The 121,295-nt window shown below is 41.5% G+C and overlaps 10 protein-coding genes and 1 long non-coding RNA gene across 17 annotated transcripts; 7 read left to right on the top strand and 4 right to left on the bottom strand.

Annotated features, from left to right (window-relative positions):
- Positions 1-17,628: 17,628 nt before the first annotated feature.
- On the bottom strand, positions 17,629-21,293 carry cenpx (centromere protein X). Its single transcript, XM_026359867.1, has 5 exons — positions 20,856-21,293; positions 20,254-20,305; positions 20,106-20,159; positions 19,913-20,001; positions 17,629-19,617 (listed from the first exon to the last, which is right to left on the bottom strand). Exons 1-5 carry the CDS (start codon positions 20,892-20,894, stop codon positions 19,603-19,605), a joined length of 249 nt encoding a protein of 82 aa, XP_026215652.1. The 5' UTR covers positions 20,895-21,293; the 3' UTR covers positions 17,629-19,602.
- A 70-nt stretch (positions 21,294-21,363) lies between these two features.
- LOC113161968 (heterogeneous nuclear ribonucleoprotein A0) lies at positions 21,364-22,641 on the bottom strand. Its single transcript, XM_026359853.1, has 5 exons — positions 22,582-22,641; positions 22,353-22,441; positions 22,133-22,228; positions 21,878-22,024; positions 21,364-21,744 (listed from the first exon to the last, which is right to left on the bottom strand). The coding sequence occupies exons 2-5, from the start codon at positions 22,434-22,436 to the stop codon at positions 21,691-21,693; spliced, it is 381 nt and encodes a 126-aa protein (XP_026215638.1). The 5' UTR covers positions 22,437-22,441; positions 22,582-22,641; the 3' UTR covers positions 21,364-21,690.
- A 474-nt stretch (positions 22,642-23,115) lies between these two features.
- Positions 23,116-30,396, bottom strand: LOC113161957 (transmembrane channel-like protein 6). Of its 2 annotated transcripts, XM_026359834.1 has the most exons (21): positions 30,082-30,396; positions 29,659-29,804; positions 29,443-29,544; positions 29,128-29,277; positions 28,852-28,960; positions 28,661-28,748; positions 28,338-28,583; positions 28,092-28,246; positions 27,865-28,009; positions 27,226-27,360; positions 27,077-27,100; positions 26,659-26,816; positions 26,287-26,368; positions 26,000-26,097; positions 25,766-25,861; positions 25,611-25,686; positions 25,384-25,517; positions 24,479-24,631; positions 24,160-24,238; positions 23,647-23,728; positions 23,116-23,543 (listed from the first exon to the last, which is right to left on the bottom strand). In XM_026359834.1, the coding sequence occupies exons 1-20, from the start codon at positions 30,135-30,137 to the stop codon at positions 23,648-23,650; spliced, it is 2,313 nt and encodes a 770-aa protein (XP_026215619.1). In that variant the 5' UTR covers positions 30,138-30,396; the 3' UTR covers positions 23,116-23,543; position 23,647. The 2 variants fall into 2 exon arrangements, with proteins under 2 accessions (XP_026215619.1, XP_026215626.1); XM_026359841.1 differs by lacking the exon at positions 27,077-27,100 and having other exon boundaries at positions 23,118-23,543; positions 26,659-26,801.
- Positions 30,397-31,514: 1,118 nt separating this feature from the next.
- On the top strand, positions 31,515-35,000 carry syngr2a (synaptogyrin 2a). Its single transcript, XM_026360614.1, has 4 exons — positions 31,515-31,712; positions 33,022-33,259; positions 33,401-33,537; positions 33,666-35,000. The coding sequence occupies exons 1-4, from the start codon at positions 31,614-31,616 to the stop codon at positions 33,861-33,863; spliced, it is 672 nt and encodes a 223-aa protein (XP_026216399.1). The 5' UTR covers positions 31,515-31,613; the 3' UTR covers positions 33,864-35,000.
- A 585-nt stretch (positions 35,001-35,585) lies between these two features.
- Positions 35,586-40,939, top strand: cant1a (calcium activated nucleotidase 1a). 4 transcript variants are annotated; one of them, XM_026360847.2, is made up of 4 exons: positions 35,586-35,721; positions 38,850-39,518; positions 39,692-39,895; positions 39,983-40,939. In XM_026360847.2, the coding sequence occupies exons 2-4, from the start codon at positions 38,873-38,875 to the stop codon at positions 40,351-40,353; spliced, it is 1,221 nt and encodes a 406-aa protein (XP_026216632.1). In that variant the 5' UTR covers positions 35,586-35,721; positions 38,850-38,872; the 3' UTR covers positions 40,354-40,939. The 4 variants fall into 4 exon arrangements, with proteins under 4 accessions (XP_026216632.1, XP_026216608.1, XP_026216615.1 ...); XM_026360823.2 differs by lacking the exon at positions 35,586-35,721 and adding an exon at positions 36,822-36,964; XM_026360830.2 differs by lacking the exon at positions 35,586-35,721 and adding an exon at positions 37,942-38,108.
- Positions 40,940-41,058: 119 nt separating this feature from the next.
- LOC113163760 (galectin-3-binding protein A) lies at positions 41,059-43,903 on the top strand. Of its 2 annotated transcripts, none has more exons than XM_026362700.1 (6): positions 41,059-41,162; positions 41,415-41,522; positions 41,739-41,939; positions 42,124-42,258; positions 42,379-42,670; positions 42,773-43,903. In XM_026362700.1, the coding sequence occupies exons 2-6, from the start codon at positions 41,438-41,440 to the stop codon at positions 43,782-43,784; spliced, it is 1,725 nt and encodes a 574-aa protein (XP_026218485.1). In that variant the 5' UTR covers positions 41,059-41,162; positions 41,415-41,437; the 3' UTR covers positions 43,785-43,903. The 2 variants fall into 2 exon arrangements, with proteins under 2 accessions (XP_026218485.1, XP_026218474.1); XM_026362689.1 differs by having other exon boundaries at positions 41,061-41,170.
- Positions 43,904-49,230: 5,327 nt separating this feature from the next.
- On the top strand, positions 49,231-55,559 carry timp2b (TIMP metallopeptidase inhibitor 2b). Its single transcript, XM_026361178.1, has 5 exons — positions 49,231-49,576; positions 53,791-53,891; positions 53,999-54,104; positions 54,220-54,344; positions 54,475-55,559. The coding sequence occupies exons 1-5, from the start codon at positions 49,447-49,449 to the stop codon at positions 54,670-54,672; spliced, it is 660 nt and encodes a 219-aa protein (XP_026216963.1). The 5' UTR covers positions 49,231-49,446; the 3' UTR covers positions 54,673-55,559.
- A 1,337-nt stretch (positions 55,560-56,896) lies between these two features.
- usp36 (ubiquitin specific peptidase 36) lies at positions 56,897-70,859 on the top strand. Of its 2 annotated transcripts, none has more exons than XM_026355746.1 (20): positions 56,897-57,035; positions 60,302-60,567; positions 60,674-60,895; positions 61,508-61,618; positions 62,878-62,980; positions 63,084-63,151; positions 63,813-63,883; positions 63,998-64,080; positions 64,200-64,311; positions 64,409-64,549; positions 64,648-64,748; positions 64,835-64,973; positions 65,065-65,427; positions 65,588-65,812; positions 66,257-66,381; positions 66,480-67,151; positions 67,575-67,795; positions 68,121-68,312; positions 68,404-68,519; positions 68,637-70,859. In XM_026355746.1, exons 2-20 carry the CDS (start codon positions 60,315-60,317, stop codon positions 68,766-68,768), a joined length of 3,450 nt encoding a protein of 1,149 aa, XP_026211531.1. In that variant the 5' UTR covers positions 56,897-57,035; positions 60,302-60,314; the 3' UTR covers positions 68,769-70,859. The 2 variants fall into 2 exon arrangements, with proteins under 2 accessions (XP_026211531.1, XP_026211522.1); XM_026355737.1 differs by having other exon boundaries at positions 67,572-67,795.
- A 5,647-nt stretch (positions 70,860-76,506) lies between these two features.
- Positions 76,507-106,946, top strand: cyth1a (cytohesin 1a). The gene is given in 14 exon segments (XM_026345118.1): positions 76,507-76,889; positions 94,778-94,860; positions 96,490-96,554; positions 97,493-97,559; positions 97,656-97,774; positions 98,796-98,826; positions 98,828-98,877; positions 99,094-99,206; positions 99,894-100,042; positions 100,130-100,241; positions 103,796-103,872; positions 103,963-104,031; positions 104,453-104,607; positions 104,837-106,946. Coding segments are annotated over 14 exon segments (1,251 nt in total). The 5' UTR covers positions 76,507-76,807; the 3' UTR covers positions 104,916-106,946.
- A 3,843-nt stretch (positions 106,947-110,789) lies between these two features.
- LOC113152103 lies at positions 110,790-112,284 on the bottom strand. The gene is made up of 2 exons (XR_003297884.1): positions 112,127-112,284; positions 110,790-111,595 (listed from the first exon to the last, which is right to left on the bottom strand). It is a non-coding gene; the product is annotated as an uncharacterized LOC113152103 (long non-coding RNA).
- A 5,860-nt stretch (positions 112,285-118,144) lies between these two features.
- socs3a (suppressor of cytokine signaling 3a) lies at positions 118,145-120,970 on the top strand. Its single transcript, XM_026361227.1, has 2 exons — positions 118,145-118,324; positions 118,924-120,970. The coding sequence occupies exon 2, from the start codon at positions 119,070-119,072 to the stop codon at positions 119,685-119,687; it is 618 nt and encodes a 205-aa protein (XP_026217012.1). The 5' UTR covers positions 118,145-118,324; positions 118,924-119,069; the 3' UTR covers positions 119,688-120,970.
- Positions 120,971-121,295: the final 325 nt, after the last annotated feature.

The raw sequence follows: 121,295 nt of genomic DNA, 5'->3' as shown, positions 1-121,295 counted from the left end.
AAAATGAAGGCCTGCACTTCCTTCCCTTTTTAAACAGCCACCTGTTGTCTTCTGTCTTTGAAATGTAAATCATTGACAGCCCCAGTGCCACAGACCCTCTACTGATATGAACTTTGTTTAGGGGTTGAGTTGGGGCAGAGAGAGGTCGTAACTTTGTAAATCTATGAGCTTCTGCTGCATTTTATTGCTCGTGATTTTTTTTTTCAAAGCATCTCTCTATTTTAAGCCATGCTTAAAATAAAGATCAAGATGCCATCACTGAAAACCTGCTTGGCTTTTTTCAGAAGTAACAAACATATGCCTTGCATCTTTAAAACTGACTAACTAGCATGGTATATTTCACTGATTTAATCATTACAAAACCGGTTGAGGCAGATGGCCGCCCAGGAAGAGCTGGAGGAGAGGAGTTTAACCAAGAAATAGTCATATTAGCATAAAACTGAGATATTTCTTTTTTGTATGGACAAAGCAAATAGTATTACTATTGAAATTTTGGTGCTGATAGACACATTTTGCTACCTTTAAATAGATCTGGCTGTTTTCCACCTTTGCCAGTAACTGTGCTAAGCTAAGCTTACCAGCAACTGGCTCCACATTTACAGACATGACTATATAAGGTATGATCCAGTTTCTGTTAATTGAGGGCATAACTAAAGTGTAGTGAATGATCAGACTTCAGTTGAATGCCCCCACTCACAAAAAAACAAAAAACAAAAAAAAACCCTCTCTTCAAAGTTCGCTAACCAAACTGTAATTGTGGTATCTTTCCTCACTTTTTACTGATTTTGTCATGCATGCCTTCATGCTGCATTTTCACAACATATTCCGGTCAAAGTCGCCACACTGCGGTCACACACGTTGAGCTGTTCTCCTGACAGCTGCCTGTGCCTCTACAGGATAATAGCTACTTGAAACAGAAGGGTTTATTTTTCTCTCTGAACATAATTTTTACTGATTCATGTGTCAGTTTGTGTGTTTTATGATGTTATTTTAGCTTTGAGCACGTTCAAAAATAGTCACAAAGTTCTATTCCCAAGCATTTATATGGCTAACATATAAACATTTTTATTGCTCAAATGTAATTTTGCGGGCAGAAATAAGAAAGAAGACAAAAAGACATGCATTTTTTGATTTCCTTCCAATAAATGTTTGGAATCGTAATAACCTCTGGGGACAGACAATCCATTACGTTCTCATGCAGCCAACATATCTGGGTTGCTCTCTCACTCTCTTTGTGGTATGCGTGTCCAAGGGTTTGTTACTCTTTGAGGTCTTGGTTTGTTTAATGAAGTGGTAATCTGTCTACACAAAGGATCACCCTCGAATCTTAGGATCAGCATGCCAAGTGACTCTGTATACACTTGTTAGTGTCTCTAATAAAAATGGCTCCCCACTTAAGAATGGTATGTCCAATATTTCAGCAGCGTCGGCTGTTCTTTCTCCTCTGTGATGCCACCGGCTCTGTGTTTGCATATGTTCAACCTGTTTCTTGAGTTGTAACCTATGCTTGTGGTGCTACTGTGCCGAGGGCCAAATGCAAATCGGAACCTAGTGGGCATTTGGCAGGGAATTCACACAGGCCAGAACAGCCTGTGTTATGACAGACCCGGGTGTGTTTGTGCAGCTAAGGGTGCCGAGGACTTTCCTGCTGCAGTTTAACCCAGGACCATCAGAAAAAACACAAACCTTTAAGTTACAAAGAGAGGGGCTGAAAACATGATCTACTCCGCAGTGTGTCTGACATGTTAACTAAAGAAAACAAGCTGACTAATGGTTTTGTATTCTGTGTTTCCTTTAGAGGCTTTGAAGTCCATGTCCGTGTTGCACATGAGCCCCAGGTAAGCCCAACTGCATATGTAAAGATACCCAAAAATAAATAAATAAACAAATAAAAATAACTGATCACCTCAGGCTTCTAGATCATACAACAGTCTCCTTCATTTGTGCACTTTAAGTTTTTACTATAGGAACATTTTATGTATTTGATCACATCAAGGAAACAAGAGGATTGTTCACTGTGAAAATATCAGCTCAAACCAAGTCACAGGCTGGACAGTCGCACAAAAAAGTGATGGTGTCACTGTCAGAAAACTGACAAACAATCTCACTTATGTGAGTAGGTGAATGTTGATTTCAGTACTGACCAACACTTCCTTATGAAATACTGTGACATTAATACAAGAAAAAAAAAATACAGACATAACTTAATTGTACATTGTACCCAATTCTTTCTTTTGAGGCTTCCTCTTGTTGTTCTTGTTGTTCAGTGTCATTGTTCCCTCCATTTACCAATAATTATCCCGCAATCCCGCAAAGTTAAAAGCACTGTAGTAGAAGCGCTCGTTAAAAATTACATGTGACCCACACTAATAATTTCCTCAATCTTTTGTAAGAAAATTCTGCCTGTTTTGAATTGTTTACTGATGACTGGTGGTGATTACTGGTGAGTTTCACACACTGTGAACTAAAACTGAATTCCATTCACCCCCACTGTACGGAGGTGGAGGCAAAATTTGGGTAACGGGCATCTGAAAAACTATCCGCATGGTTATAAACCACCAGAGTTACGTGAGAAAATATGTTTTGACCAAGTTTGAAGCCACAGTTAATGTTCTGAAGAAGATTTAGTCCAGCCAACTAGACCCCTGCGTGTGTGTATGTGTCTGTTTTGTTTGTGTGTGTGTGCACGCATGGGTGTGTGGGCCGGGGGGTTATTACTGCTTCTTGCTGGTTGCGGCACAATCCTGTCTGTTCTGTGGGACATCTGTGGGTTGCGTGATGGGCTTTGTGGAACAGTGCTCTGTTAGTGGAGTTAAACAGGCACAGTCACGAGCTCTACCAGACGCCATGGGCACAAGTGACCTTGTCTCTCTGAGGCTCCGTACACACGCACATATGGCGACATGCTACAATATAAAAACACAAATGGGCACTGACACACAAAAATAGGGGCCATTCAGTCATGACCTCAGGCAGAGATTCGGACTTGTTTTTTTTAAATATCAATGCCACGATTCACCTGTATTGCAACATCAGACTTCCGTCGATCTTGCCCAAGTTGTCGTGCATCTGCTAGTATTTTTCTTTTTATTGGCCCGCCACCACTTGTTTGATACACACCAGTATCCACCATTCATTTGTACGTTTGTATGCGGCCTCCACTATCCCCGAAAGCCTTTACACTGCAGCCAAAATCACAGTTGTATTCCTTATGTGTAGATATCCAATGCATCAAAAGCTGCCTTTCTATTATTATTGATTTTCATTTTATTTTAGAAGGGAGTGGGTGTCTGTGTGTGTGTAAGCCTTTTATGTTCCTCTTGCTCATTTGTCAAAAAGTGAGCTATAAACCTCCCTGAAGGTTGAGAACAGAGCCTCCATTACGACAACCAATCAATGTGTTCAATGCATCGTAAGATCCCACATAAGATGTGTAATTTGGTAGGAGATGAAGTGATACTGGCAGTTTAATGTTGCGTATCGGGGCGGTCACTGCACAGCCCTCTCGTAATCTATAGACGAAACACTGCGTTCCCCCTTTACATGTTAGATTTAAGATGATTTTAAGGGCAGATGGGTGTAATGAAGACCAGAGTGTTAACAGGACAGAAAGATGTTAAAAAGAGATGGAAAAACTTGGGGAGATCAAACAACTAGTCTATTGACTTTGATGTTCGTCTCTTTCATTAGAGTTGCGTGGTCTCAGACAATCTATTAGTCTTCTACCAGGATGTTTCATCTCTTCTTCTTGCAACCTTTTTTTTTTCCTGTTTTGTTTTACTGGCAGAAAATGGCACAAAAGTAAGCATTGCTTGTCCATTGTACACATCTGACATTACATTGTGATTTTACACTCTTATGTATTAAACATTTGTCCACTTGATCATTTGGGATGATGTTGATAGATCTGAGCTCTGATTTCAGGAACAAACCATCAGAGCCAAACACTCTGAGGTGCCAGCATGAGAATCCTGGCCAGCTTGGCAGGTGGCCTCAGACCATCAGAGCGGTCGGCCTTTTATGAGATTACATGAAAGTGTGCAAAATAATGACAAGCATTTGATCATCAGAGACCAAGCTGATTTATTGCGCAGACCTGGCAAAACATCCACCTGCCTTCGAGAAAGATGAGAGTGAAACACGGCCCCCGGTGCACCGTTTTCACTCTCCCGCAGTTTACTGGGGCTTAAAGTTTGGTGCCAGGACATTGGGAGGAACTAACGCTAACTTGTTTCAGACACAACAGAAAGGAATTAACAGCATTTTTGTCAAACTAAATGGAAAAGTCTGTTTTTTGTCTTCTGGGCATTATGTTCGGGGATCACACTTCACCTTTGAAGCTGTTTTGCCTGAGTGAATGGGATAATATTGCACATGTTTGTGTTGATTAAAGAGTTTATAGATGGTTGTGTTTGATTCACAGCAAACACGATTCCCAGAACTTTACTTCTGAGCACAATTTGACACAAAATGACTAAGTCAGTGTCAAGGCACAACCAAAAGCAACCAGACTGTGTTATCATATTGGAAAGCAAACTTTTTCCATTATGGATATATGTATTTGTTTGATAGAAGTTGAACAAGCCAACTGGAGATTTTCATATTTTCCAGTGTGTGTCCAAAAGATAGGCTTTATATGACAGAGATGGAGACAGACAGGGGGAAAAAAACAAAAACAGAGATCCACTAGAAACCACAGTAGTCAATGGTATGCTTTACAAGAGACAAAACGTTGAACAAAAGAAAAAATAGGATAAAGGATGTATTTGCTTCAAAGGTCTTACTGTAAGTGTAATTTTCAAAAGGGCTGGGTTGCCCCCGTTCTGTAATTAAGTTCTTCACATTGGGTTTGTCTGGAATTAAAAGGGCTATTGCCACTTTTCAACATGGATGTTTTTATATGTCTATGTTTGTCTGTGGTGAAGGATGAAAGGGAGATGCCTTCCCCTGTCTCCTGAAAAGTCTTCACACCAGTGGAAAGTAGACGAGGAAGAGACTCCGTAGTGTTTGAACTTGTGTCTCGTGCCTTCCTCGTCTTCAAAACCAGTCAACAGAGGTGGTTTCGTTTTTATTGTGTGTTTGCCATTGATGCTTTTGTTTTCTGTCCATAAACTCTGCCCAGATGACTCCGGATGACCCCAACAGTAAGGACAATGTCAGAAGTGTCTCTGTCTCCACTATATGTCTCCACATAGACGTTTTAAAGAGAAGCTTAATTTATCTTGTCAGACACGTAACAGACCATCCAAAATGTTTGGGCAAGTTCCATCAAGTTTTGTGGGCTGTTCATTTAGACTACATCCGTATCAGTGTTTATTATCTATTTCATGCAGTGATCATCTGTGGCTTTTGTGCTCTTCGAAGCTTGTCTTCAGTTTGAAATCAGCGCAGTGCCCTTTGCTCTGGAGGAAACCGGAATGACAATCTTTTTCAAGTATCTTACAAAGTGAAAATCTGATGACAGTAGTTGAGACTAGTGGACTGTAAAGCATTATCTGTGGTTCCGTGGTTTCTTCCTCAAAGTACAGCTCCGGGGCAGCTTGCAGAGTTCAATCACAACCCCTGCTCCGCTTCCAAGACTACTCATGAAATGACAATGAAAAGCTGACGTCAGACCGGGGTGTTTTGCTAAAAAACCAAGGCAGAAAAATAATAATGATACAATAAGACTGGCCCTGCTGATTTTCTTGGAATGTCTGATTCAGCGGAGCCGATAAATTGAAGTTTTTTTGCTTTCTTTGCTCCAGACATGATGTCTTCCCGATGAAGGATAGTCTGAAGTATTCTTCAAAGGCAATTAAGATGTATAATTAATAACAGAAATCAGTAGTTTAAAATTACAGCTGAGGACACCCAGATCTCTTTCAGCCCGTCAAATCTCTGTCTCCTGGTCCTTTAATTAGCTTAGATTGAAGAAATTGGGTGGGGTCTACCCGCCACCTACCATCAGCACCTCCACCCAGTGTTTTAGACTAAACTAAAGAGTTATTCTTCACGCACAAATACTCGTCTCTTATCTGACATCAAAAGCCCAACTGACGAATTCGGTTTTGTCGATTTTATGTTTGATTTTTGTCACAGCCGTGAGATCAACCCGTGTCTGTGATGGTGTAGATAGACTGTATGTGGCGCACTTATCCTTCTGCCCTTCTCCACCACGGTTTGTATCTCAGGCAGCACAGTTCAGCCGTTACTTGCTTGTCTAAGCTCTGCCAGCTTTGTTTACGACTCTCACTTCCAACTATAACAGTCAGAGGTCTGTCAGAGAGACTGGAGCTAAATATAGACCAGGTCTGTCATTATCAGGATAATTTGAGAGTAAAGCTTTTCTCCATTACGTGATAAGCCAGCAACCCAAACAATAACACACAGTGTGGTGTGGGATCGTGACCTTACTATAATGTTGAATATTTCCGCTTTGAAATAATGAATTTGGGCCAATGAGGACAATTTTACACTAAAAGATACTGACATACTGGTTGGCTCTCTTGTTCTTTTACCATTCCTGATGGATTTGAGGTGATAAGCAGAACAGGTGGCCCATCTCAGGTTTCTGAGAGTTTTCTTTTTCCTCTTATAAATGATAATGAATGAACTGACGTCACGACCAGATGTCTTGGTGAACAACAATTGTCCCTATCGTTACATTCGAAGATGCTTTTCAGGTAAAACTTTGCAAATACATATCTGGAAGTAGAGATGTGAAAAGGTTCATCCGTGTATGCGTGCTTGGCAATGTTTTGTCGTTTTTGGGAGTGGTTGAACATTTGAGGGAGAGGTGATTCACAGAAGAAAGACAACACCGGAGCTTTCGAGAAAGATTAATGAAATGTGCAAGTGCTTGGCTTGGATGACAAAATCATCCAGGGAACTCCAAAGAAAGCGGAGGGGTGAACACGTGTCATTCTCGTAAGACTACTTCAGCCAAGTCGTTGCACCCATAATCAGTAGCCAAGATGACTTTTACAACTTGGAGTGCGGCCCTTGATATTAACTCCCAGACGTGTCTGAGGGATCTCTTTTGTTTGTTTTTTTTTTTTTGTTATATGAACTTTTGAACAGGTGCACCCTTGTAAGTAAATCCAACCACAAAAAGGCTCAGAGATATCAAGATGCAAGGATGCAATTGAGAGAATACCTCACCCCCACCCCTCGCTCGTTCCAAATCTTTTCCATTCTGCGCTCTACCCTCTTCACTGTCCCTTTGGCTTTCTGTGCCCATAAAGGGACAATGGATTAGCATCTCCCGTTTCCACGTGACCTCATCTGTGTTTGATTTTTGCCTACTTGAAATTGGCCATGGGGTTAACACTGAGTCCTTTGATCAGTCCTGCCAGGAATTGGACTTGTTTATCTTGTTTATCTGATGATGGCCCCTTAATGGGGGGCATACATTTGGCAGGGGCATGCCTTGATGTGGGCCTTGATAGCTGTAGGACAGAGAGAGAAGAGAGGACCAGGACTTAGTAATGGTCGGAGGTGAAGGAAAGACGATTACAGATGTGCCTCGAGGACATCTGAGCCTCTTTCCTCTAGCACTTATCTGACCCCATACAGATGGCCCCTCATCATGATCAAAAACCACAGATATCCAGCATCCTTTCTCTTCTCTTTCCTTTTTTTCCCAACCTAAGCAGCTCTCCACTTTACTGAGATTGACAGTTATTAATCCACATGCAGACTGACTTTCAAGGCAATCTAGAAGTGCAGGAAATGGCAAGCAATCAACAAGCTTCTCAAATGAGATGTTGCCCCGTTCCCTTGTTCATTGACTTGCTGATGGAGATGTGAGGAAATGGTGCGGGTAGACAGCCAGGCCCCATCCCGTCACTTGCCTGACTCGACCTCGGCCCTCTGAAATGAAAGCCTTCCTCTGCTGCACAACAGCTGGACTCAAGGGAGCCTGCAGAGGGTCTGTTTATTTGTGCAACAATGTAATCAGGGGGTCTGTCGTTACAGGACCTAGCCTTTGCACCTTCTCTCTCTCCACCGGGCCCATCCTTTCTTCAGCTTCCATCACCTCCCCTCCACTTCTTTTACCATTTCTCTTTCACCACCCTCAATCCTTATCTTTGAGCCTCATCATTATCCAAATCCCTCTGCTGACCCATGTTGACCTTCAGATTTGTTTGATGTGGTCCTGGCAAGGATGCAGATGAAACAACGCTGAAGGTTTATTGTTTAAAGGACATATTTCCATGATGAGGGTTTTGGAAATAAACGTTCCATGTCTTCTTTACCTACGAGATGGCTGAGTGTGTTCCTGTGTGCGTGTGCACGTGAGAGACAGCAGGAGAGCATCTACTGGGCGCGCGTCTACCGGGACGCCCATTGATGTTGCTGCACACATGCACACTTTCTCCTGATCTAATCAAAGGGAACGAGTGTGTAGTGTGGTAACATGCTGATAATTTAGTCTGTTGTGTTGTGGTTTAAATCATGAGATTCCTTCAGTTAAAAGTCTAGCGTAAGTAAACAAGCTCACACATGTGGCCACAATATTGCTGTTCCTCTGTCCAGAGAAGTTCTCTCTGTGGGAAAAGTGGGTGTTATCCATCCATTTTCATTCAGCATTTTCCACTGATGTATGACAGAATCCTCAAGAGCCAAATGCAGAGAAATATTAAGCCCAACAAAGAAAGATAAAGATATATTCAACAGATATAAACATATAATGTGTTTCTTATTCATTCTTGTAGCATTTTTACACAGAATCTTAATATATTTAAATTATTTACTGTCATAGATCTATAATAAATACAATATGTGCCCGTTTGGTTTAAGATTTACATGTTGCAGACACATAAATATCACTGTTTCCTACTATTTATTACAATAACCTGCTATGTTTTCCTGCTCTAAATTTAAGTCTGTAGCTCATCCTGCTCCCTCACTCAGAACGACTTCCAAGTCCTTCTGCAAATCTATGATGTCTCTTATTTGCCTGTTTGTCTCAAGAGAGACAGACAGGCGGGTTAGTTTGGGCTGGCCCGCCTTCTGAACAACAGCATCCCCAGTCTGTACCGCTCTTCACAGAAGAAGCATCTTGTTTTTCAACTGGTGGTTTTCTTAAGCCACAGTGTTTGATGTGGGCTTCCCTTAATCACACAACATGCTCTCTAAACATGGACTACATTCATCTTCGCTCTGCGACTTCTGGACTCCCCCCCTTTCCCGATCTGTTGCTGCTTTTGTTGAGTTATTGTGCAACAGAGTAGTGAGACAAGAGGAAGACAGTGGCCTTGATCTCGATGAAGTGATTTTGATCTGGCCAATCCAGCAATTAGGCTACTGAGGGAAGAGTGAACCTCTAATCCTGGATGGGGCACGTGTTCTTTGTAGTCCTAATGTCTCTCTTCCTCCTCTGTCCACATCACTATCTGATGGGATGCAGAGCGAGTATTAAACCAATGCCTCAGATGGAAGCCTACCATTAAGATGGAGATGCTATGCTCTTTGAGGCTGAGGACTGTTAATTATAAGCTGTGGGTCAGATGTAGTTGTGTTTCCTCGATCTTGCTGAATTGAGGGTTTGCTCGGCACTGGCTGGAGACCTGGTGCCAGGCTCTGGAGTCAGCGTGTCACTGCCGGGTACTTTGTGGGTATGAGACAAGGCAAGCCGCCACTCAGAGTGTGACTCCATAGTAGTCCCATATGGGGGCAGAGATGAAAAGCTTTTATCTCCCCTATCCTCCCCTCCTTCCCACCGTCTTCTTCCCCTCAGAGATCTTACTGGCAGGGCAGTAGGTGGAGGACAGAACTAGAATAACCAGACTAGTTGTTAACATATCAGCTCTTGTTGAACCTTCAAGGGCATCAAGCGAGATCAAAGCGAAGCATTCAATCTAAAAGCGTGACATTGTCTTGCTCAACAATTCATCTAGCCTCCAATTCAGCTGTCACTGAATGAGGAAGTGGTCATGAACAGCAATGGAAGGCCTTTCACTGTCCCCTAATGGGCTTTGATGATCCAGTACAAAGAAAGTGTCATAATGGTCTCATGCAAAGTCTAATGTTGGTTCTAATGCCATTTGTTTATTGTTGCCATTAAATTGAGAGTGACCCAACCCGATACCTTTGTATATTAAGGGGATGATGATGGATGCTTGACAAATGGCTACTAAGCAACATCGGGTGTTTTCTTTCTTTCTTTCTTTCTTTCTTTCTTTCTTTCTTTCTTTCTTTCTTTCTTTCTTTCTTTCTTTCTTTCTGTCCTCGCCTCTCTCCCTGTTTCTTTCTTACCTCCTGTACACAGCAGCTCTTTTTTTTTTTTTTTTTTTCCTTCCCCTCTCCGGGGTGCTGTTTTGAATATCTCCCGTCCCCTCTGGGAGTTCTTTATTTTTCAGTTTTGTGTTGTTTTTCAGTCATTCTGCATTTACACCCAGCAGCCCTTTGATGTTGTTGCCTGGGTGCTGGTGGACAAAGGACCTGGCCATCAGCTGGGCTTAAGGATGGGGTGGGACTGGGTAGAGGGGGGCGGAGGGGGGTGGGGAGGAGGTTAAGGAGAAAGGGATGAATAAAGAATCAAAGTAACTGGAATGGGGTTTGGAGGCGGAGGACTCCATGTGAAACTGTGAACCATGTACCCCTTTTAAAAATGGGCCAGGAGTTCACAGTTCTCATTGCTTTTCTCAGTTCCCCCTTTGTGTGTCATGTCATTGCCTCCATATGTTTATTTGTGGCCATGCTTGTCTTTGTTGTCACTGCATCTTCTCATTCTTTAACTCTACCAGACCGCATATTAGCCTTTGCAATGAGGCTGCCAGCTGCTGTTGGGCCTAGTAAAAATGTCTTCACGTCTCTTCCGGTGTCACCGTGACCCGTTCCTCCGTGGCACCTTGCTACGTGGCATTATGGTTACAGCCTCTTCCACTCTGTAGTTTCTGTCCACCAAGCCGTGCAAAGCAAAAGGGTACTGATGCCACTGCAGCCCCTCACACCCCCACAAAGGGGGAGAGACAGTCTGTGCTCCCTCAGCCCATCAAATCCCCACAGGACCACTCTGGTCCACTGGAGGTGAATTCAGGGAGCAGCCTTTGGTGGTGCCGACACAGCAGCACTCTTTCACCGAGGGCCTCATTAAACCCAACAACATCCCCGCAGCCTGGGCTTTATTGTTGAGCCAGCTTAATGTTAAATGGCAATTAAAGGCATCACCAAGGTGCAGGTATTAAATGCTTTTGAGGAGCACAAAGCCTTTTGGAAGATAAAAATGAAAGCTAAATGGTCATTCAAAGTCTTTACTGGAAAGATGTATAGCCTGTCTAACCTCTATTCAGATTTACTCAGATTTGAATGTGCAAAAAATAATAGTAAAGTAAGTTACAGTATCAAACTGGTTCATTCGTTGTAATGGACTTAGAGAGAAGTATCACCTGATTCTGCAGACCTCAGCTCATGCTTTCTCTACTGTTCAGGTTCACTCTCGACATACTCCTCATCTCATTTCTCGGCGCAATGAGCAAACAAACTGAAACCAAAACCAAAGAAACTGTTCGTTCAGCATGTCTACTTATAATGTGGCTATACATCAGTGTTGTGTTGCACTGCCCCCAAATGACCAAAAAACCCGTCGCTGCCATTTTTGCTGCAGTCTAACAGTCTTGTATTATTATTTGGCTTCACATGTTTCTAGTTTGGGGAATAAATGTATATTTAATTCATGTATGTATGTAAACACAGACTTGCTGGACTTTAACTTTTATTTCTTGGACAGTTTGCAGGTAATGCAGTCGAACCGATTACAATAGTTTTGTTGCCAGGTTGTTTTCCATTATAATTATTCTAATTAGTGGAGCAAAGCATATTGTTCTGTGTCACTTGTTTAATTTACTCCCCATATGCCGTCATTGGAGTGTGGTTAGATCCCATACCGGCTGGGCCTGCTCCTCTATGCATTACTTGTGGACATACATCTCCACTTTGTATTTATTCACTCGTGTGCAGTCACGAAACAAGCAGAGGGTAAAGAGCATGGGCTCCACATGCCGGAGGGGGCTCTGCTCTATAAACCACCAGACTCAGGTTGGCAAATGGATCCAATTGGGAAATGGTCATAGCACAGATGAGTGAAAACTGTGTAAACAGTCTGCGAACCATCAATATGCACTTCAGCGAGGCAGAGGAGGATGCAACTGCAACATCTGTTCAACCAACTCCACTGGAGAGTGATTAAGTCATATTTATAAGCAGCACAGGAAACAGACCCACAGCTTATCTTATTGCAGACAGGTTTAACACAGCTGTTTCGAGAGGACAATCAGAGATATCAAAGAAAGACACAGCTCTCGCTGCCTGAGCAGTATTTGGTAGCGATACAGTGTGTTGTCGAAGTGTACTCCGCGAATCCTGTCCAGCAGATTTTATCGCTGCTTTTTAATTCAGAGAAATCGAAGACAGTTTGCTGAGATTTCACTCGCCCTCTCTCTCTCAAGACTTCAAACAGCAGAGTGAAATAACAAAAGGAAGTCTAGCAATCAAACGTGGCCATGTTTGTGTATCTCTGTTACCACATTCTGACGTTTTGCCCTTTCAAAAATCGTGTCTCTAGTCTCGTAAGACAGACTTAAGTAGTTTACTCAGCTGTGGGATGGGGACGCTCAGCTTCCCCTCTCAGCATCAGAGATGCAGTGAAAAATAAAATTGCTGCGATGGCTGTGTTTTTACATTGTTGCTGAGCATTTGACCTTCCTTTTCCTATTGTGACAATATTTCTTCAGCTAAGAAAGATGAAGGAAAGAGATAGGATTGCCGTCAGCAAATACAAGGTTTCGATTTCATAACCTCAAAAGCATAAAGCGCATCACACCCTGTCCTCTCCGTGGTTACTCCACCTAAGTCAGCAGCTCAGCACCCTAGGACATCTATTCATAAAGTAACCTGTGGTAAAACTTTACCCTTGACAAGAGTGGGATTACAATGTGCATGCTGTTGTAGTTGCAAAATCTCTGTTTATCTATTGGTCAAAATGATTTTTGATGGTCGGTTAATGTGTTAGTTTGCCAAAACTGGCAACGTTAATCATTTAGAGAGGCTTCATGCAATAAAGTACGCCTCCTAAAGTACGAGGGGTTGCTTCTTTTTTCTACTTCATGTACAGTGATTCTGAAAATAATCAATCAACAATGTAGTTAAATCTCTTTTGTAGTTGCTACAGTGCATATCATCGTTCTGAAACATCTCTGCTCAATGTTTTCTCTTTGGTAAAGATCTTCATAAAGCCCACAAAATAGAAACCAGCAGCTCACTCTCAGCGTAAAGAGTGAGCTTAATCGAAAGCATGTTTCAGTAGAGTTGTCGCTCCTGCCACTGTTACACTTATCAGCTCGTTTTTTCTTATGTTTAGGTGTCAAATGGTAGGGGACAGTACAGTATATTCACAGTATGTGGTTGCATCAATACAATAATGACAAAATATGTGATCTGGGACAACTCACATCCTGAAAATTCTTCATTGTGAATGTTTGAGTTCTTCTGTCAGGGAGCAATTGTAAGTCAACTAAGTCCTCATTCCCACACACCTCCACAGCCCAGTGATCTGGGTTCCTGTGCCAGGGGTGGTAGCTCCCTGGTGCTATTAGTTAGCAGGATCAGTGCTGGATGGGGGGAAATGGAAGAGGACCGGGGGACACCTGGCCTTTTATCTTTGGTCGCTCAGACATGTCACGGCTGTGCCTCTTGACAGAATCAGGATGCAGGATATTGCCCTCCCACTGATGTGCATCCTGTGCTCCTCAGCCTGTGTAGTGTATCAATGCAACATCCAGCAGCACCTACACCTCCGGGTCATTTACTGCGCTAACAAGGCCGATTTGGAGAACCCTGGCAACCGTGGCAACTCCGTTGATGACTACGCTCTTTTGCTGAATAATATAACCATATTAAGGCTGCCTGAAAATCTTTTTATAGAGAGAGCTGAAGAAGAAAAGCGAGAAAAGGTGAAAGAGAAACGAGATTAACTGTTTAGCCAACAGCCCCTGAGTCAGACACCATAAAAGTCTCTGTACAGTAAGTCAAATTCAAAGGAGCCTCTCTCTCTCTTTTCCATGCCTGCTACTCTCTCAGTCTTTTTTTTAATGTGTTGTTAGTCGTGTGTTTCATCACAGGGTGAGCAGTCGAGCGGTTTTAGAACATGCCGGTGCTTTGTTTTATGCACAGAAAAGTAAAAGCAGCAGCGTTCCCTTTGAAGCCCTTTCAAATTTATTGTTGTTTTTCTAGGAAAGGCGTTTTTTTTTTTTTTTTTTTAATTACAGCTCATTGTGAGTGAATCTGCTCCTTTTGCTGTTTTTGGAGAGGGCTTTTGTCTGGAAACACGTCCTCTCCACAGATGAGGGTGGAACAATTATTGGAGACAGCGGTGCAGTGTACCTTGCTTCAAAAGTCAGAGGTCGTTTTGTGTTGGCTGCCTCTTCTATATTATATTACATACTGTATTTGTTTGAGTGAAAATCACCATGTGATTTAAAGATGGATTTCAGAGCAGACCTCTTACAGCAGTAACCATACATCATTCCAGCTCCGGTTGTGTGATGTGAAACCGTGCATTAACTCCATCCTTCTCCTACTCCTGAGGGCCGGCACATTTCCAGCAGCTCTGTTATATTTCCAGCCTAATGTGAAGAGTGGCTCGTAAATCACCTCTGCTGGTCACCCTTTTTTTCTTTCCACGCCGGAGAAACAAAAAGAGTCACACTTGCCCTCAAAGAGAAAAAGAGCCACCACACAGCTTAGCACCCTGCTGCGTCTCCTGACCCCGGAGTTTCACCTTCCCTCCGGCACTGCTAAACTGCACATGTGAAGAAACAGGTGCACCTTCAAAGTCTGAGAGTGAGCTGGAGCATTGGCTCAAGGTGTTGGATAGTTTTAATGTCAAAGATAAAATAAATGAATGTGTATAAACTCAAATGTTGCAGCTCAGGATTAATTTATCATAAGTAAATTCATTCACAGTTCAGTTGGAGGAGTGTATTGAGTTTGTTTTTGTCACTCAAACTTGCAAAGGTGAAACTCATGGTGGTACTAGAAGAAAAGTCAGGGGACCATAAGAGAAAGTTGGTTTCATCCTCTGGGAACCGTAAATACTTAATTACTTCTAATTACAACCCATACAATCTGTTATCTACCAACTAATGGCATGCATTGCAATTAATACAACTGCGCCTCTGAAGTGGAAAAGAATAAGTCAAACACTCTGGCCACACAGAGTCTTGGTTCTCACCTAACAGCCTCAGTATTCTGGGTCAGTTGTATATGCATAAGTGGAGCGGTGAGGCCCCTACCTGTACCAGAGAGTGAGGAAATCTCTTTGCTTTGAACCTGTATCACTAGGGGTTACTGCTCAAGTTTGCACAACACAGCAGACAGGAAGCTGTTAAAGACAAGGGCCAACACTGCAACCTGACCTCTGACCCTTACATCCTGACCTCTCCTGCAATCTGACATGAGCCCTTGTCTACATGAAAGCTGTCCTGTTGACTCACCAGGGCTAATTTAGAGTTCCGGTGCCCCTGACCACTGTGAGGACAGACAGTCAACATGTTGGCCTTTAGAGAACGTTTTTTGACCCAATAAAAAATAGGAGCACGCCCTCTTGTTTACATAGGATCTGATTCAAAGCAGTGCTGATGTTAAAGACCCTAATCCCTATTCCCCACTTCTGTCCACAATATGTACAGTAAAGTGTTATTTCAGTGAATATTAGCCCATTGCTGAGGGCCTTACATGTCTGCTGATGAAGTCCTTTAACAAATCTAACAAAGGCCAGCCTCACACTGTGCCACCTGCCACCAGCTAAAGAGATTTCAGTCATTACTTGCTCCTTTTTAAATATCATCAAACATCGGCCCTTTCATCATCCTGAGTGCATGACCTCCGGGGTCACAGCTTCTCTAAGCATGACTGACAGATCTTGTGAGGTTAAGTGGTGGGGTATTTTTATACCACTGTTTTTGGTGGGACCTAAAAATAGAGTGCTCCGCTGAGCTCCAGTCCTCAGCAGCTCATTTGGGGTACTAGTCCACCTCCCTAAAAACACCCCCCGCCGCGTCGGCATCGCCTCAGCTGAGCTGCCGATTTATTTTTAGACACTCCCAAAATTAATTGAATGGTCTTGTTTCATTGAGTTTGTGCGGTGTTATATAAGAGGATTACTCCTGTTATTATTGCCTGTGTCCTGACCATGTAGGCCACCACACAACGGAGGGAGGTGGGAGAGCGTAGAGGGGAACTGGGGTAATATACTTAAGGTAGTTGTACAGGGCTCAAGAAATAACCCAGCTGCAGGCCTAATTGTACATCTTTCTTGCTCCCTGTTTCCCTCTTCAGCTGCATGCCAAGGTCTTTGACCTTATCATCCACCTCACTGGTTCCGGAAGAATCCTTTCCGACCCCTGTGGCTACCAAAGCCCCAACCAATACACAGAGCACAGCAGCAGACCATCTCCAGCCTCACACTAACAGCTAAGCGCCACAACCAGTTAGGAGTGATCCCAGCAGAGTGCGCAAGTGGCTCAAACTGCCAGGTATGTTCTAATCATCGCCGCCATGGGCCCCGTGGCTCCTTAACAAAGCTCACGCTGAAGACCGCAGGACCCTCAGAGAGGCCCCGGGGCATCCAGGAAACCCACATGTCGCAGCAGTCCATGCAGCCGACAGAGAGGCTGCTGCCTCTGTGTTTGCATTCTCTCCACATATGCGAGCTGTCTGTAAAACGCATGCACACACAAAAACCCCTACACCGGTGTTTTGTTTGTGTTTTTTTGACAGTCCTGTAAACTGTTCATGTGTGAGTTGCGTGTGGAGCATCTCAAAGGAATGCACTGTGTCCCCTGCAGCATTCCTTCATGGTTAGAGAGCACAGTGCCCATGAGGGGGCCACAAGGGCCTCTTGTCTCCTGAGCACTAATGCATCACAGCCCCAGATCAAGCATGCAAGCACGTACATGCAGACAAACAACCAAGAACAGATGCATGCAATCAGATATTTATATGTACTGACAGACATACAGTATGTAATTGGAATGACAGGAGTAAAGATGGCACTTAGGGCAGATGACACCTTTTTATTAGATTATTATGATTTCCTCTTTTCTCCTGATTCTGCAAGAATTCTAAAGTTTAAACTGCTTGCATTACAGTACATCTTATTTACAGTATAAAGAACCCAATAAAGGTTCTGTGTAATAACATAAGAGAGCATGTGACACCGGAAGTCCCACAAACATGGCTGAACTGAAGCAGTTCTGTGAGGAAGAATGGTCCGAAATTCCTCATACATAATATTATCAACCATACATTTTAAACAGATTTAAAAGATTTTATGTCTAACACGTAAAAGAAGAGCAAATACGTCATGGTATTTCATGTGGATGTAAAAGTGGATGTAAATGTGATATATATGCCTATAACTTTGCAGCTTGTACATTTCTCATCTTGCCTGCTTGGAAGTTGTTACAGTACAGAGAGGTCGGGAGTCTGGGAAATGGGTGTATTACAATCTCTTGGCAGACGGGACCCTAGTTTGGGCTTGAAAATAAAGGAGCTTTGAAATGACATAAAGTTGGAAAGATGAAATGAGCTGTCTCATTCTAACAGTAAAAAAAAAAAAAAAAAAAAAAAAAAACACCACCAACTTGTCAGTGAGGAATTAAGGAGTGAAATCTGACATAATCCAAACATTCCCTCACAGAGACTCTCAAGACTTATGTAGACAACTCCACCCAGACAAACGCCCTAAACCACGATTACCGTTGACACACATCCTCAGACCTACACACAGAAATACAGCTCTCTGGTCGCATTAAAACTGTATGTTAGCCAAAAGGCAAAGGCTGTTTTATCTCCGTGTACAGCGTAATAAAAACAAACTATTGTCCTGACACTCCCTGGTGCTTCTTTACTGATAGCCATGGCTGCAATCAAGCACACATCTTCCCATAATGATGAAGGCCCTATCCCATGTGCAGCATTGTCCAACCAGAAGGCTGGAGACAGATCAGTCTGTTTAATGGGAAAAAGCTTCTCACTCAGGAGCTTCTCCAAAGTGCCTGGACTGGCTGTCGACACTCCCTGCCTTTAAAGTACGATCAAGAAAAGCTTTAACTCATTACTCTCTTCAATGCCCCTCCCCATTCTTGTCCTAACCGCTTTCGCATGTTTAATAATGCGGCCCTCAGATGTAATTTGATCCACTCAGATGAATAAGGAGAAAAGCTGTACAGTAGTACACTCCTTTGCTTGTACAGAGTGCTTTCAAGACAATCATTATTTCATTGGCATCTGCAACAATTAACAACTGGAAAAAGCTCTTTAGCTATAGTAAATATATAGTTATAGTAGAGGAGAAAAAAATAAAATACATTTTACAAATTTGTACATACATAAACCATTTATTTCTCATCTGTTGCAGAAAAGGATGTCCTCTGAATGAGCAGTCAAAGTAGTCCTGCTGTTTACAGTACAACAAAACTAGGAGGCAAGATTTGCTATTAAAAATTATAATTATAAACCCAACAACTTCACAACAATTACATTTCTTCCTAATGGTCCCTATAGGATCATTAAACTAAACATCACTCAAACAAACAAACCTTCTCCCAAAAACCTGCTGGAATTTACTCCTGGGAAACAAAATCCAGTCAGGGCCCTACTAAAAAAAAGGTGCTGGGCCAAATTCCAGGTGCCGTGTCCTTGAGCACCTATCTGACTTTACTCTAAGTTGCTTCCAGCTGTAAGTGAGCAGCATTTGTAAGTGCAGTGAGTCACTCCGAGACACACACAAATAAATAGTGTGAAGCGTTGTACAGCTATGCTGACTCATACTGGAGAAACGTTGGTCAAACATACCACTGCTGGAAAACCATCAGAGGCCCCTTGGTTAGAAAATCCCACATTACCCTCCCAGCTCTCCCGTATGCTGTGATGAAAGGAGAGAAAGCACCTCTACTACTCGCCTCTTCTGTTTATTTACCTTCAGAATTACACCCTGCTCTTCTTGGACCATGTTCCAATGTGTTTTGTTATGTTTCCTTTCAAACAGAATATCTACGCGTGTGGTCTCTGGCCATGTTTAGCTAACACATGCACGCATTCGTGCACACACACACTCCCATTCAACTTTCCCCATGTGCCAGAGGTCCCCTTTGCCCTTCCCCCTACCTCTAACTAAACATCGCAGGACAGCAAAAGGGAACTTCAAAGTGGCCGGAGGGGGTACTCCTTTTTTCCTGGCACTTGTCATCATCTCAGGGACTGGCTGCTCCCCTTATTACTCTAATTGCTTCCAACTGCTCCAGGAGGCTTTGATGAAGGGAGCCATGGAGCATGCTGGAAGCACCTGTTGTTGCACAGAAGAGCACAGGTGAGCCTTGTTGGTGGTGGTGTTGGTATGGAGGCGTCTGGACAGCACTGCTGCATTCTACTTAAAATCCCACAAATCATTTAATACAGAATGTGAATCTTAGCTATAAGTGATTATTAAACTGCAGTTATACAGACGAAATAAACATCACTTCAAATAAATTTGTAGCTGTAACGAATGAAGCTGCAGATCTCAAGCAGGGACGTGCAGGCAGCACTCTGCCTCCATCTTGTGGCATCACCGTACTAGAAATCCAGCAGCTGCATTGGAAGACATGAAAACGTGAGGCTGATTGAAATTACATTTTTTTGTCCAGTAATGATGCACAAGTGACACTCTTCACGTCTTCTTTGCTCTTCATGTCTAAACAGCATTTTACAAAACAATAAAAATACTAGCAGTTCTAACCAGTCAAGCATTATATTACAGACTGTAGCATCTGTATCATAGTGGAAACACAAAATCAGCAAAAGCTTTTGAACAAAATTAAGAACGCTATCTTAAATACAATAATACGTTTTACAAAGAATATGGGGTCAGTGATGAGATACACACCAGCTGAGGTAGAATCTTTTCAAAGTGCTCAATGTCTACTTGGTCGCAGTCCTCAGACTCTGCCTGTTTCTGTGATCTCACTGCAGCCTCTAAAAATGAAATAAGACATTCACTTGTTCAGCATTAAGTAATCAATCACATATTGTTTCTCAGACAGAGAACAGAAGTCTTCAGACACAACAGAAGTCCTTACCTTGGACGAATACTTTGAGCATCTCTACCATGAGCAGCACAGCATCACTACTTACTGAAACACAGCGAGATGAGTTCAAGTGTACGGTTAGAGCACATTTTAGGCCATGTCACTTATATCAGGATAATATTTAATAACATCAGCTCACTTTTGGTTTTGTCCTCCCTGAAGAAACTAGACAAGAGTTTTTTTACTGTTTCCTGCAAGTGTGGAAGACGAAGCACATCGTTACATCACAGTGTAGATAAACATTTATCTATAAGTTAAGAGTTGCACATGTAGGTTTGTGTAGACGTAAACACAAACAACTAAAAATAACTGTCTAATAACCTATTTAATAACTCCATTTAACGTTTGAAACATTTGATTGCTCTAAACTACTGTTGCCGTACGAAGGTTTTTTACGCCAAACTGCCTTAGAAAAAAACCCTAATGGTCATTTGTGTTTCGCCTTAAGTAAATGATGTTACACTAAAAAAAGAGACACGGCGCTTTCTTGAATTATAATAAACAACTCTTCAATTCGGCGTGCATAAAAAGTTAATCTGTTGAGTAATATCTTAGCTAGAAGTATTTTTTAAGCTATAGTGTTACAGACACGCGTTATGGGAGCTATTTTTGCACCGTTAATGGTGCTTAACGAAGGCGAATAAGGGGAAATGTTTGATTCATTTAACCACGGATAGACACAACCTTGTAACAGTTACGTATAAGCAGTCATAATCACAGCAAAGCTGATTCTGCTACTACCTTTTTGAAGCTTATTTCGGGATCCTGCTGTTCCGCCATGTTTTCAGCGCTGTGACAGAGCTTGGCGCTCTTCTTCTAAGTTTTCTTCTTCGTCGCCGCCGCCGCAGCCGTCTTCTTCTTCTTCTTCGTCTACTTCTTCGATGCTTTCTGTTGCTCTGCTGCCACCTTCTGAATTTCTCTATAAACGCTTTTTAAACTGTCCACTGTCCTAAATACTCTTTATAATTATCTGTCTTTCCACCAGCTTTCAATATATTTTCACCTGTTTTTTTTTTTTTGGAAAGCTGAATGCTTTCCTCTAGATATGTATTTGCTATTTCCAGTTCCTGCCAAACTCCTTTTTGTTTTTTCCTCTCAATGCTGTTGCCACTCCCAGAAAATGTTATTCCATATCACACTCACCCTCTCACCTTTAAATGAATCTTTGCACAATAATAATTGTGCCTTTAACAGTCAGCCTATTTAACTGCATTAAGCAACGTACAAAATTAAGACATGCAAACAACAGTAAAGCTGTACACATCAATATCTTTATTTATAAATATAGCTAACAGAGGTGCAATAATGTGAGGTAATGTTAAGTTATTTTTTACACTGACAGTCACTGTCATGTTTTTTGACAAATGTTTCATTCGGTGGTTGCACAACGGGACACATGCTCAATCCCTCCTCTATGTTCTTGTTAGCACATTTTAATATTAGAGTATTATGTTATCTTCAACGTAAAAATAGATAGATTGATTAGAGATACGTCACCACTATGACATGTATTCCAGCAACTCACACTTGAGCTATATGGTAAATAAATAAATGCTTGTGGGCTGGGATTATTTGATTAATTTTGCAAAGTAACAGGGACTGCAGCCACCTGATCATCTGAATCCTTCATCTGAAAAAAAAAAATATATTTTTTTTCCCCATCAGTTGATGAAAATGTCGACAGCAAATCAACAGCTCCCCGTATTTTTGTTTTTATGAAACGCTGTGATAACAGCACCACAGAAATGCTGACGTGTACTCACCTTTGGACAAACAATTCGCCTCACTTCCACTTCAGAGCCTCCAATAATGTGAGGACCAGCCCAGTCTGCGCTGTCCGCTTCATCTTCTGTAGAAAACCTCACATAGGCCATCGCCTCATTGATCCCTGAGTCAGGGCTCACCTTAATCTGGGATCCAAATTAACTCATGAGCAGGAAATTTGTTTAGTTGGATTTTAATAATTTACACCAAACACACAAACAGCAGCTCTGATTGCTATTATTTCCAGTGTTTACCTCACACACCGTGATGGTGCCCCATTCTTTAAAATAAGCTTTCACATATCTTTCACCGAGTCTGGAGGGTAGGCCTTTTATAAACAATCCATGGTCCTGTTAAGATGAGAGAGAAGTTGGTCCTTATGGCATGTGGTAGCTTAGGCTTAGGCTAATAAGATACAGTTTGGATTCAAAGTGATTTCTCCTTGTAAACATAGAAATAAGAGAAATTGTTTACCAGCTCATAATTTTTAACCAGCCCAGCCATATATTTCTTTGGCAAACTGATATACACCGCTTTTCTAGATGTCTTCACTTCCATGTTATCTGGAGGGAAGAGGAGTAGATAGTTTTTATTGTTGTTTTTACACCATTTGTGTAAAAGGGTGAAAATGATTATAAAAAAAAAAAAAAAAAAACTATATGAGTGACAGATGCAAAAGGAAATAAAAGAAGCTGGTACTTACCAGGTTATGTCTGGGGGATTTATGTAGGACGAACACACAGCTCTGCACAGTGGACTAAGTGAAACTAAAAGATTGCGAAATGGGTTTATATACTGCCCTTCAATGTCACAGAAGGAAACAACATTCTTGATTTTAACACAAAATTCATGGGAAGTGTGAGCAGATAAGCAAAGACTGACCCAACTTGTTCAGCTGCCAGGGAGGAAATGGTGCATACGCTACAGCTTACTGATACTGATGGGCATTTTGTGGTACGCAGGTTTTAATTTTAACACATTAACATATGAATTTAATAAGCACATTGAATAAATTGCATTTGTATGTTTTTATGTTTGTTTTTATACAACAAATATTTAGAAGCTCACCTGATTGACACAATACGTAATAGCAATAATGTTTCTTTGTTTTGGTTTTTTTTAATCGGATAAAATAGCTAAATTGTTTCTGGAACAACGCTTGATCCACATTACTATGTCTTGTAATACACGTTTCTAGGTAAGTATGTCAGTAAGTATTTATTTGCAGCACAGTTATAGTTTTTGGTACAAAATTGACCAAGAAAGTGTAAAATCTGGGAAGAAAGGACACAGGAACCAATTAGATAAAGGAAACTAAAGCATTCAGAGAGGAGACAGTTGTTGAAAGAAATGCATAAAAGTTGTGTTGAAATTTATTTTGTCTTTTCATATAATAAATTCAACATCATTTCACTTAAACTTTAAACAGAATCTACAAAAATAAGTACAAATATAAAGTACAGGTATATTCTAACTTATAGTACAGTAAGATGACAGTATACCACTATGAGTTTACTGCTGTTCTTGTTACGACATGAAAGAGACATTCCCGATGATGTTGTGACATGCATCCTTGAGCTCACTTCAAAGCCAAGATGCTTGTTGCTGCTGACAGAATATGTTGTCATTGCTACAGTATGTTATGCACGTTGTTCAGCCACAAACCTGGAGAAACAGGAAAACCTTTTTATAGACAGGGTTCACAATTATTTGTTAGAGCAGCAAGGAAGAAAAACAAATGACCACAATAAGGAAATAACGTTCACACCTCATCTATCAGGGGAAACCAGACCCTCCTGCTCACAGAGTTCTTGTAATTTGGTCATGAGGAAGTATTTGTCCTTACCCTCCTGCACAGAAAAAATAGAAATACATTACAGTCGGTAGATTATAAACCTACTGTACACTTATCAGGTATTTTTAGGCATGCTGGCTCTGTGGTTTGCAGTGACAGTGTATTAGTCAGTTGGTCAGAGAAACCACTTTGATCAACACAATAACATCTCAGCTATTGAACTATAAACTCTGTGCAGACATGTTCAGCTCCTACTGACTTTTGTGATGCACTCTTTTCCATATGGGCACCCCAAGTTTTCCCAAACAGCCCACATCACCACGTTGGCATTCTCAGCGTGAGCACATTAACATGCCGACCGGAGCAGTTATCTCAAAGCAGCGTTGGTTAAAGGCCTGCAGCCTTGCAGAGCTGCTAGTGTGGCTGTAGATTTCACGTAGTAAGAAAAAAAAAAAAAAAAAACAATGTTTGTTTTATGATGCTTACATTTTCAATTTGCTTTTCTAACCGAGTGATGATCATCTTTTGGCCATCAACAACTTGAGAATAAAAGCAGACCACCAACCTGAAAAAAAAAACAAAAAAAAAAAAAAAAAACAAGCTATGCAGGTTAAATTGAACTTGGCGTATTGAAGGTGGTATTCTGCTACAGCTGCTCACCTGTCACTCAAGGAAACTTGGTTAACAATGTTCCCTTTGTAATACAGTTATTAGACACTGCTGACAGCTTAAATCAAAACTAAACCACAGGTATCAAATTATGAAAATCAACCAATAACATCGTTTGTGATTAGTCACCACTCACATGAAGACTCCAGAGGTGATGAATAAGAACAACGGGTGCTCCACCAGGAATTCATAGATTAGTCGGCCCCTCCCGTCATTAATCCACAGCTTCCCCGACTGCAACATTGAGGTGAGATTCCTGAAAGGGCCGCACTCTGCTGAGGGTTTAACCCTGTGGACAGTCAGTCAGATGGATTTTGAAAAAGAACAGTGCAGTGTGTAGGTATTTGAGCAGTAAAATGTCACCAAGTCTCAGAAATACTTCCCACCCTTCCCATGACCGGCCCGTTTATTTATGCTGTAGTCACATTTTTAAAAGAGTTTAACCTTTTTTTACTGAGAGGTTGATGAGGACATTGATAAATAGCTATAGGTCAAAGGTTAACTTAGCAAAAACTGTAGGTCGGGCCGATGCAGTCAAGCGGTAACAACCACACCGGGAACATTAGTACGTTTTTTCTTGGCCAGGACTAGTGACTATGCTTTCTAATGCTATTGGAAAGTACTATTGATCACATATGCAAATGCAAATTTGGCATTTCTATGCTTTGGTCACTAGAGAAACAAGTTAGTGTATGCCGTTACCTTTACAGTGTTTGGTAGGTTCATATTTACAATATAAACAATAGAAATCCTCTCAACTCTCAGTAAGAAAGTGTTATTTCCATCAAAATGTCTAGGCGTTTCTTTAAAACTGTTCAGAAATGCACTTTATGCTATGTTGTTCTGATTGTTTTTATCATTAGTGATGAATTTTAGCAGCACCAGAGAGGCCTACTGCACACAAGAACTGTAACAAGATTGGGGTTTTGTTGAAATATTCATTTTTTACAGAGCTATGCGAGTCTGAGCTTCACATACGCCTTTCAGCGTTGAAACTATTTGCAAACATCATTAGTTGAGGGGATATTTTATTGCACTCACTTCCACGTCGTATAAGTGACGGACACGGCAGCACCAATAAATGAGGGGAAGAACAGAAGAGAGAGAAATATTGTGGTCATATGACTCGCCCTCCACGGCTTTCTGGAGGCTTGACAGTTGAGCATCACACTGCCCTGTGGAAAAAAAAAAAAACATGTTAATTCTGTCGTGCAATCCAGACACACTACAGTATGTAACTGTGAAACAACGTCATCTGCTGTACTAACCTTCTTCATGTAAAACAGTACAAACAGTTTTATGATTTGGACTGCAGGAAGCAGAGGGCAGAACAGCACCCCATGCCTGCAAAGACAGTATAAAAGGCCATTAATGTCCAGTAATTGACTTTTCTAAGTACATATGTGATGGGTTGTGTAGTTACCAAGTAAGAGTTTGTCCATATATGAGTTCCAGCACATTGCGAGCGATGTCAAACACTGGCTTTCTCTTCCTTTTCAGTATTTGCTTAGAAAAGAGCCTGAAAGGAAGACGTCAGCTGGCTTAACAGAGAGTTATTTTTATTCCTTATTTATTTATTTATTTATTTGTTTACTTTTTTAAATGCTCTGAACTGCAGGATCAAATGATACTACACATGGGTAAAGCACCAACTTGCCTCCACAGGAACTCTCCCATAAAAGTGTAAAGTACCGTGAAGATAAAGTCCATCAGGAGCAAGCAATACAGCTCTTGCCCTATGGTGTTTTCCCAACACTGTGAATAAAAGACACAGAAATGTAAAGAATGTGCAAAAAATGAATTTAGGCCATGACCTTACCTAGAAGGTCATAGCTGAACATTGAATCAAACCTTACCTCACTGAATCAGCTATGACAGTTCAAATGTTTGCCAGTGTTAACTTAAAGTAATAAAGAAAGATTTAAATATGTAGATGTTTGTAACCTTTAAGTCTTGTTTTCCCTCGATATTTACGAACCAGCGGTAGCACAGCACTCCAACAATACTGACCTTCAACAGAAGGTTCCTGAGAAAAATAATGTCACGCTGAATTTTTAATTTGAAGAAAACATTATTATATGCAAAATGACATTTCAATGAAAAGAGGAAGTCAGTTGTTCCTTGGAAATGTTAGAAGTAAAACAGCTGATAAGAATGAATTTAACACAGACCCACATACAACATTCATATAGCTGCTAGTCAGCACATGTAAGATGTCAAGTATATAAATTATGTTTTGACATGCATGTCCTCTGTCGAAAGATAAACGTTTGTGGTGACGTGAACTGGCTTTAGAGGCGATAGACTTCTTCTCACCTGAAAATGGAGATGTAGACGCCAACGCTGGGTGAGTTGTGCTTCTCTAACCAGGCACACAGGTTGAAAAGTCCAGGAAGTAACAGGTTCACACTACACACCACAGCAGGCAAGCGCAGCAGCTTAGTGTCATCAAGAAAACCCTGTTTGTTGAGGGGCTGTGAAAGAAGGACAGCGCACAGTTAGATAGATAGAAAATCATGAATGTTGAATTCATTTCTGCTTTGTTGTTACTGGTAAAAGGAGTGGAGAGGAATTTGATTCAATTTGACAAAGAAAGCAAGAGCAAGTGTTCAATTTCAGATTACCAAGAGATCGATTTTTTTTTTTTTTTTTTTTTTTTAAATTCAGAATATTAAAACTGGTGATGCGCATCAAGCAAACAGGCCACTTAAATTTAGAACATGAGCAAGCCTACCTTTTCAGAATCAGACAAAAACTCCTGTCGTGAAAAAAAGGAAATAAAGAAAATGAAGTGAACAAGGAAGATGCTTCTTAAGTTGTTTGTGTAGTATTCTTAAGAAAATGCTTCACTGAACCTCTAGTTTTTATACAGTTTTGTTTAACCTCTGAAAGACGGTGGATTCCTCCGGCACTCAAGCCAATGCTGGCCAGACATGTAGACCAAGTCAACAGATGTACAACGAGCCTTCGACCGCAGCTCTTTCCATCTTCTCCACTGATCTTATCGGACAACACCTCCTGTTGGAAGAGCAGCGTTTGTAATGTCAAGCCAACACTATTTAAGCGATCTTCATAGTGTGGTGAAACGACTAAACATAGACAGCTGCTAATTTTATAAATCTATATATTTTTTATTTAGAACGGATGCATTTCTTCATGATAAACTGGAATTGTGTCAGTCTTTGTGTGCAAGCTGAGCCTGGTTGGCACCATATGTATAAATAGGACTAACCTCCCTGCGTGTAACTAAGTAACTGAACCACAAACTATAATGAGATAAGATCAGAGCAAAACAAGCGTGTCACCATGTGTGAAATACTGAACTTGAATCTGTTAAATATTGATCACAGAACAATTTTAAATTGGTCTCCACTTTATAAAAGCTCTAGAAAATTAAATGCAACCAGTTTGTTCATGTTCTACAACCTCAGCTGGAAATGAAATAGAGTTATCAGTCTGGCTTTTGATATTTGCATGTTTCACACATCAGTGAGTTTAGAGGAACATACAATGACTACATACTTTGAGCTGAGTGCTGATTTTCTCACTCTGGAGTCTGACAGATGTCTTCTTGCTGACTTTAAAGTCCCAAGAGCAGAAGACTTTTACTGCCAGATTTCCATGAGACTTGAGGACTGAATAACCTTTTACAAAGGATTTGGACATGCTGCAAGAGAACAACACAGCCATAAAACCCAACACAGCATATGAGGACTAAAATAAAATTAACGTGTGAATAATTGTCCAACCTATACACAAGGATGATGCAGGCGATGAAGAAGGCAGAGACAATTGTTAAGAAGTAGGCTGCACCTATGCTGTATTTTCCACAGTCAGCAGGTGGGCAGATATCGATGGTCTTGTTATAGTAACCATAAAACATCACACTCTGAGAGAGGTAACCCTGCCAGAGGGGTCAGATCAGAGATCCAGTTTAATACACGCCACGGAAATAAACGTGTGCTCTGATGTACAGCACTGTACAGCCATCTTACCGTGCCTGTGAGAAGCTGAACGGCACTGAAACTACTGTCAGAGTTGATGTCAGGAGGACGGGTCGCTTGAGGGATGACCAAGAACAGGTTATTGATCGCAAAGTGCAAAAGGTTGAAGAGCAGGAGCTTTCGCAGAAACACGAAGTAGGAGAGGACTCCGGTTCCAAAACGCCCACTTAGTCTTTTCATAGGTTCGTGCCACAACCTGAGGAAAGGGAGGCAGGTGAACAGGCAGCGGCGCAAAGTCTGAGGAGAGAGGGACATGGCTGATTAACACGTGGAGAAAAATCCCTCATCTTATGTAGCAAACGGTTTGTACTCACCGTTGAAACGGATGTCCTAAAAGGTCTGCAGCAGGGAATACCACTACTGATGAGTGAACCTTTAGCTACATCACTGAAAGCAAGTTGCCTAATAAACAAAAGATGCAGGAACCGTTAAAACTACCACTCAGTACCAGCATGCTGGGAGCTTTATTTTGAAGATAGTTCGATGTTTTCAGTGCCACATGTACCTGAGCTCTATCTTATGCGCCAGGCTGAGTGGCATCGCCCGCAGCTTCCTCATCCTGTCATTGACCGAGAGGCTGCGAAGGCTGGCCAGCAACAGTTCCTTGTCGTTTTCTGCAAACGAAAAAAAGTTAAATATTAATCCGCTGCACCTGTAACTGCTTTGGACACATTCAGAGACGAGCTGCTTCGGCCAAACACTGACTGCACAAAACAACAACAGCAACAGCAAGAGTCGTCCCATGTGTGAAACCACTGGTGGCATGACCTGTTCTGTTCACCTTCAGGACTGGTTTCCTCTACGTCCAACTCGATAGTGCGATCCGGAACTTGTGGTGGAGGTTGAGAAGAATCACGGGGGTCGGCTGGGTGTTGGTGCAGCCCAGGTGAGCGTCTGGCACGGCGGGAAATAACTCCAGTGCTTTGTTTCCCTGTGTGGACAATTTATTTGCATCAATGAACACACACACACACAAAAAAAAAAAAACACAGAGGAGTAAAAATTAAATTTCTGCAATTATGGACCAGAACATTTGGCACAAGGGGATTTTATTGCACGATGACAACTTAGACCACAGGGGAATATTTCATCTCACCAGCAGCGAGACTTGGCATCGAAGAGATGACCTTCATGGTGGCAGCCGACCAGTGGTGCCTCTGCAGAGAGCTCATCTGCTCATTGTCATGGCTCGTCTGGTCTGAAAGAAACATGACAAAAGAACACATTTTGTGTGTAACGGCAATATTTGGCAACAATATTACTACTGCAAAAAGACTTGTATCATGGTAAATGACAAACAGTGTCTTCATACCTGAGCTTTCCCTAAAAACATTCATCTGCACGGTTTCAGTGCACCTCCGGCTGCTGGCTGCTGATTCAGTGACAAACAGGAGAGAGGAGTCCTGACCTGGCTTTTCTTCTTCTTCTTCTTCTTCTTCTTCTTCTTCCTCCATGTTTCTGCACAAGAATAGTTAACTCCATTAAATTTATTATTAAGAAATCATATTCAGCCGCATGTAAAAACAACAAAAACAAAAACAATTGAAATTGGAACTACCAGTAAACGAAAGGAAATCATCTTGGCACCATAATGCTGACTATTTATGAGCTCAGCCTATCTAAAGTTAAGATGAAATGTCAAAGCAGAAAGATGCAGAGCACATGAACGTCTCACACAAATAAAAAAAAAACAAAAGAAGAAGCCAGTCTTCCAAAAGAAAGAATGAAAACTTACACATAGTCAGAATCCATCTCGCAAATGTGGTCACTGAAGCTCACACGTTGTTCCATGGTCCTTGATGGATTAATCAGTCAATCCAAACTCATCAGCAATCCTTTCTGACATGGACAGGGGGTCATTTGTAACACCGCACTGCCAGAGTTCTGTACCTTCAGTCTCACTGACGGTGACTTTACACTGTAACGTCAGTGAAGTGATGACAAAGTGCTTCCTGTGAAATGATCTTACAGATCACTGCTCTGAACCTTTTCACTGTGCCACTGCGCATCATTTAACTTCCTCACCAGTGCACTTTGTCAGATGCAATGCAAATGAAAGTCTAAGACAGTGAAAGTAGCAATCTATTTTTGAGAAATTGTCAAAACACATGATGAACACTTCCTCTCTTTGTCTCTCAGACGCTCACAAACATTTTTTCTCACCACAGCTGTGGCTCATTTGCAATTGGTACACAGACTTACCAGCCAGTGTCCTAAAAATAGTTGTATTGTATGGTGACATGACGAATAAATACATGTCAATATGAAAAATACTTTTTTCCAAAATTGTATTTGTTTGATGCACATAATTTTTGGAAGGAAAAAAGTATCTTTAAGTATCAGTGGAGCTAATTTGAATAACGGTAGATGCTGAATGTATAGAGTTCCCTCCAGTGGCCACAGTGAAGAAGTGAAACACTGCATCACTTCTCCAAACCTAAGATGATCTACTCAAGAGATAACGCCAATTTGGCCTGGCAGCATACAGCCTAATGCTTATTTGAATAACCATGTCGTTTCTATTAATTATCACTTCACACCTACACTGGGGCCCAGGATCCTCCTTTACAACTTGGGGTTCTGCATCTTGCAGACACTTTGACATGTGACAGAAGGACCTGGGAATCCCCTTCCACGACTGTGCTACCTCCTGAGTCACAGCTGTCATAAACACTTAAACACACAAATTATTATTTCCCTATTCATTGTATTTGTGTGAATTATTTAAATATCTGGAAAAAATTTAGATTTACAATAATCCAATAATAATGCAATTGTAAGTTTGACATAGTAGGGAATCTGCCTAATGCACAGGCCTGTTATTGATGAATTTAATACTCATCTAAAGGATTATGCAAATAGAAGTACTCTCTTGTCCTGAGCTCTTTTATACCTTCCTATTTCCTTTAGTTAGCTCATTATGTTATTCCTTGATGTTTCTTATAGTAGGTTGTTATGTTTATGTTTTTTTCTTTTATATATATATATATATATATATAAAATTGGTTAAATAAAAGATAATGTTATTGTCTAAAATAGGTTTTTAATAGTTTTTAATTTTAACTTACCGTTCATTGTACATGTTTACTTTTTTCAGCGTTCACTTTTACTTGACGACGCTCTCGTAGTTTCCCAGGATCTCGTGAACGCACCGCAGCAGGGGCGGTCTTTGAAAAGTTTTCAGGAAGTTGTTTAATAAACCGAAACTTTCCCGAAACTCCTCAGATCGTTTTGATACTGTAAGACAGCCATTGTTGAGTGCTAAAAATGCAGGGCAGTGCTTACGGGGCCTCATTAGCCGGTGGTACTTTTGATTTAGGAAGCTTTGTGAAGCGGCCACAGACCATTTTGCGCGTCCTGAGCTGGGTGAGTGACTCCACGTAAAGTTGCTGTTAGCACCAAAGTTAGCTAGCTGTCACATCAGCGACTTAATGCTGACAGATGTTCGCTGCCAGGGTGGACACAAATCAGCGAGTGATGCGAATTGTCATCGCTATGAGCTGTTAACCCTGGACATAAACAGAGGTTTAAGTTAAAACTGCTAATAAATGGAAAACGAATTGTGAAAATGATGCTTTCACTGTCGCGCAGGTTGTTACTTTGTTAGCTAGTTAGCATGTCGAGTGCTGTGTCACCACCTGATGATGGTTGTGTTTGGGTGTTGGTGCATTTTTGTAAATCATTGTGGTTTAAAAACTGAACGAGTTGCAGTTAAAACCCGCAGAAGTGCTCACTTTATGCTGTGTTTGCAGTGTTAGAAAAGATAAGGAATTGAAATGTAGTTATGCATGTTTCGCCTTGGTGCTGAATTGCTTTCTCTTCCTTAACTTTAAAGGTCAAATGAGTAATTATGGTTATTTATGTCCTAATATAACAGGATTCAACACGTGTGCATTTAAAGTAAAGGCAAACACAGAAGTACAAACAGTTAATACATCACTAGATTACTGTGTCTTTAAAAGCACATGATTTACATCCCTCATGGGCCATAAGTCTTTTCCAGTTCAGTGACAACACTGAAAATAAAAGGTCACTTCTTTTGTTTGAGCTATGATGTGGCAACAAAAAGAAGAAGAGCATGTATCTTAAATCTAGTGTAGTGAAGCAATAAAAGGTGACCGTTTCAATCTGTTTGAAAGGCAGCCAGCAGCAAGTGCAGAGACGACGGGATAACAATCTGCATGTTGTCTGGACTGAAGTCAGCGCTGCGTAACAGTCAATGTGCACCTGTCTTAGTGAAAGCTGGTTCTTGTCTGCTGTGGATGATTTTCAGTTTATTTATTTTGTCAAAAGCTACTGAAAAATGTACACTTCCACAGAGAGAGCACAGCGGTTTCTTCACGTGTTGCTTGTACCAACCAACTATCCAAATTCTTAAGATATTAAATTCGCACACACACCGAAGCAGAAAATCATTTCAGCTTGAGAAGCTGGAGCATGTTGGTGTCATTTTTTTTATATAGCTCAGCTCTGGTATTAAGGATCATTCACACAAGATGTTGCTCTAGTCTGTGTAGTATTTAAAATGTTGGATCAGGAAGTGAAACTTGTTCAGCGTCATCTGTTGTCTGACAGACTTCACAGGTGTTTTAAGTGAAAGCACTGTTTTAATTTGAATCATGTTGATGATTTTCCCCACCTCACCTCAAATTAACCCTGTGTGTCTGTTTTCCAGTTATTTTCTATTGTGGTCTTTGCATCCATCACTGCAGAGGGCTATATTAACCCTTCAACAGAGGAGGAAACCCACTGCATGTTCAATGGCAATGACAGTGCCTGCAGCTACGGAGTGGGGATTGGAGTCCTGGCCTTCCTGGCCTGTGTCGTCTTTCTCATACTGGACGGCTACTTCCCACAGATCAGCAATGCCAAAGAGAGAAAATACATTGTTATAGGAGATCTGGTCTTCTCGGGTAGGAGTCGAGTTTCACAGAAGACAGCTTGTACTAATGTGCCCGAAAACGGGAACTATCACTAAGTTGAGGTTAATGCTGTCTTCACGTTTCATGTCTTTTTCCTCACCGTTGCTTTGTTTTATTTTTAACATGGGGCAGCTGCTTGGACATTACTGTGGTTCATCTGCTTCTGCGTCCTGACCAACCAGTGGAACAAAACCACTAACCAAAAAGATTTCGCTGCTGATGCTGCCCGGGCTATTTTGGCCTTCTCTTTCTTCTCAATCATCACCTGGGTGAGACTCCTGACACCTCCACATGTGACTAGCATTTGACTGAGAATCACATGACACTATGTTAAATGAGGGAGAATTTACAAGAGAGCCAGGTAAAAGATCCACTAACTTCAACTTTGTCTCCACAGGCTGCTCTGGCCTACTTTGCATATGCAAAGTATCGCCAGGGCATCACCGACTTTGAGCAGGATTACAGAGACCCAGCCAACGACCACACTACGCCATACCCGCCTGCACCGTACGACAGCGGCCCCACGGGTTACCAGCAGTCCCCTTACTCCCACAATCAGCAGCAGCCAGGGGAGTACCAGCCTCCGAGTTATTGAAGGACTGAGATTCAAACACATGAACCCAACAGTGGAGCTGTCTTTTTAAATGAAGACGTGTGCGAATGGTTTCATTTACAACTTGAACTGTCCTCGGCACTCCGATTTCCTCCTGCAGAAAGTGTTCTCATAATTTTGGGTGCACTGATATGTTTTTAGTTTGTTTCATTGTTGTAAGTTGATATAAGTGCCACACGCAGCGGGTGATCTCTGAAAATAGTTTTTTGTAAGAAGGATGACTGTGCCATTGTCTGTATACCAAAACACTTGTGGTTATTCCAGTGCATCTTTTGCTAGCTATTCATGTCAATGCACTAATCAGCAGGTTAGGATTTACTTCATGTCAGAAATTGTGTGTTACATTGGTCAGACGAGCAAATTATTTTTTTTATATAATTTACTTGTTTAGTACAAATACATTATATATATTACATATTATACATTCACTAGTCACAACTCAAATACTGCAGTTTAACAGCAATAATTAAGCAAAACACTTCTGCTGAAATGACTTGTGTGCATTTTTTTTTTTTTTTTTTTTTTTTTGACATCATAACAAACCCATTTTACTAATCAGCGGGTGCATTGAAAGCGTTCCCTTTGTAACTACTGTAGTGCCATGTTTTTGTGTTTTAATAATCAACCACTGAAAAATGGCTTTTGCACTGAAAGAGTAAATTTATTTGGGAGCAGCTCATTGCCAATATCTGATGGAAGATAGCTAATTTTTAATGCTTTATATTGAATGCTACTACAGCGTAGTATTTTGGACAGTTTTCTTTTGAGATGGTCAAACTATTCATTTGCATCAGCCACAGCTGTCGACGTTTGATGTGCCTTTGCTGAGTTCAGATACAGTTTGTAAAACACTCAGATCAGCAAATGTTTGATTTGGGGATTTCAGTGAGGTCGTGGTAATTGATATATTTATTATTCTAATCCTTTTGCTTCAGGAACATGACAATCAAACCATTATGTTGCTTTTCTCTTGCTTTTCCTTGTTTTTCATTCTGTGCCTTTTACATGTGTTGCAGTTGTACTGTTCTCAGTGGCTTAAACAATTCCTCATTGGAGGGCCTTGCACAGTATTCTGTATAGCACAGGGTTTGCCAAATAAAAACTGGTCTCCTTTTGAAACTCTGCGTCAGCCCATCATTCATATCCTCCTACAAAGAAAGATCCGGACTTTGTGCAGGGCAGTGCTCCCTTGGTAAATATTTGAGCGGTGATTATGTCAGGGAATGTGGAGAAACCTGTGAAGCAGGAGACGTCCTTATAATGATGCAAAGACAATAAGCTAAGGAATTGAATCAGCTTTTATTTATCGCAGTGGATTGTCAGGATTCTGAGGTAGTTGACGTGAATATTAGAAGATGAAACTATGAGTGTGCAGGAAGCAGTGTAGAGTCTAAATGTACATATAAATATAAATCATAGTGTAAACAGAAGTACTTCAAAACAAAGATGTCCGTATTAAATGTCCAATAGAATTAATTCAGTATAAATTCATACGTTTAAGGACAATTCTGCACATTGTTAGAAAACAGACTCTATTGACCTATCCAAGACCTTATGTTTGTGTAAAGGTTGTTATTTTGATGGAGCGTATTTTTGTTTATGGTTCTGATATTTCCGACAGCACTTGAATCCAGCGTTTGACAGACTCTACTTATGTCCTCGGCGCAGCCAGTGTGCGCATAGATGCTTTCGTCACCAGCACAATCCCGGAAGTAATGATCGCCTGTCTGCGAAACGCAAATGGAGGAAAAACGAGTCGAAGAAGGAAGCAGCACAAGAGAAGAATGACATCTGAGCTCCAGCCGCCCGCGGACTGTGAGCTGAAGGTCTAACACCTGCGGTGAGTGTGAAGGCTGCAGGACGAGAAGCGTTTCAGGTCTCTACTCGGACTATTTGTGATGGCATGTGGGGGTTTAACCTGTGTGCTGCTGGCAGGACGGGGGACGTGAGCATAACACACACACACACACACACAAGTGTGGTGTTAATGTGTGTGCATGTAGAGAGGGGTTCTTAAAAACCACCTTTTATTCAAACTAAACCTTTATCTGCAAACAGTTGCACTATTCATTAGTATGAATTTAATTCATCTTCCTGTCACTGGACAGAATCACTTAGATTTGCATTAGATTTGCACAGACAACGTAGAAACTCCACAGAGTGATGCACATCTGTTCAGTGGTTGTTGACAGACATGCAGATGTTTGGCAATTTGCCTTAAAGCACTCACTGAAATATTTATGGGTCACTCCCTGATGTATTTCCTTTGAAGGCCTTTTATCCAGAGGTCATCTTTTATTGTGGCACACCTTAACTCAGCAAAACCAAAGTAGGGATGTTCACATTTTCACCCTGGGAGGGGAAATCACCACCTTTTAGATTTGCTGGGGGCGGCTTTTAACAAGCAGCTTTAAAATTCCCTTAATCAACAGTGCCTACAGTGCTGCAGAGGAACAAAATGACTTTGTGAACTACTTTGCAAAGCTCAGAAGTTGCTTGCTTTTTAATTTACACTTCGTCAGAGGTGAAACAGCCACTTGATTAAACAGTGAGTTGATCAGCACTAAATTCAGACAAACTATATACATATATATATATGTACATACACATATATAACTTGCTGTTTTAGCTGTTGACTGTGTCGATCTACTGCTGTTATCAGGCTGATCTCTGGCCTCAGTCCATTCGGTCAGTGATTGCATCACTGCAACACTGTTATGTAGAAATCCGGTAGTTCACCTGTAGCCGTTTGCTGTTAACGTCTACTGAATCTTTAGGATTCCCAGCTTTTCACCTTTATGCAGGGTTCTTGTTTACTCAACCTCTTGTTCGTGGCCATTCAAAGGTTGCGATGAAGAAGGATAACTCCGCAAGCTGTGTGGAGAGGTTTGCCCCTTTGGACTGGATTATAATTATCCAAGTCTAGTTAAAGTTCATTAGCGTTGTAAGAACCTCTAGTGATGGTAGTATTGCAGAAAATCAGTGGTGAGAAAGGGCAGTCGAGTGCTCGGACGTGTTGTGGTGCTGTAGCAAGTTATTTCTAATGTCACCGGTTCAGCGTTCTGCCAGGAGGAGACGAAGGGGTAAGAGCCTGCTCTGTTATGTTGGTTTCAGTGAAGGTGAACCAGGTAAAATTAGAATCTGTTCCATAAAAAACTGCCTTTTAAAGTTGGGTAACTATCAGTCGTTTGTCGATGTGTCAGAGGGGGCAGCTTTCTGGCCTCAGAGTGTGGGGCCCTGATGTCGCTGACAGAATGAGCCGCTGTTTGGCTCGGGTCCCTCTAATGAAAGAGTCTTTCAGCTGCTGCTCTCCTGTCAGAGAAATGTTCAGACCAAAGAGTGTGAAGCTCCTGCCCCCCCCCTTTTCTTGGAGTATTTAAGAACATATCAGTATTTTCATAGAGATTCCCTGTGTTTCTGAACATGAGTCTTTAGTTCTTTCTGCTCCGAACATGAAATAATTCATTGCTAGCCGGTTGTAAAATATTCCTGCCGGTCATCTCACCTGAACTTTGTCTTAATCAGTTACAGAGTTTTGCAGAACCAGAGCAGTTTAACTTTAACAGAGCTGTTATTGAGTGGAAAGAAGCAGAGGAGACAGTTGAGCCAACAAATGACAAAATTAAGGAGTGAGGTCAAAGATATGGCCGCTAGAGGAGAAGGAGCAGGAGAAAGAGAAAGAAACGGGAAACAGTTCAGAGAAATCTTTAGTTACAAGTGGTATCTCCAGCAAAGTGTATAAATGCCCCTTTTGTGAAAAAATGATGGGGTTTCTCCATTTTGAAAATTGATTTTGAGTCCCTGGATGATTTTGTTCCCTACTGACATGACTTTACTACAACTACCAATGTTGCATTTGTGTGTTGTTGCTTTTTGTGGGTCATTTTGCCTCCTGCATCCATGTTTTGTGACTTTCGTAGGACAAATGACGTGACCTGTGACAGTAGTAGGTTCTGCTCCAGCTGGCTGGGTGTGCATTTCTTGATTTACCTGTTCACCACTGCCGTACCTTTAGTTCATGAATGGGGCCCCTCCCATCCTCCCACTGATCCAGCCAAACTACTTCCTGCTTCTTTGTCGAGGAAAGTTTAAGCCGACATACACTCAGCTGCGGGAGCTCTCATCAGAATTTACCAATTGGTTTTAAATACAGACTCAAATGAATGAGCCGCCGGCCGTCAGGAGTAAAGATTTGATTTAGAGGCAAAGAGAATCTACTTATGGAGAGTATGTGAGTACAGTTTTAAATGTTTTATTATGTAGATGTGTTCGGTGCTCTCAGGCTGTTGGGAATTAATATATTAATCAGACATTTGTTGGTGAATTTTCTATTTAGGTGACTTTTCTTTATATCAGTCGAGCAGTTTTGGATCATCACTTTAGATGGCTGGTTACCGTGTCACTGCCCAGTTATGCCTAGTTATTATATTAGATGTTTTATTTAATCTGTATATATTACACATTTACAGATTATTTAGCCCTTTCGTAGTTGTGGTGTCTTCTTACGTGTAGTTGTGACAACAGTTTCATGCCAGCTGGATTGATATCTCTTTACATCTCTGCCTTTTATCTTCACAGCTCAACTTACACAAGCTTGTTCCTCATTGTAGTATAACTATAGAACCCGTAGAACCTGAATAATGGCAACACTGACAGAAGATGTCAGTGTCCTTTGACAGCAGACTTATAAAAATATAAACAATTAGACGCATTAAGCAATGAAGCATCACTACTCGGTTCTGTAATCTTTGCCTTATCATGCCGTTGAGAACAGTGGCCATTGTTATATAGCCTCATTTCAATTTATTATTCAGAGGATCTGTAACAAACCAAAGTGAGTATGTGACAGCTGTTCCTCATAAGAACAACGTTCAGACAAATGAAAATGGTGTTTGCTGGTGGAAACTCTTAGCAGCAGAACAAAATGGAAATGTTGCTCACTCGCTGTGTGTTCCTGTTTTTCTTTAGGTCACTCCAGTCCCCCGTCCTCCATGCCTGCTCCCCCAGGCTTCAACCGACTAGAGCAGAATGAGCCTATGACCCCTCTGCGTATCTCTGTAGGAAGTCTCCCTATGTTGGCTTCCATGGCCAACACCACTGACCCCCGTTTCCGCCTCAAGTGGAGGCCCATCGTGGCTGTCATCCTCTCCCTGGCCTTGCTCCTGCTGCTCTTCATGCACCTGAGCTCAGGCTTTCGCTCGCACTCCTACAGCTCGCACAGCTGGAGAGCCATCCACGGCGACACCCAGCAGTCCGATTCCCATTACAACGACACCTACCCCCTCAGCCCGCCAGAGCGCACGCCGCAGGGGACCCGCTACCGCATCGCAGTCATTTCTGACCTGGACACAAACTCTCGTAGTGATAAGGACATGACGTGGTTCAGCTACATGCGGCGGGGGTACCTGTTGGTGTCGCAGAGTGGCGATAAGGTGGCAGTTGAATGGGATGCGGACAAGGTGGTGCTGCAAAGCCACCTGTCGGAGAAAGGACGGGGTATGGAGCTGTCCGAGCTGGTGGTGTTCAACGGGAAGCTCTACAGCGTGGATGATAGGACAGGTGTGGTCTACCACATTGACGGGGATAAAGCTGTGCCCTGGGTCATCTTACCTGACGGTGATGGTAGCGTCGCCAAAGGTCGGTGTTAACCTGGTCTCGTAAAGTATGTAGTCAAGATCATAGGACATCCTTAAAGTGCTGCATACACGCTGTTGCTTTGGTGTTAACACCTTCATCATAATCATCTCCCTTTCTAATCTTACATTGTTGCGTTGGTTCTTCTACAGCACTCATGTGTTTTCTCCTGACAGGGTTTAAAGCGGAGTGGTTGGCAGTGAAGGATGAACACCTCTACGTTGGTGGTCTAGGGAAGGAGTGGACCACCACTGAAGGCGAATTTGTCAACCACAACCCAGAGTGGGTTAAGGTTGTGGGCTTCAGAGGGGACGTACAGCATGAGAACTGGGTTCCCAAGTACAAATTTCTTAAGTCTGCTGCTGGGATCGAGCCTCCAGGTGAGGATGTAAAGCTCATATTCCTACTTGTTTCTATTTCTCTTCCTCCGCTTTCCTCTCAACTGTTGTCCTCTTGAATTTCCATAGGTTATCTCATCCACGAGTCAGCAGCGTGGAGCGACACCCTGCAGCGCTGGTTTTTCCTCCCCCGGCGCGCCAGCAAGGAGCGTTACGAGGAGACGGCAGACGAGCATCGCGGCACGAACCTCGCGCTGAGCTGCTCGCCAGATTTTAAAAATGTTGTCGTGAGTCAAGTGGGTCCACTTAAACCCACTCACGGTTTCTCCTCGTTCAAGTTCATCCCCAACACGGACGACCAGATTATTTTAGCTCTCAAGTCAGAAGAAGACGCTGGAAACATTGCTACATACATCACAGCCTTTACTCTTGACGGACGCATCCTTTTACCAGAAAGTAAGATTGGCGATGTGAAATATGAAGGACTAGAGTTCATATAGGAGGCTCTGAGGGACCGAGGGACTCAACCTTGAGGCCTCCGCACTGTGGTCTATGTATGTTTACAATCCAGTCACTGTTGAAGTTATACTCGCTACTTCCTCATCGAGTTTGTGAAAGATGCTCTCTAACTCTAACCCTTAAGGGATCATGATCATAGCAAAAAGCTGAATTAAAGGCTCAGACTGTAAGGGGTGGTCCTGTTTTGGGGTTTTGAGAAAGTGCCATTCAAGACCACGCAGTGCCAGCATGTGTTGTGGTGAATCATGTTGCTCCCTGGCCAAATGTGGCCCTCTTCAATACTGTAGCCTTTCTTATAATGAATGTACAAATGATTGATTTATCAGACTGTGATTTCTTTTCTCTGGTGCATACCTTTAATGCACATATTGTTTCCTCTCAAGAAGTTTTTTTTTTTTCTTGTTCTCTTTGCTCCATTCTGTGCACACCAGATGTTTTCCATTGACTAAAAGTTGTTTTTATTCTTCATGTAAGTCTCGTTTTTGGTGAGAAATGAATCAGTGAATCATTAAGTATGTAATGTTTTTCGGGTGGACTGACTGAGTAAAATCTTGATTCCAGTTTTGAGTCTTGTCTCTTTTATTTATTTGGGAATTAGGGAGGAGTGGCTCTGCGAAACAAATTAAACAAAACATTGTCCTATACTGAATTTTGGAACAGCCCCAAAACAGTTACACAACACCCCGGTTTCCTACAGCCATGTGAAACGAAACTTAGGGAAAGAAGCAGGAGGTTGAGTCTCACAGGCTTCAGAGAGAGCACATTCAAGACAGGAGCACTGGAACTTGAGGTAAGAAGGTAATGTGGCCCATCTTGTCTTACAGTTTGAGCTGTCAGTTATTATGAATAGTTGGATTTAGCTACAAACAAAGACTGCAATGCAAACTATTCAAACAATTCAACCTTTGAGGCGGCGTAAAACAGTTCAAGGCGAACACTAAAAAATGCAAAGGAAAGTGAAGCGAGCCAATTTGTCACATTGCTCATTTTATAATCGTTTTTGTTTATGTATTTATTTATTTTTTTTCATTGTCTTTGTCAGAGTCACTTCACTGGTGGTTGGAAATGCTAACACGGCGAAATGTGTGCACCCTGTGGCTTCTGCTACTTCTCCATGTCTCTGGAAGAGCATTCAAATTTAGCCTGTACAGTAAGTGATCTGGAGTCGACACTGTTTGATTTAAGATTTAAGTAGTAAGTCATTCTGGACAATGCACTAATGCTAATAATATTTTTTAAAAAACAAACGACTGTGAGTGCACGGTGCAGTGCCTGTATTCTGCCCTGGACTGTGGATTGTGTGAATGATTACATCACTGGTCTGCTGGCTTGTACTCAGTTACTGTCTCCTTTTTGCATACAAAAGGAAACCCTGAGCCCCATGAAGGGGATGTGAGGCTGGTCGGCTCTAAGAGCGTTTCAGAGGGCCGCGTGGAGGTCTACCACGATGGGAAATGGGGTACGGTGTGTGACGATGGCTGGGACATTCTGGAGGCCCAGGTGGTGTGTCGTCAGCTTCATTTCCCTGGAGCAAAAGACGTTGTCATTGGGAACGACTACGGACCAGGTGCCTGTTACTTTTGCATATTCCCCAGCAGAGGGCAGTGAAAGGATTGCAATGAGTATGGAGTTGAGATTTGACATGTGATACCCTAAACAGGAAAGTCCAGCTCTCTAAATGGCTTCTGTTTAAAAGTGTTGTTACCAACATTTAACACATGTATTCCTTTTTTTTATTTTACGCCTCACAGCCACTGGACCTATTTGGCTAGATGATCTCAAATGTAAAGGCACAGAGACCCATCTGTTTACTTGCGAATTCAAAGGCTGGGGATTAACTGACTGCAGCCACAAAGAGGATGTTGGAGTTGTTTGTGAAACAGCAAGTAAGCATTAAAACTCTTACGAGGCAAAAGGCCCTTTGACGGCGACAGCAGATTATGTTTAATCTCAGTTTTTCATGCTCATTTTCTATCAAATGTTCATTCCAAAAAATTTGTTTCCAGGCACTAATTTGACCATAAGTGATTCTACATACTCGCTGGACCACAGCTTCAGTCTGTCTGACGACCTCAGCCAAATCTTTGACAGTGGAAATAGCTGCGACTTTGTGATCTTAGCGAACAGTCCCACTGGAAACAAACAGGAGGACGGGACCCTGGAGATGGTTGACACAAGGATCTGTGCACACAAAATAATTCTCTCGCAATTCCCGCTCTTCAATGCCTCTGAGGGGATTTCTAACATCACATTCAACATCAGTCAGTCCTGCCAACCATACGTCACCTCTTTCATCAGGTAAACTTAAATTAGTAGGGCTTGTCTGGCTTCATAACATGTCCAGGTGACTTATAAATAAATAAAAACCAAATTCAAATTCTAATATTTTGTTCTCAATAGGTACATTTACACCCGCAAGATAGATGTGACCTTCTCCTCAGCAGAGTGCCTCCACTGGATGGCTTCTAAGTTTGGGGTGAAGCAGCTGATGGAGGACGTAGGTCGGGTTTTCACTAAAGTCCTTCCAGAGGACGCTTTGTTTCACACTCCGGTGTCTCTTTACAAATATGCAGGTGAGAGTGGGGATTTAGTTCTCCAGGAGAATTGCGTTCAGTACCTGGCCTGGAACTTCCAAAACCTGACGGGGTCTCCGGCTTGGAGCCAACTGCCCGTGGAGCTTCTTTCAGCTCTTTTAGCCCGCTCAGACCTGGTGGTGCCAGATGAGTACTCTCTGCTGCAGCTTGTGGAGAGCTGGATCACAGGGAAGGGTGACTCCATCAGTTCAGAAACCCAGGCTGACCTGTTGAGCCTCATTCGTTTCCCAATGATCTCTGCAGAGAAACTGTATGAGCTCGAGTCCAACTCTCCCTTCAGCGCTCACAGGAATATGTATCTTGAGAACATGTTGAAAGCGTTTGAGTTTAATGTTCTGCTCTTCAGTGATCTTTTGTCCAACCCGAAGTTCAAAAAAGAAGATGCTGACTACCAGCCAAGGATCTACACCACTGATCCATGGAGCACTTCTATTGATTCAACAACCACGTCACCATACTACGGTTACAATAATCAGATTGTCAAATCGTTGACGACCCCCGTCCACAACAGCCTGATCTTCAAGAGCAACAAGATAGGGTGGGAGGCAATCGTCTTCAAGGATCAATATCAATGTTCAAACCGAGGGATGCGCTGCGAGTCTCTCCCTATGGCAAGGTTAATTACCTACAGTGGCACACAGAACAACGTCATCTTTCGTAACCGGCTCGTGGTTATGTGCCAGGGCAAGTACATCTGTCAGGTTCAGGACTTCAAGGACAACGTAGCTTATATCACTATGAATAGTACCAGTCAGTCCTATCCATGTCCCGATGGTAACTACATCTATACCTTTGTGGTGAGACCAGAGTACGTTTGATGGGTTTGTCAGGAGACTGAATAGGTTAAAATCAGATTGTTTTTCTCAATTATCTGTGTGTGTGAAGGCATCAACTGTCTTTTCCAGCTTTTTAAAAACAATGACAAATAAAAAGATTTTCCTGCATCATTTTCTGTGTCTGTCAGCACTTTACTTATAAGAGACCACATTTGTCCCCCAACAAGAGCAACTTTAAAATTTAAAACAGCGAGTTAAATTAATCGTCAGACTGATTCATGGCTTCACTCCTCTGGACATTATGTTTAAGTTTCCATATTAGGGAGGGCCAAATAAATGTTGTAATAAATAGTGGATACGTTTGCCAGAGGTTTTTGCCCAGTTCTGTCCAAAATATTAACTGTACTGACTCTTACATGAACCTTGCTGCTTAAAATAAGCTGCAGCTATGACCTCAGCCATTTTACAGCTGTCCAACTGAATGAAGGGAAGGGGTTCATCGACATTTATCATTGTTGAGTAGTAGTAAAATGAACGTCTGTTGGAGAGACGTTATATATGTACATTTCCAAAAAAGATAAAATACATTGAAACTTAAAGTAATTAGATCAAGTTTATTATAGTAATTATAGGAGACATCAGTGTTAACATCAGTACTACTGATAGAAAGCAATGCCACACCACCCTGACGTTTTTTGTTATGATGTAAAAACCAATTTATTAATTGGCTGTGATCAATAACTGTGTGTTATCTCCACCGGACACCAGAGGTAGAAATGAAAATGTGCATTTATTCAAGGATGGTGAAAACCTTCAGTACTTTTTTTAGCTTGTGTCTTTCTACCTTATTCGAAATGTGCAAGGTATTAGGTGGAAACAAAATATGATGAAGTAATAAATGATGAAGTACTGTATGATCATGGATTAATCACCTAGCTTCACTAGATGAAGTGTTTAAAATTAGCTCAACAAAGCCTGTACGTTTTAGATTACTGCAGGCTATGATGGATCAGTTCGTATTTATTTTTAGTAGCAGTAATATATTAGTATTTTTATTAGTATTAGTATTTCTGTTCAGCACCAGGTGTTTCTCTGCTTCCAGTCTTTTTACTGGATATTTCCTAACATTTCCTCCATGATACAGTCTAAACATCCTATTTCTCATGGCACCTCTTTATGACTCATGAAATCTTCCCAAACATTTGTGTCACACGCCATCCTGCATTTCCGCTTCACACATCTGTTGGCGACACTTTAAGAAGCTACAGATGTACATGCCTGCACAGGTGAGCTACACATAGTATAACACATAGTGACTCATGGGTTTCTGAGAAGTGTGTCTGTCCGTGACTGCACCAAACCATGACATGGCGATAGATGATTGATAGCTCCTAAAAATTACGTGACAAGTGTATATATTTAAAGATGACTCATCCACATGGACTCTGGGCTCATGTTTGAACAAACTCACAGCACCTGAGGGAGACACTGTTGTACATTACTGTAATTCAACAGGTACCATGCGTCAGGCTCAATGTAAAGTAATGTATTCACCAGGAGGGAAAGTTCAGGTATTTCATCAGAGGTCAGACTTGTTTTTCTATGAGTAATGTGTGGCTGCATTTTCATTGTTGTGTCATTGCACCCACGAAATAATCGACCCCACAGGTCATGACATGTTTTTTTAGTTTGGATTGCCCCAGCATTTTGAAATTCTACTTAGTGGGTTTATGAACAATGACTTACGTGATTTCATTTAACTGCTTAAACTCCAAATTTCCCAGTTTCCCCTTATGTTATAAAAACAAATTGCGTTGCGATAACAAAGGACACACGACACGAAATAGCACATCATGATCAACATGACCTGTGGGACATGAAGACTGAATATGTGTATGGGAAAAGCTGGTGGACATTGTATATTAATATTGGTGTAACATGACTTATATGAAATGTGAAATAAGCAATCCAGAGCGATGAATTCACAAACCCTGTACTTCTAATCCAATTTATAGCATCTTTCAATATTTTGTTTTGATTTTAAGACTTGCAACTTTACCCTCTTTATGTCATATCTTTCCTTAGAAACAAATTGTTTTGAAAAAAAAAAATTGACACCGATTTCCAAGACTATATGAGAGAAAACGTTTGTCTCAGCTTATAGTAGAACACATGTTTCATATGAGCTTGTGGACCTTGAAAAAATTTAAAATATTGGATTCAGATTTGTCTGATGACATAAATTATCTTAAGAATCCATGGGGATTAAACAGTTAAACATTTGCACAACACTGTTTGTTCATGCTTTCAGGTTTTGTCCCAGACAGACTAGTCATGAACCAGTGGCATTGTAATATAGCAAGAGGAAATGACTGTCCAGCAATTAACAAGCTATTATGGTGGTTATGTAAAAGTGAGAGTTCCTGTGAATTCATGCTGTTTGTCGAGACAATTAGGCGCTATGTAGAGCGAACCCACAGACATATGGTGACTAATTGTTACGTTGTCAGTAAAGTACACCTACTTGCTGTGGTGTCCTTGGACAAGACACCAAAACCCTGTAGTAGCACCGACATGCAGGTGTCCAACCGCAATTTCCCCGAGGGGGTCAATAAAGTGTTCATTATTATTAAGATTCTCAATCGTCCAGGTGAAGATATCTGGACAACTGGGCTTCCTTCTTGTTAGGTTTCAATCCACCAAGAAGGAAGTCTAGTTGCCATTACTCAACTTCCAGATACTTTTAAGGTTGTTACGCCACAGTGAAGACAGTTCACACTATTTCACTCCAGAGTGAATGCGGTATAGCTTCTATTCCAGCTGCTTTTGCCACTGTTCCCTGTTTTCTATAAGACAAACTGAACTCATCTACAGTAAATACACTCCCCTCTGACAGTATTAGAACAGTTCCTTGACTTACACTGTAGATTGAAAGCTTCTGATTTTGACATCAAAAGATGAATGTGAGACATTTCAGCTTTCATTTCCAGGTGTTTACATCTGAATCCTTTTATCCGTTTAGAAAATAGCACCTTTTAGTTTAACCCACACATTTTTAATGTGAGCTTAAGTACTATAACAGAAAGACTTGAAGTGAATAACTGCATCAAGCCTGTGGCCCGAGATTTTAACCTAATGTGAATGTTAATTGTTTTTAATCTAATGTGAATAACTGCACTGGTGAATGGAAAAGACGACGGGAATTACCCTTCTGCCGGGTCACATCAAAACAAGGACGGCAAAGGAAGAGCCCGGACACGTGCAGCAGGGGGTGGGCGGTCGAGAAGGTACGTGTCGGTCAGCTCACGTGGGACGTGTGCAGGGAACTGCGCAGGGAGTGGGTGAGAGTTAGAGGATGTGGGTCACTGCCACAGCACCCACCAGTTCCCACAATGAGACCCTCTTTTTCTGTTTGACTGTGCACTGTCTTGGAGATTATTCCTGGCCTTACAAGTCTGTAATTTAAAAGATGGAGGAGGTTTAGACCATTCTTAAGCCCCCTGTGGTGTGCTGGAGTGGCTGATGTACACAGGGGGTTGCTTGCGTTGCACTTCTTTGACAATTCCGCCCTCTTTCACCAAATTAAAACCAAATGTTGATACAATAATCCAGATCTTAACAGGCAGAAACTCCATTCTAAAGGGAGAGTTCGAGAGTGGGAAATAGCAGGGAACGGTCATGCTATGAGGTCAAATGAAGTATGCATTGAAGCCAAGGACACCATGATCTGCGCAGAGCCCACCACATGAGTCAGCACCTCAGAGCAAAGGAAGTTGACTGTTTGGACAGGGGGCGGCAGACTCTGCCCAGACAACGGCGTCTGCTGTTCCCCTCATGCTTTTGGTAAACTGCCGACGGAGACAGAAGTGTATTTCTCCCGATTTCATCTTTGATGTGTCACTTCCTTTCATGCGTCTTCATTTATGTCACACACCCAACATCTGTGCAGTTGTCCACGTTACGTCTTTTGTGTCTGGCAACTTCCACTTTTCTACAAGTCGTCAGGCTTGCACAATTTATAAGCAGAAATTTTCTTTATCTGACTGTTGGCATTTTTGAACCAACGCTGGAAAAAGGTAAAGACGCATGAACGTCCAGATTTCCTCTGAATAAAAAGGCCTAAGGAGCGTTAGACATTACAGAGATCATATTAATTTGGTTGTCCCATTTTCCCCTTTTGCTCTTACTCTCTCCCTGCCTGATTTTACACAGACATCAGAGGCCTGTGGAAAAACAACCAGGCAAAATGCTCAACTATGGAAAAAAGAGTGGAAATATTTATCAGAGTGGCCAGAAGACTGACATTTCGAAGCCAAATATGATGTCAGGGAGCGAGGCAGCCGCAGCAGATAAAGCCATCTCTCACTCATCTGTCCTCATCATCAACTCTAAGCATCAAACACACCATGACCTCACTGTGATCACTCTCTCTGACAACCAACGCAGGAGGCCACAAATCCAAAACCTCCCGAAATCCTCGGCTTCCTGAGGTGGTAGTGGTCGTGCAGTGGTGAACTTTCCAGTTCCAGAGGAATTGTAGGCAGCGGGGGCTTGGGTAGCTCACACGGGCGGAAATGCTGCCAGATTGAATCTATTAAGTCTATGATGTCACTTCTCTCCACCCTGCCACTCCTCCTTCATTCTTCCTCAGTGTTTTCATCAGTTACAGCATGTTAATAGTTACTGAAAGTGACCATTTATGAATAAAAACTGAAATACGCTGGAAAATAGATCTGAGGATTGTTCTGAAAAACCTCTGTCAGTATTTTCTCTCTTTCGTGACTTGGGCAATGTGGCTGTGTGAAAATTGCTCAGCGCGTGGTGACACCGCAAGTGACATTGCACAACTAATATTGCGAGGTTACTATTACTATTACTACAGATTGTGCGAGAGACGGAGGTCAAGGGGTCAGGGAAGTTCACCTGGACAACTACACCAAGAGTAATGAGCCTCTCACCTGTTTTCCAAAATGCAGAAGTGCTTCTATAAATTTACCCCCTTTGAAATTGGGATATCCAATGTCCCTGTGACAGTGAGAAATCAATACAGGAATAAGATGGTGATTCTCTTTAATGTTTTATTAGGAGTGGAGTGCAGAATAGTTGTCTGCTGATGCTCACAAAGACAATAAGATAAGGAAAAGGCCCACCTCATAATGTCGTTATGTGCCCATTACATTTTATTACATTATTGTGAGGTTATTTCTAAACTCAGTGGCTGAGTTTGAAGTGAATTAAACGATGTGTCAGTGTGTGTGTGCAACCGAGGATGACTTACCAGATGTTGCCACCCCTCCTCTTGTTTTCGCATAAACAATCATCCACCCTTGGAGTAACAGAGTTGTGACAGAGAGGGTGACGGGGTTTCGTGAGTGGATGTGCGCAAACTTTGGGAGCCCCTGATCTGCGCTGCTGCGCTCACTGGCCGAAGCCTCAGCCGGGGAGGAGGAGTCTGCTGCCATCCTGCAGCAATAAAACGCGGCTGCTCTCGGCTGTAGTGGAAAACAGATTTAGAGGAGGTGTCTGAGTGCATATTTGAACAGGAACAGTCTTGTGCATCTCATAGTTTGATTCGTTTTTTCACCTGAAGAGAACTTTTAAATATATATATTGTAGGTTTTGCCGGACTGCCTATTTTGCTCTATACACATATACTTTTATTTTTATTATTTTTTAACTGCACAAACAGTCCCATCTTTCTACGATGACCTGGCCGGTGAACAGTTGTTTTCTCACTCTGGCCATCCTGGTTCTTTGGCGAGTGGAAGAAATCGCAGAAGCCTGCAGCTGCTCCCCAGCGCATCCTCAGCAGGCGTTTTGCAGCGCGGACATCGGTGAGTTGATCTCCGGACAGAAAATGTAGCAGCAGCGTTCATTATTTGTATAGTTAATAAAACTAAGTCATAATACTGCAGGGGAAAACTTTGGGAACTTGCCCAGGTCCCGTGTTTACTGCTAGAAGGGGAGGAGGATGGGGTTGTCTGACTCCCTCCAGCGCCCTCCTCTTTCTCTCTAGAATTATCTATGGGTATTATTAATAAGGCTGTTATGATGGAGGAGTTTGTTTTCTATTCACAAACGTCCCAAATACACCAACAGCACGACTAGGCTGTTATGTAAGTAATGCAAAGCCTGTTACTTCTCTAAAGCTGACTAAACTAAATTTCATTCACTCCCACCCAAAGGTCAGGAGGATAGTTTCCCTCTTGTTTTGCACATTACAAAACGCTGCTTGTTGCTGCCTCCAACACAGGCCTTAAGCCAACAAGAAACTGGACAGTGACCAGCTTGTGTCGCTATTTAAATTGAGGTTTGGCTGCATGTGTGGTAGGTCTACAGAAGCTGACTTATTCAAAGGTTTCTCTTCACCATTGGGTTTCATGGCACAGGAAGGTGAAGAAACCACATTATTCTGCAGGAATGTCAACTGCAAAGGGAAAAAAAAAATTTAACAAATAACATTTGTGAGTATATTCATAAGTATTTCAACACACTGGATAAACTTTTAGTGACATGGTCACACAGCAGGTGACGGGCACGTGTGGTTTTTTAAAGGTCATGTTAGTCTAAAGTCTGCTGAAACATTTCGTCACTGTCTCTGAGGTCAGATCCTAACGTGACCCTGACACCTCTGTTTCCGGTTCAGCACCATGGATAGACCCTCCTACCAGCAACATAACAGCCTTTTCATGGCTGTGAGAGATCGCAACACGAGTGTATCACACATTGAAGGAGTTCACGTAGCTTCTGTTGCACAGGAAAGCTCATTCAATCAAAAGGGCAAGTGATAAAATGAGCCTACAATGAAGGTCAGGATCTACCACCGGCAGCGCCACATCAACTACGTTTGCTTTTTCATTTTAGCTGAAATGTATTAAAAAAAAAAGTGACGAGATTGGAAGTGAAACTGTTTCCTTAAGTGAAAGTACTACTTAAGTAGCACAGGCACAGAGTCAGAATGTCTGGAGTCGATGGAAAATTACTCAAGCATAGGGGTATTTCAACCTTAGTGTCTCATCTAAAATTCAGTCATGGTTTGCATAAAAAAAACTACACATTGTGGTGAGATCATTGCATCAATGGCTCACGTGTAATGTCACTTTAGGTGGTGATATATATTTACTTAATTTAGCTTCTATTTGTGGATGCAAAGGTATGATACAGTACAGAGGTCACAGCAGAGACTTTATTTCCAATTAGTAATGGGAAGTTTAAGTAGGTAGCAGCGTAGAAGCATTAATAGAAAACCCAGATAAAAGCAGAGTGGAGTTCTTACTAGTTACTGCTTCTACTTTTCAACCTCTTTTTTACTTGAGAGTGGCGTAATTCTTGAAACAATCCCGCTCCGACTTTAGTTAAAAACACGTAGTTCCATTTATCTTGTCAAAGGATGAACCAGAAGAAAAATATTCCTTCCTCATAAATTGTAATGCATCCCTCGGGTCTTTGGCTCAAGCAGAGGAATGCTGGACCGTCATATGCTCTGCTCATTTAGTATTATTTCACAATCCTTAGTGATGATATTTTGTACCTGTGTTGCTTTTGTACTGGGGGAGAGTGACATTTGGGACCTCGAAAGGAAAGTTGGCTTTAGTGTGACCTCCGGTTTAAACACACTGCTGCAAGCTGTGTAAACAGAGTTGACAATAAAAATCCGATTTCTCTCCCATAGGCAGCATGCGTGGTCCATTCAGGGGGCTCGTTTAATGCAGAATAACGCAGAGTTACTCCCTCTTCAGAATACTGCATTTGTGCCCAGTCACGTGCCCAAAAGGGAAGTACAATACAAAAACATTTAGCTGACGCTCTTATTCTTAGAGTTAAGAATAAGAGCGCTACTGCTATTAAAAAAAAGTATTGACATGTTTAGATACTGACGGGAAAATGACAAAAGTTTTAAGAACCATAAAACTTAAATCTACGTTGGACTAATCCAACATGGTGCTCTTACAGAGGAGTCACTTTGAATTTGTAGTTTAGTTTTTCTTAGTCAAGCTCTGGCCACTTTGTGGCTTCTCAGAGAGGAAAATGGATGTCCAGGCCCTGCAATTACATGACATGCTCGTGCTTTCTTCTCTTTTGTCTTTGTTTGTTTAAAACACTCCCAAGACCACAACACTGGACGTGTTTATTGTTCGAGCAACTAGAAAATTAGAGGGTTCCCTCGGTTCCCCACTTTTGTGAAACTTCAGATTTTTTTATAGGGCTTGGTCAGCTGGTTCCAGTAAAACACCATCATGTCCTGTGATAATTATATCAAGACAGAAAATTAAGTCATTTTTCTGAATGACTCCATTTAGATGAGTAAAGCCCACTCTGCCACCTCAAGCAGTAACCGCTAGTGGGCACTTGTTTTGATTTCACTGTTGTTCGTGCATGTTGGATGCAATTCAGAGAGAGAACTCAGTATCTGCAGCCTTACCATTCACACAAGCACCATATTACAGTGTTGTTTTTTTTCAACGCGCTGCATATTTTTATCTGCCCCACTTTACGCGAGTAGACGAAGAAGTGAGCTCTGTGAGATTCTGCACACTCATGCAAAGGAGATTACCACTAATCCACTTTGTAGCCTGAGACGTTGGAGACTTTTTCAGCACCACTAACTCTATAACTCGATATGAGTGTATATCAGAGTGTGTGGAGGAGTCTGCGCTTTATAAACCCAAAAAAAACATCTTCACTGGTATCGCCGGGTGCAGTTTGTCACCCTGAATTGCGCATTTGTTTGTCAGTGTATCTGCTCCTACAACAGCAGTTCAGTTCTGCAGCACACAGACCTGCTTGCAGCCTGCACAGCTCAGTGTTTTGCACATTTTCCTGGATATGAGCTAACCACCAACCCCCCACCTCCCACCCCACAAACTCCCCTTCTCCCTGTTAACTTTGTGACAGCGTTGCACTCTTGCTTTGAAGGCTCATCTACTCCTTATATACACAGGACACTGTCAGGCAGACACAACCTCTGCAGTGGGACTTCTATTCCTGCGTGTTCACTCTTCTGCTCCCCTGCTCGCAGAAAGCAACCGTCCTCATCACTTCATCACTCCGTCCATCTGTGCACACACTCTCCGTTTTTTCCCTGTTTTCCTTTGGTTAAGGGTTGACTCTTTAGACCCTTAAAAGGACATGTTCTCTAAGCCTCTGTTGTCATTTAATTAGGGCACATATGGCTTGCAGCTTCATACCTTTGTCATATAAAAAGCAGACAAAAAAAGTTTGTTCTTATTTGGTAGGGAGGCTCACTAGTGTTCTGCGTCTGAGGCAGTCAGTAGCTGCCACCTTGGGAAAGAGTACTGAACTGAGAATACTGAGAGAACATCTGGTTTACATTAGCTGTATTACCATAGTTTGATTTTTAATCTGATTTTGTTGCTTCTTTTTCACCAGATAATAACGTGGACTCACATTTGCATGATGCAAGTAATCCATAAGTATTTAGCAGACTGGCACGTGGCCTGTGCTACGTGATGATCCTCATAAAAGGAGCAGTGTTTGCAAAACACATGAGTCATATTTTTGTTGAACACTCAATATTTGAGCTTAGCGTTCATCCGTATGGCTCTGATAATATTTTTCCACTTACACTGTTATATTTTCCCCCATGTGAGAGAGGAAAAGAGGAAAAGCTGCACACGAGAGAAAGGTTGATTTGCATGTCAGCACCTCTATCCAGACAGAGAGACAGGCCCGGCAGAGAGGCCTGGGTACGAGGGAAGCGTTCTAATTCAGCTTTTCAAAGATTGCTGACTGGCTTCCTCCTGTGTCGGCCCAGGAGCCTGAGAGCAGGCAGCACACATTCCTCCCTCTGATTGCAGCTGATGAAACACTCATGTGCCTCTGTCTTCCCAGCACCTGGCACATGCAGTTCCCACAGATCCAAGCCACAGCAATGTGTTGTGGCCAACTCGTGCATGCCAAGCCTGGGCAGGGCTTAGATGAGATACAGACAAACCCAGACCCAGTATACTTTCAACATGACATTAGTGTTCTACTTTGCCTTCTACTGCGGCGTGAGTAAATGTGGGTTGTTTTTGTCTCTTTCCAGTCATCAGGGCAAAAGTAGTAGGACGACAGGAGATTGAAGTTGGCAACAACATCTATGGATACCCAGTCACACAGATCAAGTATGACATTAAACAGCTCAAGGTACAGTGTCTACGGTTGTCTTAAGTATCATTTAATCATCATTTAATGCCTGCTTGTAAACCTAATTCTGAAATAAATTTTAATTATTTTTGTGTTTGAAATGTTAGATGTTCAAAGGACCTAACCAGGATATTGATGCCATCTACACTGCTTCATCCTCTGCTGTGTGTGGAGTGACTCTGGATGCTAGTGGCAAGGAGTACCTTATCACAGGTACAACCACACTACACATTATAAAATATATTGAACTTTTCTTTTCTTTATGCCTCTTCATATCAGTTTCCACATCACCTAATTGTCACTCCACTCCACTCTTCCTCCATTTTAGGCAGACTGAATAGTGATGGGAAGATGCATGTCACACTGTGTCACTTCATTGAGCCCTGGACGGACCTGACGGAGACCCAGGAGAAGAGTCTGACTCAGCGCTATGAAATGGGCTGTGAATGCAAGGTAGAAACGCTGACTGATATTCAATAGTTTGAGCAGAATTAGCTCCAAACTAGAGGAGGTTAAATAATCTGTCAAAGAGGCATCGGTTGCTGTAAGTTCTGCTCCCTGATTTTGGTCTTTTTTTTCTCAGATCACTCGCTGCACCTCCATCCCCTGCACAATCAGCAGCCCAGTGGAGTGCCTGTGGACAGACTGGGTAATTGAGAAGACAGTGAACGGAGAGCAGGCCAAACACTTTGCTTGCATTAAGAGAAGTGATGATTCTTGTGCCTGGTACAGAGGGGCTGCACCACCTAAAAAGGATTTCCTGGACATCGAAGACCCTTAACTCCACCACTGTCCAGCACTTGGAAGATGTTTGCAGAGGAGCTGTACTAAGATATAAATACCAAAAAAAAAAAAAAAACACACCAGCCAACCTGTTTTTTTGTTTTGTTTTTTTTAAAATAAAGCCTTAGTGTGTGTGCTCCATAGGGAGGTTGAACAAAAATGGAATTGTTATGTTTTTTCTGCTGGACTCATTATGTTTTTCTTATCCAGTCTTATGAATTCACCACTTTTCGGCCCTCGTACCCCCAAAACCCAAAGCACTTCTTCATAAACCACTTATCCTACAGCTCAAATAAAAGGACAGTCATCAGTAGTATTCTTTTGTGTGTGTCTGCACAAACCAAAGATATTGGTTAAACCCACATACCCACAACTCACCGTGTAACTATTTTGTTAACCTGTGTTGGCATCCTGATCTGTGACAGCAGAGCTTTCGCAACGAATGAGTGCCACCTCTTGCATGTCCTCCTTATATTGTTTTCAGAGTAAAGGTGTGTCAAATCAGTTTCTCGCCAGAGAGTGACATGTTGAATGGTCACATATCAGCCTGTGCACACAATAAGTGCTTTGGTAATTGTTTTCTTTAAGTGGTCCTGAACAGAATGCACTTTGAACTCAACTGTCGCATCAGCTATATTGTCTCTAATGAAAGGATTGAATCCTCCATTTTGTATTTTATTATTTTTTTTATAATTACAATTCTTCTCTTTGCTTTAGTAAATGTAAGAACATGTTTTATTTAAGGAAGTTACATGATTTATTGTAATCTACGGGGAAAAAGAATGCCATCATTTTGATATGTTTACACACTCTATTGATATTGTGTAAAGAGCAAAGTACACATTTTACATGAATTAAAGGTCAAATTATAGGCCTGACTGTTAATTGTCTGACTGGCTCATTCTTTGTTGTGTTAGCAGTTAATTAAAGAACATATTTTAACCAATTATCCATTTACTACAAAGCCACCGATACTACCAGAATAGTGTTGAGAAAATGTGGTGTGATTTTAATAATGAATACACGAGCATAAAGAGTTTCAAACTGTAGTCAATATGTCTTGTGCTGGTTTCACATGTCACTATTGAGATAGGAAGATTTTTGCATGCATGTCCGACTGAAACAATACTGTACATTTGATTATTATATTAAATGCCAAATCTGTTTTGATGCACTTTGCACTGGTTATTTTCACTAACTAATGCTTTGAGTGTGCAAGTTGACAAGACTCCTGCACACATGAACGTGGTCATCATTCGCTCGACATGAAATTCAGCAGCACTGCGGACCTAAGGCATGAATATTTTATTTTTCAGACAGAAGATAATTTTCTACATTGTAGATTATCATTAAAAACATTGAAATTATGAAATCACTTATTTGGGGATATGTAGAAGTTAAAGCACTCTGTCACTCTATCAAATGGTCCTAATAGTGCTTAATCATACTGTGCTAGAATATATCACAGAATAGATTGCTATAGACCAGAAGTAACTCAAGATTATTGTGAGGGAACCCAAAAGTGTCTCCTAAAAATATTCACCGCTGTGATGATGTAGGCAGAACAAGATCTAATTTTGTTCAACCATGGCAGAAATCATGCAACAGTCCGCAGGAAAAAAAACAAACCAGAATAATAACTCTAAATGTGGCATTTCATTTTGTGTTTCTTGAGGTGGTATTTAAGGCAGCAACATATAAGAGTGCGTTGCTGCTTGCCACCAATGACAGCAATCTGTTGCCATCTAGTGGAAACAACATGTGACAGACATTCATTCAGGCGCCTATCCACGTGCATAGATGTGCAGTTATCAAACACGAAACGTCAGAGAGCTCACAGTATGAAATAACAGACAGATCATTACAATATAACACATATTGCATTTGCTTAAATCACCTTAAGGATGAACTGTAATCAATCTACGTCATTTGTAATTGGTCCTGATGGTGCTCCTCCACATCAACCGTGTTCGTTGGGGTTATACCAGTTGAATTAAACGTGCTGACATTTATAATTCAGAAGATGGAACAACAATAAAAACAATAAAAGGTGTTTCGGGTGTCTTTGTTGTTACAGTACAAATTATTACCATGTACAGAAACAACTGCATCAATGGTAAACAGCGGTGGCTGGAAGTCACGTGTGGTTGGCTCCCTATTGCGCTGCGTCAGTTCGAGCGCTGATTGGTTGAACCTTTCGGCTATGGCGTGACCTGTTCTCTGATTGGCGTTTGATCGCCGTCCGTCATCGTCGTCCCCGCCCTCTGATAATGCAGCATGGACGAAAATACCAGACTGAAGAGCTACAGCTGAGGAAGCAGAGCCCTGTATTGTTAACGATTTTGGATGACGGGACGAAAGGTGGGTGAACAGACGGGTTTTGGACGCACGTATCATTTTCCAGGGTGTGTCTGCGGGAGGTTGCTGCACACATAGGTAGGACGCGGCGGCTAGCAGAGGTTAGCCACCTGGACGCTGAGATGCTAACCCACATTGCAGCGTTGAGGGAAGCGCTCGCCACGTTAAGTTAACAGTTAGCTCGCAGGCTAATTTGCTGCTGCTGTCAAACGTACACAAGCGAAACACGATGCAGCCGAAAGCAGGAAAAAGGACAGGTTGTAACACATCGAAGGGATATTACATATTTATTACTCAATGGCGACGTTTTATCTCCGAACTTGCGCCCGTTCAGGGCGACGCTAGCTGTGGTTGAGGTTAGTATGTAAGCTATGGTGACTGGCTCGAAGTCCAGTGTAGTGTGTTAGTGTAAGAGCTGCCCGGCTGCTGTGTGGTGTCGAAACGATAACTACACAGCAGGAGAACTGAACATGAGCGAAAACGCTAAGCTAACTAACGTTAACTAATGGTCTGGTCACGTTAAAACGATGGTGGTAGCAGTGGAGGTGCTCCCCCTAAAGTCCATCACTCGCATTTCTCATCCTCCAGTGGATACTCGTGATTTGAGATGCTTGTTGGTTATTATGTGAATAAAGCTTATTTTATGGTTTAGGAATAGTTTTTGCTTTTTGGTTGTTGTTGTTGTTGTTGTTGTTTATAAATTGTGAAGTGGCGCAGTAGCATGTGTTTCAGCAACGACACTGCAACTGTTCAAAACTAAAGGTGCAATTTATAATCGTTCAAAATAAAGATGAGCAGCGAATTGAGGCACAATGGAGACGGTGGAATATGAAAATATTATTTAATTCATTCATTCATTCATTTAATTTTCATTCAATAGTATATATTATGATAAATATATATATTTGCTTGGCCTGTACTTGGGTTGGTGGGCTCCAATCAGTACTGGATCCTTTTTTTTTTTTTTTTAAATACTCTTATTTAATATACTCTGTTGGGCTTTTGGGCATTTTCCAAAAAATAGGTACAAAAAAGTCTTCTTAAGTGAGAGTAATCCATTTTGGTTGGATACCCAGAAAAACAACATAGACAACACAAGTGTGTAAATCAGCTGTTAAAACTGAATTTATTTTAGTTAGGTTATTCAAAGTGTCGTATAGTGCAATTACATTTGTCCTAATATGATGCTCTCATGCATCTTTTCAATATTATCTGTATTTAGAAAGAAACTTAAGGAAATGACGGTCTCTTCAGATCAGTTGTAGGAATTAGAATGATAGTAGAGTATTTCTACAGAAAAGGACAGGAAGTAACACCTCCACTAATTTAACAAAACAATGAGAATTTACTACAATATGAGTAACGTTTATGTTTTTGCATGTTAATTACACAGTCATTACTTTAAATGTTTTAGTTTATGGCATGTTAACCTCTATAAACTCATAAACTAATGTTGACACTATTGCTGAACCAGTCACACTACAAGACCATTATTTGATTTGACATTGACGGTGATGTTGGTACATGTACATTAGTGACTGAGGTGTTGAGTACAGCTAGAGGCTTGAGGGAGAAAAACAATCGGATGCTGTGCTGTGTGAACATTTGAAGATATGATATAATGTACAAAAACATTCATAGTTGACAGGTTTTGTATCTTTGCATGCTTAATTCTGCTCTTGCGTCTTACACCAGTTGTCTTCTATCAAACCTAACACCATCTGACTGTCATTTTATCCTGTAAAATGTAAACTAACATTGACACTTTTTCTCAACTAGTCATTCTACAAAATCATAATTTTCAATCTGTATTCATGCACTTGTAGCCTCAGCTAGTATTGTATAGTATGCCATATGTCACATGTACATGTTACAATGAAATTTGTCCTGGGGGAAGCAGTGGACCGTGCCCCGAGAGATAAACAGAGACGGGGTTTAAATCAGGAACGTTCTGCATCCTAGGCCAGTGCTCATCCCATTAAGCCACCAGGCCGCTAGTTACTAGACCCTAGTTAAAATAATAACTCTCATCACCTTACAGTACCACATTTAGAGCCTTTCGTGACAGGATATGACTTACCTGTTGTCAGTTTAGCTGCTGAGACATTTTATTAGAAAATAATATAATTACTGTGACATATTAAGCTAATGAAACACCTTTGTTGTGGCATTGCTGCCTGGTCTAGCAGTTGCATCACTGCAGTTAGCTGTGTCCCTGCGGGCTGTGTCATTAGTTGTATCAGTATCAGCACCACGTGAAGGTCAGCGTGCCCTTGTGCATATAATGCATGTTGAGCCCTCCTTCTCTCTCGCGTGACGTCACTGCCCACTCTGATGAGCACGACTCTCGTGGCACTCCATGCCTTTAGTGTTTTTGTGTGGTGCTGTAACATCTACATGATGTAACACCTTCACTTCGAGAAGGGTTTGTTGTGTTTGGAGCATCTCAGTTACATCCTGAGCAATAGCAGCCAGAATGATTGGTTTACTCACTACTCATTCAGCACTGAACGCATTTTGCCAGCATGCTCCCTTTTATAGAAAATAATGCGTCAGAAGTCATTCACTAGGCTGTTTGAGCAGATGGTTGTTGTGGGAATGTGTGCACACACAGTTATCTATACTGAACTGGTCTGCATTTAAAGGAACAGCAGGCAGCAAGTAAACCAACGCTGATAGTCCAGATAAAAAAAATTGATACTGTACTGAAGAAACATATCCTGTGGCAGATCAACAATGAAAGTACTGATGCAAGCAAAAATATTTTGTATAAGAGTTTGACGTGGCAGTTAACAGCAGCTGCTTACACCTTATGTGCTCTAAATGCTTATCCTCTCCTATCTCACACTCATTCCCCGCCCTATGTCACCAATGACTGATGTCTTGCATAACTGTGAGGACAGCTGCCAGGACCCAGCTGGCTCCTGGGATGCACTTATATTGCTTGTGGAGCTACGTCAGAATATGTGGCATAGAGAGATACCTTCAGAAGCACAAACAGATCGGGCTGTAAATAGGCACTTAGATGAGACATAAATTCAGTGTTTATTTGTTCAACAGAAGGTTTTTATTTTTGGTCCTGTTAAGCTCAGGCAGTCAAGGAACATTAAGGTAACTTCAAATAGCGTGTAGATGTAATAAGACAACATGCTATTGAAGCCTTTAGGGAAACTGGATAGACAGGCTTTGTTTGTTGCTTAGTCCAACCTTTAGTGAAGAAACCTTTTGAAGCTATTTACAACACTGACACAAACTATTTTTCTCTGCAGTGATGTTTCAACAATGCCAATAGTGGATAAACTCAAGGAGGCACTAAAACCTGGCCGAAAGGAGACAGGTGATGAGGGTGACCTCAACAAGCTGTTGGCTTCTTCTGCCAAGAAGGTCCTTTTGCAGAAGATAGAGTTTGAGCCCGCCAGCAAGGGGTTCTCCTATCAGCTGGACAGCTTAAAAAACAAGTATGTGATCCTCAATCCAAGGAATGAGGGTGCTACAGGACAGAAGCCCACAGAGCCTGTCCAAATAAAGAGGCAAGGTAGGCTTTTAGACTGCACTCAACTCAAAAGATGTGATAGTATGTGCCTTTTGTCTCAGCCTTAAAAGTTCACGTTATGTACTGTTACTGTGTGCTCCTCATTCAGTCTCAGAGAACGTAGTTGGGGGCCAGAGCGATGGGATCCCCGCTCCACAGAAGATGCTCTTTCCAGGGAACAAGCTTACCCTTAAATGGGAGCGTGTGTACAGGGTGGGAGCCGGCCTCCACAACCTGGGAAACACCTGCTTCCTTAACTCCACAGTGCAGTGTCTCACCTACACGCCACCACTTGCCAACTACTTACTCTCAAAGGAGCACAGCCGTGCCTGTGAGTATCACAGTTATGCTTTTTATGCTGCCAGGATTGCAGTAGTTATTCTCCCATCCACGTTCTTCAGCCAATGTACACCCAACAGATTTTAAGTTTTGGGAAATATATTTTTCACATGCAGTGGTCAGTTCAGTAATCTGATCTGAACTGTTGTATTGTCATAAACAAAATATTTTCACTTTTTACCACTTCTAACTGAAAACTCTCCAGACTGTTTTAGAAGGAGCAGAACATTTATTCAACCTCTCAATAATATGAAATAAAAAATCCAAAGCATTATTGTTTTTTTATACTGACCAAATACATTTACAAATATTTGTTTGAAAAAAGAATTAGCATCATTGCATCTATCAGTATTTCTGTGAATACCATTGACCTGAATTTGACTTGTTCTTTAAGCCAGTATGTTTTCACTGTTAATTTCCTGTGGGTTTTTTTGTCCACTATATCAGGAACTACTATTGCCTTCTGAACATTGACCTTTTGGTGAAATTTAGTTTTCAGTGGGACATAAATTGATTTAGAAGCATCTGTGCTTACTGTGTTTTTTTTTAATCCTTTGTGTGAGTGACTGTGGTTCTCATATGTTGTTGTTATTGTTCATTTCAGGTCACCAGTCAGGCTTTTGTATGATCTGTATAATGCAGAACCATATCATCCAAGCTTTTGCCAACACAGGCAACGCCATCAAGCCTGTCTCCTTCATCAGAGACCTGAAAAGTGAGACTGCTATCTTCCTTCAACTCTGTATGATTGTGTGTGAATAGTTTGTGCTGCTAGTTCACAGGCATGATGACGCAACACTAACCACAGTGTCCCATGTGACAATAGCCAGTAACTGCAGCACGTAAGTGGAGCGAAGAGGCTGCAGGCTGTGAATGAGCACCCTGTAGAGATTAGGGATGAGGTGTGAGTTGCACCTTAACATGGTGAGGTACTGTGCTATAGTCTCACAGGAGCCCTCCCTACTGGCCTTTTGCTTCCTTATGTGCTGCTGCAATTATGTCTCCACCTCCTGTGCCTCTTTTTCTCTCACTCCATCCCTGTTCATTCATCTCCCCCTTCCTCCCTCTCTCTTTTCCTGATGCCCTCTCTGTCTCCTTGTGACTGCAGGCAGAGAGGAGCAGTTTTAGCACGAAAACATACAGTCCACCATTTTCTCTTCTTTTCGACAAGGACTTATATATACATTATGTTTCAGTTTTTTCTTTACATTATTTTTTTTGTGACCACTATTACAGTGCAGAATCTCACAGCCAAAGCCTTACAAATAAAATAAAAGCACATCTCCCCCTACATAGTGTCCACATATATTCAAGGGGCTGTCTCTCTTGTTTCTGAGAAAGGCACTAACAGATCATTTGTGTGTCATCTGGTTCTTTTTTCCCACTTAAAGATGACTCATTGTTGTAAAAGTGTAGGGATGCTATGCAGGGAATGTGTTGATGAGGACATTATAATTCTACCAGCTCATACTTGCACCTTCTTCTCCATTAGGATATAACAGTCAAGGCAAAGGGGTTTGAGCTACATTAGCTCTTATGTGAGACATCAGTTTGCTGAAGTCACTAAGAGACTGTAAACTCTCTCCTTTTTATTAGGTCATTGTAGAACTGCTTTTCTGAAATGAATGAGGTGCCATAGCTAGAGGCCAGCTGTAAGTGCCTGTGAGAGATTACTTAAAATCTTACAACTATCTTAACTGATTGTTAATACATAATGTGGCTATTCGCCATGCATAACATTTTTTAATCGTTAAAACCACGCTGTTACCGGCTGCTCAGTAAAGCTACAGTGTAAATGAGCAGTTGATGGTGAGCACACATACTGTATACTGAACATTTGCCTCTGCACTACAGAGGTAGTTTTTAGAGCCTTAAAGTAGTATTGGGTAGCTTTTCAATAAACTACAGTAATCATTTCTTGATTAATCTCAGAAAAAAAAACTCTGACCTAATAGGGATTTCCATCTCTTACAGGAATCGCCAGACATTTCCGCTTCGGGAGCCAGGAGGATGCGCATGAATTTTTGCGGTACACCATCGATGCCATGCAGAAAGCCTGTCTCAATGGCTATTCCAAGTACGCTTATTATTGTTTTTTGACACTATTAAAAACATGATTGTGATAGATTTAATCAGATTATAGTTTTTAATATTTTTTTCTTGGTCACTTTTTTCTCTAGGCTAGATAGGCAGACACAGGCCACAACGCTGGTTCACCAGATCTTTGGAGGTTACCTCAGGTCAAGAGGTATTGACTTTTTTTTTACACACACACAATATGCCTTTAGTCCTGTACACTTTTATGATGTCCACATTAGTTGCTTTTGGTATTGTGGTATTGATTGAGTTTCCCAGCACACGAGGTCTAATGTTGTGTCAACAAAACATATATTGCTAAAGCAGTTCAGTGTAGTTATTCTTTAAACTGTGTGTTTGCCTGTATTGCTACCAAACCAAACACTTTTCTGATGCTCAAGGTTATGTAAGTATCTCACTAGTGTGTCGACTGTCGCTAATTGAATCACTACATTTTCCTTAAGTTAGAAAAACGTTAAACTTGTAAAATGCAGAAATACCAGATTAATTTAAAATTAATGTAACTTAAAATGAGCACCTAATAATGTCATGTACATTAGACGTGCCAGATTAGTCCTGTAACTAATGACACTGTGATTCACACTGAGATGACACATCTCAAATGGAAATATTACAGAGTGTTAAATGTACATTTCTTGTCTGATGAGAGGGAAACAGGCAGAGGCAGCTTCTTTTGTGGTCTTATGTTTACAGGAAGTGGAACAGAGCCTTGTTTGAAATATTCCAGTAATCACTGTCAGTCAGTGATATTATCAGATTGTTTTCAATCAATGCACATGAGTCACATTTTGCTTTAAATTGTTGCCTTTCAGTGAAATGCTCTATTTGTAAAAGTGTGTCAGACACCTATGACCCATACCTGGACATTGCTGTGGAGATTCGGGTAGGTTTTACAAACTCTTAGTCTTATTTGCAAGATATTTTATGTACACATATATATATATATATTTTTAATAACTTCAATACTACAGTGTAGTTTTCTCTCATTAACTTTCAGCAAGCTGCAAACATTGTACGAGCCCTGGAACTGTTTGTTAAACCGGATGTGTTAAGTGGAGAGAATGCCTACATGTGTGCCAAGTGAGTGCCACTACTCTGGCAACATCCTACATTTTAAATGCTCTCCGCAGAATAATAGAACAGATTTATTAAAACAAACGATAAATTATGCTTATTCACATTATACTATTTTTTACTAGGTGCAAAAAGAAAGTGCCAGCAACCAAACGTTTCACAGTCCATCGAACATCAAATGTACTGACCCTTTCCCTGAAGAGGTTCGCCAACTTCAGTGGAGGCAAAATAACAAAGGTTAACACAAGTCTCACGCCTTTGGCTGATTGAAACTGCCGAGTCATTTTTCACAATGTGTCTAATGTTTCTGTCCATCTTTGTCTTCTTTGTTCAGGATGTTGGATATCCAGAATTTCTGAACATCCGCCCCTACATGTCTCAGAGCTCAGGCGATCCTGTTATGTATGGCCTTTATGCTGTTCTAGTGCACTCGGGCTACAGTTGTCATGCTGGCCACTATTACTGCTATGTCAAGGTACATACATGCATCTTTAATTGGCTCTGCATTGTTTTAATAATTTTAAGAACTTTTGCTTTACTTTAAAACTTTATCTCATTCTCGTTTTCTCTCAGGCGAGCAATGGACAATGGTACCAAATGAATGATTCAATGGTGCACTCTAGTAACATCAAAGTGGTCTTGAACCAGCAGGCCTATGTGCTTTTCTACCTGAGGTGAGTGATGCCAGAATTCAAATAAGCTATTGTGTGTTTGTTTGGATATATTTAAATAAACCTGCTTCTCTATTTGGATGTATCAGAATCCCTGAAACCAAGAAGAATGCAGATGGGCAGTCCACCAAGCAGGGGGTTTTCAATGCTGGGAAGAACAGCATATCGTCTGAGCAGATAAAGAGGGCCAACCTGAATGGTCCTCTCTCCTCCCCGCAGGTCACAAAGGTATAGGACAAAACATTTAAAATAAAACCTACTAAAATGGTGGAAGCAAATACCGCATGTGTTGTCATATAAGTTCACCTCTTCTTTACAGAAACTCGAGCCTGCACAACTGCGTAAGATCCAGTCCATGGATGGTGGTTTGGGTTTGCCCATTTCTAGGAATGGTGTGAGCACTCAGCCACAGCCCAGACTGTCCAACTGGACATCATCTTCCAATGGACCCCCGAAGCTGCCAGGAGGACCCACGGTTATCGAGGAACCTTTAAAGAAGCTTAAGAAGCCCTTTCCTCAGAGCCAAACACAGTCCCGCAGCAGCACTCCAACCCCTTCCAACAACGGGGTCAACAGGACAGAGGGAGATAAAAAGCAAGGTGGCGAGGGCAGAGGCATGGCAGTGTCTACCTCATTTAAGTCTTTGTCTGACTCTTCCTCTGCCGATACCACTGACTCAAAGGTAACATTTGCAGAAAATACTTAAAAGCTGATGATGTTTGTACTGCTTTCATAACAGATTCTGCTGATTGTTCTTTAGGAGTTTATGGAGATGTGTAATGGACATTTCTTAAGTGTACAGGAGCAAAACAATAACCACAGTCTACAATTATATTTGCCAGGACTTTGTGGGTCCCAAAAGTGCACCAGTAGGGGAGACTCCCTCCACCCCTCGGAAAGGCTCCAATGGCCTAGCGTCTCCAGCCAAGAGTGTCGAGTGCTCTCAGAGCACAGAAGAGCAAAAGATGGCAAAAATAAAACCCCCGGCCCTCAACAACATCACATCCGAAGTCACCGGCACCATGTCTCCGCCACCTGCCAAGAAACTGGCCCTGTCAGCCAAGAAGGTGAACTTTATTCTCATCCACAGCAGCAGCATCACTTCTTAGTGACGTCTTAGTGATAGCTCATGCTGCCCGTTTCCTGTTGTTCCACTCCACATTGATAGCCTAAATTTAACCATTGATTTCAATAAGAACTTTTATTAATATATGTGAACTCTTCCTTTGTAGTTAATGTTCTGCTATGTGTAATTGGTTATTTCTCCGGTGTGCCTGTCTAATCAACCACATGGTAGCACGTGTTTAGAGTTTGTCTTCTTTTCCTTTAGTTCTTTTTTCTAACCATTTCTAATTCTTCTCTGCCATACCCTTTTTGTTTTCCTCCCTCCATCTTTTCCTGCCATCCCTTTAATCACCCCCTCTCCTTATTTGATTCTCTTCCTTATTTTTGTCACATTCATGACTATTTTTTTTAGACCACCAAGTTTTTATTTATGTCGATAACTGCAGGCTCACAGCCGGAGTCCGAGCAACATTGATGCTCTGCCCCCTTTGCCACGCCAGCTGTCCAGTGACCCCACGCATCAAAATCAACTTAACCCCCTCACCTTTGCCTCACCTTCTCACACTCACAGGTATGATGTGTGTGTTTATGACATAATAAATGCATTTATTTATGTGAAATGACAATGGAAGTGTAAAACCAGATGTCTTTCGATGTGTTTTTCCCCAGAGCCAGTCCATTCCATTCACCTGAAGTCCAGTCATTCGCCTTCAAACAGCAGAGCCCTCAAAAACAGTCCCCTCTCTCCACACTGCAAAAACCAAGCGCCAGCCTTTCTGTTAAAACCAATAGGCTTCATAGTACCAGTCCAAAGAGCCCCAAGTCTTCCAAGAACCTTAGCCCTGTGGTCCAAGATCCAGGCCTCAACGGCACCAAAGCTGAAAAGGTCAACCAAAAGAAGAAGAAGAAAAAGAAGCGGCACCATTTCGAGGTTGAGGGTGATGCAGAGCCAGTCGTGTCTCCTGCAGCAGTGACCAACCTCGTGGAGGCAGCCAGCGACAAGAAACGCAAGAAGAAAAAGAAAAAGAGAAAGAGGGAGAACGAGGATGGAGATACAGTAAAGGAGAGGGAGTGTGTCCCGTCTCATCTGGACACATCAAGTCAGGAAGAGGATTGGTGTGAGGGTGGCATATGGAGTCTAACATCCCATTCAGATGCTGAACAGCCTAAGCACAAGCCTCAGGTAGCTGTCACCCCCCAGGTTCAGAGTGAGTCAAATCAGAATCAACAGGACAGGGACTCTGTGATGGGAGTGCTCAAGAAGAAAAAGAAAAAGAAAAAGAAGATGCAACAAGTGGAGGATCTGCAGCACACAACTCCAGCAGGCTCTCCATCAGAAAGGTGCATTGTTTCGCTAGTTTAGCTAGTTACTGTTTTTATATCTGTGAAAGATTAAAATCATTCATTCCTGTAAAGTATTACTTTTGGAAACTAGTGCACATAACTTTTTTTCTACAAAACCCAGCTGGCTGTGTAATCAGCCTGTGTATATGTCCAACTAGTGGATGGTTGCAAAAACACAAACCTGGTTTCTACAGCTATACAACATAGTGCCCAGAAGAAAAAAAAGTACTTCACACTAGGCTTGCTCTAAAATTATTTAATTTGCTCTGCCTTGAAGAAAATGTGGGTCAAGTACAGTGTAAAGCAGGCTCTGCTGTGGGGCCTTTATTACCTGTCAGCCCTAAACACACAGACTCACACAAATACACCTGTTTGCAATAAGTGCATTAACCTTACCTGAATGACATTATGTCCCAGCAGCACGCAAGAGATCAAGGCCACAGTCGTTCAGAACGACACAGGAGATTCAATAATGTTGAAAAAGAAATTAAAGATGAAAAAGAAGAGGCTAAAAGAAGAGGTGAGACAGTGGGAGGAGAGCAGGCGGTGTTCAGACGGCCCGAGTGACGAGCATGAAGCATCAGAGCCTACTGCAAAAAAGAACACAACAGAGGACAACAGAAAAGGCAAACAAAGCGCAGGTATGTGCATCTGGACATGTATACACATGAATGCCAAACAGTCCATGTTTGGTCATTCCATGCAAAACATAGTAAGAAATGTGAGATCTTGTTGCTATGCCAACGGAGAACATACAGTCCCCTTCTGTATTGATTGGAGCCGTTTGCGGAAATTTACTCAGCACCACCACAGCTTCTCAGCTTTTTGTTGGAGTGAACGGCTGTTTCACGATTACAAAGCGAGAACATGACTCACGGCATTATCAAAATGCGAATAAGATGTGATCTGCTGTTTTATCTGTGCTTTGTTAAAATGTCTTTCTTTGCATGGATTTTCCACATCTAGCCACAGTGGTTGTGTGGGACAGCCAAGTGAAGGACGGCTACAGGCGCAGTCAGGCGCCAGTGGCTGATGGATGTGCGTTAGGAGACAACACCTCGAGTCATGCTGCTCCTTTAGCCTGGGACGGCAAAAGAACAAGTGGCGTGGTAGAAGAGCTACTCAGGAACGCCAGAGATAAAGCTTACGGTGCCAGTGGTGAGATATTGCCTGTTTACACCACTTCTTTGTATTTTTATCAAAAAAAAGTTTTTTTAATGAGTTAATAGGTTTTGTTTGTCTTATTTAGTTCTCAGTTGGGATGGAGATGTATCTGCTATTAGCAGAGATGCTATTGAGGATGTCCGCCAGGCAAAGTGTGACACTGTGATCGATGAGTGGGATGAAGACTTTGACAGAGGAAAGGTGAGGACAAAATGAGCTGAAGAAATAAGACCAGTAACTTAGCTTTTAGCATATATTTAGTCTGGTCTCATGTGGCCAATGCTTAACTTACCGGTCTTTCTACTTTAAAATCAACAGGTAAAAAAAATTAAAAACTATAAAAGAGAGAAATGGAGATGTGGCAGCAGCATGTTCCAGAAGATCCAGGACAGGAGGAACAAGTGGTCTGTAACACCAGGAGGCAAGAGAGTTTTTGGAGTCCGTCGCTGAGAGGCAAGGTTGCTGTTGAGGCTGTTCTGACTGAAAATCAAAACAATATTGTATACCAGACTTCTGTACCTTTTTCTCTTTGTTTTATAATCTCTTCATCTTGTGCAATTCAGACAAAAAAATCAAGGGGTTAAAGCAGCAACACCAGAGTGCACAACCTGTCTGACGTTTAATCTCTGAAGTTTAAATTAACCAAAATGAAATGGCTTCATTGGCCGGCTGAATTAGACCACTCTTGTCCCCTTCTTGATTGAGATGCCACAGTAAATGGATGGAGATTTTCTATGCATGCAGTATCGAATAGAAAACTGTACACATCCATGTCAAATGAATTACTATATGGTGGCATCTTTTGACCATTGCCCCAGGACTCATGTATTTTGAGGTATGTATGTATGGTTTACCATATTTGTGGAAGGTGGTCTATTGATGACAAAGTTTTACTGCAGCTCAAAACGACCCAATCTCAGAGCATACTGTGCTGCTTTCGCAGACATAAGGGCTCAGTAAGCTGGATGTTTAAAAAGTGACCTTTTTCGTTTTTTAATCCTTCTCAAATGATTCTGTACCAAATTAGATTGCCCGAAATTGTTTATTGATTACAACTTTTATTATTTTTAGATTTTTTTGTATAGGTTTTCTTATTTTATGCCATTATCCACTGCATGGTCTGTGCCACATGGTTTGTTTTTAAGGACCAAATTTTGCCTGCATACTGTTGGTAAAATTAGGCTTTAAAATTGCCACCATATTTCAACTACTCATGTTAAAATTGGCTGAAATTAAACGGTCCAGTAATACAATACACTGTATTTTGTTATAGTTCTCTCTCGAACCATATTTGTTGCTTTACAATTCAGTTTATTTCAGATTTAATGCAAATACATACAAAAATACTCCACTGTTGTTGTTTTTTTTTATTTTTATTTTTGATAAACAGACTGTTTCTTAAATGTTAACACGAACAACACATTTGAGACTTTAATGTTCATCTCATCAGTATGTTTACCTGGAAATGTTCTGAACGCTCAGTGTGTTTTCGCAGAGTTCATTTTGTGGTTTTTGGAGGAAATCAGACGGGAGCATTTATTGTCTGCTGTGCAGCTCATGTCATCAGTTCAGCGTTCAGAAGCTCAAAGCTCACCACAAACTGTCCTCTGTACTGACATGGAAGGGTTACATTTTCGACTCAAGGCACTGTTAGAATGGGATTGCCACCTGCTACCCCCATCCCCCATGTATCTTATCTCTATGCAATTTTTCTGATGATCATGCTTGTTACCTAGAAACTGGGCTAAGACTCAGGAACCCAGACATCCTGTATCCCATCTTCATCTCTGATCAAACTCTCCTGTTTCATACCAGAGTAGTCCCTCTTGCTGGACCACTGTTTTGCATCCTGTACATCCTGTAGAAACTGTTTTATACGGAGTATTTCAGGTGTGGAAACCATGGGATCATCTTGCACCAATCTGGGCACAGATGCATAGAGAAACTAACGTTATAACAAAATGCTTTGCCAGTGTAGAAGACTGTACAGTCCGTCTTGTGCTACCTGTGTTTCCCTCCAATGCTGTAAAGATTGGCCCATGCATTTCTTTTCATTCTAGAGATGTTGCCTTGAATTGGCTATAAAAAAAAAAAAAACCAACTATAGGATTTAATGTTATAAATAAAGAAGAAAAGACACAGATCTTTAATGTGCTACTAATACTTGGATCAGCTGGTGGATGTTAACTTGAGAATTTTATCTGCAAATGTGTTTGTTCATTTGTGTATAAGAGAGTTATCTGTTTTCAAGCAAGACCTTCCCTATGTCACTGTAGTGTGTACAGTACGAGAGAGGCTGAGACAGTCTCATTCCCATATGTACTGTATGGCGGCTGTGAAATCGACGTGGGGTGTGACTCTCAAACGGATGCAGGAGAACATTTATCGGTTTGAATGGACGGTCCCCATGTTTGCATTGATAGATCTGTATTTTGCACCAATGTTTCTGACCATGGACGAGACCTTTCATAATGAAAGTGAATCTTGCCACACTATAGTGAACTATAAAGGTGCAATAAAGTTATGACTTTTGTGAGCCAACTGTGCATCTTTCTGTCTTCTGCTGATTTAAGTGTTTTTCTTATGTAATTTCAGTTTTTAGTAATTTAGTCATGATAACAGTATTGTAGAAAAAAGTCTACCTTGGATTTTGACAGATTTTATAGCAAAGTAGTGTCAAAATCCAAGTTTTTTTAAATGATTATATAGAGGGGGCGAGTTTTCATTCACATTTTAATTGTTAAATCTTTTGAGCTATATCAATTCATTTGATGCAATATTACTGCCCCCAAAAAACCACCCTAATGACGTGTATGACTGTTCAATACTGTTGGTAAAGTGCAATTCATCATTTCTGTTGCCCTCCAGTGGATCTGTACTTGTGCTGCAGATGCACAGAGACACATTCCACATATACTACAAAGCCTGAGGGCAACTGTGTACTGTACTGTGTGCGGTGTCAACAGCGAGGGGAGGTGCTGCTTTGCTGGACAGAAAGTGGAAAAAGTGAAATAATTATGCAACCGCTTCACAAGAACAGTGTTAAGGACATTAATATAAACACAACATGTTGATGTATGAGTCGAGCAGCTTAACTATTCAGGCATATGTACAGTACAGTGTGAACTAGGTCTGGGGGACAGTCTGCACCCTTACAGCTGTAAAGAATCCAACTCTAACAGACTGGTGATGGGCAGATTTATGTATAATACTGCAGTGGACACACTTACATGACATACAGTATTAATTGGCCTTTTCAGCCACAGCAGGGTGACGAGTGGGCTGAGCATCAGCTGACACCTGTTCTTAAAATCCACTGCACACCTGCACTACAATAAATACTACTAGTTGCATCTCCACCTCCAAAAAGAAATGATGGCTCAGCCTTGTATTGCTTGTTCATGGTTCACATCACTTGTGGTGACATCTTTATAACTTTTTTTTTTCCCACAGCCCTCAAATGTCTCCAGACTTTTTCTTCTGTGGTCTTTAAACCTTTAAAACAGTTATTATTATTATTATTTTTTTATGTGCACAGCTAATGCCATGAATTAGATTCAGTGAAGTTGCTGCTTGAGGAGAAGTTGCATGACATCACACCTGGGGGTGGGAGGGGCCAGCATGTGCAACCGGCTCTGCTGGACGCCTGTCGACGTGCGGGCATCATCGTCGGCGACTCACACGCGTCTCAAACGGCACCTGGGGGACAAACTAAACCGCAACAAGCCGAAAAGTAGCGCCTCGGAGAGAGAGAGAGAGAGAGAGGAGGGAGGGAGCTTGGCGTCAAGTTGAAACCTGGGAGGAGATCGAGGGCGAGAGTGAAGAGAAGACGAGGAAGGGAGGAAGAAGGGATCCGGACTGCAGCGGGCGTTTGGCGAGAGATATCCCCGAGCAGAGACGCCTGCAGCAGCATCAGGACCACCGGGATGGAAGGGGAGAATTACGGTTAGTCTGCCACCAGTGGATGTTGTGATCCAAGCCGTAGACAGCCCCCCTCGAGTGTGTTGTTTTTGTGTTTTAGCCCCGGTGTGCGTGGTGTTCCTCCTCAGCAGAGTGGGTACAAGATGTTAACACTGCTGCCAGTCTGACTGCTTGGTGCGACTGTCCTGGTCCACATTCACGTTATATTTGACCATCAGATTTGAATGCATACGTGGGAACATAAGCAGCCTGTTCTGCTTTTTTAGAAACCAAGCTAAAAAAAACAAAAAACAAAAAACAAAAAAAAAAACAGGTGGCCTGTTTGGTTTTCACAGCCAAAAGGATATAAAAAGATCTGTGTGATGAATTATTAAGCATCCCACTGCAGCTATGACAGCACGATTGACACTGTCCACATGTTAACAGGCAAGCTTATGGAGAAGTTTCTGATCCAAGCTCATTTATGGATCTCTTCCTCCACCCTTATTCCAAAATGCCCATTTGTAAAACTGCCCTCATCGGCCACAGTGAACCATCCTTACTGGAAATCCAGTGCCCTGACATCATGTTTTAGATTGACCCCTCTCGGATGATGTCAGGCCGTGATGAGCTACTGTGGCTGATGGCTCAGCTTAGGCTGTGATGGAGGCTTCATTTCAATTATTTAGCAGTTTATTTTTTTCAGTGAGCTTAATGCATCTAGAAATAGAACAAGCAGTCGTGGCCTCATTGCAGGATTTCAAATGATGCTGTGATAAAAACGAGGAGGGGGGGGCTTTCTGTGAGTCACATATAAGAGATTGAAAAAAAAGTTTTGACATTATTAGTCTCAGTATTTTGTACTAATCTTTCCCTTTCCCCATCTAAAGTCTTGGCCTTTTGTTTGAGTTTTTGACAGATCAGACCGATACAGCACGTTCTATCTCAGATCATCATCATCAGATGTCAGTGCTCTGCTATTTGCGCCTCATCTGAAGAGTAAGGGCGAACACCATGCAATTATGTGCAAAAGCAGGAGGTTTAAGAGAAGTGACACGCCAAAGCTCTCAGAACAGTCAAATCACACTTTCACTGTCCCTGACGCCTTCTTAGTCAAAGTGGCGGCTTGTGGTTCTGAACGGGTGAGTACAAGTCGTATCAGCACGTCTGTCCCCGAGCACTGGGGCTGTTCAGCATGATTGAAGCCCGAGAAAGAGAGAGAGAGGATAGAAGTAAGCCAAGGGCTGTCAAGACTTGGGTCTGCAGCTGTGTTTACATGTAGACTGGACTTGCGCAACAGAAATGATAACCGTGTGGAGACTTGTCTGAGGATAATCTTTATATTTTATAGCCTTGTGACGGTGCTGATGTGCAATCGCCTTTTAAAATGTATGACAAGATGACCACGCTGTGTTTTGCACTCTGTTCCAGTTACGTTGCTAGGTGCTGCTACCCAAAGTCGGCTATCTTGCGATCCATTGGGGTGCGGCTCTGTTTCAAGACTCACTTCAAAGGCTTTGAGCTGCAGGGTGTCGAAATGTCTTTGATGCCTTTTTTGTTTTTTTTATTCCTGTGCACTTTTGCCATCTACCTGCACCTGTCGGTGCAGCTCAGTTTCTGTTTGCATACTATGCTCACACAAAGGAAACGTTACATCTTCATAGGTGGGGTGCACTACAAGCGGCAGGTACGTGTGGTTATGGGTGTCATCTCAGTTCGGCAGTTCCTCCTTGGCTGAGTCATTGATATGTTAGAAATAACGTTGCATCTGCTGGCCTGTAATATGTTGTCTTCTCAGCGCACTGTCGTTCCTTACCCAGGTGATGATGACAGATTCATGCCAGCATTAAGCTCCTCTCGCGTTCAAAGCACACCTCATAGGAAAAACTGTCAGTACAGCAGCTGCAGCAAAATCTCGGTGGACTTGTGCAGTCGTATCTTGTTCCAGATAAAATAAAAAAAGTTTGACATGAAAATGGAAAAAAGAAAAACAGAGCGTGGTGAAATCTAGCATTTCAAAGTCTCTGGAAAGCTGCAGTTCCTACTTAATCGTGAGAGGAAACCAATCTATAAATAAAAGCACTTTCAACCAAGAAACAAATTGAATGGCTTTGGTTTTTATAATTAAATTTAAGAAGATAACAATATACAATCTTCAAAACACAGCTGAAATGATTATTGAGCAATGAGTGCTGCACATTACTATCAGGAACTCGCTAAGCACATTGAATCTAGGTTGATGAGTATTATTCAGCGGAGTTGTAACCAGCAGGGGGGCTTGTTCTGCTCTCACCCAGCCAGTTGTTAGTCACTGAATGTGATGCTAACATTAGGCTGCTATGTAGGAGTTCCACCAACACAGATCAGGGAGCTTCCTATAGGTTTTATTTCCATCTGGGATCTGAAACGCGTTCATCATATGGCAGACTTCTCTACCTTGAAGGCATTTGATCTCCATCAGAACAGCATTGGTAATATGTGTTTGTCTGTAATTCCTCTACACGGATGCTGCACTTAATTGTTTCATCTTGATAAATGTCATTGCTGAATTAAATATGTTGAATTTAAAAAGTGTTGTTGTTGTGGCGTGGTATGTCCACCTGATGGCGTATGTGCATAACTGCTGTTCATTGATGGCCAGTGTAAGGCCAGGGCCACATACAGCTCTGTGCAGAAGAAATCACTTGTCATCAGCCACTGTTCCAGCTTAGTGAAGTTGTTTGTCTCATTATTTCTTCATACATTAAATCACATGTTCTGACTGCGTGGAATCAGTGCTCTAATGCTAAGAAACGAAACATTTTTTCCAAGTACTTCCCTCCACCAGGGAGTACAGATTGCAGAATCAGCAACAGAACAGCAAAAGCTAAAAGCAGATCGTATACAGGGTTAATGGTGCATTTGTAACACATCATTGTGGATATGAGTGGGTTTTGTTGGTGTTCTAGTGGTGAGACAGGAGATGATCTATCTGTCTTTCTTCCACCTCCTATATATGTGTGGTGTGTGTATATATGTATATACTCTCTGCAGGTGCTCTGCGACTTTCTGACAACGCACTCATTGAGAGCGTGACTGTAAGGTGGGGTCGAGCGAAGGAGAAGAAGGAATATGCATACTAAAAAAGAGAAGAGAAACATTTGTGCTGACTGCAGTACTTGCTGTGCTGCTATTCCTCTTGTGACATGACTGCTCCACTGGGTGATTCGCAGCTGCAGCATTTTTAAGTGACTGGTACTGACTTTGCGGTTCATGCATAGGTTCATTTGAGGCGCTTGACCCTCTGGCAATCAACAGGGTTAGATCAAAAATGCAAAAAGGCCATAGCTTGTCACATTTAGTAACATGCACCCAGCCCAAGGGCATGATTGACAAGGAGGGTAATGTTCAATAATTAATTAATTACAGTTAAATTGAGGCTCTGTTAAGTAGTGAGAAGTACATTGTATGATTGACAGGTGGGTTTATTCAAAGTGGCAGAGTAGCACAGAGCTGAGGTAAACATTTTTGCTTTTACTCCAGAGGAGGGGAAAATCCAAAATGAAATTAATTGTCGTTAATTATGAACACATCTGTGGCAGATCCAGACCATTTTATTCCGTTGTGAGACTGTGTGCGTGCGTGTGAGGACGTTAGGTGGCTCTAAGACCCCCATAATGTAATTTTTCTGATAGGCGATAACTCTCGATTGGCGTGAAAATAATCTAATCAAAGCTAATGGCTCCCAGAGTTTTGCCCAGGAGCAAATCACTTCTGCTGCCCTGTTGCCAAGCAACAATGAAATCTTGATTTTATATACGAGGCTTTTCAAGCCAAAATTGATGTGTGACTAAAAAACTAGAAGCAACAAAGGGCCAGAGACAGACGTCAAAAACGGCATCACAAAAAACAAACGTGAGTGACGTGCTGTTAATAGTTCGGCGAGTAAAACTTTTTAATTACTCCCAAATAGTTTATTGAACTGATTTTACCTGCGATGTTGACATTTGCAGCAAAAGTCCCAGAAAACAGAGACTTTACTTGAAGGCTCAATAATATATGTTATCAAATACAACCTGGCTTTTGTATTTGAGTGTTCAGTCTGTTAGGTCTAAGAATATCTGCTTGAATAAGTAGCAAGAGAGTGCAAGTGGGAGAGAGAGAGAGAGAGAGAGAGAGGGAGAGAGAGAGAGAGAGAGAGCAGAGGAGGATAGAGGGAGACCGAGACACTAGCGCAAAAGGGGAACAGGGAGAAAGCAGAAGTGATTTCAGCTTCTAGCAAGTTGCACATTCTAATCGAAGGGGGAAGAGAAAGTAGGTGAATGTGAGAGATTGGCTCCCGGGGGGAGCGGGGAATCTGTCCGACTGTGGGATTAGGTGAAGCAGAGTGACACGCAGCGGGACCTTATAGTTGGAGTCTCTCCATGGACAGAACGCCCGGGAGCTCAGAGTGACTGTCTGCAGCCGCAGCAGGGAACCGGGGGCCTGTGCAGCTTCCCTTTACCTCCATTTCATTTTGAATCTTCAAGGGGGCGAGCATTCATAAGACAGCAACCAACACACACACACACACACACAAACACAGGGCACACGCATTACACATTGGAGCTATGGGGACAGTGAGTGAACTTTGTGTGTCCAGTCTTCAGACGTTCTTGTGTCCAGCTGTGAAGTCGCTCAAGGAAGCTCCAGGTAAAGTCCAGGCCTGTGCACATACGCTTTTTTTGGTGTTTGCTTGTTGGCTCGTGTGTATTTTTTACTTTAATCTAACATCACTGAACGTTGCATTTTCAAACCACTACTACAATTAGTTTGCAGCGACTGCTCTCTATATAACCTGTTGATTTACAGAGCCCTGTGCAGTGTGCTTGTGCATGCTTGTGTGACCAGCAGCACAAGTGCTCACGGCTCCACCAGAGATGAAAACAAACAGTTGGACAGAAATAGAGGGAGCTTCTTGTGGCTTAAGGAGGCTCTCTCATTAAGCACAACTTAAATCTCTGCCCCGAGCACACACACACACACACACACACACGCTGAGAGAGTGTGAGCTCATGTTATCACTTACAGAGCAGATCTGCTCTTTAGCGAGATCCAAGAGGTATCGGTGCATGACAGCACTGAAACCTCAGGTGAAAACACACCTTGCCGGTGCCACGTTCTCAGCATTGTCCTCACGTCCTGCTTGTAAATGTCGTCCTCGTGCCCCATTTCTGTGCTGTGTCCTTCGATAACAGGGATGGCAGTGCTGTGTCCACTGATGATAACCTGTTCAAGCCGGATAAACAACTCTCAGCGCTTCTCAGTTTAATTACAGGTGAAGGAGCAGGCAGGAGTGGAGCTGCTTAAGAGTCTCTTTAGGAGCTTCTTGATACTCCACCATCTGCCGCCGTATTTCCACATTTGTTACACATTCGTTCCGTAATAATGACGATGTGAATAGTGATGGGTGACGTCCGTTGTTTTGGTTTGGTTGTCAAGTGTCGCAACTTCATTACAGTAAATGACACTGCAGGGCGGTGCGCAGGTTCCCATTGGGAGTGTTTGAAATTGTGCTGGCTGATAGTGTTGACATGACTAAAGCGGCTTTGCTGGGTCGTGGTGAATCAGCTGAGTGAGTGCCCATCAGGGGGGAAGCAGTGCTGTCTCAGTGATTTCTAAACAACTGAATAAGCACCAGGGACAAGCGTGGAAAGAGGAAACTTTTAGTAATTTAGTAATTTTGTGTATTTGAGATGGGAAGTACTCAGTGTTCTGGTGACAGCAGCGATTTGAACCAAACAAAAGTTCTACCTCCAGTTTGTCATTTGAAAATTCATCATTCAGTCTAATTTGTGGCCTGAACATGAAGCAATATATTTCCAGAGCCGTCACTTCAGCTGTCACCCACCTGCAAGTGTCAAACTGTAATGAAAACCTTCATGTTTTGATGGTAGCTGTTACATTTTTTGGGCCCCCGGTGGCGGTAAGCGATCACGCGGTGAACTTTTAAGCGTTGGTGTATCAGTTTTTAATCATGAATCATACGAGTGATTCATGTGTGACTCATCTAATGGCTGTCCAGCAAGTTCACACTGTATCTGCAACACTATTAAATCACTCCTTGAATATATCCATATAAAGAAGCCAGCTGACCTCATGTAATGATGTCTTTTCTTTTTTAATATGTTTGTAATAGGATGCAAATTGATGTTCTTTACATCTATTGAATGTAATAAGCACATGTATCGTCTCCACCCTCGCTGTGAGCGTCACATTCAGACGCAGACACAGGTGAGCGTGACTCGACGTGCACGATTAATCTTCACAGGACACAGATTGAAAGTGAAAGTGGGCTGTGTGTGTGTGTGTGTGTGTGTGTGTGTGTGTGTGTGTCGCTGAAAGCAGATGTGTGTGAGGATTGTCTGTGCTGCGAGGCAGGTGTGCCTGGGCCTCGCTGACATAGAAATTACTTGTGTGTGGGTGTGTGTTTGTGTGTGGGTGTGTGCTCCCCGGGCGGCTGAGGACATAGTGATCTGTTTTGGAACACAAACAGGGTTGTCAGCAGCAGCGGGTGTTAAAGATGATTTGCCAAATCAGCTGGTTGTAAAAGAGGGTTATGTGCAGTTGTCCAGATGATGATGATGATGATGATGAGATGAGGATGATGGCAATGTGATGATGTTGTACCTTTTTGACATGTTTTTTTATTTTTATTTCAGCGTTGTTTTAGCTTGATGTTTCATAAATGTTCTTCATTAAAACACTGCTCATAAGCATAAATTAGAACCAGAAACATGTGCACATTACCTTTGTAGGTTTTAGACGTCCCCGGTGGAAACCACGGTTAAATATAAAGGATTTTTTATTAGCATTTATGTTCTGCTCTGTGTTAATTGCACTTTTAATGCAGTGATACTCCTACAATATAATCATTTCTCTTATTTACAATTGACAGTACAGCAGTTTGTTTAGGTCTATAGAAGAGTTACACACCACTGTGTATGATAATGTACTGATGACTTACAACTGCTGGGTTAAGGAATGCAAATATCTAACTGTGGAAATGTGAATGACGATTTTAACGTCTTGTCAGACAGATTTTATGTGCACTCTGGTTCCTCGTTTAGCTGAGATGTAATTTTCCTTCGGTAATACACAGTCAAACATGCTTTGGATTCTGAACCAGAAGGACTTTGCCAGTGAGCTGCTTCAAAGAGGCGTGTGTGGGAATATCCAAACAGGCATGAGAAATCCACACAGCTCAGCAAGCCAACTAAGATTGTTCTGGCATCACTGGAGGATTTGTTTTTCTCAGGGTTCTTAGTTTTTAGATTAATAAAAATTGAGTGATATAAACAAGCATGGTAAAACAGCAGCAGGGAGCTGCGAGACAAAGGTTTTGGTTGAGTTTCTTTAAGTGATCTCAGTCATTTATAACATACTGGACGTCCTGTGAGCGTGAATGTGTTGACAAGCTGGTCTCCAGTTCATCAAGCTTTCATGCCTGCAGATACATCCAATCTTTGACGAGCAGGGATTTTATTTATTTTTTTATTCATTCCTCAAGACTGCTTATTAGAAGGACTTATCATTTTATTATTGCATATTTCATTATAGAGTAGATATTGCTTGTCAGCTTGTGATTAGAGCATGTTGAAATAACCTTTTTCTGCTGCAGAACTGAATGTAAAAATAATAAAACAGACAGGTTCACGGCTATTCTAATTCATCAATAGCTTTTTGCATGTCACATCCTCCTCCTAAAACTGACGTGAGAAGTCACAAATATTTGCATCTGTAGATGGGATGTATCTGCAGGCTTCTCTAAATGAAAGTTGTCTTGCTCTTTAGGACATGAAAAGACAATTACTTTCTATATTTCTTACATATATACACATTTACCTACATTAGAAAAGTGACAGCAGAGCTAGCTCTATTCTTGTATGTGACTCATGTCGGTAATTAATCGCTCATGTCTGTACTCCCTCTCACTCAGAAAATTATAGGTTGGATTGATCCAAAAGCTCTTATTACCTCTGACTGCACCTGCAAAAAGGAAAGGAGTGGATTCAAAATCAGCCTGTGCAATGAGTCATGCAATGAGCAACACAACCACTGTTTATTCCAAAGAATGTCCACCATGCAGGTACTAATCATAATGGTAACACGGCCATTTGTCATATGTAGTATTTATTGTTTTAAGCTGGTGTGTGGTCACTAACCTAAAAAAAACAAACAATAAACATGTAAAAAGGCCAATCAGCCTTCTGCTAACCCACTAAATGTTCAGACAGGTGAGGAAGAAATTTGTATTCTTCAACTCTACATAGATTTTCTTTATTCTGAATGTATAACTGTAATTACTAGAACTGACCAGCGGGGGTCAGTCTTGGCATCTCTTCATCCTGAAACACGTTTTGAGACTAATTCAGAACATCCAAACATCATATTTAGACACATATGTTAACTACGATAGGGAAATAGATAATACAAGGAGTGAGAATTAACAGTTACTTTGCTCTACCGCACCTCATAATCCAATATGGCGTCAATTTGTTCCTTGTATAAACACTCCATAAACATCACATTGACTTGAGGATTATTCTTTGTATTCATCAGGAAGTTGTAGACAACAGAACACTTCATGTGTTGATATCAACTTTTCATGTAAAGGGTAAAAAAATGCTCTCAGGTTTCACTTGTTCTGGGTTCTTTAGCACAGATTTGCAGCAGTGGTCCGGGGGGAATGGATGAACTCGTAACAATGAATTGAAACTCTGTGTGAGCAGTCAGTTGTTAAGTTTGGACCGCAACAAATGAGGCATTCATGTCCCACAGCATGAGCCCCTTAGATGAAGTGGCTGTGGAGACGGGCTTTTCTGAGTGTTGATGATTAGACTCAATGAGGCAGAAAGGTGAAATCAAACACGGGTAAACTCAAGAGATTGGTTTTGACAAACTCTTCTTTTACTAGATTTTACTAATTCATAGGTTTTTCATGGTCATCTAGCCATTTGCACATTTTCCTCCCAGATCATCATAAAGAAAAACCGAGGGTCGCTGTTTTCTCCCTCTACCTGGCCCCTTTATTTGGCACGAGTGCAGCATTCCTCCTCTCTCTCCTGGATTCATCAACAGGCGGTAACAGGTTCCTAGCTGACAGCAGGCGCAGTTGTGCTGGTGTTAGACAAGCAGCAGGCTGATTTATTCCCTTTTAACAAGCTGGGAAGCTCCGCTGTCTGCCCTCAATTTTTCCCCCCTTAAGATATGCAGCCAGGACACGTCTCCCTGCTAGAGCGGAGAGACCCTCATCAAACGCACCTTTGATCATAGGCAGCATAAAATGTCACTTGTTTGTACCATGATGGTAATAACTTCGGAAAGATGCTGGCATCAGTTCAGTTGCATCAGACATGAAACATGTTATTAATTCGTAGGATTTGGTAGAACCCGGTTTCACCAGACACATCAGTATCTATGCTAATTGTTGTCTTGCTGGAGTAATCTGACACTTTAGATATGTAATATGTAACAGTACTGCTGTATTTCTACTATTGTTTTTAGGATAACATCTTTCAAATGATCCATATGTTGGCTAATTTAAAAAAAAAAAGACGTTTGTAGTCAGTTTTGCTTTTAAAGTCAGTGGTTCTCCTGGTTTTAATAATCAACAGGTGCTTGTAAGTATCACTCTATATTGACTTTACCACACACAGGTGCTGTTGCTATTTTCTTTTTAAAAAACAAAACAAAACACTTGCATGTGTTTCAGAGGTAGATTTCTAACTGCACACGCGTCTGTTGTTGGCGGATGTGGGGAATGAAACGCCGCAATATGTGCAAGATCAGCAGCAGTGAACCGTGTCTGTGTGTGTCACTCACTCTCTCCCTGCCCCCACCCGACCCTGTCCCAGCAAACACTGCAGTGTGTGTGTGTGTTGGTATGTGTGTGTGTGAGAAAGAGAGAGAGAGAGAGAGAGAGAGAGAGAGAGAGAGAGCCCAAGGCGACAGGGTGGAAACACAGTGGCCCATTCGCTGCACCTTCACAAGCTTCAGCAAAGTCAACATGTGCGTACTGCATGAAGAGCGAGATTTCCTTCAAAATAAGAGTCGGCTTCTAATTATATAATGCTTATTTTATTTATATATTGTTTATTTAAGCTAAATATCTGTTCCAAGAACAGTGATATGACTTATTAATTGACATGCATTTGCTAGCGCCCATCTTCTGCAGTCCTCGCTGCAGTGGGAAGAAATCCAAAGGCGACGTACCTTCCCATTTCGCCTCTGTGGGTTTTATTGTGAAAACCGTATCCGGAAGCTGTTTGTGTGAGTTCCGGTTGTGTTGACGTAAGCTGGCGCGCAGGACAGATGGGTTGGTGAAAGTCCTCCGCGTCTTCAAACCACTCCCTTGAGTTTCGACAGAGCTACTGTTCATTTATCGAGGAAATCGCTCCCAGGGTGTTTTAAACTCGACATTAAAGAGCCAAAAAAGTTTGTTGCTTTGACGTTCAGAAGCGTCTTTAAACTTCTTTGAAGTCGGACCCACTGAAGGCAGCATGGTGTTAAAATCCGAAGACGGAGTAGGTGAGTAGCAAAATCAAGGAAAACGTTTTCACCTCGTCTGAATGTCGATGAAATGCTTCACAGGAATGTGTTTCCTTTAAAAAAAAAGGGGGTTTTAAAGAGTTTACCCCGCCGTCTGAAATCCATACGAGGCTGTGCTTATGAGTGAAATGTTTAAAAAAAAAAAGTAAATCTCAGCTAATGTGTGTGGTGGAAACTGGCTCGTCTGTCTCTGGCCTTGTTTACAGTGTTTACTATTCTGCCATTTGTTGTGTTGACTGACTGAGCAAAGTTGGCTTCTGTTAAAAACCCTTACGAAGGCCAAACTTCCCATGCCTTCACTAAAACACATTTTTCTCTCAGTCCACATTAAAAGAGTCTCAAACCACTTTGTATTGAGATATTTAAATAGAGCAGTTTGATTTTGTATTATTCATATTAACCCAAATTGCCACAGTTTAATATTTCTAAGTCTGCATGAGAAAATATCAACACCTCAGCCAAATTAAATATATATTTAACTCGGTTTGTGCTCACATATTCTATGTAATGTACACTTTTATGGCTATAGAGGTCAACAGCTTTTGTTTCAGAGCAATCCTTAGTGTCATTTCCCCATGAATGCTGAGCCATCAGCAGCAACAGGTGGGAGAGCAGACAGTTACTCATCCAGCGTCAGTGTGGTAGCAGCACTATGATACGTGTGTCATTCCTCCTTTTCTTTTGGAGATTTTCCCTGTTCGAATTCAAGGATCTAAGGACAGAGGTGGTTGTTGGAGTGCAGTTTGTAAAGCTCGCAAGTCAAGTTCACATTTGACATTTTGTGATGTTTATTTCACTCAGTTTTGTCTTTATAATATTGGCCTATTTGGTTTTGTGTGGATGTGAAGCACGTTGAATTGCCATTGTGTGAAGGGTGCTACAGTTAATAATTCCTTGACATAAGTTTATTAGCCAGTGTGTTAGAAATAGAAATAAATTAATGGTGTGCAGCCCTTGACTTGAAAAACGTTCTCTCGTAAGCACGAGGCTGCATGAGGCTCTCATCGGTTTGGCTTGGATAGCCAGGCGTCATTAATTAGTGCCCTGGAGTTGCGTCACTATTAATCGTGTTAGAGAACAATGAACGTCTGATCGACTGATTATATGCTACAGCTCCTTTGTTCTCATGATGAAGATGGAGAACTTACACAACTTTCCTTCTGTGGCTGTGGCTGTGGCTGAGTCTGAGCCTGGCTGGCACACAGCTGTATTGTTTGTACAGGCGGAGGGATGGGAGAGGGGAACAGTTGATTCTCTTCAAGTCCATTTGTCTCTGCCACTTAGAGATGGTTGGTCTGGAAAGTTAAAGTAGTTGTCACTAATGGTCCGCTAATGAGTGGTGCTGAGAGCTCTAATGGGCCCTCCAGAACAATGTGCCCTGCCTGGCACTAATGCCCCAGTGGTTTGATAATCGTCATCCTCTCCCCATAATCTCATTTTCACCTGATTTCTGCATCAGTTGCAGCCTTTTTTTGCACTCAGGCCAGTGTTTCTTTCTGTAGTTACTGCTATAATGCAATTTGTCAAAATGTATTTACTGTTGAATGCAGTGGGGTGTTGTTGTAAGTCTCATGTTTGGTAGCTCAGCAACACTCAATAGGCTACATTGCTGAAATTCTTCTGGGCGGTACATAAGTCAATGAAAAGGGCAGAGTTACAGTGTTTTACCTCTGTGATGTGTGAAGATTTACACTGAGCTAAATATTGACCACTTGATCACTTTTTGAAGTGGCTTTATATTAATTTCTCTTTTATGTAATTGTAAGTTGAATATCTTTAAGGTGTTGGTTGGAGGAAACCGTTCTACTATAACAACTTATGGGAGCTTGAGGACGAAAGAAAAAGATGACCTAATTGTTAGTGTATTTAATTGTGAGTGGCGACCATTTTCTGTCTCTTGTGTTGCCTGTCAGGTTTGTCCTTGACAAACTGTTAACACAGTTGACAGTTACATCTGATTTACATGAAAACTGTATTTGTTTTCATAAACTTATCACATAGGCCTATGACAAACGACACCCTCTGCTTTTCACAACTACTGAAGATCAGCTGGTCCTGAACATTTTATTAACTTTTATTCAACTTTTATTTCTCCAGGAATCAAAATAGCACCTGCATTTCTTGTGTATCTTGTGCTGTCAGAGTCTCTTCTCTGACAGCACTGATTTAAGTGAATTTCAAGTTTGTGTGCAGCATGTATAGATGTGTCTGGAGTCATTTTTGTCATAAAGATTGAAACTTTTTGATCAATCCTGTTGATTGTTGCCTAGAAATTCAAAACGGCGGATGGCAGGAACACTATGATGACAGTATTATATTTTTTTTCAAGAGCGTGCTGATTTGTTTATCAAACACAACTCAGGCGTAGGTCAGAGTTTGGTTACACTCTAGTAGTGCTTGCATTGTGTGCATTATTCATGCATAATTTGTTTTGGCTGCAGTAAAGTGAGTTCAAACTGAAAGCATCAGTCCATAAAGTTATGTGCTTTTCCATGCCTGGAGTACATGTTTAACGAATCTTTGGTTCATTTTAATCTTTGTCTTATTTCTTTCTTTTTCAAAGATGTAAACAATGCAGTTGTATAACTACTTTTTTGGAGCCATTTGGCAAACCCTGGTTCTTGTGTACTATTCAGATTATGTTGTGAGGGAGCTAAAAGATTAAAGTATGGAACAAGAAAGAAAGGCTATTTTATTGTCTTTACCACAGGATGGGTGGGTTTAGTCATGGCTTTCAGTCTTCCTCTGATCTGTGAGAACAGCTCACAAACAGGAAGCCAAGAATTTTACAATATGCTTGGCAGAAAGTGACATCCCATAGTATGTATGTGGGGGAAATTTCTTCACTGCTTTGCTACAGAAAAGAGACAAAAGTAAAGACACAAAAAGCACCAAAATGGTGCCGAAAACCAAAAGGAAAATGATTAGCTCCTCCAGCTTTCCCATAATGTGTTTTTTGGACCTCTGTGTTTTTTTGTATTTTCAGTGGTGAAAGAGGATGTTGCTAGTGGGACCGCTCCGATAACAATCAAAGCCAACAGCATCAGAGGACAAAGGCATGCATTGTGGGTAGAAATAGCACTTCCGCTTTTGAGGAAGACACAATGAGAAGCCCCCACATTGGCCTATAAAAACAATTAATGTTCATAAATGCCAATAAAACAGATGGAGATTATTAAAGAAAACTAATCTTATGTGTTCATAATGGTGGACTGTACATCTGTGTGTGCATCTGCAGGATGTTTATGATGTGGAGTCGTCTGTATGTTTGCTTTATCCTGAAGCTGTGTGTATGGCGGTAAGCCCATCTATATGTTCTCCATCCCCAGTTCCCACTGAGTCGCAACATTCCTGGTCAGCAGCTTTAAGGCCATGTTCAAGCAGAGTTTCAGACTAAAAACAATTTTGTTTTTTGAACAGCGTGAGGGTTGTTCTACTAGGGGCGTGTTGCTTTCTGGAACCTATGAGGTGTTGAAATAATATCCAGGAAGTGCAGTTTAAGTAACAGATTAATGTGTTCATATGATGACATAACACTGTTCAACAGGCTGCAATTCTCTCCAGGATTGTAAAACTCTGCGAAGTGAGGCAAACGGCTAGTGTTTGCTCTATTCTAGGTCTTTGCTTGTCTTTTATGAGACTTTGTCTCCTTTGCTTTTCTCTGGAGCTCATTAAACAATGACCCACAAGATCACAAGTTACAAAAACGTTTGGGAACCACTGGTTTACTGTGTCTCTATAAATATTTATTTTATTATTTATATAATTATTTCTCAATCTAACTTATCTACTTCTTCACTCTGTCACTCTGTTTCAAAATTTCTGCAAGACCTCTGGCAACACAAAGACATGCCTGATCATGAGCTGCATAGATTATTGAGTGCCAACGATACTGATCGTGAAAGAACGAATGAAGTCAACAGGTTTTTCTAGTCTCCTAAACACAACACCTTAAATCTACATTAGCTTGAAATAAAGGAACCTTATCCTCTATGAGCAGATTACACCCCTAATAATTGAGGTTATAATAATCCAATGATGTAAAAAAATTATCATAACCTCTCTGACTCCTCACACAGAGTCAGAGGACTCTCACTGTGGGACTGCAGTGCAGCCAACATGACAGAGGGCTCACATCTGACTCAGTCAACTCCATACAGACATGAAGTAAGATCTCACTTCTATTCTGTGCTGCAGACATAACCGACGCAAGTGTACACTCATGTTGTAAAGGCGCGTCACTTAATGATGGCGAGGAATAGTCTGGGAATCTTTCACAATCATTTGGATATTTAGTTAGGATAATGCTCTTGCACACAGTTGTCTTCAACACAGACTACATTGTTAAACTGGAGTTTGGAGGTGGCAGTGATTGTGTGGCTGGTCGTATGACCCTCAGGACAGAGAAGACCTATCTTGAACTCAGAACATCTCATACTAGTGCTTATGACTTCCACTCCTTGAGGTGTGACTAGATGAGTCAGAAGAAAAATAATTGTTTATAGGCATTGGTCACCATGAAATTAACTTAGTTGTTTTTTTGTTTTTGTTTTTAATTATCTTTGCATGCATTGAAAATATATTATATAAGCTAAATGCAATGTGACCTTTAAATTCATCTCATTAGGATGATGCAGATGTATGACTTCCCTTTGTCTCGGTCTCTGGGTTGTGTCATATTGCATATTACCTTCTTAAACACTGTGTGTAGGTTCTTTTTAAGTTAAGGTATAATTATATAAGAACAACAATCTCCATCAGAACCTTTTTTTTATTTTCAAGACTGTGTCCTCCTCCAGAGGGTACTGTGCACTACCTTAGCTGTTTGTGGGACTCCAGTCTTGTGGACAGAGATCTTGTATGTTTTTTGTTTTTTTACTGAATTCTGATATTTGAATTTTGTCTAGTCATGGTGTGTATTTGTTTGAGTAAGAGGCAGAGGCAGAGAGGGGAATGACCACTGGGTGGAGCCTCTATGTAAATAGTAGTGGCTGAAAGAGAGAGAGGGGGAGAGGAGAGAGTGAGGTAATGAGTAAGGTTGCTTCTCCAAATGGACTGTGTCAGTGTCAGTATGCTGTGAGCAGTCTGGGAGCTGATATCTGTGCTCTGCAGCTGAGAAAACACAGTGTCCTTCTACCTGACTGGAGGAGCGGGCTCCTTCGATCTGTCACTTGACATGTGGACATCACCAGAAATAAACAGGAGCTGACAGAAGGGTTTTTTTTATTTTTATTCATGAAAGAAAAGGAGATCTCTAGAAACACAGAGAAGTGATACTTCGGGGGATTTCTCATTCAGGTTAGCACTTAATTTTGATGATGCTTATTTGGGGCATGGATTGTGTTGTGTTGTATGAGCCTGTTTATGTAGCTCGTAGTAATTGGGACTTGCTGTCATGTGGTATCTTTGCCAGTTTTCATTTGCTCCCTCCTGGCTTTAGGAGGTATAATGTGTGATACGCAGATCAAAAACAGCTAGGAGTACTGCTGTATTTATTTGGTATTAAATTCCCAGCCTGACCTGACCCTTAAACACATCAGTGTTTTAAGGCTGGTGAATGGAGCTCTGCTGATTGACACTGGAAGTGATTGAGTACTGGTGCAGCATGCCAGTAGCTGGACAGCATGGTTCTGTCAGTGGAGGCGAGGTTTGTCATAATGAATAGGGGGGATGGTACAAGGCCATATTCATTTGAGTCTCTGGTATCATACACTCACTGGCCACTTTATTAGGTCCACTTCTACTCTAATACAGTCTAATACAGCAGTTCTGCCATCAATTCTACTTTTACAAAGTTATTTCTCAGTTTTTGTTGAAAAGTGATGATGATATTGTATGTTTATAATTGAGGTAATAGTTGGTGTTTCTAATGTTTTATATGTGTCAATAAGTTAAAAAGAAATAAAAGTAGAATTCATTCCAGAGCTTCTATATTGGATTGCATTAGATTGCCAGAGGTGCAGGTGATTCAGCACAAGATGGTTACAAGATGGTTTGACAAAGGTAGGACCAAATAGCAAAAATTGGGCCTGGAGTTGCACATAAAGCCAGGGATGTTCAAGCAGTCAGTCCCTTTGCTTGGGCCTTACTGAGGAATGTCCTGAAAGGCCACTTACAGACACAAAGGGAGAGCTGTGATCATCCCACTGCTCTTCCCACTGTCTCTGTGTTCTCCTGCCATTCCCTGTCCCACACCTCCCCGGCCAAACACTGGGCTCCTTTTAAAGTTATCTCTCCTCTCTTTCCCCTTCCCGTCTTTCTGCCCTTAGGCTAAGTCAGGTTAAATCCTTGGGTAGTTTTTTGATCTAAAAACGAATGGCCTTTTTCAGTCTACTTTAGGTTCTGTTTTTCTGCAGCTATGGATCAGAAGGTCAGAGGTGAATAGTTCTTTCGAGCTGGTGCCCAAATTGTAGACTGGCATTCCTTTACACCCCCTGCTTTCCTTTGTTACAGGCTGTCTGGTTTGAGAGTCAAAGGGATGAAGTAAGTGTGTGATGGTTTCAAATATATATGAGGGAGAGTCCCCTTGGGATTTGCTGTAGTAATGAGATTCAGTCTCAGATCAGACATCAGTGAACAAGATCATTTAAAATCACTTTTTTTTTTCAAGCAGCAAACAGCAGGAAAGATCAGAAAGCTTAAAGACATTAAATAAATATGTGTGTGTCTGTGTGTATGTTTTTGCCCAACCCAGCTCAAAAAAATCAATGGCTTGTGTGCATGTGTACTGTGCTGAATGCATTAAGCCTCATCATGAAGTAGACTGCTTCTTGTTACCACTGGTGCTCTTATTGGTTGGGGGTGGTAGGTGTGATTTAAGAAATTTAAAGGGAGCTTTTCATGTTTCCTGTAAGAACAAAGGCTATATAGCATCAGTAGAAGCCTTGGGGACATGGGGCAAAGGAGCAGGTAGAGGTACTTTGCCTTGGTTGCATATGGATAAGATTGACTAGCAAGAGAAAGAAATGTGGGTATGAAAAAGAAATGAGGAGAAATGATGGAAGACCAAGACGAGGAGAGCAATGAAGTATAATGGAAATTGATGCTATTTTTTTTCTGTGAATACAGTGGAAGAATACTGTAGATGGAGCAAATTAGAGACCTCATGCAGGGAGTAATTGGTGGCTTTTAGTGCCTTTAATCTGTCCTGATCAGTCAGTGCAGTTCATCAAACTGTAACTACGTACACACACAGAAAACCGTGGCTGCACAAATGGATGTGTATCTTTTTGCACATTCCCTCAGTCAGCAGATGCTAGGCAGTAGTGTGGTGTCATTTTCATTTCACCATTCTTGAAACCTGTTAACTAGCTGTGTCACCAGGTGAGGGCTATTTTTTTTCTGGGCCATTGTATGCAAAGAAGAGCTCCATAAAAGGGGTCACATCTGCACGGAGGGGGACTGGGAGATCTACGAGCACTACGAATTTTAATGTACTTACTTTCCAAGGAGTGTTCTGATTTGGGTAGAAATGAGACATGTGCGTTAGTGGGCTCTGCTGCTGTGGGAGAGGGAGCTATAATTGGTATCTCTCTAGATGTCACCTCTCCAGTGATCTATACTGACCCAGCCCTCGCTAAAAATTGCTTTGCCCATCTCTTAAGAAGTGTAGAACTCTTTAGATGGTGTCATAAGTAAACGATAAGGACGCATATCTTTGAAATGTCAATATTAAAAAAGATTTTGGACTCAAACAAAATGGAGTCGTTGAGGTTAGTGGGAATGCACCATTTCAAGTTACACTCAAAGTGAATGTATTGATTGTTTTACAATATATATTTAAATCATTAATTAAAAGGACAAACCACAGATTATATTGTTCTTTTTGAACTTCTATCTAATTGAGACTGTAGACTCAGTGATGTACACAAAGCAGCTTTGATCTGGAAAAGACAGGTTGGACTATCCAGTTAAAAGGTGTTACTGTTTTAAGGTGAAACACACAAGCATGTTGCTGAGCACCAATAAGACACCATGCACAGTGGAAGATGTGCTCTGGTGGCTTTTAGCGTCATCATGTGGGTGTTGTGCGTCGGTGTGCACATGAAAGTGTGTGTTACTGTGCCTGGAGAGAATGCAATGAGGGCCTTAACTGCATGAATGCCTCCAGGTGCGTGTGTATGTACAGTAGTTCCTCTGAATGATCTTCTACCAGGCAGCATGAGTCCCTGAAGGAGTGAAGATGTGGGCGACCTGTGTTTCTCTTTCAGCATGGATAAAATACTGCATGAAGACTCATGCTAAGAGTGCACTGGGGCCCTCTATGTCTGAGAGGCACCTGAAGTCTGGGTAGACAGGGCAGACGTATAATGCATCTTGTAAATATGGAGCAGAAAGCACAAGATCTCATATTTACAGTACAGTACAATATTTAACTAACAACTTTTAAACTTTGTATCACTGCCTCAACATAAAGTGGATCATGTTAGGGTAGCAAATGTGTCTCTAGAGAAGTAAATATTGTTTCATTACTCTCTCTTTACCTCTCTGTCTTGCCCACTTCCTGTTTTAATTTTTTTTCTGGTGACAGCCTCTGTTCATTATCCCTGCCAGTGCAGAGGTTTGCTGAAAAACAGCCAAGCTGCCAAGCTCCCAGAAACAAGGGGAAATAAACTGCTCTCAGCATTTACTTAAGTGAGTGGGTTCCCTCCTCTGCTATGTTCTAGGAAATGAAACCCACTTGATGGCTCACCTCTGGCACAAGCGTGAGTGGGGCCTTTCCCTTCTCTGATATGTTCTTATTAATTTTGGGTGTAGCCAACCAGGCAGTGAAGGAGCTACCATCACCTCCATTAAACCAACATGAATATGTGGGTGTCAGGTGATGTGTATGGTGGCACAGTGGCTTGTAAGTAGAGTTGAAAACTTTCCCTAATCTCGGGACATGTGTGTCAAATGTGTGTGTCAGTTTCCATTTTCAAATGGGCCTTTGCTCACTTTCTTTGTTTCTCCTCCTGTATGATAAATTATAGTCATTCTTGCAGCTCTGCTTCACCACCAGTCTTTTTCTTTGTGGCCTTTTCTGTAAGCCAGGAATTTTGTAGTTGTGTTGTTAGGTTCTACTGTCCAGCCCTGTGTGGTTTGTCTCTCTTTAGCAGCAGCCAGCTGCCCAGCCTATCATCATATCATCATGTTTCCAGAAAAAGGAATTGACTTCCTGCTTTAAGCTCATCCTATCTGTTGCTCTTGTTTGTGCTGGTAAACACACGGCCCAGCTCTGGGTTTGCTCAGGATGACATTAACTTGTCCAGTCCATCAGCATTCAGGATTATTAAATTAAAGGGTTCAGAAGGTCTCAAACCTATCAACAGCGTGCGTGTATGTGTCAGGCTTGTCTGTTACTAAAAAGACTCACATGTACCTGATATGAGATGCTCTCAAAGGAGATGTCTTTCGAATAAAACAACTTTATTTTGATGTCAGTCTTTGTCCCACACCATCCTGTCTTTCACATAACATGGTTTTCCTGGCTAGCCAGAGCATTTTTGGTGCATGTTGCTGGTTTCCCAGAGATACTGTAGGCTGTGAGGTATAATGTGCGAAGGATCCTTCATGTGAACTGCTGTGCTCCCCCAGCAATCTGGAGGCTACGGTGAGGAAGACGACATGGCTTTGTTTTGGAACTCCTTAACAGCCATTATAAAAGTCTTGTTTCCAAAGTCCCATTGTCTATTATCCCTATGTTAATTATTAGCAGGCATTCTAGTGAATATTATTGGTATTTGCCTTGAGAGTTATAAATTAGTATGCACACTATTATTAAAATAAGTGTTTTCTATTTGTCAGCATAGTTTTTTTTCTTATGCAAGATAGCAGAAACACTATATATTTGGAATAAATCTTTATTTCAATAAAATTGGAACGAAATTTGTGTTATTTAAGAAAACTGTGTGTTTCTCAAAGCAGGATAGCTTTATTTATTTATTTATTTATTTATTTATTTATTTATTTATTTATTATTGTCCTGGATGGCTGGTCATGACCTTGCCTTATTGATCGCAGTGTCAGATTTAGTTTAGCTTTTGGAACCCTCATTATGTACTGCAGGTACACTGCATCTGCAGCTTAACAATTCACATTTAGAAATGAGTTCTGCATGAGTTAATTTATTATTATCATATGGGACCAGGATTAAGTAAATGTTGTCATTTAGCACAAGGAAAACTCAGAGGAAAATAAAAGTTAAAGGGTTGTTGTTGCTATCAAAGAAAGTAGGTAAATGAGTGATGTAAGATCGTATGTTAAACATTTTCTCTGTCCTCTGCTTCGATCACTCTACAACCATTGCCTTGTTAACTATTGCAGCTATGCCCCATTTAAACTTTGAACCCTTCTACTAAGGTAATAAGAAGCGGCCAGGATGCATATCATGCTTGGCCACCTGTAGAATCACAGTCCTGTGACAGAAATTATATTTTAACATAAGAACCGTAGTGAACATAGAATATATACAATTTTGGCAGAACTCTGATCTGTAGTTATAGACGTCCATAGTGTTAGAATTTTGGACCATTCTTCATTACAGAATTGCTTCAGCACAGCTAAATATGGTGTGAATGACATGTCTTGAGATCATCCACCACTTCTCTATTGGGATGAGGGCTTGGCTCTGACTAGGGCACTCAAATATGCACATTTTTTTGTTTCCAAAACCATTCTGTACCAGTACTAGATGTACTTTGATGTTTAGAATCATTGTTTTGCTGCATTACCCAGCTTCTGCAGACCTTCATCTTGCAGACTACCTGTGAATTGATTTTCCCACCCACTATGGACAGCAGTCCAGAGGCAACAACACAGCCCCACACCACCGTACACACACGGCAGACATGCTGCAATATTTGGTTTGGAGAGGAATGACTGCTGTGGTGTTCCTCCATGGATACCATGCCTGTTCAATGTTTTTGTGTGTGGTTGACTCATGAACAAAAAACTTAACCAGCGGCAATAAATCTTTCAAGTCTTTAGCTGTTATTCTCTGTTTCTTTTCACCTACCTGAGCATTCGGCATTGTGTTTTTGGAGAGACCTTGACTGGGCGCCCAATTCTATGGAAAGCTGCTATAACAAAATTGTCATTCATTCATAACAAGATGTTTAACTTTATACTGGTAAATATCTAAAGTCTTTGAGATTACTCTACAATCCCCTTCAGCTACGTACAATTCAACAACTCTTGATTGTAGGCCTTCTGAGACCTCTTTTTTGCAATGCATGGCTCACATCAGCTGGTGCTGCAGTGTGAACACTGACACTGTTTAAGTAGTTCATGACCTATTCATCTAAAAAAACAGAAAATTGTAAACTGTCTTTCTGTGAGACTATTATACGCTAACTATGATCTTTGGCTGAGATACAGAATTATAACGGTTATTATTTAATTTTTACTATATGAGAATCATTTAGCTTACCTTTGTGACTATTTCTTTTACAAAAAAAAGTAAGGTGGAAAGTGCTTGCAGTACAGTGCACACATAAATTAACCTAAAGTTGGACACAGTGCTGATTCTTGTGTTCCCTTGTGCTTTTAGCACAGGTAGGGTTTACACTCACAGACACCCTACTCAGCCTTGGCACACATAAAACTAATTATACCAGCCTGTGGTGTGAGTGACAGGAGGACTGCCAGTATTTTGAGACCTGTCACATTTGTGCTACCCTGGCTGTGGTGATCAGTGTTGATTGGCTGACCTGAGCTGTTTCATTTAGTCACAGAACATTTAAACCCTCTTCACTGTGCGGTCTGGCTGCAACTGACTTGGTTCACTGTTGGTGTAGTAGTTGGTGATTTGTATTGTGTTTAGAGGTTTGTTTTAGGAGTGATGCTCTAACACACCATGTGATTATTTTCTCTGTAGATGCCTAAAAACATCTATCTTGATGTCCTCAAGGATTTGCCTTAAGAGATACAAATGCTTAGAAGGCTAAAGGTGCCTTATATTTAGGGGGTCACTGTCCTAACACACCATTTTCTCTGTTATCTCTCCTCAGTGCCGGACGACCTCACTCCAGAGGAGCAGCAGGAGCTGGAAAACATCCGCCGGCGCAAGCAGGAACTGCTTGAGGACATTCAGGTAAAACTGGGATAGGATTTGTGGGCTATACACAAATCTTTAAACACACAAATGGTGATTTTCTTGTTTTGTTTATTTACCATATCAACAGAGACCTCTATTTATGGATGCGTGTTATGTATTTTGGGTGTTTTTAATAAAATATGTTTTTGAATATACAGTGAATATAAATTTAAGACCAGCAAATGGTTTTACATACAGATCAAATAGGATTATGCACTCATGAGTAATGTGCTCATGCAGCCAGTAGAAGATCCCTGATGTAATCTCTGATTTTCAAAGATAGAGCCAGAATTCAAAACAGCAAGGCTGAATTTCCCTAAAGTGGTTTATTTGATTCCTGTCCATGTCCGGCCCATGATGATTTTATATTGGCTCTTGCCTTAACCCTAGAGCACAGCTGATTATTCTAGCTAGCTGCTTAGATCAGTGCAGTCAATAATCAGCTTCGAGCAAAGCTCTAAACATGTGACACATGGGTAACAGGCTGTCATGGCCTAGCAGAGAGTTGGCCCTCTAGATGACTCATCTTCTGCTGGCCCTGACAAACACTGGAGACATGATCTAACACCCTCACTTTTATGAGCCTGGACCACCATCACTGCCCTTCCCTCCTCTTTCTGGCCACCTAGGCTGCTTTTATCCTTACCCCTTCCATGGTCTGTACACTGACCCCTCTCCTCCTACTTGTCACCCACACCCACATTTGCTGGGCCTACATGTCAAGGCCCCCCCTATCACAGCCGACCTCTTTCCTGTATGTGCACAGCCTTTGTTTGTGGAGACAAGCATCTGAGGAATGTGTTGTGATTGCGCAGTCCTTGGAAGCACAGATGTTCCCTTTGTGGTTTGGTCTATAGTCAGTTGGTGTTGTGGATGAGAAATGATAAACAACACTGTGTCTGTATATGAATAAAGAAACGTGATGATTTACTTGAAATTCATTCAGTAGTAAGCTCTGACTGCGTACAGGACTTCTTTCATAGTACATTCAATTATTCCATGCTTTCATGAAGCTGACGTAACTCTCTCCATCCTCTGCCCTCTGCTTTGGCCTATCGTGGCAGTCTGGCATCATCAGGCCTGACTTTATCGACTAAATCTGTCTTTAAGGCCATTAATCAATACATCGTCTTAAATTATAATCCATTTTTATGTCTTCTTACCATATTTGTATTGAGAATATATCAGATTCTCCCCAGCCTAATCAAATTCAAAATGAGAGTGTTGTTTAGGGTATTGAATAAATACACAACACACATTCTTGAATGTACAATATAGACTGTTACTGTTAGAGGAACTCAGAAGAACTGGATCTCTAGCAGTCTGTGAGGTTGCAGCTGATCAGCTGCCTTTAATATGACTCTGCTCAGGAGCCTATTGTTTTGTTATGAGTCTTTTTGTGGTTAAACGGCTGCCAGGGTGAAAGGCAAACAACTGATTCTGAGATGATAATGTCTCTCTCACTACGGTTTAAGTGTTTTGTGGGTACCAATACTTAGCATGTTGTATGTGTTGACCTCAACTTTCTGGGCTTTCTGGTGACGTCATGATTGAAACCAAATGATGGCTTCATTATTTTGTCATAGTCACAACATTTTCTCACTAATATTTCTGTTTACCTTGCAGCGGCTGAAGGATGAGATAGCAGAAGTGACAAGTGAGATTGAGAACCTGGGTTCCACTGAGGAGAGGTAAGAAAACAGGACGTGTTCCCTTTCATATATAGACATTTCTATGTTTTGCCTAAATTAGCTTGTTGTTATTTGCTTCTATTAACTTGGCAAATGAAGCTGTCAATAATTCATGTCTGATGGCTAAGTCAGGCCATCCTATCAAACCAAATACTCTCCCCAAATTGACTAAGCTTTTAAGGCTCTCTAAATGTTTCATCAGGCACACCCCTATGATGGGAGGCCTCATTGAATAATGCAGTGGGCGTGTAGACAATGGATGGTCTCAGGAGAGCGAGTGCTTGGGTTTGGTCTACTCAAGTGGATAGGGATCCCATCATCTGCAGAAAATTGCTAAAGCACTCTCACTTGCATCTCAAACCCATTAAAGGTTACAGCACCTTCATGTGATCAAAGTTTGCTATGATTTCTTTTTTAGGAAACTACAAATTAATCGGTCTGTGCTGTTACTTTTGGGAAATGTTTGTTTAGTTGATTTTTGGATGTTGGCAGACAAAAGCCGATGGAATGCTGATGAGAGTAAAGAAGGGGAACAAGTAGTGACCTCTGACTGGGATGGAGTTGTAGTCATGGTGATGTTAGACTATTGGAGCACATTTTGACCCCTGCATAGCTGAGGGCCTGTGAAATGAGCTACTCCCATATAAATGATTTTATATGCTTTATCAACACTTTGTCATCACGGCGATAGAAAGACCTGCCCCTGCCAAACAAATGAAAAATGAATGCTTTTGGGAAATAAAGTGAAGTGAAGCAGAATATTTTCTAGTTTTGACATTTAGATGAAATTGCCTTGGTCTGAACATCACCTTGGGTGGCATTCAATAACTGATAATAAAAATAATAATGTGTTTTATCCTTAATACACAATTCAAATGCCAGCAATACTCTTTGTCTCCCATCAGGAACACCTAACAACTGACATTTTTATGTTTCAGGAAAAATATGCAGAGGAATAAACAGGTGGCCATGGGCCGTAAGAAATTTAACATGGACCCCAAAAAGGTAAGTGGCTATAACTGTTATGATTCTCTAAAAATGTGTTTTGTCCCTCATGTTCTCATAAGCAGGATATAACTCGGGGCTCTATCTCTTTTTCAGGGTATCCAGTTCATGATTGAGAATGACTTGCTCAAGAACACTAGCAGTGACATTGCTCAATTCCTCTATAAGGGCGAGGGCCTCAACAAAACGGCTATTGGGGATTACCTTGGAGAAAGGTTAAAATAACTTCTGCTTTTTTCTCTCTTTCTAAACTTTCCCCTCTCATACTTCGTCATCATTCACCATGTGTATCAACCATGTGGTTGATAAAAGGATCAAATAGTGAGTGCATATTTTCTGTATTGCTCTGCTTCCTCTCGGTCAGACACACCCGTCCTTCCCCAAACAAAGTTTATTGGCTCCACATTCAGACTGTCCTCTCAAGATTATCCATCTGTCTTTGATTATCTTACTCATTCATAAGTAACTGCGAGTTTAAAGACTCACTATTCTGGAATGGACGTATTTGGAGGAAGGGAATTAAAAAATTCACTTGAGAGCAGAGATCTGTGTTGACGTGAACACACAATACAGGAAATAGTGATGCATCTGATTGGTATGCACTGCTCGGGGACCATGGGGCGGGCAGTCTGTGAGGTGTGGTCTGTGAGGTCAAACCTAGAACTGGAGTGCAGGCTGTTGATGGGTGCACTTTGATTGTTATCAAGCTCTCTGAGTGTTTCTGGTTCTGTAAGGAGGGGCCATAGCAGAACGGGAACCTTGGGATATGATTGGTCACTTGTCCACTGGGAATGGTAGTCACTGGATATAACTCTGTCAACGAGAACTCCATAGAGCCATCCCATGATCCCTCAGGGCAGATCATTTACTCTGAAGGGCATGAAGGTCAGGAATGATGTCATGATCGAGATTAGATGATAAATGAAAGGTGGCGGGGTCGGATGTTTTTCCTCTTCCATTGGATTCGATTGGAGTCTGCAGCATATCCTCTTAAGCCCGCGTGAGCCAGGTCACACCCTGATCTGAATCCTCACACACGTGACTGATTGGGGTTACTTTTCAAATGAGGCAATGAGCATTTCATTTTTACAAAAAGCTTTGTGGAAACTAGTAGAACACAATCACTGTGTAGTCTTAGTCTTTCTTAGCACCATTAATTTAATACTTAACATTCATTTTAATAGATAGTTAAGAAGTTATTTTCTTTACTTATTTTGGCTTGTTTGTCTCTTATAGAGATGAATTCAATATTCAAGTCCTCCATGCCTTTTGTGGAGCTTCATGAGTTTACTGACCTCAATTTGGTTCAAGCTCTAAGGTAAGACCTCATATCCAATAACTATTCATCAAGTTCTTTGCTAGTTCCATGTAGCTCAATGCCTGTTTTTATGTAAATCAAATGTGACTATGTCAACTTGCAGTTTCTAAGGATGCAGGTGGGAGTTTCGGTCTTGTGTCTAAACAAAATAAATGCAGCTTTTTTTTTACAGTGAAATTGAGCCTTTGTTGACTACTGAACCATGTCCCCTGACAGACAGTTCCTGTGGAGTTTTCGACTGCCAGGAGAAGCTCAGAAGATCGACCGCATGATGGAGGCCTTTGCACAGCGTTACTGTCAATGCAACTCTGGTGTTTTCCAGTCCACAGGTAGCATCACCATGCTTTACAGCGAAAACCTTTTTTTTTGTTAATCGAATACATGGAAACTCTTGCTATTTATTTAGCTTTGGTTAGCCTTTTAAATATATTGATAAATATATTTCAGTTTTTATCAGAATTATGTTGACAAGAAACCTCCAGATAAATAATTAGTTGTTTGTTATTGCATGCAGTTTTCTCCCTATATCTACCAAGATCTAGTGGCTAGCTGATTGAACTCTTATCTAAACTGCTTTATTAAGCAGACGCAAAGTCTGCTGAGGTGAAGTGGGTTATGGAAGAGTGTCTGGCTTTTGGGAAATAATGCCCATAACAGACAGTTCACTGCCTCTAACACAAATGCAGATGGATGTGAATAATGTATAGGGCTTCTCATAAGCCAAACAGCCAGATAAAGTGCTGCTGCGTCAGCCGCGTGCTGGCCTCATCTTTTTACGCGCACACATACAGAAATGCACATTCTAAATCGCGTATGCATACTTAGCTACCCACGTGCAGCCTTTCACCCCCACCCACGCCCCTCGCTAATGAAGCTTTGCGTATCTGGGGTCCTCTCTGTACAACTGTGGTCTCCAAAGTGCCGTCCTTTTCAGCTAAGCTAATTTCCATTCATATTTAAACACCACATTAAACACTCCTCCCTCGTAGCATGATTTCTCTTTTTGTGTGTTACAGACACTTGCTACATCCTATCATTTGCCATCATCATGCTAAACACCAGCCTCCACAACCCGAATGTGAAAGATAAGCCTACTGTGGAACGTTTCATCTCCATGAACAGAGGTATCAACGACGGAGGTGACTTACCAGAAGACCTGCTCAGGGTGTGTAGGGCTCTCTATAACTCCACAATGACCCTTTCTCTCATTTCACACTTGTTCTGAACTCATGGCCAATACTTTTTATTGTAGAATTTGTATGAAAGCATCAAGAATGAGCCTTTCAAAATCCCAGAGGACGACGGCAATGACCTCACACACACTTTTTTCAACCCAGACAGAGAGGGCTGGCTACTAAAACTGGGTGAGTGACACTGGAAATACAGTTGTTAGGTCACATAATGAAAAATGATGGTTCTCATCATTGAGACTGTGCCAGTAGTTATTTGCATTGCTTTTTCATCACAGCACATATTGGTGGATTATTTCAAAGCTGAAAGTCGGCTCAATTAAAGTGAAAACGTATGTTCATTGACCTGTGAGTGTTTTAAGCATGTGTGAATAAGAGCGTACATGCTCAACGTCAACAAAATGTCTGACTGGATTAAGTGTGATTTTGGTCACAAAACCACATGTTGGGAACTTTGAATTATTTAATATACATATTAATTAATAAATACATCAACTACACACATACACAAATAAGTTTAAAATTGAGATGGCTTTCATTTTCTTTTATCAGATTCTTTCCCCTGTTCTCTGGGACATTTTTGTCCTTGGTCATTTTTGGAGATTTGAAATATATAACCTGTCTCACAGTGGAGATTTAGACTAACCCTAAGATATGTCTATAGTTGTTATATTTTTATTATTATTATCATTCCCTTTCATTAAATCTTATTTGTGTAACTGTCAAAGGCCTCTTTGCCATGACCCTTGCAAATTTCTCACTCAATGTGCACACACATAAATGTTTCACAATATGTCCACTGGTACTTTTATCGGTCACACTCAAGCAGAAAACCTGCAAGCCTGGATCCCTGAACTCTTCAACCTCTATTTCCTCTGAGATCTCTCTCTGTTGTGCAGATTCACAACGAATGTAATTAAAAAAAAAAAAAAAAACAAACATGAATATGTGAAGTGTAATTAAACCTTCCAGTCGCTGTGAATCTTTACAATCAGGCTACACCAAGGGAGTCAGGAATAACTCTTTCTCCGATTACTCCCGATTGGCAGATTTCAGTAAAACAATCAGGGTGGAAAATATTATAAGATGTAACAAATGCACCCCAACGGAGGCAGATTTCATGTATTGCTTTACAGTAGCTTTCACAAGTTCATGTTGCATAGACTCCCCCTTGTGGACTGATAAAATAAAAGCAGATAGGTAAATATCTGCTGTCCCTTATTATTTGCCTTTTAAAAATCAAACCTGTGAAGCAGTGCATCAAAGCCTCCATGGAACCTAAATTAACAGGATTGTGGTGCTATAATTCCTTATTATTTAATTTATTTTTTTGTTTTCTTTTCCTCTTCGTTTGTTTGTTTGTTCCCATGATTTTGGCTGTTGTCTTTCCTCAGGAGGTATGTACACCTGCTCTTCCCAAACGCTAGTTCATTTCTCAGCTCTCAGGTGCTTTTGGTGGTCCACCATGCTTTTGTTCTCTTTCTCATTTTTTTTTTTCCTTTTACATTTATACAGCAAGGTTTTTATTTATTTTTATCGTTTGTCTGTCCATTGACTCATTTGAACTTCAGATGTTTGTCTGTTCAATCTCTCATTGAGTCAGTGGTTTGTCCACACTCTTTTATCTCTGTGGGTGGTTGCCGGGCGGTCACCGAGTGCACTTGCTACCCCATGGACTCGGCTCGGGGAGCTGATGCTTTGTGACCACTTAACTGAGCAGTTTGACCCTCTTTTCTCTGTATGCTGTGGTGGTCACTCTCTTGATCTCTGTTTTTTGGAAGCTGCATTATACCTTTTTTTCCATTCAGCGAGCACAACAAAGGACTTCTCTTTGACTTTCCAAAGGGATCATGAACCCATTTACCCATTGGCTCGTTGTTGTTTGCTCTCTGGTTGCATGGAAAGGGAATACTGCACCTTTTCAATAACATAGCCCTGCTCTCCTTATGTCATGCTGTAAATCTGAAAGGAATAATCTGAACTGAACAATGTGGCTGTGGCCCCATGTGGTGTTAGACAGGACTCGACCAACCTGTGGGAGAGAAGTGTGAGCAGAATAGTGTGTCAAAAGGATAGATTCATAAAGCACACATGGTTAGTAGAAGTGTGTGTTCTTGTTATTAGTACAGCTTTATTATTAATTACAAAATAAGGTGGGTGCAGTTAGATAAGAAAGGCTGGTATTGTTTAACATCACCTGCCCAGCCTCCCACCAGTCCTCTCTTGCATGGGTAACTCCTTCCACTCTGGCCTAGCACTGTCCACACACCACTGCAACAATGTGCTGGGACATTTCAAATTTTCCCAGACATTATTGCACGGGACTCTTTATTGGAGTGACAGGAACTGACATGACCATGATCAAACCAATCACAACCACAGACCAACCCAATCAACTTTCAAGCCTCAGCTGTGTGATTCTGCCATCGTTTCTGTGTTTTCTGTTTGTCTGCTTCTATGTCTCGACACACTGGCGAGTCGAGATGTGGCGTGAGGCCGCCCATCTCCGCCTGTCCAGTGAAGCATTGACGGCATATCTAGATAATAACAAGCATAGACTGAAGTGTTTGACCCTTTTAAATGATGGGATATCATATACAGCACCAATGCTGTTATATGATTATACAAGTGTGCTGTAAATGTCTATATATAAACCTTCTCAAAGCATCTTCTGTACTGGTAGATGGGTTTCACAATGTAGCTTTTAACTAACATTGCTGGAGTGACAATCTTGTATAGTCAAGGCTTAAGTCTTTATTGCAAGATTAGTAAGAAATCATGTCCCCAAACATGGATACTGCTGTATGTACTCGATAACTGAGAGTTACTTAACAGGAAATTCTGTAGAGTAGTTGAACATAGCTCCAGGAGCAGAGCTTCCTGCACCACTCAGTTTGTTGGCACCTTATCGTCCCAGAGCAAGGCTGCCATCTGCTATTGTGATCAGGTTTCCCTCCACAGGAAGTATGTGTGACAAAAGGGGGTCAGAGTTGAGCTACTAATCAGGGAGTGCAGAGTTAACCAAAGAGCCCCCACTGAGCATGAAATAGGCGAGATTTTAATCCTCCTTAATCTGCATTTTACATTCAGCCCTCATATAATCATTTGATTGCTTTCTTTTACACATTTCTAATTGTCCTCTAGTAACTTAATTTGGGTGATATTTCATTATGTTCAGTGAAAACAACACACATTGACTTGTAATCTGTCAATTGATCCTAACTTTCCAGATGTATTCCTCTCAGTCCACAGTTAAGAACAGAGAAACTGGGTCAAGTGAGGAGAATTTCCAAACATTTATGGACACATGTTACTTTACTGTGTAACATCTACTACAGTTCAGCTGTAATACGTCACTTTCACACTCATTCACTTATTGTAAATGTAACTATTAAGTAGTTAGTATCTGTTAGGGAAGTTTACATATGGAAATGGATAAGTCAACAAATGAAAGGAAAAACCAAAATAATGAATGGCTATAGTAGAAAAATACTCTGAAGGCTATGCAGCTATGGTGATGGTACAATGGGTGCATGGTGGAATGTGGTGCAGTGGTGGATCAGGGTGAATAGTGGGATATTCTGGGTAAAAAGAGTCTTCTGGAGCCATCATCTGTCTGTCTGCCCATACATCTGTCTGCCTGTCTGCTGCTTGACCCGGTGCTTCGGTGCTCGTTTCTCTCTCTGACTCTTGTCGAACCTCTCTGACGCTAGCTGCTTGCTCCACAGGGGGACGAGTAAAGACATGGAAGAGAAGGTGGTTCATTCTCACAGACAACTGTCTGTACTACTTTGAGTACACCACAGTGAGTACAGCTCAGTCTGCCATATTAAAAGTGCACAGTGGATTTCCTCCATTTGCATTGCTCTGACATTTAGATATTTTGTATTTGCAGGACAAAGAGCCCAGAGGAATAATCCCATTGGAGAACCTGGGCATCAGAGAGGTAGAGGATAAGAAGCCTGTAAGTAGAGATTGATCTTCTGATTATGAACGGTCAGATCAGAGCTGGTTATTGCATTAAACTTGACATATATTTGTTGAGTAAAATAGAAGGGGTTTCTCCAGTGCTGCCCATTTAGGGAAATGACAACTGAGATTAATTAATGAGAATTTCACAACTTTGACATTTGAGGCTTATCTAGAAATCACTCAATCTGACCAATAGATAATCCCCTTTATATTGACAGTTATTGTTGTAGAATCGTTATGATGCCTTTAGCATCATAATATGATGCAATAAACAGAGGTTTATAAAGCAATTTATAGATGCTCTTTAGGGCTCACAATGTACATGAGCATAGGCTTATGTTTTACGGGATTTTTAATAAATACAATTATTGCTTTATCTAAGAAGAAATGTTATTTCCTCCCACTTCTCTTAGAACTGCTTTGAGCTTTACATTCCTGACAACAAGGACCAGGTGATAAAAGCATGCAAGACTGAGGCTGACGGACGTGTTGTAGAGGGCAACCACACCTTCTACCGTATCTCCGCTCCCACTGCTGAGGAAAAAGATGAATGGATGAACAGCATCAAGTAAATAGTTTTTCCCTCAGACATAGTACAGTACAGTGTGTGTTTGTCACTTGCTCTAAGTTTTGGAACTGCAGCCCTGTAATTGAGGCTTTGTGGCATGTAACAGGAAGTGAATTATTGCCATGGACAAACTCGGCTGTCGCTACAACTACAATTATATTCCTGTAAACTGGCAACATTTGAATTATAGTCACAAAAAAGTAATGGCACTGTTTGTTTGTGCCCGCAGAGCTGCTATCAGCAGGGACCCATTTTACGAGATGCTGGCAGCCAGGAAGAAGAAGGTGTCATCCATGAAGAGGCACTAGAGCTGTTATTCACTCCCAATGTTGCTCATTACTCCCAATCTTGCAGGGGGGACAGAATATCTGCCCTGTCTGGGACAGTGCAGAGGCCATGTTGATGATATGTCTGCCTTAGACCTCTCTAGGGGATTTCTCTAGGATTTATACAGTACTAGGTCTGGCTTTGGGACTCTACTGGCCACAAAAACAGGACGCATGCTGGGGTTTCAAGTTAAGAGTCAGGGCCAAAGCCTCCTCTAACCTCCTGTCTGAATGTTTCTTTCTGTCTCAGCTTTGTGTGCGCTCTCTGTCTATGAAGCCAAAAGGGAATCATGCTGTGGCAACATTCCCTTCAAAGATGCTTTAAAAACACAATTCCAATATAATGTACATTGCAAACATACACAACATGCATACACTCATGCAGCCCCTCGTAACTCAGCAGGTCTGACCAAGTGTGGTACCCCAACCAAAAGAATTGTTGCTTTATGAAAGAAAAGATGAGACCTTTTCTGACGTGCTTTAATGTTTCGGCAATACGTGTCTATTTTTACAGCTTAAATCTTGTTTGTTTGTTTGTTTGTTTGCTTTTGTAAAATGAAATGGTCTTGCAACAGGAACTGCAGGGGGGCAGGTGAGGGAGGGTAGCTGGGTGGGTGGGTATAATTTGGCAACACTTAGTGATTTTATAGAAAAAAAAGAAAACACATTTTTTCAGTTAGAAAAAAAAAAAAAAGCTGCCACTCAGGAGATTGTTCTGATGATCTGAAACTTTCCACATCACTGTTGATTTGGACTCAACACGACAGCCATGCGAGGAATGAGAAGCCTCGTCTGTGTCCCAGACTGAACTGTTTTTGTAACTGTGAAGCTGCAGTGAGGGGACGTACCACTGCAGGTTGAGGGTGTTCGCTTGTCCCGACAAGGTCTCTGTGTCGGATCTGGCTCTCGCTGTTCATTTCCTCAAGGTCCTGGAGATGCATCATAGGGATTAATGTCTTGTAAAAGTCTCTATCACCCCGTGACCTTTTTTTTTTTTTTTAAGATCTTAGGTTGTCTGGAAAACAGAAATTTGACTCATTTGTATTCCTTCCTTCTTCATACATGTTTTGCTCTCACCTTGTCTGAAACATAAGACCACTGTTACTGTATCATACAGAACAAACTTTATTTGTTAGGAAAGCTACTTTACTGCTGCACAGTGCCTGGTGCTCTAGATGAAATGTAATGAGAAATGCTGCTGGTTAGCAACAGTAATTAACAGAAGTTTCTTTTCCCACTCGGAAAAAAATATTATTATTGTTTTCTGCCTTTCAATGTTCTTTTTATCTGTAGATCATTATCTATTTAATGGCAAAATCTTGCCATTTTTACCTTTTAGCACCCAAACCCATAGATCATTGTACAGTACTGTGTGCTTCAGATTGTTTATGTATAGGACATAATATATGACATATTGTTGTAGAGGCTTTAAAGCAGCACAAATAAATATGTGGTTCAGAACTGGGTTGTACCTGGTCTCAGGAAGTGTGATGTGAAACTACACAAAACTACTACTCATATCAGGAATGTACTGTGATGAACCAAAAGGTGGAGGGCAGGAAGGATGACTGACACGTTCTGCAGTGATGATACGTGATATTTTCAAATAGCAAAAACTACACTGAGGTACATTTTTTTACAAATGCAGTCGGGGTTGTGCATCATGCAGTCTTCTTTTGTTCATTTGTCCTCACTCATCTTCTCTCTCATCTGTGCCTGCTGCTCATTATCTTTGCTGCCTGCCTGTCCTGTCGGCCGGTTCTCTTCTTCTTCACGCTGTTCAGCGCACTAATCCTAGAGAAATGAGGAAAAGGCGAAACAATCATAATTCTAATCAGTATTGGTTTATTTATCAAAGTTGTACATACCTATGTGTATAGTGGGTGTTTTGTCTTCATTTTGTTTCATATTAGTTGTGCCATTTTCTTTTGTTATTCTGTTCTTATAATGTTTGATTTGAGGTTTCTGTCATTGCCATTTAACCAAGCTGAAATAAAGACAGATTTATCACAACCACTGGCTTTGAATGTTTTTTACATAAATGCAAACGTGCGCATGTTTTATATTTCTCCAGCAGGTGGCAATGTGTAATAAGGAGTGTTCAGATACTGCTGCACACAGAAAACACAATATTGAAGTTACTTTGTGTTGCTTATTAATTACTGTTGTACTAATTAGTCCTGAAGGTCAATTACTAGTTAAATTATGACCTTATGTGAGGTCAACATCCTGTATGTTCATGAATACTGGATACTACTGCCAGTTGAAGGCAGACTTGAAATAAAATCTTAGCCTGCTCTACTGACTGTGCATCCAGCTTAGACTAGCAGACACAAGACACAACATCCAAACTGCTGCTTACTCCCAAACCTGCATGAAAGACTCACTCTCCTGTTTCCTTTTTTAAAAATCCAGCCTTTATTTACAGCTTCATAATGTTTCATATCTTTTCAAACGCTTGCTTTTTAAAGTATTTATGGCACAAATGTCGGGGCGGCACGGGGAAAGGTCGATATTTACAAGTGAATATGTATCATATTAAATGATGCCTGGAAAAGCAATCAATAGAAATGACTTTTTCTCAATGGAGGGGGCGTTCAGGAAACAGCAGGGCACAAATGCCGTGATGTGATGAAGGACGTTTGCAGTCGTGGACTGAAATAAAGTACAAAGCTTGTGTGCATAATTGGATTTATGTTGGTGTCTGATTGACTCAAACATTGTGGGTTATATGAAATGACTGGGAAAAAGAAATTACTTTAATTTCACCATGTTGAGAAAAGTGACTGTGCCACTGTCATCTTGCATTATCATAAGACCCATAAACTTTACAATATGCATGAAAGATGGACAACTAGGTTGCAACACATGGCCTTTAATTTGACCCAGATCTCAAATGAGCTGCGTGTGGAGTTGACCATTTAAGCTATTTGAGTAAACCATTCAGCTAGAGAAGCATTTTTAGTAAAACAAACCAGCTTTAGTCCCAGTTGAACACTCATAGTAGTCTGTGAAATTGTACTGACACTGCAGCTGAGTTGAAACATACTGATGAATCAAACACCTACAACTGGCCTGACTTGGGATTTTAAAAGTTCTGACCTTCACTTATTCAAGTTTAAACGTGTTTATCTGAGAAGCAGAAGGCAAGAAACCTACAATTTGCTTTCAAATCCCTTTGATCTGTGCAAGATTAAAATCTTTTCCTCAGAAAAAAACAACCATTGCTGAATGAATAGTTACTTTCTTGTATGATACTTTCCTCTGGGCCATTGCCTGCAGTGTTTTGGTGAAACATGGGTACAAATCATGAGACAATTAGTTCCAGATGTGCATTAAAAAGCTATAACAGCGAGATAGTTTCAAAACAAAATTCCTAATTTGAAACTTTCAGCTTTCTGATATTGAATGAATAGAGTGATTTCCCGTAATCATCTTTTGCACAACTGTAGTCAAACAATATTTTGCACCGCTGCTGTAAAAACACAATGATAATGACGTTTTTGAGAATTACAGAGCAGGCCCGAAGAGGTGACCCTGAATGATGGGAAATGAGAAGCACGTTGCCACAGCAAGAAAAAAAAAACAAGAGCTGAGAAAAAAAAAGTTAGAGAATGCGTGGTTTTGATGGTGGTGAAACAGCAGCGTGGATGTCTTTGATTTCTTTTTTCAGATTTTTTTTTTTCACCATCTGCACTGTTGTTCGCTTCTCGTGTTTCTCGCTGCAGCGAGGATGTGCAGGCACATGAAAAAGACAGCGTGCTCATGCGTCTTTCTGTGATTGTGAGGTTTCTGTGCGTGAGAAGTGGGAACGCAACACACTGTACGGCAGGAGGGGAGGTTTCTGCAGCCCTGACACAGGCGACAGGAGTGAGGTTGTAAATGCTAGACAGAAAAGATGAAAACCAGCTGTACCCAGGTTTTTTCCATTGGGGTCAAATGTTATTTTCGAATCCACTTGTTCTGATAAAATGTGCCCTCCTCAGTATCGCTTTCCTAACCTCGCTGCACTGAAACACAATCAACCACAACACTTGCTGTCATGACAGGCCTGTTGGGTGAATTCACTTATCTGTGGTTATGCTGATAAAGGGGGAATGGCCTAGGCCTACAGCAGCTCTCGTAGACGAGGCAGCGGGATCCTCCGTCTCCTCCAGTAAGTGGAGACATGTGAGACCAGTCAGGCTTCAATTAGGCCCAGACTGTTTCCCAGAAGAGCTGAAGGCGTCCCCCTGCCTCTCGGCCCACCGCGGCGGGAAAAGAGAGCGCCCCACGGTGTCCGGACCTGACCTCAGCTGGCATGAGAACGCCTCTTTCTTGAAAGGGGCTCATGCAGGCAAAAGAATGTTACACACACACAGTCGGGCATCCACGCACAAAACAAAGTGTGCACAAGCAAATAAATGCAGCACAGCCTGGTGGACATTTTTTTTTTACACAGACCAGCCTACAGCTGCATGAAATTTCCTTAAACAGGTCTTCTCTGGGTTTTTTTTTTTTTTTTAAATTATGCGAAGAAGTGTTGCTTTGAAGTTGACACGTAATGCTTAAAATCTGTCAACCGTGTGAGTCATCATTGTTCATGGACAATAACACGAAGAGGAGCTGTCGACTTCAATTCAGAAAACAACATCACGTCAGATCTCCCATAACACCACTGTCATGTAAATGCAAATTGAGAAAAAAAAAAATGGCACAAACACACACACACATGCAAACACACGTACGTTGGAGCCAATACTCAACGCACATTGAAGCGTTTTAGGTGCACTCACACTGCAGGTGCTGTGCTTACAGATGTACTGCTGTTTTACTGGAAGAATAAATCCTGCACAGATCACTTCAGGAATCTCTTGAGTTGCTAAGGGACACTAAAATCATCCTCAGGGCAGGATTTCTGAGAAACTCAGTTAAAAAGCAGCCACACCAAAGTCTCTCCCCACCCCTCATCCCCCCTTTCCACTATCTCTCTCCCTCTCTCCATGGCTCCCTGCCTGACACACACTGATATGGAACTATGCAAACACTGTATTTACAGTATGCCACCCATCCTAGTGCTGCTCGTAAGTCAGCTGCCGAGGGTAAAGGTAACAGTGATCACAAAAAGCAGTAAAACTTTGGCTCTTGCAGGCAGTAAAATAGTGCGGCCATGTGGAATAAAAGATTTACAGATTTAGTTAAAAATATATATTCCCATAAATGTGTGCTGGAAAATGCCTGCATGCGAAATCATGCAAAACATGTAATTAAAAGAAAAGAAAATAATGATTTATGACTCTTATTTTAGCTTTTAACTGAGTCAATTATGTAGTTCATCGTGTGACTGAATCTTAAATGTGGATACTTTAAAATATGCGTGCATAATGTTGATAAAGGATTGATAATTTTTTCTTTATCTGTGTTTGAAATGGGCCCATGTGTAATTTTCTCGATTACTTTTCTTAACAGCGGACTCAGACGTCGTGTCAACAGGTGACATAGTGACCTAGATATGTGAGCGATAAGGAAATGCTCTTTGAAAACTGGCACTATTGTCACAATGCTTCTTCTGACGCAGTTATAAAAAGCAAAACGTCACGTGCGGCTAATAAAAGAAGCTTTAAACAATTCAACTGATAACGCAGACGGTACAAAATCTGCAGTTACTGGCATTCTTGAATCACACCCGAGAAGTGATGGGGCATGCGTACTTGTTCCTCAATGTAATCACTAGAAGGAATTGAATTGAACTGAACAGAATCGAATTGAGAGATAGGCGCTGTCTGGGTGCCACATCAATCAGATTTACTGGAAAGAGGAATCAACAAGACTGTTTTCGTCTATACAATAAGTAGGTTTTTTTTTTTTTTTTTTTTTGTGAACTTGCTGATGCAGGGCTGCAGAAAACTGTGTAAATAAGAATAAAGGTTGTTTGTCCCAGCGGGAAAAATGGTCATGTGGGAATTTTTCTGCACATTCACTGAACTGTGTGGCTGCAATTCTGGGAAATTCAGTTTGGGTTTTTCATATGGTGTGAAAAGATTTTTTTTCCCCTGTGGAATTGTTATGATTTATCCCACGTCTTAATGCAGCATCCTGTGTGTTATCCCACGTTGATCACTGATTATAGTGCAGCAGTTTATTAATTCCAGGCATGTAGAATCACATGAAATCTCCAATGCAGGATAAGTGGAGCCGTTTCTGGAACAGGCAGATTGTTTGTTTACGCGCATGTCGTAGGTTGGGACAGACTGTACCCTTCTTCGAACATTTCCAGCTAAGAACGGGAAAAGAAAAGAGGCAAAGGGAGGCTGTGGCTTGGAGCGTCTCCAGAAGAATTCCAGTCTGCAGGGAGTGTCTAGTGAGAAGGGGACAAAAGGAAATGCCTTGCAAAAAGAGAGCAAGACAGAGGGATAGGGAGTTGCACTGCTCCTTTATGATTGCTAATCAAGAACCAGCTGACTGCAGCCTTTATAATTAATGCCTTTGTTACTCTTGGAAAATAGGGCACATAGTTACAGTAAGAAGTCCCACTGAGTTCATCTGTGTGAAGCATGTTATCAGAATAAACATCTGAAATATGTAGAGGAGGCAGCGCAGACAGGAGCTCCCTCTGTTAGGCCTCTTTGGTACAATGCGTTGGTGTTTTCTGATGTCACTAAGTCCGCCTTGGAGCTGCCCGTCTACAATGCAGGGCAGAGAGGGAGAGAGAGAGAAAGAGGAAAGCAGGATCACTGCAATCATCTGTGTGAGAAACAAAGAGAACAGAGCGGTACAAAGAGACTTGTATGGGTACTCGCGGACAAAGCTGCAATTTTATTAAAAGCTAAAACATAGGAACAAATAGTCCGAGATGATGAAAGACAAGATAAAAGAGTGTTCCTGTAAGTCGCTCCGGCAGAACTGGAACACACCTGCACAAGCAACAATAGCCTCTATTCAACACAACCAATGGCTTGTAGTCAGTTTGTAGTTCCCTGATATGACTTCATTGTCTCTGACATGGAGCGATTTCGTGCAAGGTCATCGAGGGCCCAGATACATACTCGCACACACACATATGGAATCATTTACTGATTGAGCTAAGGATCAAAGCTTTCCTCTTGGTGACTGATGCATCCTGGGTAGTATACCCAAACATGTGCGACTGAGTCAGGCATTTTGGACCAAGTGAAGAATGAAGGATATGAGCGAGGAAGGGAATAGTGACTTACAGCCAGGGCAAACTGGGCAGTCTGGCTCCTCTTGCAGGACCTCTTCTGGGCAAACTCCCCTCTGATCCACTGAAACGTCTCTGCCTTGTGTTCGGCACATATCACGTAGCACCATCAGCACTTTTGTTTGAACGGTAACCACAAAAGCAGTGTGTGAACGTTGCACATACGAACTAAATCTATCCGGAAATGTCTGACTTACTGGCACAGTTCAGGCTCAAATTACTACTAGTGTGTCAGGGAGGAAGTATGTGTGTTTGTGTTTACATGTGCTCACAAGCATAGCTGCATGTAGATAGAATATTATTTGCATGAACACTGTGTCCGTGCACGTGTGGTCTTGCGCACGGCCTCGGTCCACATGCGTTTTCGTTTCTTCACTTGAGCACGTTCAAACAAGGTGCTCTCAGTTAGCAGCATCTCTCAGCCAACCTACATTTATAGTGTAGACAGATTTATTACCATCTGCCCGGTGACATCACCCAGCTATTTCTGGGATTTGTGGGAATCAAAGTCCATTTCGATGATCCCGTTTATGTCATTGGCTCCTTTTGTCTCCAAGCATTTGATACTGATAAACGGACAGTGGCGGCTGGCCCGAGCCGAGATAGGCACACAGCGTCAGATCAATCATATTATCTCCCATGATGCAATCTAAATCTATGACTAAGCAATTGATCAAGATCTAGGCGGACTGTAGTGGATGTGCAGTTTCCACATGCAGCATGTACCACCCCGGCGGCATGACCTCACAAACTTCTTTTTTAGCTCGAAATTGCAGAGATCAAGGAGATAATGGACATGTTGGTTTCCCTCAGGGTGTTTATTAGTTCTCCCTCTAGTTTGTGAATGACTCAAACGTTGTAAAACATATTAGAGGTACAGTTCACCATTTTGGCAAACGTGCTCATTTGTGTCCTTGCACACGGTTAGTTAAAAGATGGATACTCATCCTGTGTCTGTAGTTTTCGATGTGAAACATAGCATCCAGACTGGAAACAGAAGGAAAGCCTCCGAGTGTGGGAAACACAAGTGTAAAAATTACATTTCTGACTTTATAGTTATTGTGTAGACTGTGTCTGTGATTGTATTTGTTACATTTGCTAATATGAATTAATAGATTCAGCCAGACCCATTATTATCTTTGGCTGTTGGCAGAAGTTTAAGAAGAAACAAAACTGAAATTCACTCTTGGTAAATCTCCGCTGTTCGCTATTTGTTAACTTCTAGTAATTTGATATATTTTTGGGGGACTTTCTCATGTCTGTACTCCCCATATGCGCGGAAGAATTATGTTGTTCACTGTTTATCATCTGATTTACACACGATAATCTCAAACACATGAACACTTCAACTTTCCAGTAAATGTTGAGGTGCCAGCCATGTGTTTAGCAACCACATCGGCATAATGGTGGAAAATAACACACTCCGAATTCCAGAACCTGACGATGTTTGGGATATTCACGTCTTCGTCACACCATGTTGACTGTGCAGTCAAACCCAGAGAATCACGCAGTGCAGATCTGCTTTTTTCACTGTGACAAGTTAGCATTAAATATACAGTGTAGTCTCTATATGTGCATAAACAAAGGTTTTAAACCATTCCTAACATACCAGTGCAGGTATGTTAGGAATCAGTTCTGTGACACGTGCTAGCTGACACGTGTTGGTAACTGACCCACGTGCGGTTCTTGTTGCAGCTTCTCACAACAGCACCAGACATTCTTCTTTTTTTTTTTTTTGTGCAAGGAAGAGCAAAGCTACATATTTGGAGACTCAATTAGGAGGACAAAAGTGAACGCCAGTGACTCTCCCGCTGTCACGTCTGCTCTCCCGCCTTCAGGAGAGCAGACTTGGCACTGGCCATGTCGTTGGGCCACAGTGTGGTGTCATGTAAATATTGGAGCAGTGCCTCGAGTTTAAAAGTCATTTGCTGGCAGGGCCAACATTGAACAATGCCAGAAAGTGTGTCATTAAAATAAGGGATCAAATATTCAAAAGGCACTATAGGAAATAAAGTCACAAAAATAGATACTTACAAAGCTGATGTATGCACATGTAAGATGTAAACATTTACATTTGTTGGATTAGTTCATCAGCAATACATATAACAAGCAGAGAGTTGTAAATATGTAACATACCTGTACCTACAGGAGTTGTGAATGTTACAAACCATTGTGGATAATTTTCTGGGTGTGAAAGGTACAAGTTAATGGCTTTGTGTTCTGCTTTTAGCTCTTCCCAGAAGCCGCTGTAACAGTGACGATACTCACAACCATAAATAGAATTTGCGCGATATGCAGGGAGGAATGCAAAGAGCCTCGTCTACACAGCGTGTTACAACAGAGTCACACGTTGCCAATCACCCAGTTAAAAGTAATATGTTTATTCAAATAACAAATTGCTTTGTGCAGATGGATGGAGAGAGATTCCATACCTTGCACACAGATACAGTAGAGTGCACTGGGAATACTGTGTATGATATGTAAAATAGTTAGAAAAACACACCACTGCTGGTTACAAGATTTAACTGCAACGTCTGATTCTGGGCGAAATTAATTTTTTGTGTGTGAATTTTTCACACTTAACAGCAGTGCTCACAGGGTGGTGTAACTTCTCACTGACGCGTAAGTGAAATTAAAATAATGCATTTTCATCTCTGTAAATTTACAGTAATGCTCTGAGGTAGAGTTGCGCAATCAGCATGACAGGAATCAATGACAATTCCTGGCATTAGGTCAAATGAGTGCTACTAGTACTCTAACATGTTATTAGACAACACAAAATACACTATTACAAATGGTTGTGAGAGCAGCTCTGCCGCTCGCGAATGTGTGACTTGTTTTACATTCTCCACTGTGGTGGTCACGCATGACATTTCCCATCATTCGCAGACGCACACACACAAAGAACGACATTGACAGCAAGCACAGTGAAAGACACGCGGGTGAGTGTGTTACCAGGAAATTACTGGATGATGGGTAATCGCACAGAAATGATCTTACTGAACCAATAAGGAAGTTTTACAGAAACACAGCTGTGAATGGCACACTACTAGTGACATTAAAATGAGGGAGGCAAGAAGGAAGAAGAAGGAAATGCAGATACTGTACATGGTAACAATAAAGAGCTAACAGGAATTACATTTGCTGATATGCCAGGAACCTCCCTGTAGCTTTTCAGTGACAGTTCCATAGTAGTTTACTTCTCATAGCAAGAACATTGTTTCCTCTTACGGCCCTTATAGTATCATTTGAAGGTTTCAATAAAATAGAATAGCAGAAATGTCGACACACACTTTATTCTAAATTCACCCCTCAATGATGTATTGTGCAAACAATGAGGCCAAACGCCTCAAATCATATATGAAATTGGCAAAACATTTTCAAAAAGTCTTCCCGCTCAGTTTCCCCTACGACAAAGCAGTATCAATATTTTGTTGAATAATGTTTTTCTGCCATTTCCAGTCGAGAGGATCGCCCACCCCCCTCCCCCACCCCACTCATATCCAGTAGGTTTACGGGAATCGTGAACTGGAGTAAATTTCTGAGTCAGTGTGGGAAAACCTAAACAGCTGCTTTTTTTTTTTTCCCCCACTAAACAGTGGTTTGGACCAACAGGCTATCACGCGAGGCCTCGTCTCTTCAGCTAAACCAAGGAAAAATGTATCAACTGTGCATGTGATGGTAAAGGCAGACATTTTTTTTTTTGTTTTAGGTAGTGATGGACAACATGCACTCAGCGCAGCCAGAAAATACATCAACAAACGGCTGTTTTTGGCTCGCCCTTTCGATCCGGTGAACCTGCTCGAAACGAGACACGCAGAAATGCTCACGCACACATTGCTAGCTGAGCCAGATCCGTCGCTGCCAAGCATCACACCCCGAGTCTCACATGTTTGGCTGCAGTTCCACAAAAACGCAGCAGCAGCAGAGCAGAACGCTTTCTTAGCTGCAGGAATGACCTGTGGTTAAACACACACCACCTTCACTTTGTTGAATTTATGTTTTTACTAAAAACATTTTTATAAATACAAATGTATTTTCAAGGTCGTCCTTATCATATGCTCTTACAGTTCCTGTTTTTTTTCCTACTTTACCCAAAGTAATTCGCTTGCAAAATTACATGTGCCAAAAACCCAAGTCAGCATGCAGTTTTACTGTGTATAGTGGTTTCTAGGGAAACTAAAATATAGTGTGAGGGTTTCTTCTTGCCAGCTCTTCTGCAATCTTGCTGCTCTTTTTCCTTCCACTGACTTCCATTAGGATCCCAAGGGAGACTTCGGATGCTAAATACATTCCTCATGATGATGACACAACAGATTTTCTGGAAACAAATGAAGTGTTATGAGGCTATCCTAGTGATTTCCCTTCCCGCCTATCCTGCTGGTGGTCTGAATCAGACAACACCTGAGTCACCGCTATGGACACAGCTGGCTTTTACCAAAGCCCATCAGGCTCTGTGACGTTGATCTTTTTGCCCCAAAGCTCCTCCTTGTGTCTCGCTTCCAGTCGAGGTTTGGTAAAACTTACACCAAAACACGTGTCTTTTTGGGAGCTGAACTGTGTTTTGTGTCAAATTTCCAGTAGGCTACCATACAATTGTAATTCCTGCTATTCACTGTACTGATGAGTAAAACAAGTGAGTTAGTTAAAGGAAGGCAAACCCTGACGTGACACCATAGCCTGGGGTTAATCTACAATACAATAATCCCCTGCAGTGTGTGGTGGTCAGACCTGAGTCAGCAGGGAGGGATGTGATGTGGATAGAATGAGCACTTTATCTGTCACACGCATGTTGCCAAAGATTAGTCTTTACATGAGGATCTGAAGTCACACTTCCCTTTGACAGATGAATACTAATACAAATTGCTAAAAAAAAAACTGATGATGACACTTTTACAGTAGTTGTACGTAGTATGATTAAGGTTAAGGTCAGCACGGAGGGAGGGGGAGCTCCAAAGAAATCTATTGTTATGACCTTTTATGGAAACTTAACACTGACCTGAGCTGAGATAAACTTAAAAAATGTCAAATCCTACAGCCTTATATCTGCCTAGCTGCATTTAATAAACGTAGGTAAGCAGATGTAAGGAGAGTTTCTAAATATGAGGTGTAAGTGTGTTTTATTTCACTGTGATTCACTATGGAGACTGCATTTTACCTGTTTATAAACTCGCCTCCACTCCTGCTCTATTCTCATTTAGAGCAACACTTAGAAAACAGTCATAATAAATAACCCGACTAATCAGAGTCCAATATTTAATGACAGGCTGAAGTACGTTTGGTAAGAGCACTTGTGGATCTTACGGTAATACTAAATATTTCAACGATTAAACCAATCTTACTATTATGTCCATAAACACTGCACAGTACCCAGGTATGAAGCCTAACAGCGATGAGTAAATAATAACCTGTTGCCCTTGGATACCAGCTGCTGCTGATGGGAAATCAAGTCTCAAGTTGCCCTAGATCTAGCGCCCCCTATGGGCTTCTGTGAAACACCATGACATTACTGTGAATTTCTCAGAAACCGATTACACAACACAACCGCCTCAGCGAGGACTGAATCATTACCTCACACTTGACGCTTTTTTTTTTTAAAAGCGGAACTTTTACCAAAGAACACAAAAACAAAACAAAAGAAAATGAAATAAGAAAAAGAACAAATAGCCCTGCGTCATTTTTTCAACCTTATAGTTGGTTCTTAAAAGCAAATCAGAGCAAAAATCTGTGTTCTTCCAAATGTTTATAAGACACCAGAGAGACAGATGCGAGGTTACCAAGGGTGAATAAGTCCCCTTCTTAGCTTCATTTTGGATGAGCACCGGGGAGGGGAGGAGGGGGAGGGCCCTTCTCATAGCAGGAATCCTTCAGAAAAAACAAATACATGCTTCCTGTCAATCTGCCGAGAGAGAGAGAGAGGCTTTACTGGAAAAAAGGAGAAGGCGGAGTGTCGCCAACGTGGGACCTCCTCTCCATCTCCACCCCGCTTATAACCCTGCGCTCGGCACAGCGGCGCACAGCCTCCAACCAGCAGGGACGAGTAGTTCAACTCCTCTGAAAACAAACAAACAAACTAACAAACAAAAAGCCTCTGGCCAAAGAACTTTGAAACATTTTTACGCTGCTGACAAACAACAGGAACATTGTATCCAGCGCCTTGGGCTTTTCCAAAGACACCGAGTTTAAAGAAAAGGTGAGTGTCGGTTCATTTCTCCTGTTGTTACTATTGTTGATCTTTACGTAGCCCTGGTTTATCAAGACATAAGCAGGGTTTTAAATGGATATCTTAGTGTGCTTGTGTACTGAAGCCGGTCATGGCATGTAAATTGCGCAACCAGGATTACGCGTCTTTACTGGAACTGACCGTGATGCTGGATTCCCGAGGGTAGATTACACACACACACACACACACACACAAAAGTTTCCGCGAAATGGCTAAGACTTAATAGGAAGCGTTTTTCATGAGAACTCTGGTGAAACCACAAGTCGTGATTCGTTTTTTTTTTCTCTATATATATATTTTTTTGTTTTCTAGAAAAAACAAAAAAAAAAGTCGCCGTGGCTCAGTTTTCTCGGTAATCACCAGAGCTGCCTGTAATACAGATGTTTCACATCTGGAAAAGTAGTTTCCTGTAGTGTTCTGGGAGCCAACGAATATCAGCCTGCATTGGATGAATAAAACAGATTTTGGGTGTGATGCCAGGGCCTGGTTTAACTTTGAACTGGATTTGAATGATGTCCTCTTTTCTGCACTCAGCTCTAACCCATCGACTCTGTTTTCTCTCTCTCCAGGTGTTTCATTACTGGACACACTGAGAACTGACCCCTTCGTGCCCTCCCGAACAACCCACTGAACCTCTGTTTGACTCCTCCTCTTCGTGTCTTGTCTGTGTGGCGCCCGGTGCTCCGCAGGCTACCTAGAGATTGGGCACAGCGCCATGGTAACTCACAGCAAGTTTGATTCCGCAATGAGCAGCAGCCTCTTGGACTCCAACATGCGGCTGCCTCACCGTTACAAGACTTTCACCTCCAAGACGCAGTACCAGATGGTCCTCGCCACTCTCCACAAGCTCCAGGAGAGTGGCTTCTACTGGGGTCCCATTACAGGGAAGGAGGCCAATGCCATGCTGGCAGCTGAGACCACAGGCACCTTCCTTGTGCGGGACAGTTCTGACAACCGCCATCTGTTCACCCTCAGTGTCAAGACAGCGTCTGGCACCAAAAATCTGCGCATCCAATGTGATGCAGCTTCTTTTTACCTGCAGACAGACCCTAAGAACATCCAGTCTGTCCCCCACTTTGACTGTGTCCTCAAACTGGTCCATTACTATATGCCTCAGAGCAAAGGGAACACTCGCAGTGGAAACATGTATTACATTTACTCTGGAGGTGAGAAGATCCCCCTGGAACTCATCAGACCTCTCCCCTGTAACTTGTCCACCTTGCAGCACCTTTGTAGGAAAACAGTGAACGGACATATGGACATTACTTCTAAAATAGACCAACTTCCTCATCCTCTTAAGGAGTTCCTCCAGGAGTATGATGCTTCTATCTAGAGGTGTTGAACTGATGCTCTTGCAGGGGCCGAGACAAAACAGAGGACCAAAGCAACTGGACGGTTTCAGTACAGCTACGCCTCAAGACACACGGTGTCTAAGGAGAAATGACAGAGCAAGGGAACCAAAGGGATCAAAATGAGCTTGTGGAAAAAGGAGCAGCTTTGCACTGACATGATGTGTGCAGTTCTCTCACGTCTCTACAAGTCGGTGTTTCAGGCAAACACTGCATTGAGGACTAATTCGCAAGAAAAGGCCACAAGAAAGAGAGAACTGTTATCTGGCGGCGTGAAAGAGAGATAACCTCACCGCCCTCCTCTGACGCTCTGATGAAGTACAGCTTACTGAAAACTGAAGCGAGACTCTCAGTCAGCTGTCTGCAGTCTGGTGACACACATGTTCCCTCTGCTGCTGCCGCTGCTGCTGCTGCTGCTGCTGCTGCTGCTAACCAGTGTGCTGTGACACAGTCAAACTCACACACATCACCCACGGAAAATCATCCATCCACCAAAGCTGGACTGGCCTTTTTACAATAAGTGACGTTTTTGCTGACAACGGATGATAATCTTGGACTTATTTCATGTCTATCCAGCCTCCTGGGATGTCTGACCAAACGTTTGCTGGACGATTTAAAGAGAATGGAAAAAGTAGAGTCCGGTTAAGTGGACAGTGTTGAGAGAAATGGCTGATGGCTCATTTCTTTCAGCTGATGCTTAAAAGATGTTCACAAGTCCACAAAAAGTGTGAAAATGTGGCTGATGTTTTGTTTAAAAAAAAGGGTTTATGCCAAACTTGCCTTGTGACAGTGTGTTGTGGAACCAACATGACTGACTCCTACAAGATCTTACTTGAGAAAAGAGCACCACACCCGGGCTATAAAGCAAAGACTTTATATCTCAGTAGTTTAAATGGCTTCAGTGGTGAGGGAATGTATAAAAAAAAAAAAAATCCCAGTGCTAGTGTTTCTAGCACCCACAGCATCGTCACTGCTTGCAAATGAATGTATGGAATATGGCAAATGTCTTTTCCAAGTAAGGAGAAGGGTCCAAAATAATATTTTCCTTAAAGCAATGTTTACATGAGTGACGATGAAATGGAGTACCTGTCTTTGTGCTGTCTTTTATAAAGATGTACTTTTTTTGCCAGTGAAACCACTGGCTGTGGATGCTTGAAGATATTTGAAAAAGTTGGACGAAGCAAGCAGACTGATAACTTTTGCACTTATTTATATTAGTATGAACATTTCATTAATTTATAATAAAGAGCACTATTTTTATAAGAAACACGGTTTCATTGTTTGATTTCTGTTTTTGATGACTAAACTTTTATTTCCTCAGGCAGCTTAAACTGACTAATTGTGTGTTTTTGTTCTTTTGGGATTTTGTGCGTACTAATAGTGAAACATGTTGTGCATTTAATGCACACTCCTTTAACCCCTGACTTTCTACAGAGGTCAGGCCACAAGGTTTTCAAGATTTCCTCTGAAATTTTACAAAGCTCCAACTTCTGCTTTAACCCCGCACAGCATGGGAAACCACTGCTGTAATTGGCACAGCGTTTTTAAAGCTGCACTAAACCCAAACATGACTCAATATGTTATCAGTTTAT

The sequence above is a fragment of the Anabas testudineus genome, chromosome 8 (genome assembly GCF_900324465.2).
Source record: "Anabas testudineus chromosome 8, fAnaTes1.2, whole genome shotgun sequence".
NCBI lineage: Eukaryota > Metazoa > Chordata > Actinopteri > Anabantiformes > Anabantidae > Anabas > Anabas testudineus.
This window is presented reverse-complemented; position numbering and strand designations above follow the sequence as displayed.

Bases quoted from the DNA above. Each gene is read 5' to 3' on its own strand.
- cant1a (XM_026360823.2), top strand. From the start codon at position 36,925: ATGTCACCGGTTCAGCGTTCTGCCAGGAGGAGACGAAGGG. The intron at 39,519-39,691 runs GTCGGTGTTAAC...TTCTCCTGACAG, and splicing joins TGATGGTAGCGTCGCCAAAG to GGTTTAAAGCGGAGTGGTTG. The intron at 39,896-39,982 runs GTGAGGATGTAA...GAATTTCCATAG, and splicing joins TGCTGGGATCGAGCCTCCAG to GTTATCTCATCCACGAGTCA.
- LOC113161968 (XM_026359853.1), bottom strand. From the start codon at position 22,436: ATGGAAGTGAAGACATCTAGAAAAGCGGTGTATATCAGTTTGCCAAAG. The intron at 22,025-22,132 runs GTAAACACTGGA...TTTGGATCCCAG, and splicing joins GCACCATCACGGTGTGTGAG to ATTAAGGTGAGCCCTGACTC. The intron at 21,745-21,877 runs GTGAGTACACGT...TTTTTTTTTCAG, and splicing joins GGCGAATTGTTTGTCCAAAG to ATGAAGGATTCAGATGATCA.
- LOC113163760 (XM_026362700.1), top strand. From the start codon at position 41,438: ATGCTAACACGGCGAAATGTGTGCACCCTGTGGCTTCTGCTACTTCTC. The intron at 41,940-42,123 runs GTGCCTGTTACT...TACGCCTCACAG, and splicing joins TGGGAACGACTACGGACCAG to CCACTGGACCTATTTGGCTA. The intron at 42,671-42,772 runs GTAAACTTAAAT...TGTTCTCAATAG, and splicing joins TACGTCACCTCTTTCATCAG to GTACATTTACACCCGCAAGA.
- syngr2a (XM_026360614.1), top strand. From the start codon at position 31,614: ATGCAGGGCAGTGCTTACGGGGCCTCATTAGCCGGTGGTACTTTTGAT. The intron at 31,713-33,021 runs GTGAGTGACTCC...TCTGTTTTCCAG, and splicing joins TTTTGCGCGTCCTGAGCTGG to TTATTTTCTATTGTGGTCTT. The intron at 33,538-33,665 runs GTGAGACTCCTG...TTGTCTCCACAG, and splicing joins TCTTCTCAATCATCACCTGG to GCTGCTCTGGCCTACTTTGC.
- LOC113161957 (XM_026359834.1), bottom strand. From the start codon at position 30,137: ATGGAACAACGTGTGAGCTTCAGTGACCACATTTGCGAGATGGATTCT. The intron at 27,101-27,225 runs GTTAAACAAAAC...TTTTCACGACAG, and splicing joins GAATCCACCGTCTTTCAGAG to GAGTTTTTGTCTGATTCTGA. The intron at 24,632-25,383 runs GTGAGTGCAATA...GACTGTCCACAG, and splicing joins GTCACTTATACGACGTGGAA to GGTTAAACCCTCAGCAGAGT.
- cenpx (XM_026359867.1), bottom strand. From the start codon at position 20,894: ATGGCGGAACAGCAGGATCCCGAAATAAGCTTCAAAAAG. The intron at 20,306-20,855 runs GTAGTAGCAGAA...CCACACTTGCAG, and splicing joins CCGAAATAAGCTTCAAAAAG to GAAACAGTAAAAAAACTCTT. The intron at 20,002-20,105 runs GTAAGGACTTCT...TTTCATTTTTAG, and splicing joins GCTCAAAGTATTCGTCCAAG to AGGCTGCAGTGAGATCACAG.
- timp2b (XM_026361178.1), top strand. From the start codon at position 49,447: ATGACCTGGCCGGTGAACAGTTGTTTTCTCACTCTGGCCATCCTGGTT. The intron at 54,105-54,219 runs GTACAACCACAC...CCTCCATTTTAG, and splicing joins CAAGGAGTACCTTATCACAG to GCAGACTGAATAGTGATGGG. The intron at 54,345-54,474 runs GTAGAAACGCTG...TTTTTTTCTCAG, and splicing joins AAATGGGCTGTGAATGCAAG to ATCACTCGCTGCACCTCCAT.
- socs3a (XM_026361227.1), top strand. From the start codon at position 119,070: ATGGTAACTCACAGCAAGTTTGATTCCGCAATGAGCAGCAGCCTCTTG.
- usp36 (XM_026355737.1), top strand. From the start codon at position 60,315: ATGCCAATAGTGGATAAACTCAAGGAGGCACTAAAACCTGGCCGAAAG. The intron at 60,896-61,507 runs GTGAGTATCACA...TGTTCATTTCAG, and splicing joins AAAGGAGCACAGCCGTGCCT to GTCACCAGTCAGGCTTTTGT. The intron at 63,152-63,812 runs GTATTGACTTTT...GTTGCCTTTCAG, and splicing joins AGGTTACCTCAGGTCAAGAG to TGAAATGCTCTATTTGTAAA.